This window comes from Aulonocara stuartgranti (genome assembly GCF_965226115.1).
Source record: "Aulonocara stuartgranti genome assembly, chromosome: 3".
Taxonomy (NCBI): Eukaryota; Metazoa; Chordata; class Actinopteri; order Cichliformes; family Cichlidae; genus Aulonocara; species Aulonocara stuartgranti.
In genome coordinates this window covers 58,069,634-58,213,812 of record NC_138941.1, presented here as the reverse complement: position 1 = coordinate 58,213,812, position 144,179 = coordinate 58,069,634, and the positions used below count along the sequence as shown (strand labels likewise).

General features: G+C 40.1%; 6 protein-coding genes and 4 long non-coding RNA genes across 10 annotated transcripts; 3 read left to right on the top strand and 7 right to left on the bottom strand.

The window, feature by feature from the left end:
- Positions 1-25,714: 25,714 nt before the first annotated feature.
- Positions 25,715-30,529, bottom strand: LOC309701881 (uncharacterized protein). Its single transcript, XM_082526203.1, has 3 exons — positions 30,441-30,529; positions 28,462-28,554; positions 25,715-27,458 (listed from the first exon to the last, which is right to left on the bottom strand). The coding sequence occupies exons 1-3, from the start codon at positions 30,456-30,458 to the stop codon at positions 27,141-27,143; spliced, it is 429 nt and encodes a 142-aa protein (XP_082382329.1). The 5' UTR covers positions 30,459-30,529; the 3' UTR covers positions 25,715-27,140.
- Positions 30,530-35,990: 5,461 nt separating this feature from the next.
- Positions 35,991-36,509, bottom strand: LOC309701897. Its single transcript, XR_014275291.1, has 3 exons — positions 36,406-36,509; positions 36,162-36,332; positions 35,991-36,082 (listed from the first exon to the last, which is right to left on the bottom strand). It is a non-coding gene; the product is annotated as an uncharacterized lncRNA (long non-coding RNA).
- A 23,432-nt stretch (positions 36,510-59,941) lies between these two features.
- LOC309701899 lies at positions 59,942-64,541 on the top strand. Its single transcript, XR_014275293.1, has 5 exons — positions 59,942-60,285; positions 60,688-60,790; positions 61,093-61,176; positions 62,086-62,755; positions 64,334-64,541. It is a non-coding gene; the product is annotated as an uncharacterized lncRNA (long non-coding RNA).
- Positions 64,542-70,825: 6,284 nt separating this feature from the next.
- LOC309701896 lies at positions 70,826-73,618 on the bottom strand. The gene is made up of 4 exons (XR_014275290.1): positions 73,441-73,618; positions 72,402-72,550; positions 71,535-71,699; positions 70,826-71,457 (listed from the first exon to the last, which is right to left on the bottom strand). It is a non-coding gene; the product is annotated as an uncharacterized lncRNA (long non-coding RNA).
- Positions 73,619-76,223: 2,605 nt separating this feature from the next.
- LOC309701826 (butyrophilin subfamily 3 member A2-like) lies at positions 76,224-82,566 on the bottom strand. The gene is made up of 6 exons (XM_082526097.1): positions 82,503-82,566; positions 82,082-82,189; positions 81,542-81,883; positions 78,503-78,790; positions 78,295-78,399; positions 76,224-78,163 (listed from the first exon to the last, which is right to left on the bottom strand). Exons 2-6 carry the CDS (start codon positions 82,176-82,178, stop codon positions 77,571-77,573), a joined length of 1,425 nt encoding a protein of 474 aa, XP_082382223.1. The 5' UTR covers positions 82,179-82,189; positions 82,503-82,566; the 3' UTR covers positions 76,224-77,570.
- A 7,682-nt stretch (positions 82,567-90,248) lies between these two features.
- On the bottom strand, positions 90,249-93,794 carry LOC309702071. The gene is made up of 3 exons (XR_014275360.1): positions 93,625-93,794; positions 92,113-92,223; positions 90,249-91,881 (listed from the first exon to the last, which is right to left on the bottom strand). It is a non-coding gene; the product is annotated as an uncharacterized lncRNA (long non-coding RNA).
- Positions 92,875-100,417, top strand: LOC309702070 (low affinity immunoglobulin gamma Fc region receptor III-A-like). Its single transcript, XM_082526478.1, has 11 exons — positions 92,875-92,922; positions 93,096-93,195; positions 94,885-94,951; positions 96,284-96,346; positions 96,426-96,479; positions 96,764-97,024; positions 97,622-97,879; positions 97,960-98,103; positions 98,321-98,374; positions 99,471-99,539; positions 100,003-100,417. Exons 4-11 carry the CDS (start codon positions 96,316-96,318, stop codon positions 100,092-100,094), a joined length of 963 nt encoding a protein of 320 aa, XP_082382604.1. The 5' UTR covers positions 92,875-92,922; positions 93,096-93,195; positions 94,885-94,951; positions 96,284-96,315; the 3' UTR covers positions 100,095-100,417.
- Positions 100,418-104,508: 4,091 nt separating this feature from the next.
- LOC309701754 (high affinity immunoglobulin epsilon receptor subunit alpha-like) lies at positions 104,509-108,924 on the top strand. The gene is made up of 7 exons (XM_082525971.1): positions 104,509-104,575; positions 104,664-104,717; positions 104,922-105,173; positions 105,443-105,694; positions 106,361-106,414; positions 108,324-108,368; positions 108,838-108,924. The coding sequence occupies exons 1-7, from the start codon at positions 104,545-104,547 to the stop codon at positions 108,909-108,911; spliced, it is 762 nt and encodes a 253-aa protein (XP_082382097.1). The 5' UTR covers positions 104,509-104,544; the 3' UTR covers positions 108,912-108,924.
- Positions 108,925-121,024: 12,100 nt separating this feature from the next.
- LOC309703146 (histone H1-like) lies at positions 121,025-122,206 on the bottom strand (the record flags this gene model as incomplete). The annotated part of the gene is made up of 1 exon (XM_082527856.1): positions 121,025-122,206. A coding segment is annotated over one exon (393 nt), but the record flags the coding sequence as incomplete, so codon positions are not given.
- A 7,188-nt stretch (positions 122,207-129,394) lies between these two features.
- Positions 129,395-133,476, bottom strand: LOC309702078 (butyrophilin subfamily 3 member A2-like). The gene is made up of 6 exons (XM_082526480.1): positions 133,442-133,476; positions 131,508-131,613; positions 130,860-131,201; positions 130,438-130,725; positions 130,252-130,362; positions 129,395-129,970 (listed from the first exon to the last, which is right to left on the bottom strand). The coding sequence occupies exons 2-6, from the start codon at positions 131,605-131,607 to the stop codon at positions 129,468-129,470; spliced, it is 1,344 nt and encodes a 447-aa protein (XP_082382606.1). The 5' UTR covers positions 131,608-131,613; positions 133,442-133,476; the 3' UTR covers positions 129,395-129,467.
- Positions 133,477-144,179: the final 10,703 nt, after the last annotated feature.

The following is a 144,179-nucleotide window of genomic DNA, read 5'->3' as shown; positions in this document are numbered from 1 at the left end:
AGGGTGATGAGGGGAAGTGGAGACACGTGGGAAGACAGCTGGACTGAATGCACTTAATGACAAGGAGGAGTGAAACAGAACCTGATGCATACGGGACAAGACTCTCACAAAAGAAACAGACTAAGGCTACGTTCACACTGCAGGTCTTAATGCTGAATTCTGATTTTTTGATTAAATCTGATGTTTTTGTCTGCTTATTCACACAACAAATAAAATGCGACAGCAAACGCACTCTAGTGTGAACCCTCAAAGTGTCCCACATGCGCAAAAGCAAACGTCACACACAACACGCTCTGTTTAGACCCAGACCAAACAGTATTGTTTGACTGTTGGCCCTTATTATAAAGACTTGTTTCAGATTTTACGTTTCCCAATTTTGCTTTAAGTTATAAAGTTATTTTGTTATTTACATATGGCCTTATAATTATCTTTATTGCTGTTTTAGAGAGGAGCGGTGCTTCAAAGGATAGTTGCAGATTTCTGTCAGAATCTGCAGATTATACAGTACAAATAAAAAGTTCACGTTTCTCCAACGTTGTCTTCCCAACAGTTTCACTGACATCTACACTGGATGGCCAGGAAGTGTTCGCGATGTCTTCTCCGGAGCTGATAATTGGCGTCTGTCTTGTGTCAGTGACGTAAAAGACGGATTTAATGCGACCTGACAGTTCAAACAGCAGTCGCTTCCTAAAACATCAGATATGTATTGGTTTCAGTACCACATACGAAAGTGACCCAGATCGGATTTGTAATAATAATGTATTGCATTCATATAGCACTTTTCAGGACCCCTCAAAGTGCTTCACAATTCCACTATTCTTTCACTCTGACATTGGTGGAGGCAGCTACAGTTGTAGCCACAGCTGCCCTGGGGCAGACTGACAGAAGCGAGGCTGTCATATTGTGCCATCGGCCCCTCTGGCCATCACCAGCAGGCGGTAGGTCAAGTGTCTTGCCTAAGGACACAACGACCGAAACTGTCCAAGCCAGGGCTCGAACCGGCAACCTTCCGATTACAAGACGAACACCCAACTCTTGAGCCACGATCGCCCTGTCTTGTGTCAGTGACGATCGTGCCGTTTACACTGTCATACCATGATCGGATATGGGTCACATAGGGTCAAAAAAGTCGGATTTGATGCGCTTTCGCCTACAGTGTGAACGTAAACAAAGACTATATGTCAAAATGAAAAACAAAAAACAAAAAAACAAAACAAATCAGATATGTGACGTTGTGCTGAAAACAATGACACCAAACAAGGCAAGGTAAACAGATTTTTCAAAGGTTAAATATACCTTTGACCCTAGAGGATTAAATCAATACACCCATAACAAATTATGTAAAATACTTAACAGATATTAAAAAATAATTATAACAAGACATGCTTGGATTATTTCTTTTTTATCTTTGATGTTTCTGATGACTACTGAAGTTTTACTACTTTCAACTGAATTTGAAATTTACGAAATTCATGTAAGTCTCTTCATTTCAGCTCCTCTGTATAAAGAGCCCATATGTACCAGTCTATAGTTTTGTTGATAATAGATCTAGATCAAAGAATATTTCCTGTTATGGACAAATTTCTTGATTGCATCTAAGATAAAATAAACTTGATGTTCTGCACATAAGTGACTGCCATTTGTACAGGCCCTGGTTGCATCATGCTTGCAGTGATCTGGGAAGCCTCATTTATTTGGCAAGAAGGTCATTCAGTTTCACTATTTTTCCACATTCATATTTGTCCCATGGCTGGCTGCTCAGCCAGGTCATGTAATCGGTCTTCAAACAGACCATTAGACATTACTGCTATAACTCCAAGGCTGAGCAGGTGACCCATATAATGAAGGACACAGCAGGACTGGGTTTGAGTCTAGACTATTTCTTGTGTGCTTTTCCCCTCACTCTCTCCACCTCTGTACTGTCAGCACTGTCCTGTCCAATAACAGCAAAAGGCCTCATGTTATAAAAACTCTTGATCAAATTCCAATCTTCCTCTTTTCTAAATTTACCCCTTGTCTTTGGTCTGCAATTAGAAAGAAATAATTCCCCAAAAATCATCTTTTCGTCATTTACATGCTACTTTTTCAAATAACATTACATGAATGCTATCTCTTTTGACTGAAACATTTAAGTCTTGATGTACAAACAGATCAAATGGACAGAAAACATTTAAATTGAAAATTCGGCACTGCAGCTGTACCTTCCAGCACTACAGTAAATGCAAAAAATGAACAGCATCTGCACAACAGCAGTGGACAGAGTTGACATCTTTTTAAGTCCTCAAAACTGTTTCTCTCTTTTATTTTACAGTTTCTCCTACAGTTCAGTCTCTCATGTTTATTCACCTGCCTAAAATATTACAGAAAAAGTCATGTTATGCCCCCTGCAGCATCATAGCAGACCTAACAACAACTCCATGAGTGCTTACTCTTAAGGTGGAAAGACAGTGAAGAAACACTGTTGTTGTTCATTTGAAGTTTTATTGCAGTTCTACTTGTTTTATAACAGTGACCAGTTTCCTGGCAACATGCTCAAAGTTCATAAGGAAGATTCTACACACACACACACACACACACACACACACACACACACACACACACACACACATAAAATTAATGGCTCACATTTTCTAATTTACTGATATGGCAAATAATTATATTTTATTACTTTTTTCTGTTTTCTGTGCCTAGACAAAAGGTTTAATGTTACCTCTCAATGTTTCTTTTATTCTTAAAAGCTGCAATTCTAGAAGCTATAATGTGTCTAGATTATAACTGAATCTGTAATTATCATAAGTGGCAAAAGTCCTGACTTTCTTCACTCAAGTAGAAGTATGTAGGTCACCTGCAGAGAATGATAATGTAAAAGAAATAATTATTTTCTATTACCTACATTGTAGAGGGCAGCTTTGCCTCCGAGACTCAGCAGAAAAATGAGTACAGTCAGGGGTTAAAGTGAGATCCAGCAGATGGGGGAACCCTAAAGTTTGTGTACTGTCTCAGCACAGGGAAGAAAATAGAAACTAACATTAATTTCTGATGTGGGCTGGACTGCTGCTCTTTGTGGATTTAAACAACTGAATTCAACAAGATCTCAGCGGATGTTTCAGAGCTGATTTCCATCTTTTACACTGACAGTACACTGTTTGTGCTGTCAGTCAGGAAAAAAGAAAAAGCAAATCCTTCCATTGACATTTAGATTTCTTGGAAGTTCTCATTCATAAATAAATTGATAAACTGATCTTTTTATCTCAGGTCAGTCTCGGTTAATTGGTCCAAATCAGCCAGTTATTGCAACAGCTGAAGAAGACATCACTTTGCCATGTCACCTGATACCAGGAGAAAATGTTGCTGCAATGACTTTGGAGTGGGCAAGACCTGACCTGGATCCCAGATTTGTGCTTGTGTGCCGTGCAGGTCAGGAACTCATAAATAGAAAAAACCCTTCCTACAAAGGTCGATCATCATTGTTCACTGATGAGCTGAAACATGGAAACATTTCACTGAAACTATCCAAAGTAAAACCTGCAGACGAGGGCAGATACAGATGTTACATCCCAGAGAAGGATGAAGAAGTTTTTATTGATCTTGTGGTCGGTAAGTGGATGAATTATATATGTTATGTGTGCACAGAGCAGTTTGGACTAGTGTTTGCAGTAAAATAGGTCAAATCAACACACCTTTCACCTACTGATTAAGCCAATGCATTACACAAGCTTGGAAATGAAATATTGTCTCAGTTGGTTTGGATGCGTCAAACACAAGAAAAACAAGAATCTGACAACTGACTGAGGTGCAAACAATAGGAACAATCTTCAAACAGTTAGGCAGTATAAAAAAGTCTTTATCAGATTTGCAATATTCAAATATTGTCTTTAGACTGGTGCAGTTTTTAGTGATTTGCATGACTGATCATTATTTTAAATTGTACATTTCATCCAGCATCGAGTGCTGTCCCCTCACCTGTCATCAGCTTAGGAGGGATGGGCAGAGACAAGACAGGAGTGGTGTTACAGTGTGAGTCTGCAGGCTGGTATCCAGAGCCTGAGCTGCTGTGGTTGGACACTGAGGGAAACCTCCTCTCTGCTGGACCTACAGAGACCCTCAGAGGTCCTGATGACCTCTATACTGTCAGCAGCAGAGTGACTGTGGAGAAGAGACACAGCAACAACATCACCTGCAGAGTCCAACAGAGGAACACCAACCAGAGCAGAGAGACACACATACATGTTCCAGGTAAATCTAGTTTATAAAATGTATGATATGCTCGATTTTGGTTTGAATGAAGCAGAATCTTTTAAAATAACATGTAATTCTGTTTTTATTGTTTCAGATGAACACTTCCAGCTCAACTCCAGCTCTGCTGCTCCCATCATCATTGGTGTAGTTGTTAGTTTGGCTCTAAGCATCATCTTGATTTTAATTGGAGTTTTTTTCATCTGGAGACGAAACAAAACAAGTAAGACACAAATTAATTTACCATGTTGTCAAAATTATTATCTAAAGTTTTGCCTACAGGGGTTAAAGCAACACACATGCAAAGTTATAAACCTCTTTTGTTGCATTAAAAAGAAAACATACAGCATATTTAATTAATTCATATTAAAATGAGATGATAAATGATGTGTTACCATTCGAAAGCCCAGGAGGACATCATGTTGACTTTCTTGTCTAAACGTTTAACAGATGTCTGGAAACCTCACGGCTTACGAAACAAACAAGAAACAACAAAAACTGAACCAGACCAAGAGCAGGAGACACTCATGACCAGAGATGGGCAGTAACGCGTTACTTGTAACGCGTTACTGTAATCTGATTACTTTTTTCAAGTAACGAGTAAAGTAAGGGATTACTATTGCAAAATCGGTAATTAGATTACCGTTACTTTCCCGTAGGAACGCTGCGTTACTGCGTTACTAAAACCGTGATTTTTTTTGCGAGAATGTCTCATGACAGTGACGTAAGCAAGTGCGACGTTGGTGACAGCAGCTGTGTGCAGATCAACAATGGATAATATATCGAGTGCGGGAGAGAGTATGAGCGTGCAGCGTTTAAAGTGTGGAAGTACTGACCTTACTTTGAGTTTGATTCCATAAAAAGTGACAAAAACATTAGCGTCCATCGTGCGTGGGAAGAAAACTTCTTTTTACAGCGAAAAAAACCCCTAAACTTCCGAGCAAGCACCGAGTAGCTACGACGTGATGGGAAACTCACAGAGACACTCGCGCGGATTCTTCAACTGACCGCAGCACACCTGCACCAGGGTAACCCTCCGCCTACCCTGCTCCTGCTTTACAGGTGAAAATAGAGCAAAAGGACCGCTGAGTCTTTGACTTTATTTATTTTCTGCTGTGTTTTACTTGCATCTGTTTGAAAGAGTGAGTGAAAACACAAAAAATATTTTATTTTATGTGCTGGAATGTGTAGAAAATAGGTTTAAATGTTAAACTAATTTATTCAAGTCAGAGAATGTTCATATAATTAAATGTTTTGCTTGATGCATAAAGTTAAAAGATTAAAACTGATAAAACAAGTTAAAAAAAGAGACTTTTCCATTTGATTACATTTTGTATGATGGATTATGTAGAAAAAGTAGAATTGGGCTGAAAGATCTATCACTTTATCACCTCTTCAGGTTGTAAATCGTGTTTTTAAAAAGTAACTAAGTAACTAAGTAACTAAGTAATTAATTACTTTTGAAAATAAGTAATCAGTAAAGTAACGGGATTACTTTTTTGGGGGAGTAATCAGTAATTAGTTACTGATTACTTTTTTCAAGTAACTTGACCAACACTGCTCATGACACAGGACATCGAGCCAGTGAGTGATATGACAGAAACAGACAAGACAACACAACCTGTAGGAAAAACAGTATGAAAGATTTCATGAATGTGGGGAAAAAAATTGTATAAATAAAATATACAACTTTTTAAAAAAAAGAAAGAGAAAACTTTACTGACAATAAAATGAAAATAAAAGAGTTAAAAATCGTCAGAGGAATAATGTGACGGGAAATATATAGTTGCCATCTTCTGCTGTATGAATAGATGGTATTTTTTATCCTAATATTCAAATATTTTTTGTCTGTCATGTTTTCATTTTACAGAACATTATGTAACAACCTAAATTATTCTGTTCATATCTTCTCTCAGTCTGGAGGCTCATCAGCTCTCAAAAAACATCAGCAACTGATGGAGAAAAACATGAAAGAGGAGGAATCCAGTAAAACAGAGGTTAGCAGAAGTTTGTTAAACACATTTATGCTTCTTGTTTGTGTAAAATATTTTTATACTTTTTATAATCCTGAGGGAGCAGTTTACAGGTCATTGATGAGGTTAAGATTATGAAATAGAAAGAACAAAAAAGTTTAGGTTATTTGGAACATTTGCATTTGTAATCTGAAAACTGAACTGAAACTTTGATAAAGTTACAAAAACACAGACACCAGATTATCAATTATTTTGTTTTTATATTTATATAAACTGTACATGAACACATGCGTGTTTCTTTTACCATAAAGATATTTATAGAAACACAAATCCTCAGCTTGCTCTCAGATTCAGTGACATTATTGGAGTTCAGGGTCAGTCAGAGGTCAGATTTCCTGTTTGAGCTCTTTAAGGAAGAGAGATTTGAAAGCAAACAGAAAATGTGTGAACAGTTTTGGAGATTTGTTCAGACTGTTATGTTTGACAGTCCAGATAGTTTTGTTCAGGCTGAACCTTTGTGTTGATCTGTTTGTCTGTTAGTTGGAGAAAAACCAACATGCAGCTGAGGAGAAGCTGAAGGAGGAACATCATCACCTGCAGAAGAAACATGCAGAGATCAGCAACATGAAGAAAGAAGTAGACACACACAGACTGTTGTTTTGAACACTTCAGCACAAACACACATTCATTTAATTAATTCATTTAATTCATTTATTAAAGCACAAAGTTTTGAAAGGAAACAAAGTGCAATCATTTTTAAAAAACTGTTTTGGTCAGACTAGTTTCCTCTGACGTCAGTTTCTACTGTCTGTGATCAGGAGAAAAAACAGGAAGCTGACACAAAGTTGAAGAAGGATGAAAAACAGAATTTCCATCAGGAGATAAAACAACTAAACGTCAAAGAACATGTGAAAGAGGTAAATACAGACAGACAAACACATCACTGACTTACAGTCATTCATGGGACTAGAGCTAAAATCTGGATCATGAACATCTCACTGAGAAAGAATGAAAATGTTTACTTACTTCTGTGATTCATATTAAGACCAACAATATATTTGTGTGTCTTAGCATTAACTCACTTCACTGAATTCTTTCTTATAAACATAGTTTCTTAGCTATTTATTTAACGTTTATTAAATATTTTAGCAACTTTTAGCAAACACATTTTCTAACAAGCTCCAACTATTTTACATCATCATCTGTCACACACTAATCTGGATTTTTTTGTCTCTCTCTCTCAGCAACAGTCAAACAAACCTAACACACCACAGAGAGGTGACATTATTTTAGACGAGGTCGACAGACATGGTCACTATATCTGTCTGAAAAACTCTTCCAGTGAGGTACTGCTGCTTGCATGCTGGTGAACAATGAGTACTACCTAAACACAAACAACATGTTTTGTGTTTTTTTCCAGAAATATTTGTGAAACAAGGTCGTTTTCACTTGTAGATACAACACAAAGGTGGAAATGACACACTTTTATTTATAAACACAACATCTATGAAGTCAAATTCATCATTGCCCCCCCCCCCCCCCCCCCCCCCTTTTTCATTCTCTTTTATAGGATATATTGATGGCAGGTTGGAAGTTAAAACTACGGAGCGGCGACCGAATCACCATATACACATTTAAAGAAAACTTTACACTGACAGCTAAAGAGGAACTCACTGTGAGTCTCTGTGTTACTAGATTCTTCTTTTAGTCTCTCTTATTATTACTTTTCACTTGGACATCTGTGACCTTTTTATCGGCTACATTTACAGGTACGGGGAGAAGGTGGCAGGAACCCATATCCTACCAATGATGTGATGTGGGCGGGCATGATCATATGGGATTCTCCAGACAAGCTAAAGATCGACCTCATCAGCAGCACTGGAGAGCGCCACAGGCTAAAGTGATACTAAAAAAAACGATTACATCATGTAAACTCATCAGGACAGTTTTGATGAATAAAAGAAAAAAAAGAGCAATATTACATTTTATATATTTCATATAATTTTAAGTCAGTGTAACAGTGTTTTTTGTTCAATTAACAATATGTAAATAAACAAGGTGATCTTCAATATCAGAATCAATAGATCTTCATTATTCTTTGAGGTGCAACACAAAAAACGTTTTGTTGTAAGGATGTGGATGAAGACGAAGCTTCGCTGTGTCTTTGTAAGCTGAAGATACACGAGTCAGAGCATCACAAAGATAAACTCACAAGATCTTGAGAGAAAAAAAGCATGAATATGTCATTGAGCAGTAAATATGTTGTTTTGTGTTTTACAATCTTTAGCACAGACACATGTTTTGGTATTGTATATCAGGAGGTGTTTTTGTAAGTCAGTGCTAAAAGTGAACCATGTTATTGATCTTTTAAATAACTAACATAGTTTAATTAACTAACATAGTTAATGTCATCAGGACAAAAGCACTGAATCAAAAGAAGAACAAACAGGTTGTTGTACTTTTACTTCATGAATGGCCGAGCACTTCAAGTCCTGATATGTGTTATATTCTTATTCTTTTCTTGAACAAAAATATGTTCCACCAATAAGAAGACAGTCTCAAGCCTGTTCTCTTTGGATCAGATGAATCCGGATTCTCTCTGAGTGATGATTTTTCAATAAACTCATGAAAAAAAACTTTTGAATAACTTCACTAAACAAATTCCCTCTGTGACTGTTGATCAGTTTCTTTTATGTGTGAATGTGTTATTTGTTATGTTGCTCTGTTTTCTAAAAAGTCCCAGCATAAGATGCAGCAACAAAGCTTCTTCTATAGCAGTGTAAATGTGACACACCGTAATGTGTGGTCACATTATGTGATGTTATTTTGTATATTGCACAAGTCTTCAGGTGTAGTTTTGTTAAACAAGGGCCTTAATTTTGTGTTTTTTGTTGGAGCTTCAACATGTGGTGTGTTACACTACAAGGGGGCACCTCCACACTAGTGAGATGATTTAGTGTGACACTACTGCTGGTCTTCAGATCTGGCAGAAGCGAGAGAGGAAAACATACTATGATGCTGTTTTGTCAGTACCAGGTATAATTTCTGGCTGTCCGCTTACTAGGGGTGTGTTACATAAACAGTCCTCAGTTTTCAATTCTTCCCCTTCTTATATGACGTGACATTATCCGAGTGGTGACACCTATCATTTAGGAGAATACTGCAGTGGATTCTTGCACCTTAACAGCGGGTATAACTGTTGTAAGTTTGGCTGTACGCATCATCTTGAATTAAATTCGAGTTTTTTTTCCATCTGGAGACAAAACAAAACAAGTAAGATACAAATTCATTCACCATGATGTCTCAATTATGATCTAAAGTTACATGAGAACAGACATGAAAGGCTGTGTAAATGTTTTTTTTTCTAAACTTCTTTCAGTTTTGTTTTATGAGAAATTTCTTACAGCATTTGAGATGAATTCATTTTAAAAATGAGATAAATGAGAAAAATTAGATGATAAAGGATGTGTTACCATTCTAAAGCCCAGGAGGAAATCATACTGACTTTCATGTCTAAAGTTTTAAGAGGTGACAGACCTTACAAAAAACCCAGGAAACAACAAAAACTGAAACAGAGCAGGGGACGCTCATGACACACAACATTGTGACAGTGAGTAACAAGATTTCCTATATGTAGAGAAAAATAACGTGTGAAAGGAAAACTGTCATGGTCCCCCGTGCCAGGGTTTTCGCCTCCCTTTGTGAACCCTGGTGACCTCGGACCCCTCTTCCCACACTTGTATGTATCGCACGTGGAAAGTAAAATAAAGGAACTGATCTTTATTATTTCCATCTGCATCTAAGTCCTTCCTACGGCTTGTGACAAAAATAGATAAAAAAAGAAAAGAGAGAAAACTTTATCTACAGTAAAATAAAAACATAGCAGTTAAAAATCATCAGAGCAACAATGTGACAAGACGGGAAATAAATGTTTGCCACCCAGGGGCGGATCTAGAAGGGTGGCATGGGATAGCAAGTGCCACCCTAAAATAATCTCTTGCCACCCCAAGTGCCACCCTAGTTTTGCATATGACAGTGTTGTTTATTAAAAAAGGATAGCATTAACACTTTGACCATAGTTAGCGAATATAAATGCTAAAACTGGATATATTGCATAGTGTTACCCCCCTCCACCATTAACAAATGGTTGAGCCCATAGCTCAAACCGGCTTTTTTCTTGTTTTCTGTAGCAAGCGATGCTTATGATTGTGCCAGAGCACATTTTGAACAACACCATGGGAATTTCAGATTTCACACAGGTGGTTGGTTGTTACACTCTGGAAATGGAATGAATGTGAGTGTTATTAACCCTCTGGGGTCCACGGACACGCTGCACCTCTAAATCACATGACTGACATTTAAGCTGACACAACAACAAGCTGCAGCCACCCTCAGTCTCTATTTCAGCCCATGTTGAAAGTTCGTACTTCAAAGTTTTTAAATTGTAATTACAGGCCAGTAAATCCAGAATTATGATAAAAATTATATAAGCAATGCTTTATTTTAAAATACTGTCATCGTCGTAACGTTTTTTTGTGTGTGGGTTTTGTTTTTTTAAATTTTTTAAACTGTTTTCTAAGGACAGCGCAAAAACAGTAAATAAAGAAGTCTAAGGAGCTTGGAAAGAAAAAAACACTTGTTTAAGTTGCTTGAAGACGTTTCACCTCTCATCCGAGAAGCTTCTTCAGTTCTAGGGTCAAATGGTGGAGAGTCCCAGATTTAAACCCAGTGGGAGTATCCCCCCAAAGAGGGACAAAGGACCCCCCAAGCTGCTGACAGAGTGGTGTGCAGCCACCAACCTGCTTCTAAAAACAACAAAAAGACTGCAGGGGAATTGTACCCCACTCTACATGCATGGAGCTCTGGTAGAAACAGTGGCCTCCTGACATCAGTCCCCTGCTGAACCTTTCCATCCACACTCACTTAATGCTTCTACACTCTTTGTCCCTCTTATCGCTCCCAATGACCTTGATCCTGACTGTCATTAATCCTCAACATTCACCGTATGCTCACATTAGTTTTTGCTATAGTTTAGGACACTGACATAGGATAGTCTCTGTTATAGTACACACACTGTTCACTATTGTAGTCTGCTACGCTTCCACTACTGTAGATATAGTCATAGCACTTTGTAGATCAGTTTCCCACACATCGATACATCTGTATATATGTAGCACATCTGTGTATTTGTTCATAGTACATTTTTATATCTGCCCATCTTGATATCAATATGGAACATCTGTATGCTATACAGCTCATCTTTATATCTGTGCATTTGTCTGTAGTTCATCTGTATATTTGCTCTCTGTATAGTGTTGCAAAATCAGTTTCACTCAGGTTCTTTTTTATTCCTTGAAGGATCCAGAAACGGCACCGGAACTCAGTAGTCATTTCACAAAAACCTTTATTCATCTTTATTCATCTTCATTTAAGCATGCATCTTCTCGAAGGGGAGACGTGCCAGGCCGGTGTCCCTCTGCAGATCTTCATTCCTTTGTCTGTGAAACACAGCTTTATAGAAGCGACCCCATCATAAAACCCCCATGGTGTGCTGCAAACTCTGTGTCTGTGTGTGTATGCACGAGCACGTGAGTGCCTGTGTGTGCGAGTACCCGTGTGTCTATGTGAGTGAGTGTGTATGTCGGTGTGGGTGCGTGGTAACAGTCAAAGCACTGTGTGTGTGTCTCTCTGTACGTGACTTCCTGCCGGTTATAAAAGTAATCTCACCCAAGCTACACCAAATTCCTCTGCACAACAGAGAAAACAGAGTTAACATATTAAAAACACTGAGACCCCCACTCTGCATCCACTGGGTCGTTGGCCTCTTGTTGTCTTACATTTACAGATAAGGTGGAGAGTGAACACATTCCAGGGTGGCCTTTTGTTGTGGGCAGTCTGAGGTACACCTGTGCACTACTCATGATGTCAGATCAGCATCCTGATGTGGCACACTTGTGAGGTGGGATGGATTATCTCAATATAGCAGATGTGCCCACTACCACACATTTGGACTGATTTGTGACCACTGTTTGGGAGGGATGGTTATATTGTGTATCTGGAATGAATTTTAGGTCTCTACGTCCATCCCATGGGGAATGGGAGCAGTAACAAAGGTGTTGCGTTTATATTTTTGTTGAGTGTATGTAATTGATTCACATCAACATTGATTATAATGCATTGTTATTTTTGTGCAGGGAGAGCAAAAACATACAAACTCCCTCTCAGCTTGTTCGTGGCCAAAAATGGCCACCCCTTGTTTATGTTTACAAACTGCTATAAAATTCATATATATTAAGAAAAATTTCCACTTTTTTTGACTTGATTTTTTAGATTAGCATCAGTGCTGTTCATGAAAATCAAAATTTCATTCAAATTCAGAATTTTAACCCTTTAAATACAAGTTATATCACATAATCCTAGGAACTCATAAATGGAAAAAATCATAAAACCCCTCTTTTTTTTCCAAATAAAACATGCCATCTGATTTATTTTCTAACCATGATGGAGGTTAGATGTATGGCAATAATTAACAGTATCAATGACTTTTATACATCTTTGTTTTTTCTGTGCAGTGACAGAAAAACGAAAAAACTCCCTCTCAGCTTGGGCATGTGACCACTCAAGTGAGTCACATGCCTTTTAATATCTACATATTCTGTTGCAAAAATTCAACAAATCCCCAAGCATAATTTCAGCATGCACACACACACACGCACACATGCACACACGCATAAAGTAGTTTTGATAACATTAAGAATAAATTTGAATGTAATTCTAAATAAAGTTGGACTTTATGCAATCCTTAGAGAAAATATTTAGAAAACTGTTTGAAACAAAATTCAATAGTAAAAAAAAAAAGGGGTGGGGGGCGCGCGAAATATACAGTAAATTTGTTTACAAAACTGATGTTTAGTGTAGCTCTCTTCACGACAACACAGACACAGGTTGGTTCTTTGAAACAGGCGTTTATTACTTGAGCTTTCTCTCCTCAGCTTCACCATCACGCCGATACGCCACTACGCCATGAGAACTGGTCACGAGTGAACATTACAAACCAATTAGCAACTTTACAGTACACATATTAAGTCAAATAAATAAATAAATAAAAATATTTCTCAAACGACAACCTGGTTGACTGCTTGTCCTGAAAAGAGGTGCTTAAGTCCTTGTGTTGCTTTCTCATTTAAACTTTTTGCTTAACACACTTCATGAGAGACATCTGCTCCCTCGCAGTCCATGAAAAATCTAATTTACTCTTGTTAGGGGTATTCTCACAAGATAATAGCTCTTACACTTCACACATGTACATTTCAAATAAAGACATTTTAACACAAACTATAAATATTCATGAAATTATATAACATATTATAAATCAGTCATCCACATCATGAAATCTACACAGAACATTTTTAACAGAATTTACGTATACTGTAGTAGCCCCTTTATTGCACGGCATTTCCAGTAGTTTACTTTGAAAAAATGTAATGTTTTGTACATTAAAAAATTATATAGCACATTTAAAACCAGATGTACTCCAAAGTGTTTCACAAATCCAGTAAAAGCAGTAATAAAATACAAATAAACTAGCAGGTGGAAGACAAAAATTACCTAAACATACAAGATAAGCAGATATCAAGATTAAATTCAAAGGTTAAAACAATACAAAACATTGTCCAAAAAACAAGAAAAGTTGTTGCATGATATCTCACTGCATTGAAATTGCCTCAAATGATGACAAGTGTTGTTTGTGCACTGAGGGAGATGCCGCCTTACACCATCACACTGCCTCTCAGAACAACAATCAATAGCAGAATAAGTTGTTAGGCATCGGCAGACTCAACTCTGCTGCTCAACCCACAGATGCGGTGCCATTTAAGGGGAAATAAACAGGCTTGCTGGCTGTATAATATTTATTGCCAAAAAGTATTGTTAAGGCAAATAAATGATCAACCAAACACAAATTCCCCTTTTTTTGTGCTAAGTGTATTTATTGTCAGGTTTAACCAGCACAGCTGAAAACAGATGTTCAGCCTTTCTTCAGAACCTTTTGATTGGCTCTATTAGTTTTGTTAGTAGATTGCTAGCTCCCATGTCAGGTCTGCTTATTTTTGTCTCACTAATTTGTGTCACTCTTTGCAAGTTTTACTGATCATTGTTTAAAGAAGCTCACTTCCTCTGTGCTATAGGTTTTTTGTGAGTAGCTCAATAGATTAGACAGTAGATTGGATTTGCCACACTTTATAAATCTGGCCTTAATGCTGATGAAGCAGTCACATGTCATCTCAGATTATCTAACACCAGGCAAAAACAGATTATCTGTTTTACTAATTATCATTGATTTTACTTCTCTGGTCAATTTGAAGATTTTTATAAAAAGAATTTGCTGAATTTATAAAAACAGATTTTTGCAATTTTTAAATTTCTGTTTCTTTGTCAACGATGTTACATAGTTTATACAAAACTATGTAACATTTAGAGAATCTTACTTATTTGTAGTTTGCTACAAATAAGTAAGATTCTCTAAAATCCTTTCCAGGATTATGATAATGGCAGCACTAGGAGAACCTTTACACATAATTAAAAGCACTTTAACGAGCACTTCATTTGGCGCCACACTTTAAATATAAATAAATATAAATATAAATTTGCACACAAGGTTTAATTATTTTTTGAGTATTTTAGCAATTAGCAGGTAGCCTCTTGACGAAGGCCTGCACAGCTGCCTCTCTAACATAGGACTAATGTGACTGTAGTATTAAGTTACCAGCTGAATGATTTTAAGAGAAACTGATAAAAGTGAATATTGAACAGAAAGTTTGATGATAAGCTGCAGCCAGAACTCAGTCCTCTGATGTTATCACATACAGCAGAAACGAAGAGGAAACTGACAGCATCAATCTGATAAGAAGAGCTCAGTCCATCCTGTTTACCATGGAAATTCAACCATAGATCTACAAACTGTTATGTGGCTTCTGATTTTATCAAAGTAGCGAGAATTTTAGAATTTCTGAGAATTTCTGTTGTAATGGCTCAGTGTCGGGAAAGACTCAATCTCACAATAATTCCTATAGAGAGCTCCAGTAGATTTTCTTAGTGTACAGGCTGGGATTAGCTGACCTGCTGCTTTCTGTGGATGTAAACACCTGAAATCAACCAGATGTGAGCTTATGTTTCACGAGGTGTCCTGGTTGATGTCCATCCTCCACACTCACAGTACACTGTTCATGCTGTCTTTATATTAGATGACCACTGTGCAGCAGTCACACACTGTTCTTTACTTTAAACTCATCACAGTGCAGCAAACTAATCTGTTTATCCTGCATTAACCTGCAGAGGGTTTCATCAGTTTGCCACAATGCCAGTCAGTCACAGGGCTAACACATAGACACCGAAAACCAGTCACCCTCATATTAGAATCACTAGTTAACCTATCCCCACTAACTGCATATCTTTGGACTGTGGGAGGAATCAGGAATCAGAACCCACACTGACACGGGGAGAACATAAAAACTCCACACAGAAAGACCAGATATTGCAATCAGACTCAGGAACTTTTTGCTGTGAGGCAACATAGCTGATCACTGGACTCTCGTGTTCCGATAATCATGATGGCTCTGATACATTTATTGGAGCTAAGCTGCTTTAGAAAAAAAAAAATCCAGCTGTTATCGGTGACACTAAAATATTATTAAAGACCTTGCTGTGATATCAAAGGTTAAAGCTGCTCACAGTGGAGCCAAAATCCGACAGAGAGAAGGGATACACCCCCCCGGCGCGCCTTTGTGTTGCAGATATACAGCGAGCAGAGCACATGTGTCGATCAGAGCAGAGAGACGTTGACCTGGACATGGAAAACCTGCTGCTGCTGCTGCTCCTTCCGTGGAGCTCAGGTAAGATTATCAGCTCTGATTGGCTCACACACCAATATCACCACGGCACACAGATCATAGAAGGAAAGGAAAAGCTGCACTTTGTCAGTCAAAAGCAGTTTTTCATCTGTTTACATTCATGTCTTCATTTCATGTTTTATGACTTAACAAACTGCCCTGGTGCCATCCTTTCAGAGCTTCTGTTGGATTAAGTCATCTTTCTGAAGACTTTATCACTTTTTTTTTTTTAAAAAAACCAAGAATATTAATAATACAACCCCTGGGCCTGAGTCAGCTCTATAAGTAATTACGATCTGAGGTCTCGGGCCGAAAACCACAGCAACCAGCAGTACAAACAGTTTAAATCACTGGAGGTTGCCGGACATCCAAACAGGTCATCACAGAAAGGGGAAAAAATCTCTTTCACAAAAATCCTCATTAATCCTCCTTTTGTATCGGAGGAAGTGAGTAAAAGAGCTTTTCTGTTTCAGGAAGAAGTCCCCCTTAAGTATCCACTCCTTTTCCCCCCCGCTGATTCCAGATATTCATCGTCTCTGTTTCCAGTGATCTATTCACCTTTCTCTTGTTTGCTGTGCTTCTTCATTTCCCGATTGCCTGATTTGATTTGTTCTGTGTGAGGTTGGAACATGTCCTGCTTTGCTGCTGTAGTCTTTTGTTCTCACTTTTCTCTTTTTTGGGTTATAGACTAGATGTTCTGTGCTGTTGTATTTTCCACATGTTGGAAGAATGTAGGGATGTGTTGAGCTTCTGAAGCACAGATATTTTGAAGTGCAGTTCAAAACACCCAGGTCACGTGACCATGACAAGTTTTGGTTTTTCTTCACACCAGTCTCAAAAGGTGGTGTACCTGCTGGTTCCAAATACTGCCAGGCTTCACATTTTTATAAAGCAGAGAGATTTGTAATGACAAAATTAATGTTTTTGATATAATTAATTACAGTCCATGTGCAAAACAACACCCTCTCTCTAATTGTTTTTTTTTTTGCTGCAGATTGTGAAAACCAATAGACTTAAACACTGGAGTCAAAAGTGCAATCCAAATTAATATCACATAAATATATTAATAATATATAAATATCTTATTCAAATTATTTCTGGTATATAGACGAGAGAAAGACAGAGATTAATTACAGGTGATGTATTTCTTAACACCTTTGCTTTAGGGATGGGTTTAAAAAATCTATTTTAAAAGATCTATTGATTTTAGCTTGAGTGATATTGATTCATTAAATCCTGAATCGATTTTTAAACATAAATGTATTTTGCCAGAAATACATTTATGTATTTATGTATTTTTGGGGAAAAAAAAAAGAGAGACAGAAATCTCAAGTTAAAGCTCACAAAACTATTTCAACAACCACCAAACAGCTGAAACAGCAAGTGAGAGCTGGTGTATGGATTCTGCATAAAAATGTAAACAGAGCATGGATCGTTCACGTACACGCTGTAGAATATTTACGTACTGGAAGTGCTGGGTATACAAATCTGGCCTAAGTCTTCGGTCAGAAAGACTGCAGCAGTCCAGGAGTTTAGTTCACTGCCTTTAATTAAACTGGTTACAGAAGGGCTTGCCATGATAAATCCAACTGTGATGCAGCCAGATGTGAACTCATAATTGTGGCAGATGCAGTATAGGTGACTATAAGCATGGTTGTCTGTAAATAGAAACAGGTAATACTATAATTAGCAGGGTCAAAGATAACTAAGAAACAATCAGAACACATGATCTACTCAGACAGAGCAATATTTCACAATGTCCACAAGGCGTCGCCGTAAGACCAGAAGTTGGTTAAATAGCACATATCTTCCCAGTTGCTACAAGCATGTGGCAAGCTAACAACAGATAAACTAAACAACAAACAACAGAAAATCCTTTAACTGCGGGATGTAATCATTGGAGGAGATTCTGGCCACTGGTATTAACTTAGTACAAATTAATTAAATAATTAAGTAAACCTACTAACGCGATATCAGTGTACCGAGGCATAACTTTGGCTTTAGAATGCACAAAAAACTATAATTAATATCATACCAGTTAACACGTCAAAGGTAATAACACTTACAGTTTCATTAACGCACAAGGAATCACACAAACTGCGTTACTACTGCCATGCTCTGCTGCTGCGCCTTTCGTCTCTCACTCTCCCTCTGCGTGATGCGCACATGATCACTGATGCACTCACTTGGGTGCACTTGATTCTTGCCTCTAGCCATCCTGAGGCTGAGTCAGCAGGGAATTTGTACACACACCATCGGGACTGAAAGATGACATTTCACAGATTCTGAAGCTGCAGGTTTCATTGCTCCGACCAAGATTCATTGAATCAACAGCAACAGAAGATCAAAATTACACTTCAAATTTGAGAAACGTCATCATTAATTACCTCTTACTTTTGCTCTTTTGCTTCCACCACAATAAAATCACATTTTCTGCACAGCTCTTTCTCTCTCTTTCTCAGTGTACTAAGAGACCAGTTTACCATCAAAATCTGTTTTCTGCATTATTCTCTGCTTATTACACACCAGTCTACTGTTGTATTCAGTGCTGTCTGCCTCTGACATTAAAGCCTCGTTTCTGCTATTCAATACCAAAGAAATTTGAACTTAAAAATTATGCCAAATTGCAAAATGCTTAGCTGTGTCTCTAATAAAACCGCTGTAACTTTGCTCTGCTTCACTTCAGCAGCATCAGGTAATGTGCATGTGCTGATTCATTGTTTTCTTCTGTTTTTGATCTACTGCAGAATATTTTTAAAGGGGTTATCTGCTGTAAAAATTCGGAACTTGGTTTGAATCCAGAAAGACACCAACAAGAATAAAGCTGATTTTTTTAATGATAAAAGTGTCACGGTCCTGGGTCTTATGACCCAGTGTTTTGAGTTTCAGTTCTTTTGATGCTGTTAGTGTATGTTCTAGCTTATTATGTTTCCTATGTGCATCTGTTTATCAGTTCCCCCTTGTATTGTCATACCCTGTGAAGTCTCCCTTGCCCTTCGCTTCATGTGTTTCTTATCTATTTGTCTTATGTTGTTAGGTCTGCGTTTCATTAGATTTCCTGTTTTATTTTGAAGGGTTCCTGTGTCCCTAGGTTCTATGTTGTTACTGTTACGCTCCCCTTGTCACGTCGTTATGTTCATGTGTGTCAGCTGTTTCCCCATGTGTTCCCACTTCCCTCATTATCCTCCGGTGTGTATTTAGTCCGCGTGCTTTCAGTCATTCGTTGTCAGGTTGTCTGCTCATCCATGTCTCGTCTCCAGGTACCCATGTCAGTTCACTATGGTTAAGGTTTTTCATGTTTTGTTATTAGTTCACCCAGTTTAGGTTATTGTTTAGTTTTCACCGATGCCCTCTTATTTTGTACCCTCGTTGCTAGTCTCAATAAACGGCTTGTTTTGTTAATCCACACCACGTTTTGGTCTGCGTTTGAGTCCACCTCTGCAACACATACGGTCTGCCCCAGCCAGATCGTGACAAAAAGCATAGATAGAAATGAATGAAATGATGATCAAAGATTTAACTAGAAACAAGAACAGATAAAGTGAATGACAAACAACGATCTGAAAGCTTTGAGGACCTCCATGAACTTTTTTGAAAGTTCTGGATCCACGTGCTGCTGATAGGGATCATATGATGTTTGGGGTTCTCCCTGCTGTTTTAGGGTCTCGGCACCTGTGGATGAATGTTGTTGTTAACATATAAATAAACTTAAGTGACACTTGAAGAGTTTTTTCTTGAGAGTTTTTTTTTCTTAACAGGTGTTGAAATTCGTTCGATTTGCGTAGGAGAAGAAAGCAGGCTGAGTCCAGGTAAGGTGTCAAAAATGGTGATTTTATTACACACACTGCGCAGAAGTGTGGGAAGAAAAACTTGCAAGACATTCTCCGCAGGGCGGATGCTTTTTCATTCTTATATTACCCTGATGACGTCACACAGTTAGACCTTACTGGAAATGATATCAATTTCCCCACAATTCCAAAAGTTCTCCTTATATAGACATCAGATGATACTTTTAGAGAAAAACAAGTGTGTGTTCTGATGTGCATTTTGTGAAACTGTGAGTCCACCAGAGGCTGTCCCGAGACGACCTCCCTTCACTTAAGAAGTGTGTATGTGAACGTGCGTGTTTTTACATAACTCTGTATGTGCATGTTTGTGTATGCAGGAGGCCCAACTGGACCCTCAGTTTCGAGAGGTGGTGATGAGATACAATGATAGATATCATTTGAGACTGAGTAAAGATTCTACTCAGATTATCATAGATATAAAACAAAGATCATGCTGTCATCAGATTCAACAATGATAAATGATTAATCAATGATAGTTATGATTATAAAATGTCACCATAAGAATACAAAATAAAATATCTCTTGTCCACACAGGCTATCTATTAATTGCAAGACAAACATGAAACACTCAAAAAACCATTTAAAATCACCAATTAACCTACCGAGTATGGTGAGCATGCTCTCCTGTGTCAGCATGATGTCTGATGAACAGTACAACGTGAATCTGCCTCAGTCTGATTTATGGAAAACTTTTTTTTCATATTCTAAGAGTTTTTATCCACAGCTGAGCTCCAATCCAAATCTTGCTTCATACTGATGGATTTTCTCTGATTTTTGTTATCAGGAGTCCAGCCTGAAGGAGAAGATATTTCAATAGGTAAACAGAGAACTCAGATGGAAAAAAAACCCCACAGAAGCAGCAGCAATGTTTGACTTTAATGTTTTCAGAGGGAAATTCACCACTATTACTGATGACTCTATGCTTTCTGTTCAGAGCCTGGTGATGTCAGGTTGGTGGGAGGAGCCAGTCACTGTGCAGGTATACTGGAGCTGAAACATCTGGGAGAATGGAGACCAGTCATTGGCTCATTCTATGTTGTTACTGCGAAAGTAGCAGCTGTCTTCTGTAAACATCTGGACTGTGGCTCTGTTGTTAATGTAGAAAAACAATATGAGTCCACAAAGAGATCTGTGTGGTGGATCGGAGTTTACTATGCTAATTCTGGATATGCTCTGAGGGACTGTACATGTTCAGATGAATCTTCCTACATTCTGAATGCCACCTGCTCAGGTAAGGTTCAGTGACACCATCAATGACATCAGACAGAGCAAATACAAAAGAGTGCAAGTTAGATAAAAAACACTTCTCATACTGAACATTGTGTTCAGTGTCTGAAGGGTTTCGCTAGATTAGCTTAGCTTGTAGCAGACTCGCTAGCAGCATGGCTTCTTCAGCTGTCCCTGCCAAGAGTACCTGGCTGCAGCCACTGGGGAGTGGATATTGCGACCTCCACAGTAACCGGAAACACGTAACTTCAGTTAAATCGACTTTGACAGCAAAAACTAAATTGCATTTTTGTCACTATTGATGCTGCTGAGAAATAAACATGGCTCTAAGTGTTTTTTAACACTCTGGGTTTGTTAAAAAAAAAAAACAAAAAAAACCCTCAGCTTGTTCATGGCCAAAAGTGTCCATGTGTTATGTTTTTTGGATTTGTATCTTTGCTACTTTTTCTGCATAAGGGTTTTTTCATAAATATAAAATGGTCATTACTTTTTACATTTTTAATTCTACAAACACCTTTTCCTGGTGCAATGCACTTGTTTGAAGGTCTGTGAAGGTTCTCAGTCATCCAGGTGATTGTAGTCAAAGGAGCTTGCAAAGAAAAGCGTCTGGACTTCTTTAAGTTGCTTGAAGACGTTTCATCTCTCATCCGAGAAGCTTCTTCAGTTCTAAGGTCAAATGGTGGAGAGTCCCAGATATAAACCTAGTGGGAGTATCCCCCCACAGAGGGACAAATGGACCCCATGATGATCCTCTAATCGCCTGAGCCAAGGTGTGAAACTGGGTGTTGGTCCCAATCAGCCAGAGTTTCGGGTGAGTTCATTGTGAAACCTGACCCCACCTTATCATGCGAATTCCTGAGATCAGATGGCCCAGGATGTGAGTGATCGTTCAGGCATCTGGGGAGGGATCTCAAAACTGGATTATAGATGGCAGAGAGTTGGTGTCGTAAACCACCGCTTCTGTTCAAAGATGGTCGCTCACAGTGGACATAGATGGCTTCTTTCACTCCTCTTTCAAACCCTCTGTCCTCTCTGTCCAAAATGTGAACATTGGCATCCTCGAAGAGTGTCCTTTATCCTTAAGATGCAGATTGACAGATGAGTCTTGTCCTGTGGAGGTGGCTCTTCTGTGTTGTGCCATGCGCTTGTGAAGTGGCTGTTTGGTCTCTCCAATGTAGAGGTCTGGGCATTCCTCGCTGCACTGTACAGCATACACCACATAGTCTGTGTTTTGGCGTTTTGTCTTTTGGGTGAACCAGTTTTTGTCTGAGCGTGTTGCTGGGTCTGAAATGCACTGGGATGTCATGCTTGGAGAAAACTCTCCTGAGTTTTTCTGATACACCGGCTACATAGGGGATGACAATGTTGTTGCGTCTGTCTTTCTTATCCTCCCTCGCTGGTGTCTGGTCTTCTTTTCTGTGCCTCTTTGCTGACTTTAAGAACGCCCATTTAGGATAGCTGCACGTTTTGAGTGCTTCCTTTACATGTGTGTGTTCCTTCTTTTTTCCTTCAGGCTTAGAGGGAACATGTTCTGCCCGGTGGTGTAGGGTCCTAATTACTCCAAGTTTGTGTTCCAGAGGGTGATGGGAGTCAAAGAGGAGGTACTGCTCCGTGTGTGTGGGCTTCCGGTAAACCTCTTCAATGTGCACAGCGCAGTCCAGGAAAGGCAAACAGTTATCCTTTGTGTCTTCCCTGGTGAACTTGATGTTTTTATCCACAGCGTTAATGTGCGCAGTGAAGGATTCCACTTCTTGTGTCTTGAGACACAAGAAGTGTCTCATGACACATTCCACTTCTTGTGTCTTGAGACACAAGAAGTGTCTCATGACACATTCCACTTCTTGTGTCTTGAGACACAAGAAGTGTCTCATGACACATTCCACTTCTTGTGTCTTGAGACACAAGAAGTGCGCACATTAATGCTGTGGATAAAAACATCAAGTTCACCAGGGAACAGTCGCGTCGTTCTGTCATGCTTGGCTGTGTGGCAGGCAAGCAGAAGTGGTGGACCCAAAATTGCAGGACTCTTGGAGATGGGAATAAACTGAAAACGCGGCTTTATTGCTGGAGGAATGATTCACAAAATAAAACTTACAAAAACAAAACTCTAAACCGAGGTGCTGGAGGACAGGACATTACAAACACACAGCAAGTTGAGGGTACGACGTGACCCTGACACAGAGAAACACAGGGCTTAAATACACAGATGACAGTAATCAAGGGATGAGAGACAGGAGGGTAACACACCTGGGAGAAATCACAGCTGACGAGACAGGGGAAACGTAAACTGAGCACACTCACATACGACACAGACCTTCACAATAAAACAGGAAACTCAGACACATGGAACCAAACAAGACATTGAACTAAACAGACAGATTCACAAACAGATGAAGTGACACCATAGACAGACAGATACAGTCGCAGACTCAGAAGCAGACCGAATATAACACGTAGAACTCAAACAATAATAATAATCATGATAATAAATTGGAAAATGATAATAATAAACTTAAAGCGCTGGGTCACCGACCCAGGACCATGACAAGAAGGAGGTATAGGGTCTTCACACACCCCCGTTCTCTGCTGGCCATCGGGGCGGGGGGCTAGGAGGAGGTGTTGGCCGTCCGATTGGCCTCCCTGCTCCTGCAGAGCCTGGGGCGGTCTGCTTGCCTACACCACGGGGGAAAGGGTAACATCTCTTGGGTCTAGGTGCCGTTTCCCCCCTCTGGGGGTGAGGGTATCTGGACCTGGGGTATAGAGTATATTTGGGGAGTGTGATTGTGTGTACATGTCCATTTATGTCTATCCTTAAGTTGGGTGAGTGCTGAGTGTTTGTATATGTGTGCATGAGGGTGGGAATGCATGTTTGTGTCTGTGTGTGCCTGTTTGTCTGTGTCTATATGTCAGGTCGAGTCTTAGACTCCACCTCTCTGGGAACTCCCAGGCCCTCCAAGGCCTATCTCCCCTCACCACACTCCCTGCCGGTGACTGATGCCCTCAAGGGTCGGTGCATTGGTGGTTCTTGGTGTCCGGCGCTGGGTGCTCAGGTATGTACCAGCTCACTCACTCCCGGTGGCTACTTGGCGGGGCCTGGCACCAGGCCTCTTCTGGGGGGGCCCTCGGGCATCCGGCCTCTGGGCCTGCAGCTTGGTTCACTCTGGCACAGCTGGCTGCCGGCAGAGCTGGCGGGCATGCCGGTGCAGCCCCCTCTGGCTTCTGCTCTGCGGCTACTGGGTGACCCCTCGTCTGGGGATCTCCTCAGCCCTTCCCAGGAGGGTGGCACGGATGCCCCTCCGGTGGTCCTCCTTGGGCTCTTGCACTCTGGAGCCTCTGGATATCTGGAGCCTGGATCTCCTCCATGCCTGCTTCATGCCCTGGGGGACGGGGCTAGGCCCTCTACAGCCTCTAGCAGACTGTTACATGGGGAAACCTTTTGAATACAAGCGCGCTGATCCACACAGGTGTGCACACGGGTGTTCACTGTTCGTAGACATAAACTACACCTTTCTTGGCTGCTACTTCGAAGCACATTGTGCGCTGTCGGTTCTGCGTGCTGCACAACAACATTCAATATTTAGTATTTACTGCTGTTTACACTTAGCTAGATTCGGTTCGGTGTTTTGTTTTTTACTTTTTCTACGTGTATCTGTGTGGATGTGTGTGTTTTTTGTCATTATACATCGAGTAGAGTCCACCTACAGTCGTCAGGACCTTCTGAGTTTGGGATTATGCTGTGCAAGGAGCATTACATCGGACTACCTCCACTTTCACGGCATTCCAGAGGACATAATAAGAGCTCCAGGGTCTCCGTGGTTGGTTCTTCCCAGCGGCAAGACAAAGAGGAAACGTAAACAAAGGAGGCAAAAGCGTGGCTGCAAGGCGGGCCCACTAGCTCGGCTAAAGAAACAGCCATTTAAGCCACCGCTTCCGAGTATTTTCCTCTCCAACGTCAGGTCCATAACCAACAAAATCGACGAACTGAGATTACAAATTGCAGTCAATAAGTGTGTACGGGACAGCAGCATAATATTACTCACAGAGACTTGGCTGCAGCCATCAATTCCGGACTCAGCTATTGAGCTAGCAGGCCGCACGGTCCACCGTCACGACAGGAACGGCCACTCCGGAAAGATCAAAGGAGGGGGTTTATGCATCTACACCAATGACAGCTGGTGCAAAAACACAAAGACTGTAGACAGCCACTATTCCCCAGATTTGGAATATTTGACTGTGAAGTGCAGACCCGTCTACATACCTCGCGAGTTTACTGTTGTCATGGTAATGGCCGTGTATGTACCACCCGATGCTAATGCTAACTCGGCCATGGAGGAGCTGCACAAGACAATAAGCAACCAGCAGAACTCTCATCCAAACGCAGTGCACATTATAGCTGGGGACTTCAACCATGCTGATTTAAGGTCAATATTCCCCAGATTTGAACAGCATATTAAATGTGCAACGAGGGGGAAAAACACATTGGATAAAGCCTACAGCAACATCCAAAAAGGCTACAGAGCAACCCCTCTACCATATCTACACTCAAAAAAATAAAACATTAGATTTACTTAAAAAAGTTATGTCAAGTGGTTCCACACAACTGCTTTAAGTAACTTTTAAGAAATGTTGTTACTTAGTTTGAACTCAATACTGTTAAGTTAGATTTACGTAAGTGTATTGGCTAAATGTAACTTAATTGCAATGCTTAGCTGATACTTATCTTTGTTGCTTTAAGCCTACATAACTTGTTTAGGCAATATCTTTGTAATACTGTTACTTAGCTGGTACATAACTTTTCTGCTTTAGAAGGACATAACCTGGTTAGGTAGTATCTTTGTAAAACTGTTATGTAGCTGCTACATAACTTTGTTGCTTCTGAATTACATAAAAATGTTAAGTAATTTCTATTCAATACAATTACAAATAAATCATTTACACTGGTTACTTCCATACAAAATAGCAAAGTTTCTTAAAAGTTACTTAAAGCAGTTATGTGGAACCACTTGACATAACATTTTTAAGTAAATCTTAGGGAGATCTTTTAGGAAGAAATGAAGACAGCACCCAAATTATCAAACACAATCCTGCCTTTAATAAGCACATTCAGTGCATATAAAATACTTTTTTCCAAGCACAACAGCTTAACACAAAGTGCAATCAATGCAACTTGTTACAAATTCCAAGTGAATATTTTGTGCAGAAAATGTAGATCAGTATAAAGTGCTAACCAACTTGTCGTCAAACTAAAATGATTAAAAAAATGATCCAACAAAGTCCTGTCTTTACTAAGCACATTCAGTGCATATTAAATACTTGTTGACAGACCGAAAAGACTGTAGAGCCGTAGCTTAACACAAAGTGCAATCAATGCAGACAACTTGTTACAACTTTAACTAAATACTTTGTGCATAAAACAATATTTTACTTCAAAGATCAGTGAAGTGCTAACCAACTTGTCTTTCAACAGGTCCAGAAAGCATCCAAATTATCAAAAAAAAATCCTACATTTTACAAGACGTTTCAGGAATTATTTTCAAACACTGATAAGCATGAAAGAGCAAACTAAACTCATTTAAAACAGTGAAAATTGGCTGTTTTGTTCAAAAACTGTACTCTAAAACAGTGCTACTCAGTTTTTCAAGTTATGGTTACATCCCAAGTTGCAGACAGCTGCCAAATGTCACATTCTTTGAAATATCAAATCACAGCGGCCTAACCGCTAAAACTTTTTAAAATGTCTGTCATTTTCTGTATGTTGTCAAGTAGCAGTAGAAGAAGTGCAACACCAATTTTTTAAGTAACAGTATTTTGCTAAAATGCAAATGAACATTATTGTTCTCTAAAACTGGTGAATGTTCCCAAGAAACAGTACTGACAATGAAAAAAAGTGTTTATGAACAACTTAACTATACCTGAACGTAAAGCATTCAAACTAAGTTAAGCAATAAGGGCCTCCCGCTTCCTCCTCTTTATTCAAGGAGTTTGTTTCTGAGCACTTGAACTTTGTTTGATAGCTTCTTAGCATCAAGTCCCATCAGTACTTTCTGAAAAAACTCAAAAGTATACCTGAGGTTGGATGGGTAGCTCATGTTTAAAGTGTAGATCAGGCCGAACAACAACACAACAGCAGTGGCAACATCAGGAAGATCTCTGAGCACAGCGACACCCTCAATTATGATACCAATGTCTTCTGCCGGGTCAAGGTCACGCTCTCCTTCTGGTTTGATGACGTAGATGCCAATGAGCGTCTTCTCCATTTCACTTTCGGCCTCATGGAAGTCCACATCCTAAAAAAATAAATAAATAAATAAACATAATAATACAAGTTGCAGGGTTTCTTATCAATTAAAGGGATATTCCACCCAAAGTGGAAATTTGTCTATTACCATATTGCCAAGAGTTAGATAAGTGAGAAAAAAGCATTTTGTAACCAGCACAGTACATTTCTGATCTTATACCCATTGTTCCTGGTGAGCTCAATAATCATGTCGACTGCAAATGAAAAGTAAAAAGTAACACGACGGATTTGCAGGAGGAGGCGATTTAGACTTGGGCCTACATTACGGTTACGCCAAAGCACCCTGTAATCCATGGCATAGCACTTGGATACAACAACAGTGGTTGAAAAAGCCTCTGGTTTCCATAAATAAACACATATTCGAATATCCATGCACCATGCAGCGGCGGCTTACAGTGTTGTATGTGGTAACCATAATGTATTCCCAAGTCTAAATCTACTCCTCCAAATCCTTCAAGTTACTTATTACTTTTCATTTAAAGTCGACATGATTATTGAGCTCACCAGGAATAATTCGTACCATTAAAGAGTCATTTGCAACCAAAATGCTTATAGTTCCCATTCACTCCATTTTTTAAATGCTAGGCAAAAGCAAATAGACTGCTGCCGGATCAGGAGAATTATTGCACTGGTTACAAAATTATTTTTTCTCACTTATCTTACGCTGGGTAATATGGTAATAGACCAATTTTCACTTTGGGGTGGAATATCCCTTTAAGCTGCAAAACAGTAGACAGCTCAGAGCGAGATGAGAGGTGTTGGTCCATCATCTAGATTACACGGCAGAGCAACAAAGCAGAAAGACAGTACACTCAGCCCACATTACACCCCAACTGTAATGGCAAGGGTCACTCCCACATAAGCTTGTGCTTTTATATCTCCAATAATGTTCTAATTTTAACTTTTTGTTATAATCTAGTGAATGTGTGTGAGGAAAAATTACCGTCAGTTAAATTTTTATTACTGGAAATTGTTTCTATTTGATTACTTGCCTGATATTCTTTGATCAAGCTGTTCGGATCTTCATTGAGGTAGACTGCAAGTCCTTTCAGCGTACACACTCTTCTCATTGCAACTGTGTCGTTCTGTAAAACATAAAAGCAAATTTGACTTAGCTAAACTTTAAAGACATTTTCAGTTAACTTCAGCAAAATAAATGTATATAATGCTTTGAGAAAAAAAGTCCATGACACACTACAGAAGAACAACAAAATTTAAAATAAAAAAAATTAAGGAAAGAAGGAACATTATCATTTGAAAAAATGTGACGAGCAAAAAAAGGTAACCACAGGATCCCAAAAAAAACCAGAAACCCGACCAAAAACAGCAGCATGAAGAATCCAGTGAGGAAGAGGATGAACAAGAGGTCACACCAAAGCCAGCCTTAACAGAGGATTTTTTTTTTAAAGTAAACCACTGAGTCCACTGATCTAAGGCTTAGGAGGAGAGTTCCAGAGTTTGGGGGCCACAGCAGCAATGATCTGTCACTTTTGGTCTTTAGACTGTTGTGCACTACCAGGCTTTGATCACTGGACCTCAGGGACCTGCTGGGGGTGTTGGGACTGAGAAGATCTCCATTGTATGATGGTGCTTGTCCATGTAAGGCCCTAAGGACCAGAACCAGGATCTTGAAATGAACCTTGAAGTTAACCAGCAGCCAGTGACGCTGGAAGAGAAGCGGGGTGACGTGGGTGTGTTTGGAGGACTTGAACAGGAGGTTTTGCAAGGACAAATGAAAAAACAGTTGTAGTACTAAGCCAGGGTTTCCCATAACCCTGGTCCTCAGGGCCCACTGTTCTGCATGTTTTCCATGTCTCTGCTTGAGTTTGGGTCACTGAACTCGTGTGTTGCACAGTGTGTCACGTCTCTAGAGTCCTAAGAGTGTGGCATGGGCAGCCGTGTGCGACGGCCGAAAAAACGCACGGTGTGATCCCGGCACAAAACAACCAACAGCAGAGGACATCCAGGACCACAATCTGAATATTACAGACAACACCAACAAGTACCAGATTCAAAACTGTTTGTAAGGTAAAGCATGTTGGTGCAATAGCTTTACTTTTGAGCTGATTTTATAAGACAGACCATCGCATCATTACAGAGTGATAAATCCGAATCTGTGAGCCGCGTAAATGCGGCAAGGCGCAAAGGTGAAAAGTGATAAAACTCGATTCTGATACGTTTTGCCTCGTAGTAATATTGCCGCTTGAGTCCCTCACCTTTGTTCGCTGAACGCACATCAAGCATTCTTGTCACAGAGGGAAGTCCCCCGTAGTGGAGCCAGAGCAGCGCGCTGCCTCGGTTGACAGCAGAAGTAAATAACACAGGCAGACCATGGGCTGCTCAGCTTGTTTATGATCAACTGGACGGACGCAGTGATACTACGTTCTTTTGGCCGTTAAGAAGACAGATTGCTCGTCTGTTTAGGGACAGTGAGAGACAGCCAGCGGTTCAATTGAGTGGTAAAAACACTCGCAGAGCGGAGCGTGGAGCGGGAGAGACAACAGGTGAGCTCCAAGCTAAAACTACTGTCTGTTTACCATGGTCGCTGCAATTGACGCTGAATACGTGACCCTGTACGTCACATGCGGGGGGGGGGGGGGGGGGGGGGGGGGGGGGGGGCGCTCAGAGACCTCCCTTTATCCCGTCTTGGTTTGAAAGGTGCCTGATGGCAGTTTATTCTAGCTTCAGCTTTTCTACTGTAAATGCCAAAATTCTCCCCAGGGAGCCGCGGCAAATCCCGTTTTGGAAACGCTACGGTCCTGTAAAAACCGCTTTTAATTCTGGCAATTTTTTTTATGAAGTATCCAAATCAACTTAAAACTTTATTACTGTGACAACACTATCATGAAAAGGACAAAGAATAAACAATCCCATAATACCAACATTAAACTTTACCTTACAATAGAAGGAGACAACAAAATCATATGTATTAAAAGAGGGAATGAAGCATTCAAAAAAATTAATTCCAAACCTCATCAATTGCAGCCATGATTTCTGTGATCTTGCGTCCAGATGTTCCTCCCTTGTTTCTGAAGACTTTGGTCAGTTTGGTTGTGTTGTTGTCCAGCCATAAATGTGGATGTTAGCGGGACCGTAGTGATGCGCTGGAATTCAGCATTTATCTGTAAAATAAACAAATGTTTAGCGTGATGGGTTTAAAATATTGCATGTGGAGTGCATTTGCAGATCAACTGATTCAGTTACCTCACGTGGAAAAAAAAGAGCTGGCCATCGGCTTTTAAAGTCAGCTACGAAGGGCATGTCCTGAAGAATTTCTTGCCTCCGGTGAGGAAAGGTTTGGGCCATTTTTGCTTTGATGGTTTCATCGTTGTTCTTCTTCTTGAACTCTGAAAGCAGCACCAACCTTTCTTCTTCCTGACTCTCTCGGGTTTCTCCAGCTGGATAATCAGGGCAGAAATTCACCTCCGCTCTCCTGGGTTTCTTGACTTGGTTGGGATGCACATTACTGTTCCCTCTTCTTTTGAGAGAATTGATGAGCAACTCACTACACCCTAAGTTCTTCAGTTTTCCACGATAGTTTGACATTTTATACTTCAAACTGATCTTCCATGCAGAAAATCCAGTTTCTGAACCCTTCTCTTTCAAGCATGGATGCTTTACAACCAAAGCTTGGCAAACATCACTAAGATTGCTGTCTGAAGGGTAAGCTTTGTACTTCATAATTTCTGAAGACAAGCTCTCTAAAATGTCAGACTTGAGCTTTGGTTTTAGGGTTAAAAGTGTTCCATTGGCTTGGAATTCCTGGTTGCCTTTTGTCAATTGCAGCTCTACATCGAAGCTAAACTCAGGTATGCGAAAGTCCAGTGGCCAGGCTTCTGATCGCAGCGTGGAGTTTGCTGAGCTCGAGGAGCTTGATGACCTGGATTCTGGCGATGACAGTATATCTGTGTCATAATCAGGGTTGTGGCCAGAGCAGGGGCTACCCAAGTTAAATGAGGACACACTGCTTTCATTACTACCAGTGGATGTTTCTGGTACACCTGTTTTAATCACTTTTATTTTGTCCATGTCTTTTAGATCAAATGTGGATGTCATGTTAAGGAACTGATTAAAATCTGTGTCCATGTACTGCAATCTGAACTGTTCAGAATCTCCGCTTTGAGCTCGTTAACATTCTTTGGTATCCCCAAAGGAAGGGTTAACTTGAGTGCGTTGTTCTCCCCCAGGATTATCAGAAGCTTTGTTGGGGCTGTCATTTCTGATGTCCCAATCTCCAACTGTTACTCTAAAAAATAAGTGCAAGAACATGAGCAGGTGGTTCCCAAACTTCAGTACATGTTACAATGGTGAAGCAGGTATTTTTTTAGTGGTATTCAGAATTTTGCAGCACAATTTTTTTTCTAGTATTTTTACAAGGCTTGAAACATATCCGAGTAGATTTAAGTTCTGGTCCAACTATTTTTAAGAACCAAACTTTGAGAAGAACTGCTATACAGCACAAAAATTAAATCGGCAACATGGACATTAAAATTACCTGAACAGTGTATGTATCTCTTTAATGTAACAATGCGAGAAGCTCCGACTTGGTAGTCACAAAGTGGATAACAATCCACCAGATCCTGATGTGCAACAAGAGAAATTTCCTTTGGAGATGGGTCAATTTTGAAGGATCCATAGTGTTCAGTGTACCACGAGCTCAGTTTTTTTACTATAAACACCAACGAATCTGCCAAAATACACATCTGCAGGATTTCAGCAAACTCTGGCAGACCCCCCAGTGATCCATGTACTATTAACATGCCCTTCCTGTAGTAGATGCCCGCAACAGACACACTCTGGGCAAGGCTAACTACAGCTGTGTCAGGGTACTTTTCAGCAAGACAATGTGCAATTTCACGTTTGAGAAGTTCAACTGGGACTGCCGAGACTCGTGAAACCTCAAAAGTGGCTTTGCTACAGCCTGATGAATGCATGTAATGGCCAATCATGAGCTGGTGTTTGGTTGACAAAGACAGGGTTATGTTTTTGAAGCAGTTTGTGTGTCTAGCAACTTTTTTAAAAAATGTGTGCTTTGCCTCGAATCTGATTGTCCATAATAAGGCAAGTGGACCAAAATGGCGAATTATTGAGGGATAATGAGCCAGAAAGTGATGTTTTGGCAATGGTCTTCTATCTGGGCATACTTCTTTGTACCTTTGATGGTGGTCTAAAATCTTACTCTCCAGGTATGCAACTGAGTCACTGTTATGAACAGGACACACAACAAGCTCAACAATATCCTTCAAATCTAGTAGAAGTCCCCAAGCTGGTTCGTTTTCAGGTATGTGTTGTCCAATAATAAGTGGCAGAAGTCTTAGTAAACACCAATTTTCATGTGCATTGCCACCAACAGTTTTTTTACTAAGAAAATTGTGAGGCAATTTCTGAGGGCGATTAGTCTGATCCCCTCCTTTGTAGGGAAATGACTGAACAAGTCTATTTAGATTTTCAAAAGTGATGTACTTCTTGCCTATTAGTATTCGAAGGCACTCAGCTATCTCAAAAGGCACAATACCTTCAAAAAGGTCATGTGCAAGATCACGGGGGAAACCTGCAGTGACCTTGAAGAAAGACAGACTGTCTGCCAAGACACACGAGCTTTTCACACCACAACAAGCTACCCCTGTCTCACGTGCAGTTGCTATGTGTACACGATGGAGCTCCTCAGTTCTCAGAGAAAAGTCACTATTTGTAGCTTTTGATTCAATCTCTGAGCGTGTAGCAGTACAAAACCTGCAAAAGTAATCTCCAGAAAAACTTTCCACAAAACCGGCCAATCCATGAGCTCCGAGGCTGTCTGCCACTACATATTGGACAGTGCCTTTAAAGTTGACCCCTAAATTGTCAATGAACACTCCCTGCTGCTCTAAAATGACAAGGTCTTGCAAAAGTGGCTCAAATATTTTTGGATAGCCAAAGGTCCTAAGGTCCTCACTTTTGCACAAGAGAGCCAAATAAATAGAAGAGAGGGATGAATGACTACCTGGTGGCAAGTTACCTAAAATCCAGTAAACTGAGCAAAGTTTATGCTTTTTCCGTGATGTCCCCAATGGATTGCAAATTTCGAAATCATCAACATAAAGACAAATAGAGATTCTTAGTTCACCGCCTGAGAAAAACTCATTATTTTGAAAATGTAGACCATCTTTATATGATGTATACTTTTCCTTATTTACAAAAGGATTCTGATTGTGGCTAGTGACAAATTTGTTCAGTATGTTTTCTTGTTTAAATATCTGCTGTAATGATTTTAGAATAGGAATATACTGAAAGGTCCTCTTGCTTTGGGAGTCGAGAATGTATTCAATTGGATCAATTACTTCAAAATGTTTTCTGTAATACTGTCTGCGTTTGAAGGCAGTGGCAAGTGTGCTGTCCTTTTCTATGGCTTTTAACAAAGGGTTAAAAGAAACTGCCTTTGTCAGTTCTTCAATAACAGGCTGGTCTAGACAAAGGTTATGATTCTTGAGTATGTCTACAATTACTTGATTTGTCAAAGGCACTGATGCACAGCTTATCAGGTAGTGCAATTCTGAAAGCAACTCGTCAATTGCTATGCTGGGAACATGAAAATAGTTTTCCAACTTAAGTAAAAGAGATGCAAAATTAAGTTCTATTACATTTGCCAAATCTTCAGTCTCACTTGTAGTTGTATCGTGATCAATATTTGCACTTATGTCCTCTTCTACAATAGTGTCTGTACTGTCATCAGCTGATGTTTGGCCTACAATAGTGTTAGCAATACCGATTTTAAAGTCTTTTAAGGTATAAGGATTGTGTTTCCTATTTCGATGAGACTTGAATGTACCATAGATATTTGTTTTGAAAGAACAACCCTCAAACATGCAATGCACAGTCTCGTTACATTTTAGATGGTTGTTAATGTGAGAAAAATACTCCTGCTCTGAAGCTTTGTTGCAGCAGGAACACAAATGGCAGTTAAATGTTGCCAAACTCACAGACTTGTCTAGAGTTCTTTGGGTATGTGATCTGCTTAAGTGGCTATGTAGAGCATTCCATGTTTTGAAAACACAGACACAATCAGAGTAGGCACATGGATACTGCTGTCTACTATGAACTAACCTGTAGTGTTTTAATAACAGAGCTCTTGATGACACCACTTTTTTGCACAATTTGCACTGCCACATCAACGTATCTGGGGGAGAAGCACAAAAGACATTTTCATTACACTGTCCCTGAAAAAACTAAATAATTTGCACATTGTTAATGTTTCATATTAATCAGTTTTATTTTTAATATTGTATGCTACAACAATGAATTTATTGATCTACATCATCACCACTGCATATTGTGTAAATGTGTGTGTAATCTGACATTAAAAGTCGAGTGAGAAATCCCATGGACATTGTACAACATTAATGCAGTTCATCTTACACCAGCTTACTAAATGCTTTCTGCAAGCTACATCAAAACGTAAGCTGAAATATTAGACAGAAGATACACCCTAACCTGTCTGCTAGCGAGGAGCGCTTCTCCACTGTTGTTGGCTAAAGTGCAACGCAGTCAGGCGTCCGAGTATAAACTCGGCGCGAAAGTGCGTGCCGGACCGAATGCGCTGCCTGTACCGACGCATACCGACGCTAGCGCTACACTACATTTGGGCTGAAAACAGAGCTTTGCTATTGCAATGGAGTCCCCTCCAAAATCATTTGGAAACTCACGTGCAGCAAGTCCACGTTAGCAAACCTTTACCGGGCAAAACCCTGCCTGTACTCTTTTGTTAGTAGCACTTGCGACATTAACTGACGTGTGAACATATATATGTAGACGGGCTTTACAAGAAAAATGACTTCTTACCTGATTTTTGGACAAAAATGCGGCTGAACCAGTCCACATGGCGAAGAAAAAGCAAGCTTGAGAAAGAGGGTGGTGCGCATGCGCATTGGCCCTTACTTAGGCGGGCTCTGCACGCAGCAGTATGTGCAGAGGGACAAACCTGTGAATTTACTCAACAATGTTACATTGACACAGTTCAATGACTTTGTGTAACAACAAAAAGTAACAACATTTCATTAAATTTGCACAAACACTTTAAGAATTTTTGCAAAATCGAGTTTATTAAGAACAAACAACAAAATCTACTTTAGTAAAAGCAGAGATAGGCTGAGTTCATTTTTTTGAGTGTAGGTTTGTCAGACCACATGTCCATGCTGTTGATCCCTGCATACACTCCCATTAGGAGAAGAGCCCCCCCCCCCAGTCACAAAAACTGTGAAAACCTGGCCAGAAGGTGCATCACATCAGCTGCAGGACTGTTTTGAAAACACGGACTGGAGCGTGTTCGAACATCAGGACCTTGAACAGCACACAACATCAGTGCTTTCATATATTAACATCTGTGTCACGGCTCAACGGCACGAGGGAACAGGGATGGACACAGGCGCAGAAACCAACCCGGAAGCGAGGTGACAGAAAACAAATGATTTATTTCCGCCCACAGGAAAACAAAGGTGAAACACAAAGCGACGCCACCACACTAGTGGCGCGTAGGATTCGTCTGTGATAATGAGGGCGACCTAGACACCTCTAGGAGACGGCTGAACAGCGGGGACAGCGGGGAGGTAGAAACAGGACTAGGTAGGGGCCGGGGCACTGGAACAAGAGATGATCACGATCAGAGGGATCCAGCAGACAACCAATAATCCTCCGCAGTTGAATTGAATTGCCTTACTTGGTTTCAGATGGAGGGGACAGGTGGAGCGGAAAACCCGGAAGCGGTCGAGGCGTGGGGAGGCAGGCAGGTGAGCAGTGGGCCGGCAGGCCACGTTGTGTGAGCAGCTGGCGGCCCAGGTCCAGGAGGACGGGAGCGAGGGGAACAAGATCTCCACTCCGGGTGCTATCGCTGAGGACAAGAAAAGACAGGTCAGTCATCACACGGCGTTAAGACAAGGCTTAGGATGCTCCACTGAACTAACATGGGAATAGCAGATACTCAGGCGATGAGTGGTTGAGAGCGCAGGTCTGATATACCGCTGGCACGATTGCTCACAGGTGGTCAGCCAGGGAGGGGCAACCAGACTCCGCCTAAAGGAGGAGGAGCCGCTGTCTGAGACCTGCAGGTGCCCAACCAGACCATGACATTCTGTGTCAACAGTGTCACTGTGGACAAACGTCTCCAGGTGTATTCCAACCAGAAACCCTGGATGACTAAAGAGGTCCAGGTCCTGCTGAAGCAACGTGACGCCGCTTTTAGATCCGGTGATGGTATGCAGTACAGTTCAGCCAGATCTGAGTTGAAAAGAGGCATCAGAGAGGCCAAGGCAGCGTACAAGAGAAGGATCGAAGACCACTTCAGCACCAAAAACTCACGACAGGTATGGCAGGGAGTTCAGCACTTAACCAACTACAAACCTGGCAATACCACGTTGACTGAGGGTAACGCGGAGCTTGCGGAGGAGCTGAACCACTTCTTCACACGCTTTGAGGTGAAGGGACCAGAGGCAGCAGCAGCAAAAACATCGGACAGCAGCAGCAGCCCAAGCCTCATAGTGCAGGAATATGAGGTGAGGCGCACACTGAGGGCAGTGAACCCCAGGAAGGCCACCGGACCAGATGGGGTAACCGCAAAGGTCCTAAAAGAGTGTGCAGACCAGCTGGCTGGGGTCTTCACTAAGATCTTCAACACTTCACTGTCCCAGTCCTGCATCCCGCCGTGCCTAAAGTCAGCCACAATTGTCCCACTGCCAAAGCATACTAACATTAGCAGCCTCAACGACTACCGACCAGTTGCTCTAACACCTGTTATAATGAAGTGCTTAGAGAAACTGGTCCGACGTCACATCATGTCTTGCTTGCCACCCACACTCGACCCGCTCCAGTTTGCATACAGAGCTAACAGATCAACTGAAGATGCCATCGCTACAACGCTCCACACCACCATCTCTCACCTGGAAGTGCAGGGCCGTTACGCCAGGCTGCTGGCAACAATAATATTTATATTTATAACAAGGTGCAATAATAATTAATGTGCAATAATAACAGTGTGCAATACACATACACTTATTCTTCTTTTTTATACTAAGTTAATATACTGTGTTGTGTTGTTTGTTGCGTTGTGATGTGTCATATTGTGTCGTGTTGTGTTATATGTAGTGCCAACGTAGGACAGTTTTTCCAATTTCATTGTACTACTGTACTATGTATGACTGTGCAATGACAATAAAGAGTTATCTTATCTTATCTTATCTGTTGGTCTTCAGACAACAATTCTGATGGCTTATGAACCAAATGGGACAGGCAAAAAAAAGAAAAAAAAAAAAGATCTACTACAATCTCTCTGAGGTCTTTAGTAAAAAGCAAGCCTGTACCCTTCCCCCGCGTCACTCCTGCAACTGCAGTGGTATTCTCTCCCTATCCCCTCTCATTCATCTGTTCTCCTTGTCCCCTCAAGAAATCAAGGCCATGAAGGAGTACATTGCAGAGGCTTTCCAGCAGGGCTTTATTTGACCCTTCACTTCCCCTGCAGCCACAGGTTCTTTGTTGAGAAGAAGGATGGGGGCATCCATTCCTGTACTGATTATTAGGGTTTAAATAAAGTACCCATCAAGAATACCACAGTCTTCCTCTGCTCTCGACCACACTTGACTCCCTCTCCCAGCCCCAGGCTAAAGCCTCCAGACATTCCCCATTGACCAAGCAGGTCCTTCCGGGACCACTGGTTCATCACTGCCCCCATGCTACTCCATCGATTCTGCTAAATCGTTTGCGGTGGAGGTGGAGGCCTCTGATGTGGGCACCGGCGCCACGCTCTCTCAACAAGGTCCAGATGGAAATAATGCACCCATGCTGCTACTTCTCAAGAACATTTTCCCACATGCAGCAAAGAGATGGCATTGGGGAGAGGGCTTTAGAAGAGTGGTGACATTGGGTTATGGGAGCAAAAGAACCTTTCCTGATCTGGACCAGTCTTCAGAACTTGATCCACATCCAAACTTCCAAGCAACTCAATCCCAGGCAGGCTTGTTGTGCCCTCTTATTCGAGTCCTCCAACCTTCATCTTGCCTACCATCCTGGTGCCAAGAATGCTAAGTTGGACACCCTCTCCAAACAGTTTTCCTAGGTCAATCTTACGCTGGAGCCTTGCCCGGGTCGTAACACCCGCGAGGTTGTATCTGCTTGTGACATTTGGGCCTGTGCCAAATCCTCCAGCCAATCTTTTGCTAATGACCTTCAGCCCCTCCCTGTTTCCACACATCCCTGGTCTCACGTCAGTCTTGATTTTGTCACCAGTCTTCTGCCAGTGGATGGTCTCAACATTATCCTCACCTTTTTGGATCACTTCTCTTAGGCAGTACACTCGGTTGCTTTATCTTTCTAGGTACCTGGGTGTTCACCTGAATAATAAACTGGACTGGAGCCACAACACTGGTGCTCTTTACAGGAAGGGTCAGAGCAGACTCTACCTTCTGAGGAAGCTGAGGTCATTTGGAGTCCAGGGAGCGCTTTGAAAGACCTTCTATGACTGTGTAGTGGCATCTGTCATTTTTTACAGTGTTGTATGTTGGAGCAGCAGTTTATCGGCAGCTGAGGAAGAGGTTGGATAAACTCATCAGGAAGGCCAGCTCTGTTCTGGGATGCACCCTGGACCCAGTGCAAGATGGCGCCGGTGAGGTCGGCTGCCGTCACGACTGCTCCGACCACTTTTTCTTTGTCTTTATTTTTTAAGTTAGTTTTCAGCGTTTCTAAATAGGCAAAATCATCACCATTGGGTACATTAGGTATGACAGTGACACTCTTGTTTCTATTGGTATACAATGTACTCAGAATTCGAAGTTTTTAACTCCGGATCCGAGCTGGCCGAGTGAGATCTTGAGGGAGAACAAAGGGAAGCGGCAGCGGCGGCCTAGAGGGAAGCGAGCCGGCGTCAGGAACAGGCTGAGAGCTCGTGCACACTGCACACCTCTGCCTAGCATCCTGCTCGCCAACGTCCAGTCACTGGAGAACAAGCTTGATGACCTCAGGGCCAGGATAAAGTTCCAGAGAGACATTCGGGACTGCAATCTCCTCTGCTTCACCGAAACATGGCTGAACCCAGCGGTGCCGGACCACGCCATCCAGCCGGCCGAGTTCTTCTCGGTTCACCGCATGGACAGGACACGGGACTCGGGGAAGTCAAGGGGAGGCGGCGTGTGTTTAATGGTGAACAACAACTGGTGCAACAGTGCGAACGTTGTTCCTCTCACACGCTCCTGCACACCAAATCTGGAACTACTGTCCATCGTGTATCGTCCTTTTTATCTACCTCGAGAATTTACATCGGTCATTGTAAGTGCCGTTTATATTCCACCACAGGCGGACACGGTCACCGCCTTATGCGAGCTGCATGAGGCACTCACACAGCACCAGACACAACACCGGGACGCTGCGCTTGTGACGGGGGACTTTAATAGTGCCAACCTCAAACGCGCAGCGCCGAACTTTTATCAACACATCACCTGCCCCACCAGAGGTGAAAGGACACTGGACCACTGCTACACTACGGTCAAGGACGGCTACAAGGCACAATCCCGCCCTCCGTTTGGCAAATCCGATCACGCCGCCATCTTCCTCATGCCAAAATACAAACAAAGGCTAAAACAGGAAGTTCCGGTTCAGAGGAAGATCGCGTGCTGGACTGATCAATCGGTGGCCACGTTAAAGGACGCACTTGACGCACATTGTTCCTGTCCCGAAGAAACCCCACCCTGCTTCTCTCAATGACTATCGCCCTGTAGCCCTCACCTCAGTAGTGATGAAGTGCTTTGAACGCCTGGTCAGAGACTTCATCATTTCTTCACTACTGGACCCACTACAGTTTGCTTACCGTCCAAATCGTTCCACAGACGATGCCATCTCTCATCTCCTCCACACATCACTTATTCACTTGGACACTAGAAGGGGGAATTATGTTAAAATGCTCTTCATAGACTACAGCTCTGCATTTAATACCATAATTCCCTCCACACTCACCACCAAGCTGGAGCATCTGGGACTCAGCTCATCTATGTGTCAGTGGATCTCCAACTTCCTAACTGGCAGACCACAGGCAGTAAGGATGGGCGGACATGTCTCAGCCTCCACCACTCTCAGCACTGGAGCCCCCCAGGGGTGTGTTCTGAGCCCCCTGCTGTAATCTCTGTACACATATGACTGCGTGGCCACTACCAGCTCCACCACCATCATCAAGTTTGCTGACGACACCGTCGTGGTGGGCCTGATCTCTGATAACAACGAGACGGCCTACCTGAAGGAGATTAGGAATCTGGAGAACTGGTGCCAGAGGAACAACCTCCTTCTAAACGTCAGTAAGACAAAGGAGCTGATAGTGGACTTCAGCACTAAGCAGGAGAGGAACTACCAGACCCCCGTCATCAACGAGTGCCCAGTGGAGAGAGTGGACAGCTTCAAATACCTCAGAGTTCACATGTTGCAGCTTAAGCAATGCATTACCTCTCTACTGGCACCACCCTCTCCAGCCCATGGAATAATCTGTGAGCGTTTCCTGCTCGTGGCATCCAGTAACACTGTGAGGAGCCTTGGAGTCATTTTTGACCAGGGTATGTCTTTCAGCGCACATATTAAACAAATATGTGGAACTACTTTCTTCCATTTGTGCAACATCTCTAAAATGAGCAAAATATCCTGTCTCAGAGTGACGCTGAAAAACTAGTTCATGCATTTATTACTTCTAGGCTGGACTACTTTCCTAAAAACTCCCTGAAAATACTACAGTTAATGAAAAATACTGACAGGGACTAGAAAGAGAGAGCATATGTATCCTATTTTGTCTTCCCTTCATTGGCTCACTGTTAAATGCAGAATCAAAGGCTAAATACAAGGTCTTAAATAATCGGGCCTCATCTTATCTTAATGACCTTGTAGTACCATATCACCTCATTAGAGCACTTCGCTCTCGCACTGCAGGCTTACTTGAGTATTTAAAAGTAGAATGGGAGGGAGAGCCTTCAATTTTCAGGCCCCTCTTCTGTGGAACCAGCTTTCAGTTTGGATTCAGGAGACAGACACTATCTCTACTTTTAAGATTAGGCTTAAAACTTTCCTTTTTACTAAAGCAAATAGTTAGGGCTGGATCAGGTAACCCTGAATCCTCCTTTTGTTATGCTGCAATAGGGTTAGGCTGCTGGGGGATTTCCATGATGCATTGAGTATTTCTTCTTCAGTCACCTTTCTCATTCACTATGTTTTAATAGACCTCTCTGCACTGAATCATACTTGTTATTAATCTCTGGCTTTTTTCCACAGGATGTCTTTTATCCTTTATTCCTTCTTTCGCCCCAACCGGTCATGACAGTCGCTCTCGCTGGAGGTTTCTTCCTGTTAAAAAGGAGTTTTTCCTTCTGTCGCCAAAGTGCTTACTCGTAGAGGGTCATATGATTTTTTTGGTTTTTCTCTATATGTTTTATTGGAGGGTCTACCTTACAATATAAAGCGCCTTGAGGTGACTATTGATGTGATTTGGCGCTGTATGAATACATTGAATTGAATTGAACAAACAAAACCAAATCCAAAGAACTGCAGCACACTCAAGTTTCAGTGAAGCTATTAAAATAGATTTCAACTGCACAAATCTCAGAGTCACAAAAAATCCTTCATCTTAGAAAATTCTTTAACTCCATGACCATTTCAGCATTTTCCTTCTAGACAGCTTAATTTAGGTTCTCACTGATCTACAAATAGGATAAGATATTAGAATAAGGCAAGATGAACATTATCTTTCACAAAGCTGAAAAATGCCCGTGTTAAAGAAGCCAAAACATGAAAAACACAGTAAAATAAAATATCACAGGAAAAAAAATCAGAGACAGGTGAAAACCAGGTAAAATATCGAGTTTTCACAAATGGAAAAGAACAAAAATGTAGGGCTCAATAAGTGTAAAATTAAATATAATCCAGTAAGCAACTGAAAAAGTAAATCCATCCATTTGCTTCCCTTTTTCAGGGCGGGGTACACCCTGGACAGGTCGCCAGTCTGTCACAGGGCTAACACACAGGGACAGACAACCATTCGCACTCACATTCACTCCCGCATTCACAACTATGGGCAATTTAGATTTTTCAATTAACCTATCCCCACAAACTGCATGTCTTTAGACAGTGGGAGGAAGCCGGAGTACCCTGAGAGAACCCACGCAAACACGGGGAGAACATGTAAACTCCACACAGAAAGACCTGGGCCTGATGGTGGAATTGAACTCAGGACCTTCTTACTGTGCGGCAACAGTGCTAGGATGAGAACTTGATCAGTTTCATATTCACAGATTAAATGTTTTCCTCTGTGAACCACCTTGTCCACTTGGAGTCCTCACACTGTTTTGTGGATAAGGCTTGAAGGTTAAAGCCAGCCAGGAACAAATCAGTGACTAAAGCATGGCTAGGAGTGGAAGTTACTGGGAGTGCTGACACATTAGCAGCAACGTAATACAGCGTTATAACAGTGCTGTTATAACGCTGTATTACGTTGTTAATGATAAATTCATGTTGTAGTGGTGCTGGGTTAGAATCAGTAAATGGTTCTTATATAGCACTTGTTTTATAGCACACAACTTGTACATTGACCCATTAACACAAGCACTTTTTTTTCTTTGCTGTTTCTAAGTGCTTACTATCTAACATTCATACACATTCAGAGGAACATGGGCTCCAGTCTTTGCATGCCAAAAGGATATTTGGCATGCAGACTGGAATCAAACCACAAACCTTCTGGTTACTAGGCAACCTGCTCTATCACACAAGCTATAGCCACCCCGTCAATTGGGAGTGAATAGTTGCTTGCTGCCATCTTTTTCTTGTGTGTCTGCTGTTTCTGATCTCTCTATGTTTGATCTTCTCTGATCTCTGCAGACTCTGTCAGGCTGCTGAATGGTTCCAGTCTGTGTTCAGGCAGACTGCAGGTGAAGTCTAACCAGAAATGGTCCTCAGTGTGTGAAGCTGACTTTGACCTGCAGGATGCAGAGGTGGTCTGTAGGGAGCTTGGCTGTGGGCCTCCTTCAGTCCTCCAAGGGGCACTCTATGGAGAAGTGGAGGCTCCAGTGTGGAGCAAAGAGTTTCAGTGTGAAGGCCATGAGTCTGCTCTCCTGGACTGTAGAAGCTCAGGCTCAGCTAGAAACAGCTGCTCGCCTGGCAAAGCTGTTGGACTCACCTGCTCAGGTAGAAGAGGAGCTGCAGCTTTGATCTGGTTCTAACTCACTTTATCATTTTACTGATGTCACTCTGTTTTCTATCCAGAGCCTCTCAGGCTGGTGGGAGGAGCCAGTCGGTGTGCAGGTACACTGGAGTTCAAACATCTGGGAGAGTGGAGACAAGTAGCTGGGATTTACTCTAACAGGACCCTGAAGGAAGCAGCTGTTATTTGTGAACATCTGGACTGTGGCTCTGCTGTTTATACAGGAAATACAAACAGGTTACCATACATAGCCAAAAGTGTGTGGATGATGAAACCTGAGTGTCTTCAGTCAGGCTCTGCTCTGAGAGAGTGTTTAACATCACATGTTGGACCTCCATATGGAGTACATATTATGACAGAATACCCTAGCCACGTGGATGTCACCTGTTCAGGTAAGCCTATCAGTGATATCAACATCATCATCATATCAAGGTTGGTAGGGTAGACAATGGGTGTTTTCTGTTACTCTAACTTCTGCTTTCTCACATCCTCTCCCCTCCTGTCACCTGTAAATCGTTCCCTCCAACATGATGGATCATCCACTTCCTTAAATGCACCTGGAGGAGATGAGATGAGAATACAGGTCTATTCTAAATGGGAATTTTGGAAATTGTTTTCTTTAATTAGGTTCAACACCCACCTGCAAGCTATAGCCACCCCGTCAATTGGGAGTGAATAGTTGCTTGCTGCCATCTTTTTCTTGTGTGTCTGCTGTCTCTGATCTCTCTGTTTGATCTTCTCTGATCTCTGCAGACTCTGTCAGGCTGCTGAATGGTTCCAGTCTGTGTTCAGGCAGACTGCAGGTGAAGTCTAACCAGAAATGGTCCTCAGTGTGTGAAGCTGACTTTGACCTGCAGGATGCAGAGGTGGTCTGTAGGGAGTTTAGCTGTGGGCCTCCTTCAGTCCTCCAAGGGGCGCTCTATGGAGAAGTGGAGGCTCCAGTGTGGAGCAAAGAGTTTCAGTGTGAAGGCCATGAGTCTGCTCTCCTGGACTGTAGAAGCTCAGGCTCAGCTAGAAACAGCTGCTCGCCTGGCAAAGCTGTTGGACTCACCTGCTCAGGTAGAAGAGGAGCTGTATGGGCTCAAAATGTGGTCATGAATATTTTGTACTTGTAAATCAGTTTTGTACTTGTAAATCAGGATTTGTATGTGTAAAAAAATTTCTGTGTGTGCAAAAAGAATTTGTGTGTGCGTAAAAAAAAGATGTGTGTGGACTTAGCCAAAAAAAAATCCCTGCAAGTCACAAGTATGAATTTTGACCCTATTTTTCTTCCTTTCGTCTGATTGGTGAATGTCATGTCAATAACAAATGTAACAATCCAATCAGAGAACAGATGGGTTTGGCTCTCGGAGGGGTGCTTTTTTTTGAACTGCAGGTCTTTGAAGGGAATAAATGCCCTTTTACATGCCAACCCAGCGTTTTCCTTCATCACCACGAAGGAAAACAGTCTGTGGTTGTCCGAGTTTGGTGATTTTTGTGTCACAGGTCTACATGTTTAATACAAGGACTTCCACAGCCTTTTCAACAGCGCTGTGGGGAGGGGCAGTGTTTTGGTAATGACAGTCTTCATTACAAAGCTTTCTTCGTTATGAATTAGCATACATGTTTTTATTGAACATTTGAAGAACCAGCAAAAAAGAACAGAAACTCTTGTAGAGGACATAAAGTCAGAGATAGAAACGACAAGGAGCAGGTGCATCTAGTACAGGTAGAGCTGCTGCAAAAACCCACAGAGCCCAGCAGCCAGCGCAACAAATTCTGGATCCTTTGCTTTTAGTTAGCATTAGCAGCACATCCTGCGTCCGATGTGAAAGGACTTTTATGCTGCGCACTGTGACTCACAGCAATGGTCCCGGGTCACCCCTGACTTTGTGTTAAACTAATCCTAAAGTAATAATGGTATTTCTAACCACTGACATACCACAACTTTATCCTTTCAACAGCTGCTGAAAGTAAGGGGACCTAACTGCTATCAGATATTTATATAGAGATTACCCTTCAAGGACCTGCAGTTCAAAAAAGCGCCCCTCCGACAGCCAAACCCATCTGTTCTCTGATTGGATTGTTACATTTGTGATTGACATGACATTGACCAATCAGATGAAAGGAAGAAAAATAGGGTCAAAATTCGTACTTGTTACTTGCAGGTTTTTTTTTTGGCTAAGTCCACACACAAATCTTTTTTACGCACACACAAATTCTTTTTACACATACAAAACTGATTTACAAGTACAAAATATTTATGACCACATTTTGAGCCCATAGGAGCTGCAGCTTTGATCTGGTTCAAACTCACTTTATTCTTTCACTGATGACTCTGTGCTCTCTGTTAGAGCCTGTCAGATTGGTGCGAGGAGCCAGTCGCTGTGCAGGTACACTGGAGTTCAACCACCAGGGAAACTGGAGACCAGTATCTGGTTTTGGCTGGACCCTGAAGAAAGCAGCTGTTTTCTGTCAACATCTGGGCTGTGGCTCTGTTGTTTTTGTAGGAGAAAGAGATAACTACTTATCGGGAGATCATGTGAACATCAACCCTGACTGTGTTCATATTGGACCTGCTTTGAAGGACTGTGCAACATTAGGTTCCTCCATTTACAACTTGGATCTCAAGTGTTCAGGTAAGCCTATTAATGATATCAACTATGACATCATTGGAGCTGTGTAGCATGGACAAATGGTGCTTTTTATATTGCTCTATCCTGCATCCTCACATTAAGTTGCAAACAGTTAAAGTGACTGAACATCAGAACTAAAAACACTGATCCTTACACGAACTAGAAGATTTAAAGGAAATATGAAGTAATTATTAAAAACAACAAAAGTAATAATGTTGCTAATAATCAGCTCTGTCAGTCAGGTCACTTCTCTAAATGAATAAAGGCCTGTTGGATTTTATTGGCTATCAGAGAAGACACTGTGTGACTGGTAGTTGGTCTGACAGCCGATCTAGCTGTGCAGCACCTCATAACTAACTGACATCTCTTCACACTGAAGCTCTGGAAGCAAACACATCTTATTTGGAAGTTGCAGCTCCTCTGTCCTCACATCTCTGTCACATCCTCATTGAGAGTGACTGGGATTTGAGGAAAGGATGGAAGTGAAAGAAGCAAGGAGACCCCATAGCATGATGACAAACAGCCTAAGGCTTGAGCCCAGTAAAATTCTGTTTGATAATTGCACCTGTTTTTGTTGTCACTTTTTTGTTTGCCCACTTTTATCCACTTTTATTCAGCTGCGTATCTGTTACCATTGTGTGTTTGTGCTTGTGATTTATTTTTGGACCTCTGACTTTTATATGCTGAAAGTTTGAATAAATAAATAGTTGTTTGCTGACATCTTTTTCTTGTGTGTCTGTTGTCTCTGATCTCTGCAGACTCTGTCAGGCTGCTGAATGGTTCCAGTCTGTGTTCAGGCAGACTGCAGGTGAAGTCTAACCAGAAATGGTCCTCAGTTTGTGAAGCTGACTTTGACCTGCAGGATGCAGAGGTGGTCTGTAGGGAGCTTGGCTGTGGGCCTCTTTCAGTCCTCCAAGGGGCGCTCTATGGAGAAGTGGAGGCTCCAGTGTGGGGCAAAGAGTTCCAGTGTGAAGGCCATGAGTCTGCTCTCCTGGACTGTAGAAGCTCAGGCTCAGCTAGAAAAAGCTGCTCACCTGGCAAAGCTGTTGGACTCACCTGCTCAGGTAGAAGAAGAGCTGTATGGGCTCAAAATGTGGTCATGAATATTTTGTACTTGTAAATCAGGATTTGTATGTGTAAAAATAATTTGTGTGTGCGTAAAAAAAAGATTTGTGTGTGGACTTAGCCAAAAAAAACCCCTGCAATTTACAAGTACGAATTTTGACCCTATTTTTCTTCCTTTCGTCTGATTGGTGAATGTCATGTCAATAACAAATGTAACAATCCAATCAGAGAACAGATGGGTTTGGCTCTCGGAGGGGTGCTTTTTTTTTTAACTGCAGGTCTTTGAAGGGAATAAATGCCCTTTTACATGCCAACCGAGCGTTTTCCTTCATCACCACGAAGGAAAACAGTCTGTGGTCGTCCGAGTTTGGTGATTTTTGTGTCACAGGTCTATGTGTTTAATACAAGGACTTCCACAGCCTTTTCAACAGCGCTGCGGAGCGTGGGTGGTGGTGGGGGGGGGGCAGTGTTTTGGAAATGACAGTCTTCATTATAAAGCTTTCTTCGTTATGAATTAGCATACATGTTTTTATTGAACATTTGAAGAACTAGCAAAAAAACCCAGAAACTCTTGTAGAGGACATAAAGTCAGAGATAGAAAAGACAAGGAGCAGGTGCATCTAGTACAGGTAGAGCTGCTGCAAAAACCCACAGAGCCCAGCAGCCAGCGCAACAAATTCTGGATCCTTTGCTTTTAGTTAGCATTAGCAGCACATCCTGCGTCCGATGTGAAAGGACTTTTATGCTGCGCACTGTGACTCACAGTAATGGTCCCGGGTCAGCCCTGACTTTGTGTTAAACTAATCCTAAAGTAATAAAGGTATTTCTAACCACTGACATACCACAACTTTATCCTTTCAACAGCTTCTGAAAGTTAGGGGACCTAACTGCTATCAGATATTTATATAGAGATTACCCTTCAAGGACCTGCAGTTCAAAAAAGCGCCCCTCCGACAGCCAAACCCATCTGTTCTCTGATTGCATTGTTACATTTGTGATTGACATGACATTGACCAATCAGATGGAAGGAAGAAAAATAGGGTCAAAATTCATACTTGTTACTTGCAGGTTTGTTTTTTTTGGCTAAGTCCACACACATCTTTTTTTTAACGCATACAAAACTGATTTACAAGTACAAAATATTTATGACCACATTTTGAGCCCATAGGAGCTGCAGCTTTGATCTGGTTCAAACTCACTTTATTCTTTCACTGATGACTCTCTGATTTCTGTTCAGAGTCTCATGTCAGGTTGATGGGAGGAGCCAGTCGTTGTGCAGGTACACTGGAGTTCAACCACCAGGGAAACTGGAGACCAGTATCTGGTTTTGGCTGGACCCTGAAGAAAGCAGCTGTTTTCTGTCAACATCTGGGCTGTGGCTCTGTTGTTTTTGTAGGACAAAGAAAGAAGTCCTTATCGGGAGATCAGGTGAACATCAACCCTGACTGTGTTCATTCTGCACTTGCTTTGGAGGAGTGTGCAACATTAGGTTCCTTCATTTACAACTTGGATCTCAAGTGTTCAGGTAAGCCTATTAATGATATCAACTATGACATCATTGGAGCTGTGTAGCATGGACAAATGGTGCTTTTTATATTGCGCTATCCTGCATCCTCACATTAAGTTGCAAACAGTTAAAGTGACTGAACATCAGAACTAAAAACACTGATCCTTACATGAACTAGAAGATTTAAAGGAAATATGAAGTAATTATTAAAAACAACAAAAGTAATAATGTTGCTAATAATCAGCTCTGTCAGTCAGGTCACTTCTCTAAATGAATAAAGGCCTGTTGGATTTTATTGGCTATCAGAGAAGACACTGTGTGACTGGTAGTTGGTCTGACAGCCGATCTAGCTGTGCAGCACCTCATAACTAACTGACATCTCTTCACACTGAAGCTCTGGAAGCAAACACATCTTATTTGGAAGTTGCAGCTCCTCTGTCCTCACATCTCTGTCACATCCTCATTGAGAGTGACTGGGATTTGAGGAAAGGATGGAAGTGAAAGAAGCAAGGAGACCCCATAGCATGATGACAAACAGCCTAAGGCTTGAGCCCAGTAAAATTCTGTTTGATAATTGCACCTGTTTTTGTTGTCACTTTTTTGTTTGCCCACTTTTATCCACTTTTATTCAGCTGCGTATCTGTTACCATTGTGTGTTTGTGCTTGTGATTTATTTTTGGACCTCTGACTTTTATATGCTGAAAGTTTGAATAAATAAATAGTTGTTTGCTGACATCTTTTTCTTGTGTGTCTGTTGTCTCTGATCTCTGCAGACTCTGTCAGGCTGCTGAATGGTTCCAGTCTGTGTTCAGGCAGACTGCAGGTGAAGTCTAACCAGAAATGGTCCTCAGTTTGTGAAGCTGACTTTGACCTGCAGGATGCAGAGGTGGTCTGTAGGGAGCTTGGCTGTGGGCCTCTTTCAGTCCTCCAAGGGGCGCTCTATGGAGAAGTGGAGGCTCCAGTGTGGGGCAAAGAGTTCCAGTGTGAAGGCCATGAGTCTGCTCTCCTGGACTGTAGAAGCTCAGGCTCAGCTAGAAAAAGCTGCTCACCTGGCAAAGCTGTTGGACTCACCTGCTCAGGTAGAAGAGGAGCTGCAGCTTTGATCTGGTTCTAACTCACTTTATTCTTTCATTAATGACTCTCTGATTTCTGTTCAGAGTCTCATGTCAGGTTGATGGGAGGAGCCAGTCGCTGTGCAGGTACACTGGAGGTGAAACACCTGGAAGAATGGAGACTAGTGCATGGCTCTGACTGGACCCTGAAGGAAGCAGCTGTTGTTTGTGAACATCTGGGCTGTGGCTCTGCTGTTTATGTAGGAGAAAGAGAAGAGTTCCCATACAGATCCGTGTGGGAGATCAAACCTGACTGTGTTCACTTTCAATCTGGTCAAATAGAGTGCGCAAAATCAACTGTTGTATCCTCCATCCTGGATCTCACCTGCTCCGGTAAGGTTCAGTGACATCATCAATGGTATAATCAGAGCTGGGTCCAGTAGACGTGGACTACATTTAAATGATCAAAACATCTACCTCTCATCTTTTCCTACCCACTTTTAGTTGATCTCAGTGAACCGTGAACTGTCTTGACATCAAAGACAGTCTGTTGGAGAGTTGATTAAGAGTTGGGAAAAGATAAGAGTGGTGTGCAGAGACTCCAACTGCATTGACACTTGACTCCTAAATGTCACTGACTACAACGTCCAGACGCAGAACTATAAATTGCATGTCTTACTTCAGCCAGATATATTTTACCTCTGTTATTTGATGCATGTTAAATTAATGAGAGCAGCCTGGGAAAATTATGCCTTCATTACAAAGGCCAGAATTTTAAAGGGAAATGAACATAAGGGGATAGATTTACTGCAGCAGAAGAAAACACGAGTTGGTGTTAAAAACCTGCTGTGAGGATCTACCTAAGAGGCACACTACCAGTGGCTGAGAGGATGGGCCTGTTTCTCAGGCTGGCCTTACTGCAAAAGCAGGAGTTTCATCTTCAGAGCACAAAATCTAGGGAGGAAAGTACCTAAATGAATCAGGCACAGTGAGACATATTCAGGTCTGCAAAAAGCTGTTGCTTTTATTGTTCATTTATTTAGAATAAGAGTCCGAGATGTTGTCAGAACAAGTGTGTAATTATCAGAGGTGGAGGGTTTAGATCCGTGAGCACAGGGCCAAAACTGGCTCTGTGCTGTAGATCTTCACTCTGTAATGCTGGAAATTCACAGAAAGGCTTCATCGTGTTAGTGTTCTTCTGCACGCCGTACAGCTCAGCTGCTCCACATCATGCAGCTGTCCTCTGATTAACCCTGATCTCGAACTGAGTCTCCTTCCTTAGGACTTCACACAGTCCCAGCAGTTTCTACCAGCATAGTTCTCCTGATACCACAAACATGATGATCCTCCTTCAGCCTCATCTCATTAATCTGAGCTGCATCACTGTTTTCCACACAACAGTAAAACCTGAGCTCACACTCCTGCATCATTCTCTCCCTCATTGGCTTTGCTGGTTTCTGAGCTGCTCTCTGCAGATTGCTGGTTATTCCTGAAGTGAACACCCTGTGACTGCAGTATCACAGTAATTTACCCCAGGTAGTAAATCTGCCTCGTAGCCAGTAAAACATTCCTGCTGCAGAGATGATCCAGTTCGAACTCGTTTCCTCCTCGTTTAGGATTTCTGTGACCTATATGCTCACTGATCCCAGCTGACCAAGAGTAAACATGAATCCATGATCATCATGTAGGCTGACTCACCTCTGCAGACATTACAGATGCAGACTGGATCATCCAGAACAGAAACATTCTGACCAGCTCACAGGGCTCATAATCAGACTCAGAGTTTCTATAAATCTATATTCTTCACATGCAGCAGTAACAGTTACCAAATGTTTTTCCAGCTGTGTGATGTTTGATTATGCAGATCTGAATCATGCAAACAGATAAACATCAGAACTAATAACACTGATCTTTACATGAACTAGAAGATTTGAAGGAAATATGAAATAATGAAAACAACAACAGTAATAATGCTGCTAATAATTAGCTCTGTCAGTCAGGTCACTTTTCTAAACAAATAAAGGCCTGTTGGAGTTTATCAGCCTATCAGAGAAGACATTGTGTGATGTTGGTAGTCGGTCTGACAGCTGATCCAGCTGTGCAACACGTTATAACTAACTGGCATATCTTTGCACTGAAGCTCTGGAAGCAAACATTTCTAATGTGGAAGCTTCAGCTCTATCTTAAGCTCCTTTAGCTTTTTTGTTGGACCTCTGACTTTTATATACTGAAAGTTTGAATAAGTGAATAGTTGGTTGCTGCCATCTTTTTCTTGTGTGTCTGCTGTCTCTGATCTCTCTGTTTGATCTTCTCTGATCTTTGCAGACTCTGTCAGGCTGCTGAATGGTTCCAGTCTGTGTTCAGGCAGACTGCAGGTGAAGTCTAACCAGAAATGGTCCTCAGTTTGTGAAGCTGACTTTGACCTGCAGGATGCAGAGGTGGTCTGTAGGGAGTTTAGCTGTGGGCCTCCTTCAGTCCTCCAAGGGGCGCTCTATGGAGAAGTGGAGGCTCCAGTGTGGGGCAAAGAGTTTCAGTGTGAAGGCCATGAGTCTGCTCTCCTGGACTGTAGAAGCTCAGGCTCAGCTAGAAAAAGCTGCTCACCTGGCAAAGCTGTTGGACTCACCTGCTCAGGTAGAAGAGGAGCTGCAGCTTTGATCTGGTTCTAACTCACTTTATTTTTTTACTGATGACTCTGCTTTTTATACAGCACTTATTGATTTCAGGTTGGAGGGAGGAGCCAGTCGCTGTGCAGGTACACTGGAGGTGAAAGTGAGAGAATGGAGACCACTGGCTGACTATGGTCTCTCTTTTCGAGAAGATGGATATCTTATCTGCGAACATCTGAACTGTGGCTCTACTCTTTCTATAGAATATAGACACGATTTCTCATACAGTTCTGTGTGGAAGATTAAACATCAATGTATTGAATCTGGATCTACTCTGAGAGAGTGTGTGAGATCAAAAATATCAGGAAGATCACAAATAATTCCAGGAACATATGTATTAGACAGTGTCTCCTTTCTGGATATCACCTGCTCAGGTAATGATAAATGACATCATGTACGTCTGTGATGTTCCCATTGTGTTCCTTCCCCAGTTACAATGATGCTCAGCAGTTTCTGTTGGACTGAATTGTAAAGTTTGTGGAAGTTTCCACAGACATCACTTTCTCTTTCTTGATTGGAAATTTCATTGTTTGTGTGTATTTACAGAAGTGCTGGTTCAGCCAATCATCTCTGTGTCTTCCTCCATGGATGTGGTGTCTGAAGCCCAGCAGCATTGGCTTCAGGTTTTTAGAGGCTCCAGCTTCAACATCAGCTGCTCCATTCAGCCACAGTACCCTGGAGGCTTCTTCCAGCTCACCTTCACTTCCTCCAACACACCATACAACTACACCCAGCCAGCTGTCAATCACTCTTCCCACTTCCTGTTTCCTGCAGCAGACCCCGCCCACCAAGGAAGTTACAGCTGTCTTTATCACGTACATGCTTTGTCACATAGCTTCTACTCTGAAAGCCACCGGCTGTCTGTGTCTGTCTCAGGTAAGCTGAAGCAGAAACTTACACATTCTAAAAAAACAAACTTATAGAAAGTATTTAAACCGGAGCAGAAAGTGCAAGACAGAGCATGTTTCGTTACCACTGTAACTGTGGTCACTCATTAGTGGATTTGTTCATGTCCAGAGGATCATTATTCTGCTAAAATGTCCTCTTCAGATTCAGCTTCAGCTTTCACACAAATGATCTGACATTATCTCCCAGTTCTCTTTGATACAAAGCAGAGTTGAAGAAAACACTGAAAGATGTCCAGTCTCTGAGGCAGCGAAGCAACAGTAAACCATAACATGTCAACCTCCATGCTTTACAGTGGCTTTCAGCTTCCTCTCCTGTAAATCTATCTTTGGTCTAAATCAAATATGTCTGCTGTCACTGTGGCCAAACACCTCCATCTCTGCTTCCTGTGTTCAGAGCACATTATTCCTACTCTGTGACTGATGATCTTTGAGAAACTGTACTTTGTCTCTGATGTTCTTCTTGGACAGTAATCTTACAGACACAACAAGCAGCTCCATGTGGAAGTGATGCTCAAAGATTTCACTGCAGTTTGTGTTTAATAGCAGCTGTTGGACTCATGATGACTGTGAATGTGTTTGATCAGATCCTCCAGATCCCACTGGTTTCATCATCAGAGCGGTCATCCTACCACTGATTCTGCTGCTGGAGAACGTTGTCCTGTATTTCTACTGTAAGGTACTGAACATATGTTTGTATCTGACAATAAAGCCCTCAGGCTGTTTTAATGAGCTAAAGAGAGGAGTGATGCAGTCAGTCTGTGTGCTCCTGTGTCTCTCCAGGCCAGCAGGGGGAGGAAGCTGGGCAGACGGGAGAACATTGAGCTGGTTGACCGTAACCTCGGTGTTGGTGCAGCTGAAGGAGGGCTGGCTGAAGAGGAAGGAGTTCAGGGAGCAGAAGAGAACCTCTGAGGAGTTCATCTCACATCCTGATGAATTTCTGAGCTGACTCACAAGTGACTATCCCATTGGCTGAGTCAAAGATTCTACTTTTTTCTATTGAAGATCCATTAAAGCAATCAGGCTGGAATGATTCTGTAGTTTTTTTTTTTTTGTTTTTTTTTAACATTAAAATACCTAAGCCATAAATGTTTTTATGCATCTCTCTGGATTTTCTGATCTCCATGCCAACTGTTTGCTGCTAAACATATCAAATGCAGTTTGAATTTCAGATGCTTTTACTGGTTCCGCTCTCCCAGTTAAAATCAAAAGGTGACGGGTTGTGTTCAAATTTTTTCAGAAGGAAGTACAGGAAAACAATCTCTCATTTAAAAAGATTTAATCATGTTCATATTATCCTACTACTGATTCTAATATCTAGTTCGGGACATTCTGTTTAGATTGAATATCTCTTTTACATTGCTTTTATTCTGTCGTAGCTATTCTGGTCTTCTATCTCCTGTCTGCATATGTATGCATATTTATATGTATACATGTATATATGTCCACATACGTACCTGTGTGTGTGTGTGTTTGTATACGTATATGCATTTAAATGTATATGTGAGAGTCTGCTTGTGTGTAATATAAAAAAAACACCCAGCACGCCCCTGCGGGCGGTTTGTCCTTCAAGCTCGGGTCCTCTACCAGAGGCCTGGGAGCTTGAGGGTCCTGCGCAGTATCTTAGCTGTTCCCAGGACTGCGCTCTTCTGGACAGAGATCTCCGATGTTATTCCCGGGATCTGCTGGAGCCACTCGCCTAGCTTGGGAGTCACCGCACCTAGTGCTCCGATTACCACGGGGACCACCATTACCTTCACCCTCCACATCCTCTCGAGCTCTTCTCTGAGCCCTTGGTATTTCTCCAGCTTCTCGTGTTCTTTAAAAAAGCATATCTCTCCTCTGGTATCTTGAGGAATTTTTTTTTTCTTTTTGAACTATTTCTCTTTATGTGAAAGATCAGTAGTGAATGATAGACAGGAAAGAGCAGAAGTCTTGCAGCAAAGCCCCACAGTCCCCACTCAAACCCAGCCTGCTGCATCTCAGCCATAAGCCATATGAATGTCTTTTCAATTGGTCAGCTGAACTAGCCACCAGTAAAGAATTCAAATCATGGGTCAGAATCAAAGAAGGGAGCACACTGAGAGGGAGGAAAAGACTCTGGACAGTCAGTTGGAATCAAACACGATTCATTTTTATGGCTAGATAAATGACCAACCGTCAGATTGCTAACAGGTTCTGTGATTTCATTTCCATCTTCTTGGAACTTCTGTTAAAATATTTGCATTAGTCTATTAATTATTTCTGTCATTAAACAAGAAAAAAAGAAACTGTTCAATTCGCATCAAAGTAATTCCAGAATTACTTTGATGTTTCCAGTTTTGACAACATGCTTTTTTATAAACAGTAAATAAAATGTCTTCTAAAATGTCAACCACTGATAATTACTGCCTTAATTTTTTTCTATTGTGAGTTAAACAGTTTGTAAGGCAACACTTCTCCAGGTATTTTATAAAAGTGTGTGATTACTCTCTTGTCTTAAATTGAGCTTTCTCCAAATGTCTTTCTACCTGCAGCTAGACCACAAATAATATTCATATGAAACAGCTTTGGGAGGTGAGAAAAAAATGAATCAGCTGAGAGTGAAGAGGACAACCTGAGAGATCTAAAAATCCAAGTCCCAAAATACAGAAGGCTCCTGTCACTGTTAGATTTGTTGATTGTCATTTATGCTTAGAAATATCTACTCATGTATGCTTAGAGTTTTATAATCAATGTCATGTTGGTAGAGGTCTGATCCTTAGTAGTCTGTGGAGACTCTGGGAGGCACACACAACTTAAGGTCAGGAGAGAGGTTATATCTGCTCTTACTTCACCTTCACAGACATAATGCCTTTTTTAGATGAACTGCTGGACTTCCAAACCAGCAGGTTTAGGGAAGTGAAGGAACGGCGTTTGTCCAGTTCTCTCCAGTGCACGAGAAACATAAAGAACTTTGCCTACTCGTGTCTTGCTTTGCTGTGTAACTAAATTGTCTTCAACGTTCCAGCGAATAGGGTTGAGCTACAAACCTATCAGTCACCATTGTAAACTTTCTGAATTTTAAAGACATACATGGTAATTTTAATTCTACATCCTAAATGGTCGGGAGTTGTGCAACCAAACTCAGCACACAAGTACATCTTAGACCCCTGAAACCTTTAATGTTACAATGTGAAATTCTGACTACACCCACGCATAAGCTACATAAGATAGAAGTGCTACATAAGCACTTGTTTTACCTTAATTATTATTTTCAAACTTCTTGAATCTTACCTAGCAACCACCTACCTACAGGCTAAAATGACCTAGTTTAACATTCATGCACCTGTAACGCTTAATCGCATGGCCAAGAGTAAAAACAGGCCAAGTAGTGTTGGAGCACAATCATGTCCAAGTAATAACTGTATTTTAGAAACCTCCCCCACTTCCTATGCTTATGTCTATAGTGAAAGGTTATTCTGCTGAGTTGTGTATATTCAATGTAATACAATTAAATGGGGCAACAAATTATCCAAGATCTTTGCACAAATTAATGAAATTGTGATAGAAATTTTACCACATGCGTAATAAAAATAAAAAATAAAGAGTAAAGCCACAGTCTGCAGGATATTTGACAAATAACAAACAAGTATAGAATTTTATGCAGGAACAAGTTATCCACCTACCACCATTACAGAATACAATAAAACTATTCTATGCAAAAACTATATCAGTTTTATTCTATACAATATTAGTCCAGAATAAGATTTCTGTAGAGAAAGTCAAGTTGTTTTTTTGCATGACTTTTATATTAGTTACAGTGTTGATAGAATTGATATGAAACAGAAAAGACCTTAATAATGAGGAAAGCATGTGGCTACCAACAATGTGATGCTCATGCCCTACTGGAGTAAGCAATGCATCTTATATGACATCACACACTGTGGACACACTGCCAACATGTTCTCTACATTTTATTTGTTTTCTTCTATTTTATTACTTATACAAGGCACTGAGGTACTTTTAATTAACTAAAACTACACATATGAGAGAGTGCAGGAATTTATATATTTATTTCATTTCATTTCATTTATTTGTTCATTTTCAGGCACAACAAATACCTATATTGAACATAAAATGCACAAAATAACTTCAGCATAACCAAAAATTAAAAACATAAGAAAAAGAGGCACATCGAGTAGAATCTCACAGATAAGGGAACAAAATTAAAAGGTACAAAGAGACTTCTGAAATACGGATACATAAAAAACTGTAATGGTGCTGGATCGTTGACCCAGCGTTTTGGGTTTCATATGATTATTTTCCTCTGTACCAGTTTATTCTGATTTTGGTACCCTGTGTCCTCCCCTTATGCCCTGTTTATGTCCCTGAGTTTGCGTTTTGGATTTCCTCTTTTATTCTGAAGGTCTGTGTCTGTGGTCATTGTGTTCAGCTTGTATCCTCCAGTCATTATGTATATTAGAATCAGCTGTGTCTCCCACCTGTATGTCATTTCCTGGTCTCCTTGTGTGTGTATATATAGTGGGTGTCGGTCTGCGTTTGTTGTCGGCTCGTCTGTGTTCCATGGTGTTTCGTTTACTCGCTCTGCAGCGCTCTGCCCCGCACCATGTTTTGTATGTCCTCAGGTTTGTTATTTAGTTTTCCCAGTTTAGGTTTCTTTAGTCATTTCTCATTTGCCTGTTTTGCCACTTGTAAATAAATGTCACTCGTATCATCAGTCACTGCCTGCATTTTGGGTCCTTTTTCCTCCCACATCACAAACTAAGAAAAGTACAAATTAAGTTGGTTAAAAACAGCAAAAGAAAGACTGACATTGTGTTTGAGAGAAGTGCAAATTGTATTAATAAGTAATATGCACACTAAACATGAAATAACCTTATAAGCATTTTGTTTATATCTTACCAGTTTATATACAATTCTACCCTACACTAAACATATAAGATTTAATATATTATATGAACCTACCTGTCCACTGGTATAAGCATGTGGAGGTAGGGACCTCACAGCACAGGCATACTACCAACCTATCACAGAACTGTGTTGTACATGTGTATATGATGTATTTTTAATCTATTGTGTTTATAAATGTAAAGAAGACAAAGGGAAACCAAACATTAGCTCACGTTTAAACAAGGAAGGATTATTCATTAAATTATTTATGCGCATATTTAAGGAGAATTTGGATATCTAGAGGACTTTCAGTGAACTGCTTCAATTTTTTTTTATTGTAATACAAGTACTGAGTTTCTGAAATCTTACCTGTGGTATATTATTATTAAAACTAAACATTTTAAAATTGACTCAAAATTAACTGAATTTATACAGAAACAATAAAATATCCAATTATGACATATTCAAATAGTTTATCAGATGTGGATGTGCTGCTTGCGGTGATAGTGTGCCTCTCCTAGATTTGTGTGTTGCACAGAAAAGGCATGGCTGGCAAACCTTTTGTGCAAGTAGTGAAGCCTTTAGTGAAACAATCCTGCTAAATTGGGTCAACCCCTCACCCAGCTCAGACTTGGTCAAAACATAGGTCAATTTAGCAAAAAAAAAAAAAATGTTTCAGCAAACACGACAGCCTTTTCTTTTACAGTTTATCAGCATCAGTGTGGAAAACTGTTGCATAGCTGTAAGGGAAGCTGGTATATTAATGTCAATAAGAAGCTCTTGCCACCCAGCTCCTGCATTCCCAATTTAGCATAGCCACGCAATTGTGCTCTACCACTTCATCAGCAATAGGCAGCAGAGTCCATCATGGCTTTTTCAGCTGCAGCAGCAGCTCGGACACAGAGAGGACTCTGAGCTGAAAATCTGTTCGTGAGTAAAGTGGACTAAAATATTTTTTTTGGTTTTTTTGCAAACTACCAGTTTGCTTGTAAATAAAATTGTGAATGTTACACTGTATATATTGAGCTCAGCAGTAGTAATAGTAGGAGTGTGACAGTAGAAACAGTTACAGTTTTTGGTATGTTACAAATTGCTTCAACAAACTTGGGGGAGAGTGAACTGTCCTCAGCTGTGATCGCATGACCTTAATATGTAATATATTACATTATCATCATTTATTATTAGTGAATCATATATCATCTATATACTTTGGATGTCAAATGATTCCAGGTGAAATCACCTGGAATGGACACCACTGAAAATAGAAGTAAAATACAAGTGCTGTATAATCTCACATTGTGGTTCCTGCAAACTGTTAAAAGTCAAATAACATTTTGCCCAGCAGTGCTCCTCATGATAGTTTACACAAGGTCATTGCTTCACTTTAGGTTTGCAGATGAATTCTTTTATGACACCAATCTGTTACCTGGCAACACTGTCAAAATTCACTTCTTCACTTAAATATGACTGTTTTCAATGAGAAAACAACACGATTCTATGTGAATTCAGTGCTATTTGAATGTTTTCATTAGGAAAATTGTGACACATTAATTACAATAAAAACTAAATTCAGTGCATGAAACTCTGCTGATAAACAGAGCAATTGAATATTGTGAGCCTGTTAATTATTTACAGATAGTGTGATCATTTTAAAGGATGGGCCACATGCAACAGTCGTCACCCTGTGACATTAATATTGGTTTCATAATATTTCATGCATTTTTTTTAAATCGGGTCTGCATTCAGAGCTCTCATCATTATTTTCTTATTCTTTTCTTCTTGTACTTTGTGCAAAACCCTCTTATTTTTAACAACAACTCAAGAGGTTAGTCAGTGCGGCTAAAACCTGGCCAGGAATCGCAGTTTGTCCTCTTTAAGAACACTGCCAGGCTCCGTAGATACCTATCAATGATTTACACAGTGTCATGAGATAATGGACGGCGACATTCGGGTATGTATTTGTTTTTTTTAGTGTTATCTAAAATTTATTTTAGAACTTAACTTCACAGAAAACATCATTTTGAGACTGTTCTGTGGTGTCTTAACTTAAAAGCATACTGGTGATTATCAGCTGTTATTTATGTATAATTGACAGCAACACAGTAAGGAAAACTGGAACAGAGGTGAAAGCTTAAAGCCATGACACATTAGTAGTTATAGCAGTGACATCACCCTGACAGTAAAATGACCAATTGAAAACCTTTGTTCACCTTCAAGTTGCTTAGGTTAGGAAAGTTTTGAACTTTGTCTGCAGACAAGTGCTTTGTTTTCCTAGTTAATTTTGTGTCAGTCAAGCTGAAACCTCTCTTGTCTCATTCTCTCTTTGTTTTTTTAATTGTCTTTTTACTTTCAGTCGTCTTCCGTTCTTTTCCAAATGGATCGTCTTCGCATTACATCTCAGTCCCAAATTCTCACTGTACTGGTTTTTCATTTTTTCTTAATACACATCTGTAGAGGTAAATAAATTGTTAATTATATACTGTCTTATTGAAGCATGAAGTGCTGAAAAGAAAAGAATATATACAGTGAGGCAAAACAGTATTTAGTCAGCCACCGATTGTGCAAGTTCCCCCACCTAAAATGATGACAGGTCAGTAATTTGCACCAGAGGTACACTTCAACTGTGAGAGACAGAATGTGAAAAGAAAATCCATGAATTCACATGGTAGGATTTGTAAAGAATTTATTCGTAAATCAGGAATTTTGATTTCACACAATTAGTGAAACAGTAGTAGTAGGTGCCTTTGTGCCTTTTCAGGTGGACAGTCTCATGGCTTCCATCAATGCACTGAACGATGAGAAACAACAACTGCAAAAGCTGCTGGAGACCAGAGAAAAAGAGGTTTATCTTAAATTTATTCAAATATAAAATACAGAGGAGAAAATCTTCATATAGTTTAGATGAAATGGTGATTTTAAAAGTGAAACAGTCAGGTGCCTTTGTAATCTTATCATATCCAAACCCTGTTTTAATTTCAGTTAGTGGAGAAAAAATAGAAATAGTTTTATTTTGTTTAGATTATTTTGTTACATTGTAAGTACTTGGAAGGTGTATATCTTATGTCTGTTTGAAGTTGCCCTCTGACTTCTATATGACCTCTGTTCCTTATGTGCACCATAATCATCACCCCTGTGGTGCTTTACTATTTCAATATTTCAAGATTCAGACACCTGCAGGTTTTTCAAAGTCCTGCATGTGTCTGTGTGCCTGTGTCTACGTGAAACTGGGCAAATGCCGTAGACAGACAGTTTCTGTGCCAGTGTCAAGGCCCCGTTGAGCACTGTCACATGTGCCATAAAAATACAGATATGTAATGTATATTTATAAAATTTCAAGATTCTCTAGTTTTCATTAATTTGACCCATACTTGTAAATCTAATATCCATCTAAGGAGATACAGGTCAACTTGTTGCATCTGTAAAACAAGTATATTTTCATTTTTGTGTATTTTGGGTCACTATTTGAAAGTTATGAAATTTCATTATAAAAAGAATGACAATGAAGGTATTGTTACTGCTGTCACATTTGACAAAAGATCTATGTAAAGTAAAAGGTTTAATTGTGCTTTTTGTGTTTTTGTTTTGTTTTCCTTTTTTTTTTTTTTAGTTTAAGACTTATTGTCGAGACAAATCTGTGACATAGAAAAGTATGGGTCTATTATTAAGCTTACAGTAAAGGATGATACCAAATTTCTAAAAAGCCTTTAAGTCGCTGCCTGTTCAAACATCACATTTTCTCTTTGTTTGTCAGGCAGAGAACCAAAAACAAGCTGATAAGAAGTTGAGTGAAGAACTGAGGGAGACACAAAAACAACTGGACAACAAGACAGAAGAAAACAAACAGATTAAAAGACATGTACACACACATCCATCAATATGTATCATTGTGTCACATATCACACAATATCAATGTGGTGGTGAATCACTGAGCTTCATTATGTGGATTCACAAATACACTCAACAAAAATATAAACGCAACACCTTTGTTACTGCTCCCATTCCCCATGGGATGGACGTAGAGACCTAAAATTCATTCCAGATACACAATATAACCATCCCTCCCAAACAGTGGTCACAAATCAGTCCAAATGTGTGGTAGTGGGCACCAGGGGCGGAGCGTGGGGGTGGCTTACTGGGCTTAAGCCCGGGTTGTTTTGTCAGAAGCCCGGGGTCTTTTGGAGTGTAATGTTTTCATAGTTAGATGCCTGGCTGACAACTGTATAAAACAAAAAGTGCAAGCAATATTCGAAACACACAGTGCACACTGTGGGAATTTACGACTGTGCGTGAATCCCCCCTGATATTGGTATGATCCGAGCTCAGACACTAAGCGACAGAGCGAGGGGGCGGGGCAGCTGCTGCCTGTGAGTGCAGTGTTGGAGAAACGGAGCCAGCCATACTAAGGAGAGCTTATTGACCAGGTACCAAAGCAAATCATTCGTACTGTACAAATAATGTAAATATGATGGTGCATCACGAAAGATTGATGTCAAACTGATCACTTGACCAATATTACGTTACTTGCTGTTCAAGTGAATCAACAAATGGCGAAATGAAAAGCCGAACAAATGCTATTTTTTTTTTAGAGAGTCTTAGCTTACGTGTGTTTATTTCATATTTTCAGTTCTTACCCTCATCGACTAAATCTGTTTCAGTTATGTACTGAAATATAAGAATGGACATTAGAGCGTTCTTTCAAAGAAAAAACTCAAGTAAATGTTATTTTATATATTATGCTTTGTATGTTGTTCAGTATATTTCTATGCAAAACAAGGCTATGTCCACACGTACCCGGGTATTTTTGAAAACACAGATTTTTCTATGCGTTTGCACCTTTCGTCCACACGTAAACGGCGTTTTTGGTCACTGAAAACGGAGATTTTTAAAAACTCCGGGCAGGGTGGATATTTTCTAAAACTCCGTTTTTGCATTTACGTGTGGACGAGAAAAACGGAGAAAACGCAGGGTCAAAGATGTGTGCCTTTTTTGACGTTACAGTGTGTGCCACGTTATTGTTTCGATGAAATGAATTTCTACAATACTGTTACTGTTACTTGTACTCTCTGCAGTGTTTAAATGCTTACATATACACACACAGTTACTGTCCCTCCACACATACGACTCGGTTCTGCTTCTATGCCCCAGCTTTGTTTACTTTTTCCCGCCGAGGCTTCTAGACTTCTGATTGGCCAACATTTCTACACGGTTAGGAATATAGCGCCACCTGCTGCTTTGGCATGATCCTAGCAGCGTTTTCCTTCATTTCTGCCTTTATGTGTAGACGGGATTATTTTTTAAAACGAAAACGGAAAATCTCCGTTTTCAAAAATACCCGTGTATGTGTGGACGTAGCCCAAGAGGGATTTCAGTACACAGCAGGATATTCACATTTGTAACCAGATATTTACATACACTTTAGGGAGAAAACATAAAACATTTTTACTGTACAACATCAATTTAGAGTAAACTTTTGTTTTAGATAAATATTGAAATATATTTTGAATTAGTTAAATGTCAGAATAAAGAGAGACAGAGCTGTCTGTTTTTTATCACTTTGATCAAATGTAGGAGTACATGTACACTAAGTTTATTGTTAATTAATAAGAAACTCCAGACGATTCGATTCTGAGCTGAAGAAGCTTCTGATAGGTTAGTAGAGTCCATGTGAGTAAATTGGTGGCACAGCTGTGGATGCATATAAGGCAAAACACAGAGCCTGTTTCTGTGACATGGGAAAATCAAGAGATGTCAACCAAAACACCAGGAAAAGAACTGTGGAGCTCCATAAGTGTGGCTCAATTTTGGATACAATTTGGTGCCATTTGCAATTAAAAAACACAGACAGTTTCTCTCTTTACTCTTAAAGTTAACAAATATGTTTTTTATATTTATCAATCTAAAAAAATAAACATTTAGTCTGATTTGATGTTACAATTAAAAAAGTGTTTGTGTTTTTATCTGAAGAGTTTGTAAATATCTGTATATTTGATGATTGTCAGCACAAAGAGAGAGAGAGAAACAGAGAGGGAGATGGAGAATGAGGACAGAACAGAGATGAACAAGAGCAGGTGAGACACACATGTTAGTCAAATGGTCGTTTGCCAAAAGTATCACCATATCATAGGTACTCATGTATCTCGTACCTAGTATTTCTTTTTAGGTTTGTTATTTTTCAAATTCTATATTTATTAAGTTATGCAGGCTTCTTCGCACAACAAGGCTAAATAATTATATAAATTATATATTATATAATAATTACCGTAATTGTCGGGCTATAAAGTCAAAGTCAAAGTCAAAGTCAACTTTATTTGTCGATTCTGCCACATGTACAGGACATACGGAGAATAGAAATTGCGTTACTCTTCACTCCCTAGATAAATAGCAAATGAACATTTAAATATATTTAAATATAAAAGTGATTAAAAAAAAAATGCAAGTAAAATAATTAAAAAGTAAAAATTTAAATAAATACAATTTTACATATAACAAGAAAGCTATATAATATACAATATAATGGGTAAGTGACATTGAGTGTAAACCAGGCAGAGTAGTGCAAATAGGCAAATAGTGCAAATGGAGATTTGGTAATGTATGGTAAGAGAAAGTGTAACAAAGTCTTATGAGGTAATGGCAGTCCAATGCTCCACAAAGTGACTGGTAACTGGTGCAGGCCAGTGAGTGAGTCAGAGAGTGTGTGTGTTTGTGTGTGTGTGACAGAGTTCAGTGAGACCGTGGAGGAGAGAGGGGAGAGGGGGCAGAATCGGGAGGGAGTTAAGCTTCCTGACAGCCTGATGGATGAAGCTGTCCTTCAGCCTGCTGGTCCTGGCCTGGAGACTCCGCAGTCTCCTCCCCGACGGCAGCAGCTTGAAGAAGCTTTGCATTGGGTGTGTGGGATCAGCCGCTATGCAAAGGGCTTTTTTAGTGAGACGGGTGCTGTAAATGTCCTGGAGGGAGGGGAGAGAGACACCAATGATCCTCTCTGCAGCTCTCACTATGCGTTGGAGGGTTCTATGACAGGATGCATTGCAGGCTCCAAACCACACAGTGATGCAGCTCGACAGGATGCTCTCGATGGTGCCTCTGTAGAAAGTGTACATGATGGGGGCTGGTGCTCCTGCTCTTCTTAGTTTGCGGAGAAAGAAGAGACGCTGCTGTGATTTCTTGGCCAGTGCTGTGGTGTTGTACGTCCAGGAGAGATCCTCTGTGATGTGCACACCCAAGAACTTGGTGCTGCTCACTCTCTCCACAGACGCTCCGTCAATGGTCAGAGGAGCATGTTGGGTGTGCATTCTCCTGAAGTCCACAACAATCTCCTTCGTCTTCTCCACATTCAGAGAGAGATTGTTGTCAGCACACCACGTGGCCAGGCGTCTCACCTCACTTCTGTAGTCGGTCTCATCCCTGTTGCTAATGAGACCCACCACCGTTGTGTCGTCCGCAAACTTGATGAAGAGGTTGGAGCTGTATGATGGGGTGCAGTCATGGGTCAGCAGAGTGAAGAGGAGGGGGCTCAGCACACATCCCTGCGGGGCCCCCGTGTTTAAAATGATGGTGCTGGATGTATTACTGCCGACCCGTACTGCTTGAGGTCTTCCGGTGAGGAAATCCAACAGCCAGTTGCACAGTGAGGTGTTGAGCCCCAGCTGGACCAGTTTTTGAATGAGCTGTTGGGGGATTATGGTGTTGAATGCTGAACTGAAATCTATGAACAGCATTCGAACATATGAGTCATTTTTGTCCAGGTGTGTGAGTGCCGAGTGGAGTGCAGTGGAGATGGCATCATCGGTTGAGCGGTTGGGCCGATAGGCAAACTGGAAGGGATCCAGGGAGGGGGGCAGGACAGTCTTGATGTGCTGCATGACTAGTCGTTCGAAGCACTTCATCAGGATGGGAGTAAGTGCAACAGGACGGTAGTCATTAAAGCAGGAGGGAGATGACTTTTTTGGAACCGGAATGATTGTGGTGGCTTTAAAACATGTGGGGACGACAGCCTGGATGAGTGATATGTTGAAGATGTCTGTGAAGACATCAGTGAGTTCCACTGCACAGTCTCTCAGTGCACGACCAGGAATGTTGTCAGGACCCGGAGCTTTATGTGCATTGATCCTGCTGAGGGATCTCCTCACGCTGTCCGGTGACAGAGTCATCACCTGGTCACCAGGAGGGGGTGGGGTCTTCTGTGCAGTGGTGCTGTTTTGGACTTCAAAGCGAGCAAAGAAAGTGTTCAGCTCGTTCAGCAGGGGGATAGTGCTATCACAGGTCTGTGGTGGGGGCTTGTAATCTGTGATGGTCTGAATGCCCCGCCACAGGCTCCGTGAGTCTCTGCTGTCTTTGAAGTGATGAGATATTTTCCTGGAGTACTGTCTCTTAGCCTCTCTGATGCCACGGGAAAGGTTGGCCCTAGCTGTCCTCAGGCTACTGTCCTAAGCCGCTACTTTTTCCACAAGCTTTGAACCCTGCGGCTTTTAGTCAGGTGCGGCTTTTCTATGGATTGTCCCTGATTTTCAGGTGCGCTTTGTAGTCCGGGAAATACGGTATATAAACTTTTCTCAATCTAAATATTGTACTTTGGTAGAATTAAAAAATAAGTGTAGTGCAGGTCTATGATGATTTTTAGTGCTACTATCATCTAGTTCTGATTGTGGTTCTGTTTTGGTTAAGTCGCAAGTAGTCCTGATTTTGAACTGTTGTAGTCCTGTTTTAATTCTGGATCAGTTCTGGGTCTGGTTGAATTGGGGTTTAGTCCTTGTGTCTTGATACAGCCCTGATTTTGTTCTGCCTCGCTGCTTAATTAAAAAACTAGTTTAAGGTGTCCTGCACATGTGATATATATTTTTCCCTATATGAAGTCATTTTTTTTTAACAAAACTCAAAACAGAGCCAATTAATCTTTCAGTCATTTCTACCCCCCCCCCCAACAAAAAAAAAAAAAAAAATCCCACATGCATACTACCCTTTTGGGCTAAGCCCCGGGTGTTTCAAATGTCTGGCTCCGCCTCTGGTGGGCACATCTGCTATATTGAGATAATCCATCCCACCTCACAGGTGTGCCACATCAGGATGCTGATCTGACATCATGAGTAGTGCACAGGTGTACCTCAGACTGCCCACAACAAAAGGCCACCCTGGAATGTGCAGTTTTGTCTCACAGCAAAATGCCACAGATGCCACAAGCAATGAGGGAGCGTGCAATTGGCATGCTGACAGCAGGAATGTCAACCAGATCTGTCGCCCGTGCATTGAATGTTCATTTCTCTGAACTTGTTCAGTAGTTTACTGAACTACTGAACGCGCATATTTTAAAGTAAAGGCTTTAAAACTAAGTTAGTACAAACATCGCAAATGTCACATAACTTTGCCGACATGTGGCCAACAGTAATGTTTTAATGTTCTTCGTTATTAAACATTTGCACATAAACAGTGACATAAGTGACATAATATTCAGTACTTACTTTTAAAAGTTTACTCTTTGGGCGCCCCTCTTCCGCCGTTTTTTTTTCGGCATAATTATCCACACCCACTGCCGTGCTATGAAGTCTGGGATATGTTGGGCCACAAAGTCTACACCGCCACATCCTTAAAATTCAAGAAATGAAGGACGCATTTGAGGGCTGCATTTCGAGCAGCCTTTGAACTGGGACAGCCTTCGTCTCGTCGCTGTGACGTAATCGGCCTTAAAATGCCTTTAAAGCTGCAGATCCTGATTTGGGATACTGCCATTGTGTCTTCCTGTCCATCTCGAGTACCACATTGACAGCCATAAGGTGTGCCTTGCTTCTTCCACAGTTCCACCATTTTTGCCTCACACTATTAATTTTGACAGCATATTTTGATTTAATTTTAGTCATAATCTTTTGACTAAAACATCTTTTAATTTTATTCTACTTTTATTTCACTAATAATATAGAATTATAATAGAATAAATCTAAATTTGATCCTCATGACTAAACTCTAAAGTGTAAAAGTTTGTTGTGTTTTTACCAGTGGGCGTTGCTCCACACAATTTAAAAAGTGTCTTTTTCCCCTTAACATCAAATGTGAAATGTTGGATTGTAGTGTTATTTTATGCCATGTTATACCCCGAATTAAAGATTGTGAATTATTATGTAGTTTTAGTTTGCATTATTCTCCTGAATTAGAAGAAGCTGATAACTATTGCATTAGTTAAACTGATTTGCATTACATTAAACTGCTGACTTGTTGTGAATGAAGGATATTGTTTTATGATGCATTATACTGCTGAGTTATAAGAAATACTGTTCGCAGAGAGTTATTGTCTTATTTGTCTGATTAGAAGAGAACAGAATATGCTGGAGTTTTCTGCCCCATCGCAGCAGGAGCAGATAAACAGGGAGCCAAGGTCGTAGCTTAGGCGCTGTGTGAGAGAAAGCATGTGGATGTTTAGGCTTTTTATGATAAGGTGGAGGCACCAGGGGCTATAAAAGTTTGAGCAATGCTCCACCATTTTGAGATCAGAGGCTGTCTGCATCAGTGTCCATCTCCCACGCGTGTGTTCATTAAAATCATCGTTTGACTCAACCCGACCGGACCAGTGTTGTTATTGTGGTTTTTTCTCTTGTTTCCATCCCCAATTTTGAACTCGTAACAGAAATGTATCCATATGTTTGCTCTTCTCTTCCTCCCAAGCGTTGACATTTTGTTGGGTTTTTTATGAGAAACAGGCAGCATAGGGGTTACGTAGCAAAAAAAAAAAAAAAAAAAAAAAAAGGTCTTGACAAAAACTATGAAATGATTGGTCAACTTAACTAACAGTCACTGCTGTGACCATAAGTTCAAGTCGATCCACAGATCATTTCCTGTGTGTTATCCCCCCCTTCACGCTCTCCCCCACCCTACTGCCTGTCTGCACTGCTGTTACGTTCCCCCCGAAGGGGTCTAGGCATGTGAGAGAGGGGACCAGTAACAAATGAGTCCAGAATCAGAATGAAAAAGGAAAACAGACAGAGTTGTTCTGTGTTAATGGAACTTTATTACGAAATGGTACAGGTGGGTTACAAACGACATTAACATCAACTTAAAGGGCCGGCAACGCCATCTTACCAATAAGGCCAAAGAAACAAAGAAAACGCTCGCAGCCAAGAAAGGCAGGAGGACTACCAAATAAACACAATAAAAAAGGAGGCACTTCCCACACTTCCTACCCTACTCCCCACCACGGGGAGACACTCTCAGGGCCCACAAGCCCGTCTGCTAGTGATGTGACGTTCTGTATCGAGGCTTCGAAGCGTGTGTCGAGTAATGGAGGGGGCGTTTCCGCGAAGCGCGTATCGAGGCTTGCTTCATTTATGGGAGGAGCTGAAAATGATGACGTCCGAAGCCTCGCTGCCCGGCTGTACCACGTGACTGGTTCAGGAAGCGGTTCGAACTTTGCCGCAAATAATCATTTTCCATACTGCCAGCATAAATATACACAGTATACTGCCATCACTACAATATAGATGTTTTACACACTCCTTTTGTTGTTGACATTTACAGGCTGTGTGCAAAATGCCACACTCTTCAAATGCATGCCAACTAATATTTTTACGTCCAGTAGGTGTCCTGCTAGAGCAAATGAAGCTTCAAGAAGCTTCGCGTTGGGGTGAACCAATTGGATGAAAAGCTTCAGTGCTTCATGAGGCTTCATCTGCCCATCACTACCGTCTGCTCACTGGTCCGAAAAAGGCTGTCTGGCCAACATCTAGCACAGAAACGCGTAGAGCCACCGAGGAAAAAGCCACCCTGCTCACAGCTCATCCCCAGTTTAAATAGCCTCAGAGGATGATTGCTGACTGGAGTCAGGTGGCAAACGAGGCTAATCAGCAGCAGCTGTGTCCTGGGGAGAGAGGAGAGTGAGAGAGACAGAGAGGAGTAGGAGTGGCAAGAGGGGTGGAGGCGGGGAGAGTGGGCAAACACCCCACCCACACACTCCCACAAGCCTCAAAGAACGTAACAACTGCCCTTTCCAATAAAAGCAAAAGACCTTGCTTTCTGAAAAAAATATTCTAACATCAGGCCATGCAGTAGAAAGACACAGTGAAGGCACTCAGCACCTCCACCCTTTTGTGACTCGTTTGTGTACGTAATTGGTACATTGTGATAAGGTGTTATCATACACTCAGAAAAATAAAGGTGCCAACTGGAACCAAAAGTGGTTCTTTAGACTGATGCCATAGAAGAACCTTTTTTGGTGCCACAAAGAACCTTTCAAACAATGGTTCTTTGAAGAACCATTTCTTTCAGTGGTTCATTAAAGAACCATTAAAGGTGCCCCAAAGAACCATCAAGAACTGGTTCTTTGGGGCACCTTTAATGGTTTTTCAAAGAACCTTTTTAAAAATGGTTCTTTAAAGAACCATTTTTAAAAAGGTCCTTCAAATGGTTCTTTAAAAGAACCATTTTAAAGAACCTTTTTTGAGTGGTTCTTTAAAAAACCATTTTAAATCTTTCAAAATAAAATGCATCATAAATTGAATTTGAGCAGGGTAAAATAAATACGAGCACAGCAAAGACATATATTAATGGTTTATTGTCATTTTAGTTGCCAAAAGACAAAAAGGCATTTTAACCCTCAGCACAACATCACTACTAATACACGTCACATATTAGTGTTTTAAACAGTAATAATTAAATATATTTGCTATACTATAAATAAATATATATAAATACTATAGCTACAGATAACACAACAAATAATAAATGTATTGTTTAATTAATAAAACATCAGAAAGTGATAAAACACATTAGAAATAGCAATAGCTTCATAACAGACCAATAAATCAACACATTTTCATCAGCAGATGTTTGCATGTTCAGTAAAAATATTTCAACAACAAGTTTATGATTAAAATGATCAATGAACTTCAGCCTTACGCTATGTAATGTACGTTTCATGTTGTACTCATAGTCCTTTGTTAGTCCAGTTTAGGATAATGTCTCTGACGTATGTATCATATCAAATATATGTCATATCTAAACAAGCCCACACCTGCAGTTGTTTCAGTTTTTCACTGGTGCTTCCTGTCAGCTGGTCAACCTCAGTCAGGTGGACATCCATATCAGCCAACCAAACGACAAGTTCCTCCCTTTGTGCTTCAAATCCCTCCCACTCTGAGACAAGGAGCTGAAAGAGAGAGAAAAGAGTCAATTATAAAGAAGAGAGAAAAGTGAAACCCTCCTCAGAAGGTCTGACTCGCATACCTGCAGTTGACCTGTGATGGACTCCAGTTTGGCGTTCACGTCATCCCTCGTCGATGCCAGCAGCCGAGTCTGCAGGGTGCCCTGGAAGAGCTGAGTTAATTCTCGACTCCTCCTGGTCAGGCTCTCCAGCTGGATGATCCGAGGTCTCCCCTCTCACCGCTGCCTCTGAACACAGAAACACAAATTGCATCTGAAGCAGGAGGTGCAGATTTTTTTTGCTATTCTTTTCTAAATCCAGGCTAGATCACGTGGAGGTATTTGGAAAACTTTTTTGGCAAGCGGACAACTGTCGTCTTGCAGAAAGTCAAATCAAACATATGCGATACACAATCAATTCACAAGAACACATTATAAAAAAATAAGTCCAGTTCTTGCCTGATTTCAAGTGAATTCTGCATCAAATCAGGGTGACAGAAGTAAAACGAGTGCACAAAGCCTCACTTTGTACAAGCCTGCTATTACAGTTCTCCTCTATGCAGACGACTTTCCTGTTTCCAAGGCACAACTTGGATCTGCTGTACGAATCTTATGGATACACACTAAATGAAACAATAGTGTGCATGACTCCAGATTCTGATCCCTCATCCTAATATGGTCCCAACATAGCAACAGTAATAAAGAAAATGTTGAGGCTTCAAAATACAAAGTCCATAAACTAATGGCTGACATGGGTTTTATCATAAGGGTGATAAATATACAGATTTCAGTCTGTCTTAGAGATTTGATGTTCATTTACCTGCAGATGCACTATACGTGCCTGTTCCGTGGTTTTTCACAACATTTTGCACATCACTATTTAATACAGGAAGTAGGTGAACTAAAACAAGTCATCTTTCTTTGTGAGATGACCATATTAATGAAACAAACCTCAATGACATCATAGGGATCCCTAAAGATGCTCCTGCTGCTTCTCTTCCTCCTCATCCTAAGCTTCCTTCTCCTTGTCCTCGCCTTCCATCCAATTGTAATTCAACCTAATTGTGTTTCCCCCCCTCCTCTTCCTCATTTTGTTGGAGCTGTGAACACAATTAATGTGAATCTGGATTAATTTGTGCAAACAAGAAACATCTACAGCTTTTTGGTCAGAGGTGCTCTTGTGATTTAAGCCGGGTAGAGTAGATTTATGTGTTGATATTTACACCCTGGCTGGATTACAAACTTTAACCATGTGCTGAACTTTGGCCCGGCGTTGATACCTCTTGTTAGTATAACGACCTCGTCTTAGCTTGTATGTATGATGTATGATGGTGGGTAAATGAAATATACAAAAAAATTAACTATATTACAAAAGAACATCTATCTTGGAAACATCAAATGACCGGAGCATAACTTGTCAACTAGTCCGAAACTAAGTTATGCAGGAACAGTCAAAGACACACCTTCTCATGTCACATTTCTATTCATTTCTATATAATTCGATTAGACAATAAAGAGTTATCTAATCTAATTATTCATTCAAAACACTTATGCATAGCTGTATTTTATACAGCTCATACAGAATTCAAAGTACAGGTTCATGTGAGTATTTAATGTACGGCTCAGATCTACAGAATTTCAGAGTTTCTAGAGCAGACACAGAGCTCACATCACAACAGGCTTCATGCGCCATTTTAGTGACTTTAACAATATATTAAATTTTAATTTCGGTCTAGCTGACATTAGGTTATGTACGCAGCACGCAATTGACCCACATATTTTAGAAGCCAAAGGTTCAAATTAGCTGGGAGCAGCTTCACTTAATTATAACAGTGGTTTTGTTGGGAAAACAGTTGGATACTAAATTGCGCTGACCTCAACGGCTAACGTATCTAGCTAATCGCTACTGTTAGCACAACATTAACAGCAAGCTACAATGACGAGTAACAAAAACAAAACAGTAATAAGGTTTTTAATGAAAATGTTTTACCTTTTCTAATAGTCCCAGAATCCACAGCTTCAAAGTCCAGCAGGTACTGAAGACTATTATCCGTTTTGCTGTCACCATCCGTGAGTTTTTTTTCCCAAAAGGTCAAGGCCCGCCGCTCGCGCACTCTGTCTGCGCATGTGCATCCCAACGACTGACCCCCTCCGTCCGTGTTCTGACGTCACTGTCTCTCTCCCTGTCATTTATTTGGCTCGAAACACATGTTAACAAATTGCTCAGTGATGAACAACTACTCAGATCATTTACCTAAGCAGTGCGCTTTGTCAAAACGAAGTGTGTGTTCATTACACTGACATTCTGTTCTGCAATTGTTATTTACTTGTATTTTATAATTTGACTTTACATACTGATGGGTGGTTTGTAAAGTTTACAATAACTAGTATTATCATTATGCTATATTTTCAAAAATATACAATAATCTCAAAAGTATAATGCCTTGGAGTAGAAAATAGTAATGCTTTATTAAAATTTAAAACTAAAGTACAGTGTTTGAATGCACGTATTGTGTCTACTGTTTGTTAACTCACCATATTCATAATGTGTTTGTGGGGTTAGGGGTGTGTGGGTGTGTGTGTGTGTGTGTGTGGGGGGGGGGGGGGGTAGGGTCTTTAGGCTTTGGCCCCCACCCCTGCCACCAGTATATTTTTAAGCAAATATTTCTAACTTTTATTTGAATATTCAGTTTCCTACCATCTTCTCTTAAAGGGTAATTGTCAGGTACAGTGGGGCAAAAAAGTATTTAGTCAGCCACCGATTGTGCAAGTTCCCCCACTTAAAATGATGACAGAGGTCAGTAATTTGCACCAGAGGTACACTTCAACTGTGAGAGACAGAATGTGAAAAAAAAATCCATGAATCCACATGGTAGGATTTGTAAAGAATTTATTCGTAAATTAGGGTGGAAAATAAGTATTTGGTCACCTCAAACAAGGAAAATCTCTGGCTCTCACAGACCTGTAACGTCTTCTGTAAGAAGCTTTTCTGTCCCCCACTCGTTACCTGTATGAATGGCACCTGTTTGAACTCATCATCTGTATAAAAGACACCTGTCCACAGCCTCAAACAGTCAGACTCCAAACTCTGCCATGGCCAAGACCAAAGAGCTTTCGAAGGACACCAGGAAAAGTATTGTAGACCTGCACCAGACTGGGAAGAGTGAATCTACAATAGGCAAGCAGCTTGGTGTGAAAAAATCAACTGTGGGAGCAATCATCAGAAAATGGAAGACATACAAGACCACTGATAATCTCCCTCGATCTGGGGCTCCACGCAAGATCTCATCCCGTGGGGTCAAAATGATCATGAGAACGGTGAGCAAAGATCCCAGAACCACACGGGGGGACCTGGTGAATGACCTGCAGAGAGCTGGGACCAAAGTAACAAAGGTCACCATCAGTAACACACTACAACGGCAGGGAATCAAATCCCGCAGTGCCAGACGTGTTCCGCTGCTGAAGCCAGTGCATGTCCAGGCCCGTCTGAAGTTTGCCAGAGAGCACATGGATGATACAGCAGAGGATTGGGAGAATGTCATGTGGTCAGATGAAACCAAAGTAGAACTTTTTGGTATAAACTCAACTCGTCGTGTTTGGAGGAAGAAGAATACTGAGTTGCATCCCAAGAACACCATACCTACTGTGAAGCATGGGGGTGGAAACATCATGCTATGGGGCTGTTTTTCTGCCAAGGGGACAGGACGACTGATCCGTGTTAAGGACAGAATGAATGGGGCCATGTATCGTGAGATTTTGAGCCAAAACCTCCTTCCATCAGTGAGAACTTTGAAGATGAAACCAGGCTGGGTCTTCCAACATGACAATGATCCAAAACACACCGCCCGGGCAACAAAGGAGTGGCTCCGTAAGAAGCATTTGAAAGTCCTGGAGTGGCCTAGCCAGTCTCCAGACCTCAACCCCATAGAAAATCTGTGGCGGGAGTTGAAAGTCCGTGTTGCTCGGCGACAGCCCCAAAACATCACTGCTCTCGAGAAGATCTGCATGGAGGAATGGGCCAAAATACCAGCTACTGTGTGTGCAAACCTGGTAAAGACCTATAGTAAACGTTTGACCTCTGTTATTGCCAACAAAGGTTATGTTACAAAGTATTGAGTTGTATTTTTGTTATTGACCAAATACTTATTTTCCACCCTGATTTATGAATAAATTCTTTACAAATCCTACCATGTGAATTCATGGAATTTTTTTTCACATTCTGTCTCTCACAGTTGAAGTGTACCTCTGGTGCAAATTACTGACCTCTGTCATCGTTTTAAGTGGGGGAACTTGCACAATCGATGGCTGACTAAATACTTTTTTGCCCCACTGTATCCCGCCCTTCCCCTTCGCACACACATGCACACAAAGTAAACACAGTATAATTCACAGCCTCATTATAGTGAATAAATATTTATGCCATTTACACCATCAAACTTAGATTGCTAAGGATGAAGAACCTTTTGTTCTTTAAAGAACCATTTGTAATAGCTGAAGAACCATCCACAAAATAAAAAGGTTATTTGACGTATGATGGTTCTTTAAAGAACCATGAAGACATCTGAAGAACCATTTAAGAACCATAATTTTTCTGAGTGTACATTCAAGGAATCTGAGGTTGAAATAACAAGAAGTTGCATAACTTCTTCTTTTGATAACCACTTAAAATTCAACCCTTTCCTCAATAAGTTATATTAATTTATTTTTTCAAGCTAAAGTCATCAGGACACATTTGAATAATCAATATATAACAAATTTAAAAAATGAGTACATATGTTGTTTATACATATCAAAGAACCATTAATTTGAATTTGTAAATTGCTCACATACACAACAATAAGTAACCAATGTCACACTGAAATGTACAACATAACATTTATAAAAACAACATGGAAAAACCAAGAAAAAGCATTAAAAGAATAAAAATCATCAACATGCAAACGATTTGTACACACATTCACAAAACCAACATTTTAACTGCCGTTTCATATTAGCATACCTTACAATTAAATTATCCCACTTCTATCTATTCTTCTGTGTTAGTTGTAGTAAGAAGCTTTGTTATCAAGTTCCAGTGCACAGATCACACTTCCATCACTGATTTACACCTTGGTTAATGTCATCCTGAGATCTCACATGTTGACATGGTGGGTTAGTGACTCTTAGGATGACTTCCAAGGTGACAGCTCCACAGAAAGTGTCATTGACTTCATCTCAGTTCAACTTGAAAGATTTGAACTGAAGCCAACTGTTTTGTACTTGGCTTCAGTTCTAAAAGGTGACTCCCCAACAACTTTTAGCTGTTGGGTAGTCAGTTCTCAGAGGAGAATTAAAATGCTTTCATGAACCTAAAAAAAGAACTCCAGTTGACTTCAACCTAATATTTAAGACTGCCACAATCTGGAAGACCAAGAATATACCCTGATATCTCAAATTAACTCCTAACAGTAAGTAGAAGATTTAAAAATAAATAAATAAAACAAAACATTGCTCAGCACTTGTTTGCTGACAAGATACAGCAGTACTTACCACAGCATCTTTTCCGTCAAATTCATAACCACTGGTTTAGCTGATGTTAAAAATTGACTTTCACCACATTTTCTCAACTACTTCACCACTTTTGGAATTAATCCCACTGATCAGTAATAATACTTACAAATACTCATATATTCATATCTCAGGACCGTAGCATTATAATTTAAATATTAAATTAATATTAAATTGAATTAAATCATTGCTTTTAATAAATACAAACTGTATTTATGGAATTAGTCATATTCTAGATTGACCAAAATACTAAAATATAATCTGCTTTAATTTCTTTAATGCTTACATGGACTTTCTTTGGTTAGCTATAAGAACATTTAAAATTGTATGTCCCATCTCACTTTTAAGTCTGCTGATCAAGAGCAGTAATTACAGTTTAGTTATTACAAAATGCTAACTGGCTCTTTCTGCCAACTGGGCTTTCTCAGATGAAGCTTCAAAACTTCAGAACAGCCTCTATTGCCAAACCAGGTCATCTACCTCACTAACAGTATTCAAATCCCAAATGAAAATATATCTATATATTCTCACTGTGCTTTTAAATTTCATATTATTTTTAATTTACAGTATGAGTTACACTACTGTGTCATTTAAACAATTTTTTTTGCCCCGCCTAATAATTTTGAAATCTCTATTATTTTTCGGCAGATTCTCAAACTTCGATTGGATCTCATTTCTCTTACTCTCTATCTCATTCATTTGTCTTTTCATTAGCACCAAGTGTTTCTCCAGTTCATCTTTCTGTTGTGTCATTCTAGAAATCTCATCATTTATAGTCTTTATTAGCTTGTCTGTATTAAATCCAAACTGTTGATTATTTTGTTTTACCTTATCTATTTCCCCTTTTACATCGATCATGATTTCTTTTAGTTTGAAGTATCCCTTTGCTTTATCTCCCTTTGCTACAGCATCATTTTCAACTGATTTAATCTTCTCCTCATTCTCCATAGCCAGTCTTTCTGCCTCCTTTGTTTGGCTGTTAAATTGTTCTTTCTGCTCTGCTATTTGAGTCAAAATCTCCTTTAGAATATCATTCATCTTCTGTACTGCATTCTTTTGTTTTTCCTCACACACTTTTAACTCTTCATCAAGTTTTCCATTTTTGTTGCCCAAATCTTCCAGGAAAGACTGACATTCTGTGGTAGGAGTAACTTGAGTTTTCATCTCTGTGGAAAAAAATTAAAATTTTAAATTAAACATATACATTTTTTACATGTATTTAGTTCAAAATGCCACAATTTCACAGACTTTGACATGAAATAAATGTATAAATAAATCAAATATATTACTGACTCACTGTTTTTCCACATAAAAATAGCGACTGCAAGAACAAATATGAGGCAGAAAATGACATTAAAGGTGACAGGAACAACACAGCTTACAGGAACCATGAAGAAATCATCTGAAACAAAAGAAAACAATTATATTTTAAAAGCACAACAAACCTTCATTTCCTTTAAAGGGATTATATTTAGGTAAATTTTTTTTTTAATATATATTCTAACCTGGAACATATATGTGTGTCTCTCTGCTCTGGTTGGTGTTCCTCTGTTGGACTCTGCAGGTGATGTTGTTGCTGTGTCTCTTCTCCACAGTCACTCTGCTGCTGACAGTATAGAGGTCATTAGGACCTCTGAGTGCTTCCGTAGGTCCAGCAGAGAGGAGGTTTCCCTCACCGTCCAACCATATTACTTCAGGCTCTGGATACCAGCCTGCAGAGTTACAGTCCAGCATCACTCCACTGCTCGCTTTATCAAGTCCTGCTAACTTGGCACCAGGTTGGGAGGAAGCACCTGATGACAAAAAGAGATATTTCATCAATAATTCATCTGATACTTAAACTAAATCAATGATGCTTTTGTTTTCCATAAATCATCATTTACAGAAATAATCTCTGGCACATGTTGGTAGCAGTTCAAAGTACATATTTAAACTTTTGTGTAACCACATAGTTAAACTAAAATAGGTTTACCTCAAGAGAATGAACATCCTCATCATGTATTGTCAGTGTTTTTTTTTTTGTCTGTTTAAATGTCTCGTGATTATTTTCATGTTGGCCTGAAATCAAATATCTCCATCTGCTGATACTGCAGCTTATTGCAACTGAATGAAAGTACATTTCAAGCTTTGGAGAGGCAAACTGTGAAACGGACATGGTGGATTGGCAAGTATATTACACACTCTATTTTGCTGTGATACTAGGCTGAAGTATTGTCCCTAGTGTAGTAATTTGTACATTTGGTTTGAGCGAGAAAGAACCGTTAAAAACATTGACTCAGCACAATAACCTCTATCAAATAATGTTCTTAATTGTTCTTAATGTGACCCCATTCATAGTGTTTTTAATTCTTAGAGTCAGTTAAAGTACTGTATTATTCCTTTTAATATTTTTTAATTACTTTGTTTTTTATTCTGACTGCTTTTAGTTTTTTATTTTACTGCATGTTAACTTGCTGTGCATCACTTTTGTCTCCAATGTTTAATATGCTATACACATAAACTTCCTTAACTTTGGGTGCCAATTTTAGTAATTTTGATTTTATGCCTCTCTCTCCTACATTTCATTTTTCTTTCCTTTGCACTAGGTAGCTCTCCAGCTGATTTTTTTACTTTCTGTCATTCTAGTAATCTCACCAGTAATTATCTGTATGAGTTTGTCTGAAATCCTTTAAAGTTTTGGGGTTTTTTGTCTCATCTTATACGGTTCCCCTTTGATTTCAGTCAAGATTTCTTTTAGTCCTAAGTATTGCTTTTCTCTTATCATTCTCGCCAGCCACTGTTTCTGTGATTGGTTTTATTTTTTGACATATTGTACTTTCTACTTCTGTCAAAATATCAAACATCTGTGCTGTATTGTTTCATTTTCCTAAACATACTTCTAACTCCTCTTCAAGGTGTCCCTTTTTGTCATCCAAAGCTACTCACACACTGATCAGTTTTCACTGACCTCAGTGACTTACTTCACTTTAGCTTTTATTTGCTGGTTTAAGCAATAAATGTATCTCAGTGCCCACGTTACATACTTGGGCACTAAAATACATTAATGTGCTTAAATGTGTCATCATTACAGCACACTAGTTGAGTTGTGACAAGCTGTAAGTGAGACATCTGTCAGGCAATGTCCACAAACGTATGGAGGACCACAAGAGCCACACGCATTGAAATAAAGACTTTGGTGCTTAAAGAATGAATTGTAGAATAAATTCATTTTCGAATTCCACATTAAAAACTGTTTTTCAAAATGTTTTTTAAAATGCCGATTCCACTCCTCATTTCAAAATCCCGTTCCCTGTTCTGTAACGGATTACCTCAGGGATAAACATTTGGATTAGCAACTTCATTTAAAAAATCCGGCTGCAATGCAAATTAGCCACACCATGGGATGTAAGGAGCTCTCTGATTCATTGGACAGAAACAGGCTGGCTGCCTGGATTTTTCTATGCTGCCGTTTGTGCTCATAGCTTGGCCCTGCCCATATTGAAAAGAAATAGTAAAAACTTATAAAAGACTTAAATAAGACGTGGCCTACTTCATATAGTAAATCATATAAGGCTTATATGATTTACTCATGAAAGTGGCCAGTTTCTCATTACTTTCATATATTGTTTTAGTAAGTATCCAAAACATACAAGTTTCATTTATATGATTTTTCAAGGGATCGTATATCTGTTTTCACTCTTGTATGCTTTTCATACAAGTTTCACACAAGACAGATACAAACTTTATAAGATTTATATATATCTTTTCCATATGGTTGCTAAGAAGCGCGTGTGCTTGAACAAAGGCCGTTCAGCCTCAGAATTTACACTCAGCTAGACACGGATATGTGAAGAATGAAGGGACCCTGCAGTGAAATGGAGATTGAACCTCTCACGTGCGCCTCTTTACTCAATCTGACCACCTGTTGAAGGTAACATGCTAATATGGCTAACGCTAGCATCACCACATGTAACCCCGTTATTTTAAGGTCATCTTAGCTTATGGAAATGTTATGTCGCAGTTGTACGAGCTAGCTAGGTGTTTTGTAAGCTGCTGTGCTCTTCATAAATAAAGCTTGAAGCAGCTCAGACTGTTAGAACCAGCACTGAGCCCTGTCACATTTATACAGTGTTAGAGCAATGGCTGCAATCTACAGCCTTTAAACTGGCGATTAAAGTGCTGACAGTAAACTCGTCAGTCCAGATGTTACCACATTACTTTGTGAAACTTAAGAGAACAGGAAAGGGAAATGGATTTTAAACTGAGGAGTGGAATCACCATTTGAAGTTGTCTTTTAAAAAACATTTTGAAAATCAGGTTTTTAATGTGTAATTCGAAAATGAATTTGCAAATGCAGAATTCATTTTACAATTTATTATTTAAGCACAGAATTATTTATTTTGATGTGCGGGGCTCTTGTGGTCCTCCACATAAACCCAGTGTGTGATTGCAATAATACAAAAGAACACCATGAATATAACCAAGACAGCAGTAATTTGATAAAGCAGCAATTCAAAACCTACTCATAGCTCATTAAGAAGATATAGCAGAGTTTATTTACTTACCAACTAGAAGCTCAACAAAATATTCTTTACTCTGTTGTGGAATGTAGCATCTGTATCTTCCACTATCAGAGACTTTCAGTTTGGACAGCTTCAGTGAAACATCTCCGTCCTTTAGCTTATCGTTAGACAGTGACACTCTTCCCTTGTAGGCTGTGTTTTGGTCAGTCTGAAGCTCCTGTCCATTGTGCCGCACAAACACAAATCGGGGGTTTAGATCAGGTTTTCCCCACTCGATTGTCATCTGAACAGCGTCCACAGGAGGTTCCAGATGGCATGGCAAAACAACGTCGTCACCATCCACTGCTATTAATGGCTGATAAGGACTGATCTCCTGTGAATGTCCTGGTAAAAAGTAACTTTATTTTAAATTAACTTCAAAATGTGCTTGCAGTCCTGTTTAATAGGTTATTTTATTTGATGAATAAAAATAGTGGGTGGAGACTGCAGTTATACAGTTTGACAGTTTTCTTGCTTTCTGTTTCCAAGAATCACACCTTAACAGTTAAACTGAATACTTGCTGATATATGTGTAAATGCTACCTATGCAAACGAGTGTCAGGAGAAGTACAATTGCAGTGTGTTGGAAAAGCAAAGCACTGATTCTTCTGAGCAGAGGCTTAAGAAATAGTCCTTCCATGATGAATGGTCCTGGGGTGATAAAAATTCAAAGAATCACATGTATCACATTTTAGCAAATGTTTTTGAATTATTGTTATTCACAACAGAAGACAATACTATATGAGTATTTATTTAAACAAAATTGACCATTTTGCGGCATAATCTCTGCATTTATAATTGCTATATCAAGGATAAGAGTTTTACATGTAGTCCTCCTGACCTCCTGAATTTTTTTTCCTTCGTTATTAATCATTTGTAAAAAAGTGTCAGAATATAATGAAACATAGCACCAACAATTTAACAATCTTTAATAAACTCAATGAAAAAACAAAAACTTAAATACCTGTAGGTCTGTGATCGTTCTCAGTAAATACCTGTACACTTATCAAAACAACCCTTCTCCACTTGGTAAGCTATGTTCAAAATCCTCAAGCTGGTTTGTACTTTGATCCCAACCACATAAAAAAAGGTGGTGTGTGTGTGTGTTTGTGTGTGTGCGTAAAAAAAAGAGGTAGTGTTTAATATATGCAATTCAACATGGATGCATGGATACTACAGACATATCATCTCTAATTCATCCTTACAATTTGCTAAAGAAAGAAAACTTTAGACAATTACGTACATTAAAAAAGATGACATGGTGTGTGTGTGGTTTTACTTACTACTGATTTTTTTATTGTTTTATTGTTTCAGAAAAAACTGACTGGATAATATTTAATCCAAGATACTTTTAGATAGATAATATAAAACGATTTGTACTTTGAACACACAGATTTATTTGCAAACCATGGACATAAAGGCTTGAATATGCTGTGCACTGAGGCTTTTGTTGTTCAACTGCAATTATAATCGTACAAGTTTTCATTGATTTTAATCGTTAACAAACTTGCATTTATATAACACCTCAGCTCTGTCGACTACTGAACAGACATATTGTGTTTTTATTAATATCATTTGATGGAACACTTTTATTTACAAATAAATATGTGGAACAGAATCGTGTAGACAGTTAAAGTCTTTTAGAACATGGGAAAAACATACTGGCATTTACAGACACCTTTTTTATTACACTTACATCCCAGTAGCACAGCAGACAGTTTAAAACCTTAAGTTAAAATGACTACCACTCATACATACTCATTAAATGTGTTATGTTTACAGCATGTGTTGCTTAAAAGGCAAAATTCAGTAAGCAGCATCAGAAATAGTGATGTGTCATTTGTAAACAAGCCGGCTCTTAAGAGACAATTCTTTGTAGCAAACAACAAGAGTCAACTCTTCAGTTGCTTCTCCTCAACTTTGCTGAGAATCCATGCAGGCCAACCGCAACTGCAGGACTCTATTTTGCAAAGACAGACTTGGGTCATACAATTATATCAAAGATTGTAAGAGGAGAGACTTTCTAAATCAGTGAGTGTAGTGGTTTGAGACGGAGACGCAAAATTGAAAAAACAAGTAACAATAGAAAAGGAGCAAGATCTGCTTTCCAATGTTACTGGAGACTGCAAAGCTGAGTGCAGAATTAGTAAAAATTTGGAGCCTGCTAAAATGACTTTAAATTTTCTTCAACTTTAAATTTTTTAAATTTTAAATTTTTTTTAAAATTTAAATTTTTACAAAAGATTTCTAACTTTTGGTCAATACCTTAAATCACATGTACAGTACTATGTACCTTACATCACGTGTACCATGCTCTTGTAGTAGCAAATGCAAAAAATAAGTCTTTTATAAAAGACTAAGCACACACACACACACACACACACACACACACACACACACTATCCACTCATATTTGCTAAATTAGGTTTAACAGCTCAGAATGAATAAATAGTCCTTGGGGAGTCATAAGAACCAGCTCCTTTAAGTTAGCCAAGCCAAAAGAGTTTTGAAAAGAGCTGGACCTCCTATCACTTATCAGAAATAGGTACACACACAAACAGAACACTTCTATTTTGTATATGTAGAAAAAGTTTCAGAGTTAAAATTAAGTTTCAATTCAACTCCGTTTCAATAACTTTAAGACACTTAAATGTTGTCAAAAATGTCAAAGGTTCAAAGTACTACTCATTAAGCAATTTAAGATTTTCTATTTTTATTTAACTATTCACTAAATCCCTATTGTCCTATCACATGAACTGCAGATCCTCAGGGTATTGCTATTTGATAACTACTTGGAAACCTGAGCTTTTCAGATTTTGGATGAATTTAACAAAGATTAATTTTCTGTTCCCCATTTCTTTTTTTTTTTTACTCCACCTATGTGACACGCTGCTCTGACTGGTCATGACATTACCTCTATATTCTATATACAGTGGCTTCCAAAATTATTCGGCCCCCTTGAACTTTCCGACATTTTGTCACATTACAGCCACAAACATGAATCAATTTTATTGGAATTCCACGTAAAGACCAACACAAAGTGGTGTACACGTGAGAAGTGGAATGAAAATCATACATGATTCCAAACATTTTTTTCAAATAAATAACTGCAAAGTGGGGTGTGCGTAATTATTCAGCCCCCTTTGGTCTGAGTGCAGTCAGTTGCCCATAGACATTGCCTGATGAGTGCTAATGACTAAATAGAGTGCACCTGTGTGTAATCTAATGTCAGTACAAATACAGCTGCTCTGTGACGGCCTCACAGGTTGTCTAAGAGAATATTGGGAGCAACAACACCATAAAGTCCAAAGAACACACCAGACAGGTCAGGGATAAAGTTATTGAGAAATTTAAAGCAGGCTTAAGCTACAAAAAGATTTCCCAAGCCTTGAACATCCCACGGAGCACTGTTCAAGCGATCATTCAGAAATGGAAGGAGTATGGCACAACTGTAAACCTACCAAGACAAGGCCGTCCACCTAAACTCACAGGCCGAACAAGGAAAGCACTGATCAGAAATGCAGCCAAGAGGCCCATGGTGACTCTGGACGAGCTGCAGAGATCTACAGCTCAGGTGGGGGAATCTGCCCATAGGACAACTATTAGTCGTGCACTGCACAAAGTTGGCCTTTATGGAAGAGTGGCAACAAGAAAGCCATTGTTAACAGAAAACCATAAGAAGTCCCGTTTGCAGTTTACCACAAGCCATGTGGGGGACACAACAAACATGTGGAAGAAGGTGCTCTGGTCAGACGAGACCAAAATGGAACTTTTTGGCCAAAATGCAAAACGCTATGTGTGGTGGAAAACTAACACTGCACATCACTCTGAACACACCATCCCCACTGTCAAATATGATGGTGGCAGCATCATGCTCTGGGGGTACTTCTCTTCAGCAGGGACAGGGAAGCTGGTCAGAGTTGATGGGAAGATGGATGGAGCCAAATACAGGGCAATCTTGGAAGAAAACCTCTTGGAGTCAAAAGACTTGAGACTGGGGCGGAGGTTCACCTTCCAGCAGGACAATGACCCTAAACATAAAGCCAGGGCAACAATGGAACGGTTTAAAACAAAACATATCCATGTGTTAGACTGGCCCATTCAAAGTCCAGATCTAAATCCAATCGAGAATCTGTGGCAAGATCTCAAAACTGCTGTTCACAAACGCTGTCCATCTAATCTGACTGAGCTGGAGCTATTTTGCAAAGAACAATGGGCAAGGATTTCAGTCTCTAGATGTGCAAAGCTGGTAGAGACATACCCTAAAAGACTGGCAGCTGTAATTGCAGCAAAAGGTGGTTCTACAAAGTGTTGACTCAGGGGGCTGAATAATTACGCACACCCCACTTTTCAGTTATTTATTTGTAAAAAAAATGTTTGGAATCATGTATGATTTTCGTTCCACTCCTCAATTTCCACTTCTCAAGGGGCCAACTTTTGCAAGCCACTGTAAGTAAACACTAAACAGCCATCTCAGAGGTAAACAATATGAAAAGCCCTAAAAAAAAAAAAGTTATTATTGCTCAAGCAAGTTCAAAGACTCTAAATGTGCACGTCAGTTTTCATTTCAAAGTAGAGGAATAAAGATAAGGTTGTAACTTACATTTCTGCGAGGAAAAAGCAAAAAGAAATGCAAGCACATGCAGAAACCTGTAACACACAATAGATTACACCACTAAAATCATAAAACGTAAAACATTTTGTATATAACTTTATAATTGTAAAGTTGTATACAAATCATCCGTTCTAAAAATTTCAGCATGGGTTAAATTTTTTCTTTATTGTATTTGATAAAGAACATATTGTTTTAAAATAGACTTGGTCTTTAGTGTTTTGGCTACAAAACCTTGTTGATTTATTTATGTATTTTTCATTTGTACAAGCAAAAAATGTTAAATAAGAAATATTTTGCATATATAAAAATATATAAAATATAAAATGCCACCAAATCAAAACAAAAACTGACAACTTTTTTTTAGTACAGTTTGCATACCTGTTTTGTTAAAACAAGCAACATGACTTGCACTGTCAACAGTTGGAACTGCTGAGAAGTGAAAGGAATAAAAAGAAAAAGCATTGTACTTTGCTCCTGGTCATCTCTTATCAGAAAAGGTGTGTCAGATTATATGTCACACCTTTCCATCCTATCTGCTAGATGAGGGTTGGGGACCTCCAGTCCTTGAGGGCCAGTGTCCTGCAGGTTTTAGATGTGTGCTTGATCCAACACAGCTGATTTAAATGGCCAAATGACCTCCTCAACGTGTCATGAAGGCTGTGTCCCAATCCAGCGACCGCACGCTTTGTAGTACGCGCAGTTCGCGGACTACGTACGGCGGGTACTACGAAGTACGAGAAGTGCAAGGCTTGTGAAATGGGACGGTCTGGCCTTCGTTGCGCTGCTCAGGTTGCCTAGCAACCATGATACTAACCACAAGAAACGTTTCATACAGCATTGTTTGACAGAAATGAAGGAGAAAAAATGTTTTTTTGTTCGTTCATTTTTTTCACGAGATCATTTTGATTTGTTGAGTATCTGAGGCTGAGACCACAGGACTGTAAAACATGATTGTTGGGCTTCATTTCTGAAAAATAAACAGTCATTTAAACATTAGTTAGTAAATAACAATTAGCTAATGTTGTCCATGAGACTAAAGTCATCTCACTTTGGTAATGTAAATATAATATGGCCAATATTATAGTATTGTCAGATTATTATGATATATATATCCAATATATATATATATATATATTACAGCTGTGAGCTTGAACTCTGTGTCAAAGATTCAACTTGCAGTTATTTATATTTCCTATCACCTTAAATCTTCACTCAAAGACAAGTATCTTTGACAGTGTATATATAGATGTATTATATATAAAAGACAAATATTGATCATTTAATATGTTGGCATTACTAAATTTGGCTCAATGCTTACATATATGTGTAAAAAGGAAATGCTGTGATAACTGCTGATAAGTAGACTGATCTATTAAATATTCCTTTAATAAGGAATATTAAAGGAATGTTTCTCTTCTTTGATTGAAGAGAAAGTGTACAGTACATACAGTAAGATCAGCCTTAATTTAGTTTTATTTATTGAACACTCAATTATATATTAATTATATATTATATATTAGAAATTTGTTATGAAATAAAATAAGCTTACCATAAAATAATCTTGTCAATAAAACACATAGTAGTCCAATACAATTAACACAAAAAGTTCATGTCTGATAAACAAGTGGTTTCTATAAATATTTGACTGGAATGAAAAACATAACAACAACATAAAAAAGTCATGTTCATGTTACCAGAAAAATGTGTGCAGGTATAACATAAAAAACTAAGGTTAACCAAACATAACTTAATTTCGTGCAACCAATGTACATATTTTTTTATGTTTATCCCACAGATTATTTTTTTCAGTGCACTTTCAAATGTACACACTCGTAGGCCTGCAGGAATATCTGGACCAAAGCCAATCACAGAGGTCCCCACCTCTGACTGTCTCTGATTGGTTTAGAACACGACATGTGCATAATGTGTGTCTGTTGTTGAACACACGGAGACTTTCAGAGACTTTCAGAGTTGTGGAAACTTTTTATTTTTTTAGTCGCACCATTGAGAAATGGTCACATTTCTGACCACATTGGTCGCACTCTAGAGCCCCGATAAAGCATATAAACAATTGCAGCAATATGATACAACAAACACAGCAGGACTACTAATCCAAAATACTCAAAGCTTCATAGAACTGAAACAAACATTTATTTTTCGGTCCAGAAAAAGAGAGAGAGTGCAGGACAGACAGACAGGTGACAGTCTCAGGTGTATACACTGCTACAAAACAGCACAAGAGAAGGAGGATTTAGTGTTTGTGTTATTACGAGTGCTAAACAAGAAGAGTTCCCAGATGGTACAGTGGACACATGTGTGACTCCTGTGATTAAAGCATCTTTCTTTCAGCTTAACGAGTGAACCGTCAGCTCGTTCAAACACACGTTAAAGTCCGTTTTGGCTCGACACCACCGAACAGAGGCAGCAATATAACATAGCTAACATTAACAGTGCAGTGAATCCTGCTTGTGCCGTGATATTCAGGACTACAAACCGAGCAGCATCACTGACTTTCAGCTTGTTGTGTTTGTGGATATATGACTGACTTTAATTATCCACAAAATCATCACAATCTCTGTAAGATTAAAGTCAACTATTGAACGGTGTATATTTTAAAGTAAAGGTTTTAAAACCAAATTAACTCTGCAAGTACAATGTTGCTAATGTCACAAAACATTGCCGACATGTGGCCAACAATAATGTTTAAATGTTCTGCATTATTAAACGTTCGCACATAAATAAGTGACATAATATTCAGTTCTTACTTTTGAAAGTTTACTCTTCGGGCGCCCCACTTCAGCCATCTGCTGTTGTTTTTTCAAACAAAATATCCCCATCCACCGCAGCGCTATGAATTGTGGGATATATGGGGCCATGAAGTCTACACTGGACCACACTTGAAATTTGGGGAAATGAAAGGCGCTGTCACTACCTGATCCGTACTGGAAACCCGATCGGTACCACGCATGTGCAAAAGGTGTCTACTTCCGGCCGAAGCGTTTTATGATAGTTATGGGTCATCTCTTAAAATGTTTGCAATAATGAAACATTTCAATATAATGTAGACAAAAACGAAAAATAAAAAGATAGTTACGGATCAGGACTCCCCGATCCGTACCGTGTATATGCAAATGTTTTCTTCTTCTTCTGTATCATTCAATGGCATTTTACTCCCCAGTGTAGGAGGATACCGCCACCTGCTGACCGAGCCAATGAATCCTATTGTAAGCTGAACTAGCGTCATTACAAATACATTGATTTAGTGATAGTTGAGTGTGTTTATGCATGTCAGTGAAGAGAGAATTGTTGGAATAGTGACGATGATGTCCACTATTACTGTCAATTGTCAGTAAACACTTAATCTGTCTGATGAATCTTGACGTGACCATTATTAAGTCTGTAATTAGGCGCAATTAGGTGTAATTCTTCTTATTTTACGGCGATGTTGTTCAATCGGGGACGCTCTCTGTTGAGGAGAAAATTATTAATTTGTTTGTATACGGATTATCCATTGTTTAAATGTCCCGGGCAGTCGAAAAGGAGGCAGAGCTGTTGAGAAATGCTAGGAGCTAACTGGGCGCTAACTGTGTCATTCAAATACATTAACTGTCGCAATTAAGGCAAAGAGAGGAAGTGACGTAAGATTTGCGCATGCGTGGTACTGATCAGGTTTCCCGTACGGATCGGGTAGTGACAGGCGCATTTGTCAACTGCATTTGGAGTACACTTCGAATTGGGACAGGAACACCCTTTGTCACGTCGCTGTGATGTAATCAGTCTCCAAATGCGCACTACGAAGCGTGTGGTCGCTGGTTTGAGACACAACCGAAGTTCTCCAGAGGCCTGTTGAGGAGGTCATTTGGCCATTTAAATCAGCTGTGTTGGATCAAGGACACATCTAAAACCTGCAGGACACCGGCCCTCGAGGCCTGGAGTTTGACATGTGTGTTTTACATATTTGCACAGCTCTGACATCATGAAGTCTCTTCAGAGAGACTTTAGAATTTCAACTACGCAGTTTACCTTACATTAAACTATTACATCTGCAATGACATGTGCTATATATGTACTATTCTTACATAATACCAATAATAACGCTGTGAAATGAAAAAAAAATAGATAGACTTAAAGGGAAATTAGAAAAAAACTACTAGAAACATTTTTTTATTAGATTTTAATTCAATTTCCACATGGATGAAATGGACCCAAAAATACAAAAAAAGAAAATACAAAAAAAAAAATCTATATCAAGTTTAGATTTGCATGAATATGCACTTGAGCAGATATACGGTTTAATCACACTGCATTTATTTCTCTCGTTTCATTAAGCTGCTTCTGGTTAAATAAAAAAAAAAAACAGTTGTGTTTTGACATTGCTTCATTTCACATAAATTCAAGTGAAAATAAGCTTCTGCATCCACTAACAGTAAGCATTGATTCATTGCTTCATAATTCTTAAATTTATCTGTTCTGTATCTTTTAAGCAATTTCCCTAATGTGCCAGGGAAAAAAACAAAAAGGGGTTTTTGGACGTGTAAAAGATAGCTCTTAAATAAGTTTAAATGTAATTGTTTCATTTTTTTCCATTTAAGTTTGCATATATGGAAAAAGACACTTATGGTGAAGAACATGAACAACTATGTGAACTTACATTAGCATCATTTGTGGTTTGCTTTATTTTCTTTAATAATCTTGAATATTTGCATACACATTGTCAGGTTTCCTGGGTCGTTGACCCAGTGTTTTCTGTTTTGTCATGTTCAGTTTATTTTCACATCGATGTTTTCTGTGTCAGCCTGTCTGCTAGTGTATCATGTTCCAGTTCCTTCCATGCATTATTAGTTTGACTAAGTTCAGCTGTGCTCTCACCTGTCTCCAATCGTTGTCATGGTTAGTCACGTATTTATGCCCTCTGTTCCCTTCAGCCCTTGTCGTGTCATTGATGTTGATGTCGTCTCTCCGCATGTATGTTCAGTTCAGTCAGTCAGTCAATCAGCCGGTCCAGTCCAGTCAGCCAGTTAGTTCAGTCACCCAGCCAGTCATTTCAGTTCATGTTCTGTTAATCCAGCCTGCCTACAATAAAACACCATTATCCTGCACCGTGAGTCCTGCGTTTGGGTCATCTCTTCCTCGCCTCCACACACGACACGCCTGACACACATTAAATGGCACTCATCTTTTTTCCCATTATGTCCATGTCTTTCTATAGTTTATTCTCTTTTACTCTCAAATTGGGTTATATGTTGATAAAATGATTTTGTCAGCTTAGTTAAACCTAAAGGTTGGTCAGTGTAGTTAATATCTGACCTCTCTATAGGGATGATTGTGTAGTGGTACCAATTATAATATCCATTGATATTCATCAGAGCAAAGAGCTTCTTGAGATCTGTTTCCTTTTAGATGTAACTACTCTCCTTTATTTCCTCCAGCAACTGCTCTATTTTCAGGATTTTTCTCTCACAATCGTTCTTTTTCTTATCCAGTGCCCATTGAGCATGTAGAAGGTTTTGTTTTTGTGTTAATAATGCCTCTGGTTTTTCAGATGTGTCTTTTTGTGTTAGTTTCATCTCCACTAAGTGAAGCTGCTCTTTGTTTTTCCGGAGTTGCTCCTTCACGTCATCAAGTTCATCCTCTAATTGTTTTTCCTGGTTCTCCAGTTCCTTTTTCAGTTTCTTCATTGCATCAGCAGCACCAGCAGCATCACCCTTCTCAGTGTCAGATCTAAAACCTGTGAAAACCAGACATGTCAGTGAGTTATGCATTTATGCAATATTCCCTAGTAAATAATATTGCAGTACTGTAGAGCTTCTCTGATAGCATTTTATTCCACAATGAAACCACTTAAAAAGATTTTGGAGTATTTAATAAGCCCACTACATTTACTTAAAATTTATGGTCATCAATATACTTGTTTTAAATTGAAATAAGTAGTTTTAACGATAAGTGAGCTGAGACTTACGTCTATATAGCCACATGGCATTGCCACCACCCAAAATCAGTCCAGCAGCGCCAAACAGGAGAGCCATAGTAATGCAGGGGTTTAAAGTGTTACCGGATTTGCACTTTTTTACTGGCAAAAAGAGAGAATCAAATACTGAAGCAAGGTAACGTAAAAGCACAAGACAAATAACATCATCTTATAAGGTAACTTTCATTAACTAAATCATGTATAGAGAACAGAATTATTCATATTTAATAATTGTCATTCTGTTATTATTATTATTATTTTCATTATTATTATTATTGTTTATTATTGTTATTATTATTAATAATAATAATAATAACAATCTCACTACTATGAATTGAATAAAAAAATAAATAAAAGTTAAGACATCTAGCAGAGAAATTAACAGAAATAAACAATGATTTGGCTGTTTGAGGTTTTATAGGATTATATATGTGTGTGTATATATATATTACATATGCATTACCAGTCAAAAATGTGGACACACCTTCTTATTCGGCATTTGTTCTTTATTTTTACTACTTTCTAGATTGTAGATACATACTGAAGACATCAAATATATGAGCCATGATATATTCACTTATGTAGCAAAGAAAAATTGATAACCAACTTCAAATATGTTTTATACTTTAGATTCCTTAAAGTAGGTTGCCTTTGTCTTGTTGACAGCGCTGCAAACCCTTGGCCTGCATGATTTAGTCGCCTGAAATGGTTTTTACTTCACAGGTGTACCTTGTTAGGGTTCATTTGTGGAATTTTTTGCCTTCTTAATGGGGATGGGACCATCAGTTGTGCAGAATTCAGGTAGATACACAGCTGACAGCCCTATTTGACAACTGTTAGAATTCATATTATGACATGAACAAATCAGCTAAATAAAGAGGAATGAAAGTCCGTCATTACTTAAGAACTGAAGTCAGTTCGTCCAGAAAATAGCTAAAACTTTTAATGTGTCCACAAAAATCATTAACCACTAGGATGAAACTGGCTCACATGAGGACTGCCCCAGGAAAGGAAGACCAAGAGTCACCTCTGCTGCTGAGGATAAATTCATCCTAGTCACCAGCCTCAGAAATGGTAAGTTAGCAGCACTTCAGTTCTTTTTCCACAATAAAAGTAATTTAGAAACAATAAACACACAATTCATATTCTGTGACTTATTTTCCATCATGTAATTGAGCTTCTCTGTTGTATCTCTGTTATACAATAATGTGACTACTATATCATTAAGAGTTAGTACACATGGGCCATGAAGGGATGTTCATACAAGGTTGAGATATTTAAATAATGCTCAACTGGTACTGGAGGGCCAGAAGTTTACTAGTGTACTATACAATTCCACTACCCTAAACCACTTTAGAAGGCAGGATTAATCCTTCCTTTCAAAATTTGTAATATGTCAAAAGAAAACCATGAATGTATCCACATTAATTTGAGAATGCAGCAGTATTTGAAACTTGATCAGAGCTTACGAAGACGATATAGCATAGTAATGTATTTACTTACCAACAAAAGGCTCGCCAAAACACTCGCCAAAACAAAAATTCTCCCCTCAGTAAGCTGTGCTCAGAAACCTCAGACTCATCTGTACTTTGATCATGACTATATAAAAAGGGTGGTGGTTTCTGTGTATGCATGTGTGTGTGTGTGAAGGAAGGAACTTCTAAGATATACAATTCGGCATGGGTGCATGGACACTACAGAGAGATAATATGTAGTTCACCCTTACAACATGGTAATGAAAGAAAGCTTTAAACAATTACATAAATTCAGAAAGATCCTGTGGTTAGCAACAGGTTTTAGTGACTGCTAATTTTTAAAAAATGTTTTATTGTTTCAGCAAAAAAACCAGACTGGCTAATATTTAATCCAAGATACTGTTAGATAGATAATATGACAGATTTGTACCTGGAACACACTGTTCTTTGGCACACAATGTACATACAGGCTTGTATAAAAGTATAAATGCTTCATTTTTGTTTAACTAAGATTACGGTAAAAATTACATTAAACAGGACAAATGTGTACTTCAGTTTTTATTTCCAAGTAGAGGAATAAACACAAGGTTGTAAGCCAAAAGAAATGCAAGCACATGCAGAAACTAGTAACACATGATGGTCATGTGATTGCATCAGTCAAAGCAAATGAAATGATAAAACATAAAACATAATTGTAAAGTTGCATAGAAATCATCCATGCTGAAAATCCTAGCATGTTCACAATAAAGAACAAATTGTAATAAAATAATCTTAGTGTTTTGGCTACAAAACCTTGTTAATTTTTTTGTTTTTAATTTGTAAAAGCAAATAAAAAAAGGATAGATAAGAAATATATAAATAAATGTATTTAACAATAACTATATTAAATATACTACGCCGACATAAAAGAACAAAAAAATATTAGTAAATTTTAATACAGTTTACATACCGTTTTAGTTAAACCAAGCAACAACATTCACTGTCAACACTCCAAAGTGCTCAGAAGGGGTAGAAAATAAATGCTGAAAGCCATGTACTTTGCACCTGGTCATCTCTTATCTCCTTATTTTATAAATTTGTAAGCAAAAAAGGATGAATAAGAAGTATTTTGTTTTGTTATAAAAAGGGGAAAAATACTATAAACGTTTTCATTAGGTTTTACTTAGTTACTGTACAAATTCCAAAAAGTAGACAATACAATGATCGAAAAAACAACATAAACAACAAAAAAAAAAAACAGGGATATCTATATCATGTTTCAAACATTTGCTTTTTTTTTGGGCTTCAGGTCTCTGGAATGGAAGGTCAGGGGTTCAAATCCACTGAACGGCTACCCAGAGGTACTCCTGAGCAAGGTACTGTCCCTACACACTGCTCCCTGGGTTTCTGATTTGCAGTTGCCCACTGCTTCACTGAGTGAATGGGTTAAATGCAGAGAGAGTAATTTCCCCATTCACTTAAAAAAAATTAATTACAATATCAACAATTCACTTGTGTTTTAAAGTGAAATATGGAGTTTTATGAATAAGTGAGCTGAGACTTAGGTGTAGATTTCCTTATGATACCAACTATCAAACCACCTGCAATCAGTCCACAATTGTAAAACCCACCACCTTGGAAGTGTACACTGAAAAGAAATACAATATCTGGCATCAATGAAATCATGTATAGAAGACAGCCCAATTAATATTTAATGCAATTAATCAATCAATCTAATTATAAATATCTCAGTATATTAAACAAAAATATAATATAATCAAAAAACATGTGATATATTCAGCTACAAATTAATTTTACTGTAATAAATCCAAATTAAATATAATATAGGCGTATCAAAACAATTTACTGACTCAGGATAACAGCCCGGATTTTATTTCAAAAGCAATTAATTTATTCTATTATTAAAATAAAAATATTAAATTTTAATAAATATACATTTTATAAAGTTTACCGATATAAGGTTACATGAACAAGTAAGCCGACCTCTGCTTATGTCGGACTCAGTTAAATTTAAGGTCAAAGTTCTCCAGTAAAATCGTTTTTACTTCCAGATTTGTGATGTCTAATCTCAGGTAATCTTAGTGTTTGAAGATTTAAGTTGACCTTGGTGCACCTGTCACAAACTTGATGGCATGATAGAGAAAATAAATTCTGCCTTATCAGACTACTGTTACACCCCTTGTACTTTATAAGGTTCAATGTTCATTTCATCTGTAAATAATATATGTACTGAGGAGTGTAAAATGGCTAACAGCAGAGGGCAGAGTGGAACTAAGAAAAAGTGAAGGGAGAGGAAAACAGCCTTTACTGAATGTTATAATGCAGAGGAATGAAGATTAGTTCTGGATAGTTTTTACCTTGGGTTCAATCCGCTGTGTAATCATTTGCCCCCCATTAGTCCAAGTATCTTTGTTTTGAAATGCTTGAGCTGGAACTCTAAAAACAAACAAATAACCCCCCCCCCCCCCCCCCCCCCAAAATGGCAATAAATAATTAATAATTTTAATTAATTAAATAAATAATTTAACTCCCCAAAACAGTAGCAAATAGCCAGCGAATGTGTCACATCTGTGACATTATTAGTGTATAGCACTAATATCTATTTCTACTTACAAGTTACACCATCAGCAATGCATTAAACAAGAAGAGGAAGTCCCAACCTACATCCTGCCTTTGTTGTATTTCAGTCTAATGTTCTCACAGTCAACAGTAACACATCATGGAGATTACAACTCTCAGCATCCGACTTTGTAAGTACTGATTCTACCAATTAATCATTCAATAGCAATCCTATATGTCTGATGCACAAAATTCCATTTGTCTCTTTAGTCACTGCTGTTTTAGTCCTGATGGCCGCACAAGCTGACCACAGTAACTTTGCTGGTGAGTAAGAAGCAGTTACTTGATATACCTGATATAAACTGACATTTAAGATTTCAACTACCTTCAAAACTGTTTGAAGCTCTGAAACTGTAGTCTTTAATGGTCTGCCTTTTTTAACACAAGCAGATCCTGCCTAGAAAATAATGTCACTGCCTCACAATCTAACAAAATTTGCACTTTTTTTGTTGTGTTTTGTAATACCTACACATTTTGAAAGATTTTTTTTTCTTGTTTCAAGAACAGATAATTCATTTGATTGCTTTCCTTCTTCATATCTGTCTCAGGTGCAGTTTTTGCTCGCATTGTTCCAGACAGGCATCAGTTCTTTGAATATGATAATGTCTCTGTACATTGTGAGGAAGATAACAGCATCAATGAATGGACTGTGAAGTGGAAATCCCATAAAATAGCAAACGCTTCCCTCACATTGAATATATCAGCATCACCCTGCACAATTTCTCCCATGTTTGAAAGACACAGTGGAGAATACTGGTGTGAAAATGAAAAGGGAGAACGAAGTGAGGTTGTGAACATTTCTGTCACTGGTATGTTGGGTGACTATATCCTTTATTTCTATGTTAATACTAACCTTTCTTTAAAATATCCCCTTATAAGGGGACAATCAAGATGAATATGAAGCACATTATTTATACTCAACAATGCACTAATACTCAATATTATCTGTTAACAAGAGATTACAAAAGTAGATAAGGGTACAGAGTAAAACCTATTACCCAGCAGAGTCTATAATACAAGGCTGGACCTACTATAGTTGTTTTAACACTTTTCATAAAAATGTAATATTCCATAGTTGGATGCTATTATTATTATTAACCTTTATTTTACCAGGAAAAGTCCCATTGAGATTAAAAACCTCTTTTTCAAGGGAGTCCTGGCCAAGAGGCGACAACATGTTAAAATTACAAAGTTGCATACATGTTATAAGTAACAATTACATTTTAAAAAACATTTTTCTCTGGCTCTCTCAATTTGGACTTAAAAGCATTTAATGAAATAAGATCTGCTATCTTCCAGTCTTTTTGCATCATGTTCCATGTAAAAGGGGCAGCATAAGTAATGTGATGTTTACTAAAACATGTAAAAAATTAACTGATAAAATATATTTTCATCACACTTCCCAGCTGGTTTTGTAATCTTGGAAAGTCCAATCATCCCTGTGAAGGAGGGAAATGAGGTGACCTTCAATTGTACAAACAAGAAAACTCAGTCAGAACACATAACTGACTTCTACAAAGATGGTTTATCTCTTGCGACCTGGTATCAAAGCAGCATGACCATCAAAAATGTCTCCAAGTCTGATGAAGGACTCTACAAGTGCAGCATATCAGGAGCTGGAGAATCACCTGAGAGCTGGTTAGCTGTTATAAAACAAAGCAAAGGTGATTTAGATCATATATATCCCTGTTTTGTTTGTTTTAATTTGTCTTTTTCTTAAATTGCTTTAATATCTTCAATGTAGCCTTTCTAGTGCCTCACAAAGAGACTGATCTTTCACAAAGTCCCCTCCCTAAAAAAGACATTCTGCTGTGGACTGTTATCTGTGCTTTATCTGCGGTTCTGTTGCTGCTGGTGGTGGGCCTACTTCTTCATAAGGGGCACAAAGGTATGGAAAATTTGTCTTACAGACTTCATTAACATGGTATTATTAGCATACTAATTCAAATATAAGCAATGTTTTTGCCTGATTGTAATAGATCAAAACAAGATTAGCAGGATTGCTAATTCTTCTAATGCATTAGCTGCTGACTTTGAATATTAGGCATCATTACATTAACCTTGACTTATCGTATTTGCTATCACTCCTCTGCTCTTTCTTTCAGTATCAGCCTGTTTTTCATCAGTACGGCTTTCACACTCACATGAAGACAACACCGGTGAGAACCTTGTTCAGTGGAATGTTGCTAATGCATTTCCATGTGAAAAACACAAAATTTGAAGTTGCCCAAACCACTTTGGCCTTTTCTCTAGATCCCACCCCTGTGTGACAATTTAAGATTAACATATAATTTAAATTTAGTTTAGTGTTATTTTATTATCAATAACAATCATTTTGTTTGGCCAAAGCCATATTTTCTCTTTTTTCAGCAGCTTTGCAAGCCTACAATTCAATAGTACCCTATGAACAGTCCTCTTCCACTTTCACACCTGTAGAAAGAGATGAGTGTAAATAAGAGAGATGCATTTAAGGTGGTCTCATCAGAGGAGGAAAATATAAATAAATAAATAAGAAAAGTCAAGACATACAAAAAGTTATATCATCAACAGTCCAATCTGTGTAACATCAGCCAAATCTGAGCAAAGGTCCCCCATAACTCATTCAGAATAAGCCAAATTCCCTCTATAGTGGCTATAGTATATTAAAGCCATACAAAATTTATCCTCGTGCTGTGCACATTTACAGAGTCGCAGGCCCTTCAAAGAACATAGTTTTGGTTCAAAATGTAGCATTTTTGATTAATATATTTTCAGCATTTTCAAATTCTCTTAATTTATTAAGTGTGGAAGCTTATATTCAACTGATGGCATTTTTATTGTTACAAGTTGTTACACTTATTTGTCACGTGTCACTCACACAGGGAATATATGAACTTACAGAGCAATGGAAAAAAAACCAAAAAACCATGCAGTTAACAAATACTGAGATTGTGAACATAAAGATTTAAACTGTTTCTATATCGAAATCATTTGGCAATTTAACAAAGACAAATATGTTTGAGTCATAGTTTAAGGACTGGAAGGATTACAGATTAGCCACCTGGAAATAGTTAGGGTCATTAAAACTCCAGCATAATTATTTGTTTTAAAAGGCTTAATAGTAATTAATGGTAATAGTAAAGTAGTAGTAAAGAAAGGTAAAGTTTTATTAGTCCTTTACATTTCATGCCTAAATGAATTAAATACTTAAATAAATAACAATAGTGTGACAAAGAGCCTTTTAGTGTTTAGGTTTTATCTTATGTTTGTTGTTAGATGGAGACAGTTCCATTGATCCAGACGATGTCATGTATGCCACTGTTAAAAACCACTGGAAGAAAAAAGGTACCCAAACACACACGCACACGCATATCTAAAAATGGTAAATGGCCTGTATTTATATAGCGCTTTATTAGTCCCTAAGGACCCCAAAGCGCTTTACATATCCAGTCATCCACCCATTCACACACACATTCACACACTTTCACACACTGGTGATGGCAAGCTACATTGTAGCCACAGCCACCCTATCTATCACCTTATCTATCTATCTATCTATCTATCTATCTATCTATCTATCTATCTATCTATCTAGTGATCAGTATTAATAATGATTTGTAAAAAATAATAATTCAATATGCATGTTTTACAAATGGAAAGAAAAATTATTTCCCATCTGTTCTGTTCATCCTGATGTGATGACCAAATGACAAAGTTTCTGGGATTTTGCTACCTGGACAATTGAACATGCATTAAGAGAAAAAAAAGTTTATTGATAAAGAGTCAGATACCTTTGTTTCCAACACAGAACGAAAAGTGTCCAGAGAAGAAATGAATCCATGCTGTCAAGAAGAGACTGTCATCTATTCTTCAGTCAAGGATGTTCAGCCTCATACATAGTTTATTTGCTGGACTTATAAACCATTATCTAATGTTGGCCTAACATGTGTCACAAATGAAAAAAACTGAGAAAGACATTAAAAAAAGACAAAATGATCACTAATAATATTATTTTGAAATATGAAAAAACAGCCTTAACTGTCATTACAGGTATCATCCCAAAAAGATAGCCCCTCCCCCAAATGGCACATTAAAGTTCTTTTATACGTATGTTGGAAATTAATTTTATCTGCCTATGAACTTTTAAAGAATGTCAGCATTTGTCTACATATCTCTTTCTCCATCCATTGTAATTTTAAATAGCATCAATAAAGGACAAAGAAACCAAGTACTGGGGTTTTGTTTTTTGTTTTTTGTCAGCAGTTATTATAGTGCAAGGTTTTATTGAACACTGGTGTCACAGGACAGTGTTTGGAATTGTCTCAAATTAACTTTACTTACAATTTATTCCTAACCCTATTCATGTTAACAGATCACGATTTCAGGAAGTACAAAAAGTACAGAAACCACTGGAGAGCCAAATATATTTCACTTCCAAAAAAACATCAATAAAGTTCTACTATCATTTCCTCAAGTTCAAATAATTATATCTTCTTTCTGAAATAATCATATTCAAAGTATGTTGGATATGATTGCAGTGGTAAAAGTAACTTCTGCATTTTGTTACAGATACACACAAACTTACCACGTTCAGTAACGGCTGTTTTGGGGGTTTTTCCAGCACAGTTTCAAAGTGTGTGAGTTAGTGGGACAGTTGACCTAGACTGACCCCCCCCCCCCCCCCCCACACACACACACACGCACATACATACTGCCTCTATTTTGGTCTCTGTCTCAGTCACATTAGTGTCAGATAACCACTTTGTCTTACTTGCTCGGTTTGTCAACGGCTGAAGATGCTGAAGATGAACACAGCTGCTACCTCTTTTTAAATACATTCACTGTGGTTAGTTACTAACACAGTGTGGACTGCTTTTAGATTTTTTTTAGACGCAACAACATTGTCATCCCCTATGTAGCCGGTGTATCAGAAAAACTCAGGAGAGTTTTCTCCAAGCATGACATCCCAGTGTATTTCAGACCCAGCAACACACTCAGACAGAAACTGGTTCACCCGAAAGACAAAACGCCAAAGCACAAACTTAACAATGTGGTGTATGCTGTACAGTGCAGTGAGGAATGCCCAGACCTCTACATTGGAGAGACCAAACAGCCACTTCACAAGCGCATGGCACAACACAGAAGAGCCACCTCCACAGGACAAGACTCAGCAGTCCATCTGCATCTTAAGGATAAAGGACACTCTTTCGAGGATGCCAATGTTCACATTTTGGACAGAGGACAGATGGTTTGAAAGAGGAGTGAAAGAAGCCATCTATGTCCACTGTGAGCGACCATCTTTGAACAGAGGCGGGGGTTTACGACACCAACTCTCTGCCATCTATAATCCAGTTTTGACATCCCTTCCCAGACGCCTTAACGCCCACTCACATCCTGGGCCATCTGACCTCAGGAATTCGCATGACAAGGTGGGGCCAGGTTTCACAATGAACTCACCTGAAACTCTGGCTGATTGGGTCGCACACCCAATTTCACACCTTGTCTCAGGTGATTAGAGGATCATCAGGGGGTCCTTTTGTCCCTCTGTGGGGGGTCACTCCCACTAGGTTTATATCTGGGACTCTCCACCATTTGACCTTAGAACTGAAGAAGCTTCTCGGATGAGAGGTGAAACGTCTTCAAGCAACTTAAAGAAGTCCAGACGCTTTTCTTTGCAAGCTCCTTTGACTACGATGACCTGGATGACTGAGAACCTTCACAGACACTTTTAGATTTTCCCATTAACATATTAAACCAATTACATCTCTTAAATCACACCCTGTCGAATGCAGCATTGTATGTCTGAAACACACACTCAAATTAAGTTCAACCTGAGGTAACTGACACATGAACTCACACTAGTTCATGAACTGACCCAAGTACTTCATTCAATGACATTTAAGGTCATCAATGGCTCAGTGCTTCGCCCTAATGAGCCACTGTGGGAAGTTATACATATATATAAAAGAAAGACATGAAACATGCAGTCATTTTGTTTTGAGTGGTGTGTACAGCTCTGCAAACAAATTAGCAGCAGTTTATGGAATGCAGAGTCTAGTCAGTTATTTTTTTGGGCCATCATGTGACTTCAGAAATTTTACATATGACCAGCATCACCGTCTCTTCAGTACCAGTTCATCAGCTTACCCATGTTGGTAAAGGGCTCTCTGTTCTCATTCTATGACCAAGTTTTTGTATACTTGCCTTTATCTCTTTGTGCTACAGTGCCCTTATCAAGCTTCTGCTCCACTTCACAGCTGTGCTCACCATTCAGACGCTGGTTAAACTCTTACTGGATTCACACCACCGAACCCCATGTTCTGTTTTTTTCTTGGATGGATATCTTTACCACATATACCCTCCTGCCACCAACGTTCAAAGAGAACTCTGGATTTCAGGTCAGCCACCTGGACATACAGGTTTTGATTCCACTCACGGGCACAGGGAGGAGAGAGACCGGGCAGTAGGGGATTCTCTGGCTGGCTGGAGTGACATCAAATAACCAGCTCACAAAATAAAACAAAATTAAAACCAGACATTATGATATAGACTTAAAATTGGCACTGATGTATTTTCTAAATTCTATTGTATTGGAAATTTCTTTATTCTTTATTTATTCTATGTATTGATCATTTACTCCTGTCACCAGTTGTATGCATGTGGAATGGTATCACAAGTGGGCCTCGTGTTTATTGCACCTTCACAGAGGGCCTATTGAGTGGGTTGAAGACATCCAAGCGTTTATATATATATATATATATATATATATATATATATATATATATATATATATATATATATATATATATATATAGAAGGCAACATTGCAGACATAGAGGACAGTTACAAGTACCTGGGGATCCCGCAGACAAATGGGAACCATGAAGAGGCCGCTAGAAAGGCTGCAACCACCAAGTACCTGCAGAGGGTCAGGCAAGTCCTGAGGAGTCAGCTGAATGGTAAGAACAAGATCCGGGCCATCAACACGTACGCCCTGCCCGTGATCAGGTACCCTGCTGGGGTAATAGGCTGGCCAAAGGAGGAGATAGAAGCCACTGACATAAAGACAAGAAAGCTCCTTACCATGCATGGAGGGTTTCACCCCAAGTCCAGCACCCTGAGGCTGTACGCTAAGCGGAAGGAAGGGGGCCGGGGACTGGTGAGTGTCAGCACCACAGTCCAGGATGAGACAACAAACATCCAAGAATACATTGGGAAGATGGCCCCAACTGACCGAGTGCTCAGTGAATACCTCAGGCAGCAGAAACGCAAGAAAGAGGAGGAAGACGAGGAACCATCATGGAAGGACAGGTCCCTGCACGGTATGTACCACCGGCAGATAGAGGAGGTGGCTGATATCCAGAAATCCTACCAGTGGCTGGACAAAGCTGGACTGAAAGACAGCACAGAGGCACTAATCATGGCAGCACAAGAACAAGCTCTGAGCACAAGATCCATAGAGGCTGGGGTCTATCACACCAGGCAAGACCCCAGGTGCAGGCTGTGTAAAGATGCCCCAGAGACAATCCAGCACATAACAGCAGGGTGCAAGATGCTAGCAGGCAAGGCATACATGGAACGCCATAACCAAGTGGCCGGCATAGTGTACAGGAACATCTGTGCCGAGTATAACCTGGAAGTCCCAAGGTCAAAATGGGAGATGCCCCCAAGGGTGGTGGAGAATGACCGAGCTAAGATCCTATGGGACTTCCAGATACAGACGGACAAAATGGTGGTGGCTAACCAACCGGACATAGTGGTGGTAGACAAACAGAAGAAGACGGCCGTAGTGATCGATGTAGCGGTTCCGAATGACAGCAATATCAGGAAGAAGGAACACGAGAAGCTGGAGAAATACCAAGGGCTCAGAGAAGAGCTCGAGAGGATGTGGAGGGTGAAGGTAACGGTGGTCCCCGTGGTAATCGGAGCACTAGGTGCGGTGACTCCCAAGCTAGGCGAGTGGCTCCAGCAGATCCCGGGAATAACATCGGAGATCTCTGTCCAGAAGAGCGCAGTCCTGGGAACAGCTAAGATACTGCGCAGGACCCTCAAGCTCCCAGGCCTCTGGTAGAGGACCCGAGCTTGAAGGATAAACCGCCTGCAGGGGCGTGCTAGGTGTTTATATATATATATATATATATATATATATATATATATATATATATATCATAGGTCATACTTGTGACATTATCATCCTCATAGCAGCTGATGATGTGTCCTACAGTTTCTTGGTACCATTTGCATCTGCATCAACATGAGACGAAAATTAGACAGGAAGAGGAAGTACCGACCTACATTTTGTCTTTGGTGTATTTCAGTCTGACGCTCTCACAGTCTTCAGTGAGACATTATGGAGATTACAGCTCTCAGTATTCGACTTTGTAAGTACTGATTCTACATATCAATTGTTCATTACATTTTCAACTATAACATACGTCTGATTTAGAGCATTTTCATTTGTCGTTTCAGTGACTGCTGTTTTAGTCCTGATCACCGTACAAACTGACCACGGTAACATTGCTGGTGAGTTAAAAATAGTTTGTTCCTGATATAAACGCAAATGTTTGGATTTGATTTAGCGCAAGCAGATTCTTCCCAGCACTGATGTCTCAAAATCTAGTGGAATTAGCACTTTCATTTTTTTTAGTAATAGCCACACCTGTTGGAAGATTTTTTGTTTGTTTTAAGAAGAGATAATTGCTTTCCTTCTTCACATCTCCGTCTCAGGTGCAGTTTTCCCTCGCTTTTCTCCAAACAGATTTCAATTCTTTGAATACGAGTCTGTTTCGGTACATTGTGAGGAAGATGACAGCATCACTGAATGGAGTGTGAAATGGAAATCCCATAAAATAACAAATTCTTCCCACACATCTACATCACCCTGCACAATTTATCCAATCTTTGAAAGACACAGTGGACAATACTGGTGTGAAAATGAAGATGGCAAACGAAGTGAGGCTGTTAACATCACAGTCACTGGTATGTGGTATCTATCTATCTATCTATCTATCTATCTATCTATCTATCTATCTATCTATCTATCTATCTATCTATCTATCTATATATATATATATATATATATATATATATATATATACATATATATATATATATATATATATATACATATATACATACATATATATATGTATATGTCTGTGTGGTAATATGTGTATTACCATAGTCAGATGTTTATTAAATCACGTAATGAAGTAATTAATAAAATGCATTTTCATCACACTTCGCAGCTGGATTTGTGATCTTGGAAGCCCCGACGCATGGTGTGAAGGAGGGAAATGAGGTGACCCTTAAATGTACAAACAAGAAAACTCAGTCAGAACACATAACTGACTTCTACAGAGATGGTGTTTCTCTCGGGACCTGGTATCAAAGCAGCATGACCATCAAAAATGTCTCCAAGTCAGATGAAGGACTCTACAAGTGCAGTATATCTGGAGCTGGAGAATCACCAGAGGGCTGGTTAGCTGTTATAAAACAATGTAAAAAAAAAATTTCTTTTGCATTTTTAAGTATATTTGTATTTTGTTTTTGTTGTATATGCTCATGTTTAACATATTCTTTTCAGCACCTTCCAAAGAGACTGAGCTTTCACAAAGTCTCTTCTCTAAAACACTCACTTTGCTGTGGACTGTTATCTGTGTTTTATTGGTGGATCTATTGGTGGTCGGCTTGCTCCTGCAAAACAAATATGAAGGTATTTGCTAATATGACAGATATTGCTATCCTAATATTTGGCAGATAATTTAACGTTACTACAAAAATTATATATATATATATATATATATATAGGTCCGTCATCCTATTCATGACGGACCTATGGATATGGGAATAACATCTGGGAATAACATCGGAAATCTCTGTCCAGAAGAGCGCAGTCCTGGGAACAGCTAAGATACTGCGCAGGACCCTCAAGCTCCCAGGCCTCTGGTAGAGGACCCGAGCTTGAAGGATAAACCGCCCGCAGGGGCGTGCTGGGTGTTTTTTATATATACATACACATAGGACACTATTATGCTTTTTTAATGTATTAGCTGCTGACATTTTGATTATTATATATATCAATCCAGTAACATCCCCTACCCCTCTTTGCTACATCTCCCCTGCTCTCTTTCCTACTGATTGATTTTCTTTGTTGTGTCCTTCAGTATCAGCCTGTTTTTCATCACTACAAGGGTCACGCTCATGTGAAGACAACACAGGTGAGAAACGCCATCCTCATTTAGTGGCTTTTTCAGTGACTAAAAACTTGCAACATGAGTCCTAGATATGCCCAAGCCAGTTTGCCCTTTTGTTTTGATTCCATGACAATTTTAGAGTTTAATGTTACTTTATTTTCTAACAGTAATAATTTTGTTCAGACAAAAGCAAATTTTCTTTTACTATAAAAGCTGTACAAATGTGCAATATACAGTTCCCTTTAAACTCTTGTGCACTCAAACATTTAGGCAGAAACATAAGGGCAGACAGCAGAGGTGCTTTTGAGAAGTCTTATCACAAAGAAAAAAAACACTAATAATGTCTGGATGTTCAATCTGATGTTACAGGCATACAGATTTTAATTAACTACAGGGTCATTCTCTGTAACATCAGACAAATCTGAGTTCCCATATGAGTCCTCTCAAAAACAGCTGATTTCCAAAGTAACTTGTACAGTGCATCCTGAAAGTATTAACAGCGCTTTACTTGTTCCACATTGTGTCATGTTACAGCCGTATTTCAAAATGGATTACATTCACTTTCACCTCAAAATTCTACAGCCAATAGAGCGCAATAAGAAACTCAAGAAAAAAAATGTTTAATAGAAAACTAAACTATACAGGTACATAACTACTCACAGCCTCTGCCATGACAATCAAAACTGAGCTCAGGTTCCTCCTATTTCCACTAATCATCTGTCAAATGTTTGTACAACTTGACTGGCGTTCACCTGTGGTATATTCAGTCAATTGGACATGATTTGTAAAGGTGGACACCTGTCTATACAAGGTCCCATAGTTGACAGTGCATATCCGAGTGCAAACCAAGCAATGAAGTCTAAGGACTTGTCTGTAGACCTCTGAGACAGGATTGTATTGAAGCACAGATCTAAGTAAGGGTACAGAAAAAAAATTCTGGCAGTGAGCACAGTGGCCACCATCATTCGTAAAACTGAAGAAGTCTGGAACTACTCCGGTGTTGCATGTGGAGACAGGAGAACCTTCAAGGACAACTATTTCCACAGCACTCTACCAATGAGGCTTGTATAGTAACATGACCAAATGGAAGCCACTCCTCAGTAAATGGCATATGACAGACCCCCTAGAGTTGCCAAAAGGAAGGACTCTCAGACCATAGAGAAACAAAATTATCTGATCTGATCCGACCTGAATGCACTGCGTGACATCTGAAGGAAACCAGGTACTGCTCATTGCCTTGCCACTGCCATGCCTTCAGTGAAACATGGCAGTCTATTAGCTCTGCGATAGACTGGCGACCTGTCCAGGGTGCACCCTGCTCTCGGATAGCGTCCAGACCCAAGCACGACCTTAATTTGGATGAGCGGAAGAGAATGGATAGATGTATGTGCTTCAGTTCTCTGAAGAATAGGTGACAGTCTCTTCTTGAAAATATGGATCAATGTCTGCTCTGGATACTTTTGGTCCTGTGATGGAAACAAATATATCAAATTCAGAATGTTTCTTTTTTCAGGAAAATACGTAAATTTTATTATTATTTTATGCAAACAAGAAACAGTGTGAGAGGAATATTCTAGAATTTACATACGTATACCTGTAATTTAAATAAGTTTTTCACCTGTGTTTTCAGGAAAATATGTAAATTTTATTATTATTTTAATGCCTTCAGTGAAGCATGGCACTGGATTATACTGTGGGGATGTTTGTTTCACCAGAAACTGGGAGACTAGTAAGGGTTAAGGGAAAAATGTTTCCCAAGGAGACATCCTTGATGACCTCAGAAATGTTCAACAAATGCATCCAATTTTCTGAAATGCTGACATTAATTGAACAGTAGTACTTAAAATATTTCTATGATAATGCATCCATAACATGCATGTTAAAATCCTCACATTAAATCAACATAATGCCTCCTTTTTTTCTAACATTTCAGGCTTGCAAGAAGAGTACACACAAGTGGCATATGCTGTACAGAAAGGTAAACTTTTTGAGTCATTTATATTTTGTGGGGGTTTTCAAGAATTAAATGAGTACATAAATGACAGCATGTGAGAGAATATTTAGGTTTTCAGGTTTAATCTTACATTGTTAGATGGAGACAAATCAAGATGACTCAATTGCCACAGTGAGCAACCACTGGACAACCACTGGACAACTATTGAGTGTGTGTGTGTGTGTGTGTGAATGTGTGTGTGTGTGAGAGAGAGAGTATATATCCACATACACACTTGAAAAGCCTGTTAAAAGCCTAATTGTAGTCTATTGAGCTGTATATGAGCTAAATACTTAACACAGGTGAAAAACTTATTTAAATTACAGGTATACGTATGTAAATTCTAGAATATTCCTCTCACACTGTTTCTTGTTTGCATAAAATAATAATAAAATTTACGTATTTTCCTGAAAAAAGAAACATTCTGAATTTGATATATTTGTTTCCGTCACAGAACTAAAAGTGTCCAGAGCAGACATTGATCCATATTTTCAAGAAGAGACTGTCACCTATTCTTCAGAGAACTGAAGCACATACATCTATCCATTCTCTTCCGCTCATCCAAATTAAGGTCGTGCTTGGGGCTGGAGGCTATACGAGAGCAGGATGCACCCTGGGCAGGTCGCCAATCTATTGCAGAGCTAGCACATTGAGACCATTCACACTCACATTTACACCTTTGGGCAATTTAGAATCATTAATGAGTCTAACCATACTAATTGACTGATTAATGGAAGATCATACACAGTTTATTTTCTGGACTTACATTAGACATTAACAGTTATTATCCCATAAATGTAACGTTTGCTCCTCTTGAATGGCACATCTAAGTTTTTCTATATCTATTTTTTTTTAATTGTGAGCTTTTCTTTATCTCTCCAGTCACTGTAATTTATAAAGCCACAATAATAAACAAATATTAAAGAAATAACAGTTTTTTAGCAGTTACTGTTTGATGTTTTTTGGATAACACAAAAGTCACAGGAAGATGCTTGAAGTAGACTGAAATGAACCTTGCTGAAGATTCCCAAGGACCAGAGTTTCAGGAAATGAAAGTTAAAAAAAAAAACAGTTGAAGAGCCGAATATATATTTTTTATTTATTTATTTTATTTAACTAGGATGATCCCATTGAGATTAAAAACGTATTTTTCAAGGGAGACATGGCCAAGATAGGCAGCAGCAAATGTCTCACAGTTACAAATATTACTCAATTAAACATAAATAGCAACAACACACATGCTAAAATAAATTTATATATATATATATATATATATATATAATAAAATTTAATACAATTCAGTAAAACGGACAAACAATCTAAATGAAACAGTTGCATGTTATGGACTTCGCCTCAAGGATTCTTAGTTCAGATTTAAAAGCACTTAATTAAATGAACTGAGTCTTTTTCCAGTCGCTCTGCAGTTCGTTCCAAGCCAAGGGTGCTAAACGGACAAAAGCTCTTTTGTCAAATTCAGTTCGGGCAAATGGAACAGAAAGCAGCAATTAACCTTGTGGACGAAGAGAATAACAACCAGCATGTTTCACTGCAAGCAGGGAACCTATATAGGACGGCAGCAATCGAAGTATTGCCTTACATATAAAACTATGGGTGGGTTTTGATAATCGATTTATTGATTAAAATCAATTCTAGCTTGGATAATGGAATATCAATTCATTAAAACCCTGAATCAATTTTTAAATATAACTTTATTTTGCCCGAAACGCCAGAATCTCAGGTTAAACCTCACAAAATTTCCACAACCACCAAACAGCTAAAACAGTAAATGAGAGCAGGTCCACGGATTCTGCACAAAGACATAAACACAAAGTGTGGACCTGCAAACGCATTACAATCAGTGAGATGTCGCCCTTCTCACTCGATGGCACGTACACGGACATGCTGTAGGGGCTGAAAGCCGACATCTCACTGATTCTGATGCGTTGGCGGGTCTGCACTTTGTGTTTGCGTCCTTTTTGCGCTAGATTCTGAAGATGCAGGTTTTTTCTCTCTCCAACCAAAATTGACTGAACCAGCAGCAAAAGAAGATCCAAACTATGGTTCACATAAACATCGTCATGAATTCCCTATTAATTTTGCTGTTTTGCTTCCACCAAGATAAAATCACACTTCCTCCACAGCTCTCTCTCTCTCGGTGTACTTAAAGAACAGTTTCCAATCTCAAATCTCTGTTTTCTGCATTATTCGCTTGCTTATTACCCACCAGTCTACCGTTGTTTACAGCGCTGTTGGCCGCTGTTTTCTTTTCTTTCTTTTTTTTACTTCCAACAATAAAACCTAATTTCTGCTATTCAATACTGAACAAATTTAGACTTCTTAAAATTATGCAAAATTACAAAACCATTAGCTGTGTCTCTAAACCTCTGTAACTTTGCTCTGCTTCACTTCAGCAGCATCAGGTAATGTTCATATGTTGATTCATGGTTTTCTTCAGTTTTTGTTATATTGCAGAATATTTTTTGGGTTATCTGCTACAAAAAGCCAAGCCAAGAAAATCTCCTTCATGTTTTTCTGTGTTTTATGCTCAGTTACTTTAACACAAAGGCATCTGCTGTGATGCTTACACCTCTTATTAAGTCTCACCAGTGTTAGCTTTGGTTTTATAGAATTAAAAATATGGATATGTAAAAGGTATTTTAGTTTCTTTGTTGAGATGTTGAGCAGATATCAAACATCTGCTCAACATCAACATCTGCTATGCATAAGCACATACCTTTAAAGCATGCTTTAAACAGCAAATGCTGTCGTTTATCCAGGGAGAGGGTTTTGAAACGGGATAGTCTAGTTTTAATAGGGCAAATATTATCTAAAATAGAAAGATAATAATTATTAAAAATATTTGTTAATAAATCAACATCGTTACAAGCAGGCAAAATTGAAGGAATTGTTTGGCCCATTTCCTTTATTTCGAAAACAACATGAGCTTTGTTTTGTCTGCATTGAGAACAAGTTTAAGCTGAAGTAAAGAGAGCTGGACAGCTGGATGAGAGTTGAACCACAGCTGTAAATAACTGTCTCATCAGCATAGAAGTGCAAGTATGTGTATGGCACATTTAGACCAAGATTGTTTATGTAAATGATAAGTAGAAGGGGACCTAATACAGAGAGCTCTGTGGCATCCCCTTGTGCACTGTAACAAATTCAGAACATAGACCATCAGATTCAATACATTTAGACCTATTACTGAGTTCTGAAACCAATAAAGTTATACTCTCACTTCCTTGGGCTCACATAATTAGGTCTTCTTTCTAAAACAGCTATAATCAAAGTAAGTTTCAGTGGCAACCAGTAGATTCTGCCTAATATTACACATACTAACATACAAATATAATGTAACATACAAATATAAATAATGTTTTTATTTAAATTTGGAATGTTTTTTTCTGCGCCAATTCCAAGTGTGTAAGATGTTGACAGCTGACCTAGACTGAAGGTCACCCCCACCCTTACTCCCACCCATTGTCTCAACATTGGTCTCTGTCTTGGTTACATTGTTAGTATCAGTTAAACCGCCTTCTTTTCACGGCTCGGTTTCTTACCTGAAGATTCTGCTTATATAAACATAGATGCTGCTTCTTTTTAAATACATTTACTGTGGTTAGCAACCAACATAACAGCACACTGATGTTTTATGTTCCCGTTAACATATTAAACCACAGACATCTATTAAAAACACACCCTCAGTAATGCAGCACTGTGTATTTCTGAAACCCACACACTCAAATGAGGTTTACTGAAGAAGAAGAAGGTGTACTTTATTGGTCCCCGTGGGGAAAATCCCTCTCTGCATTTAACCCATTCACTCAGTGAAGCAGTGGGCAGCCATTGGGCGCCCGGGGAGTAGTGTGTGGGGACGGTACCTTGCTCAGGGGTACCTCAGGGTAGCTGTTCAGGGGAATCGAACCCCCGACCTTCCGATCATGGGGCCGCCACTCTACCTACTGAGCTATCCCTGCCTGACAGGGATACATGAACTGACACATGAACTGGCACTAATATTTAACATTTCTGTTAGTGATAATACTTCTGTTAACCACAGTGTTTAAAAAATAAATAAAAGGATACATAAAGTGCTCAAACTCTCAAATCTTAAAAGTTTTCATTTATATTTCAATCAGTCAGAATGACATTGAAAAGTGAAACTTAGATATAAGTTGCACTGTGTTTAAAAGTCAGTATGATACTGGTTTGAAGAAATAAAATTGAAGAAAAGCTATATCTTTAATATATATTTAATCCAGAGTCTCCAGATTTAAAAATTTTAAAAAATCATCATTGATAGTATTTGCTTAGCCGGAAATACCACGAACAAAACTGGACTCACATTTAATTTGCATGATACGGTTACTGTGTTCAGAGTCTGCTTAAACAGCACTTGGGCTCCTCAACCACAAACTCATATGCCCCAACTCTCCCCTTCGAGAGATGCAGCACATACACTTCTTTTCTTCACTGAGCCCTGGGATAAGAGAATCATTTTAAGAGCCAAGTAATACAAATTTCAGATCGTTTTCAGTGTGATTAAGGTAGTGGGTCTGCTTCAGTTGTGTTTCAGTGAGAATCGTAGTCATGTTTGCGGTGTGATGCTGCAGCTGGATTGCGTAGACTACATGCCTTTGGAACTTCAGGGCATATGTCTCCAGTAGGGGTGAAGCTGTCACTCATTAATTTAGCTGAAACTCCCCACATGGATTTGGTCAATCACATAGATAAGAGTGTGGCTGCTGCTGAGCCACCTCTTGGTCCTCCACCAGCCAAAAAAAACGTGTTCAAGTTCTGCGTGGAAGCATTTTACAGTCAGTGCTGCAGATAAAACCAAAGTGATATGTAATGTGTGTAAAATTCCAATCAGCAGAGACAGAGATATCAAACATCTACTCAACATTTGCTGTGCATAAGCACATACACTTAAAACGTCCTCTCCTGGTACTGTCTGTAGTCGGTATCTCACTGAGGTGATTCAGGCCTATGCAGAACAGCAGTGGGGACAGAGCATCTTCTTGGTAGATCCCGCACATGATGGTGACTTGTGCTATGGGCTTGAGGTTGGCCTCTAGTGTTGTACGCCACATCCCCACTGAGTTCCTGATGAAGGCTCTTAGGGTTGTGTTGATCTTATACAGTTCTAGGCATTCCAGGATCCGTGTGTGGGGCATTGAGTCATAGGCCTTCTTGTAATCAATCCAGGCAGTGTACAGGTTGGTCAGTCTGGTCCTGCAGTCTCGGCTGACTGCTTGGTCTGCCAGTAGCTGGTGTTTTGCGCCTCTGGTATTCTTGCCCATCCCTTTCTGTGCCCCACTCATGTATTGAGCCATTTGCCTGTTCATCTTAGCTGCTATGATGCTGACAGGAGCCTCCATGTGGTGCTGAGGCAGGTTATTGGTCGGTAGTTGGATGGGACCGGTCCCTTCTGGGGGTCTCTCGTCAACTAGCAGCTGGTTCATTTGTGCTGCCAAACGCTCGTGGAGTGCAATCAGCTTCTTTAGCCAGTAGGCGTGAACCATGTCGGTTCACTGAGCTACTAGTTGCTTCTCCATTATTGTGGATGTTGGCTTTCAAAGCATCCATAGGTTCCTCATCCTTTTCATGTAACCCCTTCTGCCAGGGGCTGTGAGAGCACTTCCTTCTTTCGAATGTTGGAACACTGCGCTAATAGTTGTTTCGCCATCATTGTGGATGTTGGGTATCGAAACACCCATAGGTCCAGGCGACGTCCAAGCTGGCATGCCTTCATATTTATCTGTCTCGCTCATGTCTATGAATCACTGAGTTAAAAGATAGGATCATGGCAAAACTTGAAAATTTGATCTCTGGATAATAACCCATTTCCTACTTTGAAAAAAAAAGAATGCCAAGTTGTGATTTGCAGGAAATGCAGATCATGTGTTGTAAACTTGAACCAAATTCAGACAGGCACAAGCAGATTGCAGAGAACAAAAACTCCCTTCAAATCATCCCTGAAGATCATTCCCCTCCCTAAACACAGTTATGACCTACGTGTCCTCCCAGGAACAGGAAATACTGAACAAAATGTGCAAACCCCCCCCCCCGAAATTATTAATTAAAAAATACAGTTCTTAGTACAAAGACTTCGCTTAAATTTTTAAAAAAAAATTTAACATGGTAACAAATCCGGTCAATTCTTAGCTAAACAGTTAAAGACAAATAAAGAAAAAAACAACTATATGTGGTGTTAAAGACTAATCTCGGAACACAATATATGACCCTGAAAGAATAAACAACATTTTTAGGGATTTCTATTAAACTTTATATTCACCACAAATGAAATCTACAGTTCTTCCGATGAATTGCTCCTTACATAATTCTTCTTCTACCCCACTGCAATCTGGAAATATTAAATATTTAGGTATTAATGTCTCTCCTAAGCTTGTAGATTTGACTAAATTAAACCACATCCCACTTTTAAAGACAGTAGAAGGCGATCTAGCCAGACGGAAATCTCTAATCATTTCACTCATGGGAAGGGTCTTGCCAAAAATAAATTATTTATTTTCAATGATCCCGAGTAAACCATCACAAGACTGGTTCAGATCTCTAGATTCACATATTTCTAAATTCCTTTGGAATGATAAACCACTGTGTATCAACTTAAAAATGCTACAAAGGACCAAGGATAAAGGAGGACTAGATCTGCCTAACTTTCAACACTACTTCTTAGCCAACAGGCTTCAATTCATCTCTGGATGGTTAAAACATACCTTCTTAGATGAGCCTTGGCTAGATGTAGAACAGGCACTATACAATAATCTAGAGATGTCAGACCTACCATTAGGTCAAACATCAAATGACATGATTGCTTTAAAAGCATCAACATAAGATAAGATAAGATAAGATAACCTTTATTAGTCCCACACGTGGGAAATTTGTTTTGTCACAGCAGGAAGTGGACAGTGCAAAAGTTATGATGCAAAAATTAGAATACGATAAGAATAAATACAGTACACAACTGTACAGAATAGAATAAAATAAAATAATATACTATATACAGTAGAATAAAATAGAATAAAAATATACAATAAGATAAAAATAGAATACAAATGCTATATACACTGAGTAAAAATACAACGATGCCAGAAAAGATTATTGCACATAGTATTATTGCATATGTATGGATGTGTGTGTTTGTTCAGTTAAAGTCTTTGTTGTGGAGTCTGACAGCAGTGGGGAGGAAAGACCTGCGAAATCTCTCCGTCCCACACCGTGGGTGCCGCAGTCTCCCACTGAAGGAGCTGCTCAGTGCTGTCACAGTCTGCTGCATGGGGTGGGAGATGTTGTCCAACAGGGATGACAGCTTAGCCGCCATTCTCCTCTCACTCACCACCTCCACTGGGTCCAGAGGGCATCCTAGGACAGAGCTGGCCCTTCGGATCACCCTGTTCAGTCTCTTCCTGTCCCCGGCAGAGATGTTGCCACCCCAGCAGACCACACCGTAAAAGATAGCTGAGGCCACCACAGAGTCATAGAAGGTCTTCAGGAGTGGGCCCTCCACTCCAAATGACCTGAGTCTCCGCAGCAGGTACAGCCTGCTCTGCCCTTTCCTGTAGAGGGCGTCTGAGTTTTGAGTCCAGTCCAGTCTCTTGTTCAGATGAACACCAAGGTACCTGTAGCTGTCCACAGCCTCGATGTCCATACCCTGGATGTTCAGTGGTTGCAGTGGAGAATGCTTGTGCCTGCGGAAGTCTACCACCAGCTCCTTGGTTTTACTGGCATTGATCTGGAGGTAGTTCAGCTGGCACCAGTCCACAAAGTCTTGAGTCAGTCCTCTGTACTCCTTGTCGTCCCCATCAGTGATGAGGCCGACTATTGCAGAGTCATCAGAGAACTTCTGCAGGAAGCACTGGGTGGAGTTGTGGGAGAAGTCTGCAGTGTAGATGGTGAAGAGGAACGGAGCCAGAACCGTTCCCTGTGGGGCCCCCGTACTGCAGACGACCCTGTCCGACACACAGCCCTGAGTCCTCACATACTGTGGTCGGTCGGTGAGGTAGTCCAGAATCCAGGTAGTGAGGTGATGGTCCACTCCAGAGTTCTCCAGCTTGTCCTTCAGAACCGAGGGAAGAATGGTGTTGAAGGCACTGGAGAAATCAAAGAACATGATTCTCACAGTGCTTCCAGCGGTCTCCAGGTGAGCGAGGGAACGATGTAGGAGGTGAATGACGGCATCATCTGCTCCAATGCCAGGCTGGTAGGCAAACTGAAGTGGGTCTAGTGATGAGCTTGTTAGGCGCCGAAGCTGAGCCAGGACCAACCGCTCCAGGGTCTTCATCAGGTGGGATGTCAGAGCCACCGGCCTGTAGCTGTTGAGGTCCTTGGGGCGTGAAGTCTTTGGCACTGAAACAACACAGGAGGTTTTCCAGAGCTGTGGGACTCTTCCCAGCCTCAGGTTGAAGAGGTGCTCCATCACCCCACACAGTTGGTCCGCGCAGGACCTGACGACCCTCGAGCTGATGCCATCTGGGCCCGCTGTCTTCTTGCCATTAATCCTCCTCAGTTCCCTCCTAACCTGGGTGGTTGAGAGAGACAGGCTGGAGCCTTGTGTTGAGTGTGTATTGGATGCTGTTGTTGGGGGTGGGGGGGAGTGAGCAGGGTGAATAGAAGAGGTGTGAAGTGTCTGAGGTGTCAGAGGTGGAACAGCAGCAGTGGGGGTGGGTGAGTGATAGGTTTGTAGCTTGAACCTATTCGCTGGAACGTTAAGACAATATAATTACACTGCTAAGCAAGACACAAATAGGCAAAGTTCTTCATGTTACTCGTGCACGGGAGAGACCGGACAGAGCGCCGTCCCTTCGCTTGACCCCAGTTGCTCTCGTCCGTTCTCCCATACACTGTCCTTTTATTGAGGTTACATGAATATGCATAGGTTCATTAACATACGACGTCTACATACAAACAAAGAGTACCTTGCCTGTGTGTGTGTGTGTGTGTGTGTGTGTGTGTGTGTGTGTGTACTGCTGATCAAAGGGTCAAACATCCTTGGTCAGGAAGAGGGTAGCCTCCCCCTCACCCTAGATGGTTCATCCTAGATAACACGGTGAGGAAGTCCTGCAGTTCATCTAAACAAAGAGCACTTAGACTAGAACAGACGCAACTACGTTAATCCTACCATAAAACAATAAGACATGGTATGACCTCTCATGCTCCCAAAGTGCTGTCTAATACACACAAAGTTTGCAGACTATCAAGGATCAAAACCTCTACCAATCTACAACTAATTACAAAACTCTAAGCATATATAAGTAAATATTTCTAAGCATAAATGACAATCAACAATACAAATCTAACATTTCCCCCCTTTTTGACCTTTATGCTTGAAAAGTTCCCAGGTATGAATACCTCATGTCTGACAGTTTCAATGCAAACCTTTTTATACTCAGCATATGTCAAATCACCCTAAATTACTGAAAAGGTACACAGTTTAACAAATGTATTAGCAGTTATCCCATTCCTCATTGATCTCATCTCATGGCAAACTGCATCCCACAAACAAACAAATTGTTAATTTAATAGTGAAAATAAGAAGATAACATTTCCAAAAACATCTCAGCTTGGTGGTGCTTCCTCCAGGTGTGCACATCACATGTCTCTCTGCAGAGTGGTTTGAGTTCTGCAGGGCGACATGAATGTCTCTTCTAGTTGTTTCGTTGTCCATAGGACCAGAGTCCAAATGTATGTAGAATAAACATTCAAACATACCAATTGGTTTTGTTGTTTGTCAACATGGGTCTCAGCTATTTCCAAAGCTGCAGACCTCTCAGCACTCTAGTTTTATGGCCTCTTACCAGCCCCCATCACCTGACTTCAGACCTTCGTCTTGTGAGGGGGATATTTATGACTCCTTAATTGTCCACGCTCTGCAGAAAAGCTCTCTGTGGAAAGGGTGCTGGGTTCCGTCATCTTACTGCTGTTATGATCCCAGCAGCCTTCAGAGTGTCATCGTATGCACAGTACAGTGGCACAGCATTAGGTGATGTTCATAGGAAACTGCTGTCATCACCACCATAGCTTCTGGTTCCTGTGCTTTCACAGAATCATGATGTCATCCTCGAACTCCTTCTGCGCTGTCGATGGAGCTTGGCACGCTCCCCTCATCCCACGAGTTTTCATGTTCCAACGCTGCTGAAGGTTTAAGGCAGAGCACATCGTACACCTTAGTTGTCTTCCTCAGCGTCAATATTGAATCTTTCATTTTATTTAAAATCTCCTGGAAGCTCAGTAGCACAGCCCTCTGTGTGATGTCTGCTGTGCTGAAGATGATCTCTGATCCTCCTGAAGCCTCTCTCCTGGCCTCAGCTCCCATCTTGTGGACGATCCTCTCCTCTATTTTGCAGGCAGTTTCATGGTCCTTGCTGTGGCTCCAAGGTCTGACCTCATGATGGGCCCCAACCAGCTTGACCTTTGACCTCAACCACTGCCTGGCTGTCAGCTATGCCTGGAATGGTTCACGCTTCTCACTGGGCCTCTGAAGATTTCTCAGGAGATTACTGCTGCACCTGTATTTCCTTGCTAAGAAGAAAAACTTCTATTTGGAGAGCATGTCAACAATCATCAAACCACATTCTTTAGTTCAGTGAACTTCACTTATAGGCCATCAAAGCCTCATCTGAACATGGATGCACCACTTGCATAGGTTTAATACTTGTAAATAAACGGCTAATCACACAAATCACTGCAACAATAATAGTAAACATTGTTTAATGTTAATCCTTGCACTCCACCTCTTGACGCATGGACATTCCCATGCGTCAACTCACCAAACCTGGATCCCTGTCTTAAAGAAAAAGATTAGCTAGATCATGTCCCAGGCAACATCAGGGCACCTCCTCCGGAGTAGCTCCGTAACCCTGCAATAAAAGATGTTAGCGTGTGTTGCATATTAAGTTTGCTTAACACCTGGCTCTCCCAGGAGCCTGCATACACACCATCACGGCCTGGAAAGCAAAATCTGGAAGTGAAATCAAACTTCATACCTGTAAACAATTGTATCATAAGAGTAATAAGCATTCAACATCAGCAAGACAAGTGTCATGTGCAGGTTTTCTCAAATCAGTAACTACAACTATTACCCTAATTCACCTCAGACATGGATTATCCCATGTACTCTGTTAACATTAATGTAATCAGTGACTTCTCTTAAGCAAAGTCACTCCACTCATATATTATTATTATGGGTTCAAAAGTGGCCAGCAAATGAGCCCATAATAAACTATTCCATAATTACCGTAATCTCTTATTTCTTGTACTCATGTCACTTGTCCGCTTCAGCTGAATCTTCTAAATGCAGTCTCAGAAAAACAAACATTAGCAACATTGACCATCCTGGTGGGCAGGCGTCGGCCATCCACATTCCAGAGGTGCCATAAAACACCATAAAGTTAACACTCGCTGTGGAAAAAGTAACACTGGTCTCATCACAGTATGTCTCAAACTATATTAATTTCTCCATCAACATATAGCCTGTAACTACAGTTTTCTTCACACATAAACCCAGAAATCTTGTAGTAGAGAAACATTAGCCAGTATTCCTATAAATCACATGATCAAACACATGAAGAACCGTAATGCTGTAAAAACGAAAATGCAAATGTTAGCGCTTGCGCAGGCGTATGCATACTTTGTCACAGTTATCTCTGTGAGCACACAAGCTAGTGAATGACACACACATAGTAAATTCACAGACACAGAAAATGGCATTTAAAATGTTAAATCATCACGCAACCTCGAGTGTTGCTGTCATCTTTCTGCTTCTGTAAAGGGAAGCACACACAGACCCATCTGCACCCCTGCCAGGCGGGGGTCAACTTCACACAGTCGTGTTACATCAGTAAAGTCTTGTCAGCTTTTGTCAGCTTTTACCAGTCAGTCAGTTTGTTTTCCTTTCACTCACTCATTCATGCATTCATTCTTTCTTTCTTTGCTGATAGTGGAACCTATCGTCGCATTTAGTTTCCACTCTCAGCAAAATGACGTCATTTCAAAAAGAAAAAGAAGAACTTTAGTTTGGATTACATCGCTGAATCCTTTTGGACTGGGACTGTCATTTAATAATTGTCCCAAATAAGTGGCTTTCTCCAGAGTCCATTTAAATGTGGAGAACTCACTTGGCACAATTGTCTTGACGACGTGTAACGCTTTTAATTCCCGACTTGCAGATCTGCTCAAAGAAAAGAAATTCACAAGCAAAAATCAGTGCTTGTTCAAAAATGAAAAATAAAAAATAACAGAGATTATCAAACCAAACTCTCAGTGCACTGTGAAAGTATCAAAATAAAAAGGCCTTGTTAAGTCATGACACAAACTCCTCATCATCTTCACAACAGGAGAAGAATCATCAGCTAGATTCACTCCAAACCAACCATCAGCTGCACAACACACCACACCACATAACTATGAGTTTAATCACCAGGTCTGTGCTCTTCACTCATTTAGGTCACAGATCTATTTTATTCAATTTTTCCTTTTTCCCTTCATCATAAAACATGTGACATGCTGTCATGCACTTCATAAAAAAAGTTTGTTCTGACGTATTCAGAGTTGTATATCTAAATACAGAATTCACTCGCACATCAAAGCAGGAACTCAGTGTTTTAGAGTTTCCACTCAAACACATCTCATTCACTCGTGCTAGAATTCAGTCACCTTTCATTAATCTAAAACCAATCAACTAATTTGCATATCAGCTATTAACCCACTAAGTTGACAGGACGACAGGAAAGCATGTTCAAAATATTATCACAAAAGACAATTTCCCTCATACAGTAAATTACTTGCTGCATCAATCAAGCAGGAAGCTTCTCCCAATTTACCATTTTAACACTAAATTTATTGCCTGATCACTGATTTATCAAACCAGGATTTTTTTTCCCACAAAAGTTAAATTGTTGTCCTGCAACTTGGAGAGTCAATTTTTTTTTTTTTTAGGATAAATTCAGTATTTGATAACAAGTGTCTGCTAAATTGAGACTAATTTAACACTGATGAAAGATAACAAGCTAATTTTCATTACATGTGTTTGTGTTATTAGGCAGGTCTAATGCATGTCTGTGGAGCTGCATCTCCAGCAGAGCATGTTCTTAAAGCTGCCTTTCCTACACACTTCTCTGCTATTATTTAATCATTTCTTAACTAATGTGCTATGAGTCTTCATGAGTCATTTTGTGTTTGGAATTGTTAGTAGGGTTAATGCATGTTCTGCTTGTGTGTGTGTGATTTTGTATATGTTTCTATTTTCGCAATGTTTCAGACTCCGTCTCAATTTTCCAACTTAAGCTGTCAGTTTTCTTTTCCCCAGGTTTGCTAACCCAAATTTTGATTTCCCACATTAAATAATTCCTATGTGTTCTCACCTAGTCTTCTCACTCTGTTGTCCTCTCACTCTTTTGTCCTCTCCCACTTCAACAGTCCCGGCAGTTCTCCTTCAGCTTTGTCCTGTCTAGTAGCTGAAGTGCTGCTGCTGCCTTCTTGGGCGACTTCTTAGCAGCTGCTGCCGGTTTCTTGGCTTTGGCCGCGGCGGGCGTCTTAGCTTTGGTCTCAGTAACCCTGTTCATCTTGAAGGATCCGGAGGCCCCGGTGCCCTTGGTCTGCACCAGAGTGCCCTTCGCCACCAGACTCTTGATGGCGGTCTTGACACGGGCCTTGTTCTTGTCCACATCGTAGCCTCCGGCAGCCAGAGCCTTCTTGAGGGCGGCCACGGCTTTCACAATCAGCTCGCCCACACTGGGGCCGACCTTCTTGGGATTGGAAGTCGTCGTCTTCTTCTTCTTGGCCTGAACCTCTGCACAGGGCGCAGGGCGTGTTTATGATGGAGCCTTTCCCACCACAGCGCCGGCACGTTGAGCGCATCATGAAGGGTCCATTTCTTTCATGTAGCTATGGTCGCTAGCCAGCATGCTAGCCGCATGTGGCTTGCCCGAGTCACTCAGTCCTTTTTGAGCATTTCAACATGCTGCCGCCGCAGACCCTGGCCTCAGATCCAGCAAGTTTAGCGCGCTGATCTCCAAAAAAAGTCCCGAAGGCCAGAAAGACGTCAAATAAGTGTCTCGTGCTGAGAACTCAAACAAAAACTCCTCTTCACGCTGCCATCTTGCTCGCCCCTCCGTGAAATTCAACCAATCAGACAGGAAGATGGGTTTGCTTTCTTCTTCTGCTGCTGTTTATCCACATTACTGCTGCTTGTTGGGACTTTTTTGCTCAGGACTTGATGCTGTCTCTTTATCATGTTATTGCTTTGGAGCTGCATTCCTTGTCTTCAGGGAGGGGTGAGAGCTTGCTTGCTTGTGAGGTTGAGAGACACATGGCGCTGTAAATAAGTCAGCCAGAAACTTGGCCTGCATGTTTCCAATGATGTTAAAATATAACTTTCTTCCGACTGCTGCATGTGGAAAATTGATTCAGGTCTGCTTTTCACCTGAAAGTGACAAACTAAAACATGTTCATTATTATCATCACTGCTTAATCAACACACATCTCTCTCTCTCTCTCGCTCTGTGTTTTTGTGAACAATCCTTTCTTAAAAGCAGAAAATGAAATTGTAGTTGTTTTTGGCTGATCAACACAAAACCTTTTTCCTATGATTATTTTTCTTTTTCACTCTTTTTTTTCTTTTTTTTTCGTTACAATAGCTGGTGACCTGCAGAATCACCGCTCTCACTCACAATCAAAGGCAATTACTTTTACACAGCGCACAAAAACACTGTGATGTCAGACACATTCACACTCACTTTTTCATCTGCATAAATAAACCATATGGCTGGAGATATGTGCCATGGTGATCCATAAGCATGATCACCAGTTTATTTAATTATTTTTAATCCAACAAAACAAATAAACAAAAACATGATGCTGATGCTACACACACACACGAGTCAAGGTGCAGAAAAACTGCTCATGGAAACGCTGCACACTCTCTGTTTCCCTCTCTTTGAGTAGTTCTCAGACAGCTCTTGATCTGATAATGTGTAGCTTGCTCATCAGCTCAAAAAACAAAAACAAAACTGCAACGCGACATCACACAGTAGTTGCTCTGCCCACAGCGGCAAAGTCTTACACTTTCATATTCAACTCAGCTTCTCCATCATGTACTTTTAGATGTTTCATACAGGGTTCAGCATATTAGTTGTTTTCACAGGTGTGCTCTACATCTCAACAATGGCTCATAATAAGACGACAGTCTTTCACACAGGTCAAGTGCCTCTATGCACTTCATTAGTTTAAATATTTACCTATATCACTTCTCCTCACATGTCATTGTACTGAATTTAAGCAACCACAAGCTTAATGTAGATTACTTTTAACAACTATCCACCTCAATAACGTCTATGGTTTGGCACACAGGCTGTTAACATTTTGTGTCAGGAAGGGGTGGGGGGAAAGCCACCCACCAGAGCATAGCTGCTGATGTGGGCTGGCCTTTTCCACACACTCTTCAAGGCTGGTGTGTTTTCTGAAAACTTCTAACATTTGAATCTCTTCCATTTATAAGCCTGCGATTAACCGCACGGCTCAGGTCCGCGTGAAACCCGCGTGACCGCGCTTGCGTGAACCCGCGCAGCTGTGGAGCCGTCGCTCCCTCTCTTTTTTACATAAATACTTTGTGCTGCCAGGAGCAAAGTCCAGCACAAACGTCTGTCTCCCTCCGACTCACTCTTGGTTGCTTAGAAACCCATGATAACAACAACAGTCGGTGTCACAGACCACATGTTCTGCTCCGCACACACCCACACAACAACAACAACGACGACGACGACAACAAAAACAACACAAAATAGGCCTATCGTCCAGCACAGTCTGGACCCCGCGGAACTTCTCAACGCCCCACAAAGTGGCGGAGAACTCACCTCTCGCCACACAAAGTAGCGAGGAACCTCTTGCTCCACAAAGTAGCAAGGAACCTCTTGCTCCACAAAGTAGCAAGGAACCCGGGTATCGCTCCACAAAGTAGCGAACTTCTCAACGCCTCACACAGTGGCGGAGACTGCACAACCACACGGTTATAGAGTCGGGCTCTTCTCAACGCCTCACACAGTGGCGGAGACTGCACAACGACACGGTTATAGAGTCGGCCTCTTTAAACTTACTTGGCGTTGCTTAGAGTGTAATATCAGCCCGAATCCCGCCGACCGTCATTCATCGAGGAGAAAAGACAGACCGCGAATCCACAGGAACTTCCTGGCTGACGTCAGTCTTTCAGCGTGCCTCTCCTCCCCTCGGTGAATGCGATTCCATGGCTCCGGCATCGAAGGACCAATTAATGATAGGTTTGTAGCTTGAACCTATTCGCTGGAACGTTAAGACAATATAATTACACTGCTAAGCAAGACACAAATAGGCAAAGTTCTTCATGTTACTCGTGCACGGGAGAGACCGGACAGAGCGCCGTCCCTTCGCTTGACCCCAGTTGCTCTCGTCCGTTCTCCCATACACTGTCCTTTTATTGAGGTTACATGAATATGCATAGGTTCATTAACATACGACGTCTACATACAAACAAAGAGTACCTTGCCTGTGTGTGTGTGTGTGTGTGTGTGTGTGTGTACTGCTGATCAAAGGGTCAAACATCCTTGGTCAGGAAGAGGGTAGCCTCCCCCTCACCCTATATGGTTCATCCTAGATAACACGGTGAGGAAGTCCTGCAGTTCATCTAAACAAAGAGCACTTAGACTAGAACAGACGCAACTACGTTAATCCTACCATAAAACAATAAGACATGGTATGACCTCTCATGCTCCCAAAGTGCTGTCTAATACACACAAAGTTTGCAGACTATCAAGGATCAAAACCTCTACCAATCTACAACTAATTACAAAACTCTAAGCATATATAAGTAAATATTTCTAAGCATAAATGACAATCAACAATACAAATCTAACAGTGAGTCTGCAGCCGATGTTGCAGACTGCCTCATGGCTGAATCAAATCTGTTGAAGAAATGATTCAGTTCATTTGCCCATCTCACATCCCTCCCAGGCAGAGAGTTCTGCTGTTTGTGGCCCGAGATGGTTCTGAGGCCTCTCCAGACTTCACCAACGTTGTTTTGCTGAAGCTGGTTCTCCATCTTCTGCCTATAGCTGTCCTTCCCATTCCTTATCAGTCCCCTCAACTCTCTCTGCACCCTTTTCAACTCCTCTTTGTCTTTGGATTTGAAGGCCCCCCTCTTCTGCTTGAGGACAGCTTTAATTTCTGGGGTAATCCAAGGTTTGTTGTTGGAAAAACACCGTACAGTCCTGGTAGGTACGGTGTTATCCACACAGAAATTAACATAGTCAGTAATGCATGTAGTAAGGCTGTCGATGTCCTCTCCATGGTCGTCACAGATCACCTCCCACACAGTCGACTCAAAACAATCCTTAAGAGCCTCCTCACTCTCCTCCGACCATCTCTGCACTGTGCGGGTGGCTGGTGGCTCCCTGCGCACTAAGGGCTCATACACAGGGACAAGGTGCACCAGGTTGTGGTCAGATTTGCCCAGTGGAGGGAGAGGTGATGAACTGTATGCCTCTTCTGCATTGGCATACAGTAAGTCCAGTGTTTTATTGTCTCTGGTTGGGCAGGTCACATACTGGGTGAAGGTGGGCAGTGTGGAGTCCAGTGAGGCATGTTTGAAGTCCCCTGATATTATGAGAAGGGCTCTCGGTGATTGTGTTTGCAGTCTGCTGACCACAGAGTGGAGAGAGTCACAGGCTGCATCCGCGTTGGCCGAGGGGGGGGCATATGCTGTTATTGCGATAACATGCGAGAACTCCCGGGGCAGATAGTACGGACGCATGCTAACGGCTAACAGCTCAATGTCTCTGCTGCAGAGTTGTTCTTTCACAGTGATGTGCCCAGGGTTACACCTCAGCTCTTCTCTGACAGGATGGTGGGAGTTTCTAACAATTACAGAGTCTTCATTAATTCCATGCAAACATACACCTATCTGGAACAACCCTGACATATTACAAAACAATAATATGATTAACTTCCCAGATTGGAGTTGCAAAGGAATTAAATACTTGGAGCATATTTTAGAAGGAACAGACTTTATTCCATTTGACAGACTAGTTATACAATATGGGATCAACAAGAAAAGATTTTTTTAGAATTTGAACAAATTAAATCCATAGTAAAAAAGAAATTTAAACCCAGTAAAGTTGAATTACAAACACCACGAAGTGTGGTACAATTTCTTACTGTTATAACCACCAAATTATTGCCTAAAATATACAAAACACTTTCTAAAATAGATGAATCAATATCCCTTCCTATTGCTAAATGGGAAGCAGATTTATCGATCAGCTTAGACCAAAACGTCTGGTATCAGGTATGCTTAAAAACCTTTCAATTGATTAGAAATTACAGTCTTCAAAACAATACAAAATACTACATAGAGTACTCTATGCAGGTAATCAAATGTTCCAGATGGGCTTTATGTCATCTAACAACTGCTCACACTGTCAAGGCAATACACTGGACAATTACATCCACACTCATTGGTTCTGTCCACCAGTTCAGAAGTTTTGGCGTGGGATATGTGAAGAATTATCAAAGTGTCTTAAATAGTGTGTTTGTTGGGCAACTTGGATGATGTCACTACAGAAATAAATACAGCCTACATGGTTTTCACTGCCCTGTGCATTTCCAAGAAAACAGTCCTCATAAACTGGAAAAATAAAAATAATCTAAATTCTAACCAATATACAAACCATGTAATAGATCACATTAGTCTTGATACAGCCTCTGCCACCACATTAAATTAATCGCTCTAGGCGTCTTTGATCGGCTCCATCACCTAGCGGGGTGGGGGGTCGTGGTTTTGTCCTGCCTTCACTAGTATCGCGGTTGCGAGGGTAGGTGCAGGCTTGGGCTGAGGGTGTTCCGCCTCCGGGTTGGGACTCTGGGTGGGCCCAGGGGCCTTGTGCCCTGGCTGGTATGTCGCCGTGGTTGTGGGTTGGTGTGTGCGTGTAGGCCCTGCCCTGGCGTGGGGGGCCTCTGATGCGCCGGCGGAAATAGGGGTGTCTTCAACTGGCGGGGAGTTTGTCACATCCTTGGTCTGGATGGGCCTGAGCTCCCTGGCCGTGGTGTATTCCTGGTAGTGGGTGTGCCTACTGGGGTCAGTGGGGAAGCTGGCCCCAGGGTGGGGCTTCTCGCCCCCCATCCCTACCTCCCTAAGATAAGAAGGAGTCTCACCATCTGCCTAATTTCCCTCAGTGACTGGACATCTCAGTTGAAATTACCCCACTGTGTGCTATCTTATACGTCTATAACTAAGTGACACAATTGTTGTATTGTTAAAAGTTGTGATCAGTACATAAAATAAAGAAATTTCCATCACACTTATCATTTCCAAGTAAGACTTTTCCCAATCTACCAATTTGGAAACCTCACCAGCGATTCTACTTTCTGAGGTGGTTGAGGAAGTTGAATGCCAGCATCAATTCAAATTTCGACAGGAGTGTGATCGAGCGCTTGCTGACAAGCTGCATTACAGTTTGGTATTTATACATGTGTGTATATATATATATTTATATTTTTATTTAGTCTGTTAATATTTGTAATATTTTTTACTGTACTGCTTAGTTACTTGTCTTCTGCTTGTCATACACATTTGATTGCAATGCTGACCCTGTGCTAACTTGCATATGACAAATAAAAACTGAAACTGAAACAAACCTCAATTCAGCAGTTCACCTTAAACTCAGTTAACATCCTCCTTTCCAATTTTTTGCAGAGCTCCTGGTTTATCCCCACTTCAGTTCTCAGTGTATTCTTTAAATTGTCAATTTCAATAAAACCTTTAATCTGCCTCTGACTGTTAGAGTCTGACTTCAGAGTCCATCTCAGCCATCATGACATTATAACCGTGACTTACATGTATTTCTTTCACTGCCATGATTTCTGTTAGATTAATGTAATTATTTTGCTATATACTAAGATACAGCTGTCTTTTTCTTAAGCCTGTGTTATGCTTAACCTCCTCACTACTGCATATGTAGAAGTGGAGGCATGCAGAATCCCCACTGCTTCCTCTCTCTGGACAGATAATACTTGTGTACCCTTTCTGCTACATATATCCTGCTGAACTGTGTTTGATCTGTGTAGACTGGACTGGACACCTACTAAGAGGGTACTTAAGGTATAAGTTGGGTCTGTTTCTTCTGTCCCTTACTGAACTCCTGAACAGTATTGGTCAAGTTACTTGAAAAAAGTAATCAGTAACTTTAAAGTAAATAAAACCAAAGACTAGCAGTCCTGTTGCTCTATTTTCACCTGTTTAGCAGGAGTGAGGCAGGCGGAGGTTTGCCCTGGTGCAGGTGTGTCGCAGCCGTCATGTCAGTGGAAGAATCCAGGAGTTTCTCTGTGAGTTTCACAGCGTAGCCTACTCAGTGCTTGTGCGGAAGTTTAGGGGGTGTTTTTGCTGTAAAAATAAGTTTTCTTTGAACAGCAGATGCTAATGTTTTTGTCACTTTTTATGGAATCAAACTCATAGTAAGGTCAGTACTTCCACGCTCATACTCTCTCCCGCACTCCATATATTATCCATTGTTGATCTGCACACAGCTGTTGCCACGAACGTCGCACTCGCTTACGTCATTGTCATGAGACACTCGCAAAAAAAAAATCATGGTTTTAGTAACGCAGTAACGCAGTGTGCTTACGGGAAAGTAACAGTAATCTAATTACCTTTTTTGCAATAGTAATCCCTTACTTTACTCGTTACTTGAAAAAAGTAATCGTATTACTTTTCTCTGCTGCTGAATTCCTTACTGCACTGCTGCAGTGAATGAATTCCTTTTTGCAAGAATAAAACTCTCGAAAGACAACTCCAGCAGTTCACTTGTTTTATTTAATGCACTAAATTTCCAACACATTACACTGAACTGAAAACTTAATCACTGATTGAAATGTATGTTGACTATTGCACTACTGCACCAAACAAATCTATAATGCAGTAATTTGCAAATAAACACAGGATCTGTAACATTACAGTATTTATTGAGTGTTAAGGATAGACATTTGTTTTAATCAGAAGCAAATTTAAGACTAACCTACTAATGCAGTATGTTAATTTCTTCATTTCTGCGAAAGTACGATCACACTATTAATGTGATCACTTTTTTTTTCTTCCTCTGAGATCAGTGTACTGTCTTCACAAAAAGTTTGTTCGGAGTCTGTACTCTTTAAATCAGGACTGTCCACAGTTTCTATATATTGTAACACTTTCTCTATGCTTAGAACCAGTCTCTCAGATGCTGTCACTGTCTCATTCACGCTCCATTTGCATTCTATGACTTTTTTTTGAAGATTTATAGATTGTGCACTGGAGGAGCCTTTATCTTGCTCCACTGAGTGGAGCTCCGTTTCACTGGCCTCCACCACTTCCTCAATTTTTATTAATTTCAGTTTAAATTTCTCTTTCTCCTCTTTCAATTCTTTCTTGTGTCCCATCAGTGTCCCCACCATGTTTTTATGCTCTTCCTCCTTCTTCTGTAATTCTTTACTAAGTTTGTTCATGTTATTCTCAATAGCCTTCATGTTTTGATTCATGGTGTCCAAGTTCTCTTGTTGTCGGGTTTCTGTTATCAAATAGACAAACAGGAAGTTTCACAGCTAATGTGTTTTAAACAGACACGAATAAGTTATATGTGACTTAATATTAAAATCTCAGTAGGGCATTTAAATAATACATTTTAATTCAAATGTGTTTCAGTAACAAAAATGTTTTCAAAAACAGTTAGAAACCCATGTGTGTTTTTATTGCTACTTTGACAAAACCTACAAAAAGACATATGAAGACTTGCTGTCAATTTAACAAATCCAAGAAGGTTAAAACTAATACATTGATGACTTAACTTACTGTGTTTGTGTTTCCACACAGCAAAGATGAGTACAAGGACACTCATGACACAAGCAGTGAAGCTGATGGCAATGCAAGCACCAGAGGTACATGGAGTCCCAAAAAAATCATCTGAAATATGAGAAAAAGTTAGACTTATGAATATATACAAATATAGAAGCATACCCAAATAAAGTTATTTTTTACCTGGAACATGTATGTGTGTCTCTCTGCTCTGGTTGGTGTTCCTCTGTTGGACTCTGCAGGTGATGTTGTTACTGTGTCTCTTCTCCACAGTCACTCTGCTGCTGGCAGTATAGAGGTCATCAGGACCTCTGAGGGTCTCTGTAGGTCCAGCAGAGAGGAGGTTTCCCTCACCATCCAACCACAGCAGCTCAGGCTCTGGATACCAGCCTGCAGACTCACACTGTAACACCACTCCACTTATGGATTGGTCAATCCCTGCTAACTTGACAACTGCCTGGGAAACACTCCCTGGTGAGCAAAATAAGCATCAATTGAAGGACAGAGTAATAATTATCATGTCAAACATGCAGTACTAATGGCTGGTAAAACACTTCTGAGTACACAGATAAAAAAGAAGAATAACAAGAATAACTTCTGCTTACCAACAACAAGCTGGACAGTAATCTCTTTATCCAAATCTGGAAAGTAACATCTGTATATTCCTCTGTCTGAGTGTTGTACTTTGGAGAGTTTCAGGGAAATATCTCCATGCTTCAGTTCAGTGATGTCCACTGATGTTCGTCCTTTGAAAGATGAATGCTGATTAACATGAAGGTCTTGACCTTCATGCCACACATGGACAAATCTGGGTTTAAGGTCAGGTCTTGCCCACTCAAAGGTCATACCAGAAGCATCTGAAGCCGGTTTCAGATGGCATGGCAAAATAATGTCATCACCCACCATCACAGTTACTGCCTGCGATGGACCAACTACCTGAATCTGACCTGCAAAGATGATTCCAGCAATGAGACACAATGAGTGCAAAGATGATTCCAGCAACTTATCCAAACTTATTTTATACATTTTTTATTTATATGTAACAGCTAAACACAACAATTGTATGTTTTTATCAAATCCCCTAGATGCCAATGTAATTTAAACAAGTATGAATAAAACTTGATAATGTGATCCTGAACTCTCAGTGACAGTTAAAATCACCTGTTACTCTGAAAATACTAATCTACCACACTCTAACAAAGATGCAGTCTTTAGTCAAGTCTGATTATTTTGTTTTGTTTTCCCAAAGTTACCTTCACAACAGCATGTTAGGAGAAGCAGAACAGGAGCCTGATGAAAAATGAAACATGCGAATCTTGATGTAGGCTGCCCCTTACTTCGCTTTAGCACCATGATGTTCTGTGAAAAAATAAATAAATCATAAAAGTAAATAAATAAGCTATGTTCAGACTGTGTTGTCTTGTGAATATGTAAGAACTACTTCTAGATTGATTAATTTGCTGTGATCCAATATTCAACTTCTTTAATGCATGAAAGACAAAACAGATGTGTACTATTGCATGTATGTGAAAAATAATACAATAACTTTGGGATTCAGGAGAACAGGAGAGTGAAACAATCTGCCAGGGCTGCTTTATAGTCTTCTGAGCTAAGCTATTTCAAGTGTGCTGCATCAGAATAGTACCAGAGGAAACAGGCTGTCCTCTTGCTGTAATAATATCAGGCACATTTTTTAAAAATCTATTTGGCCTGCATCTGTTTGATTCATCTCTTTCTGCCATCGCTTACTGCATTGAATTTTAGATCAGCAGTTTGCAAGTTGGCAGTCAGTCAGTCCCTCACGTTAACTTTTATCGAGTGGAAAAAAGGTTAGCGTTCATCCTCCAGCTTCACTGTGTTTCTGTTATGCTAAGATAGTTGTGTCGCTAGCAATCACGTAGCACATCATTATATACCAACTAGTCCAACTTCAATAACCCTACAAAAGTCACTGCTGTTTAGTTTCTGTTTTCATTTATGTTGGAAGTGATAGCACAGCTGTACGTTTTAATCTTTTCAGAAACATTTCAGTCAGAACATGCTATATCATTTTTAGGTGGAAACTAGCGAGCTAACTTCCTGCTAACTTCTAACTCCGTTAAATTTAATACATTCTGTTTTCATGGATGCCTGGATATTAAACTTCATTGTTACACCTGATAAGGCAGCAACGCTGATCATTGTATTAAAGATGAAAGAATTTAGACAGTTTTTAACTCTCAGTGTTTGTTTGTTTTGGTGAGGCTCCTGACTATGGTAGCCATAATGCTCAGACAATCCATCAAACTGTGCGGCTTTGTAACTTAGCAAAGTCATACTAAAACATTTTTTGACAGATTTCTGAGTGCTGTGTACCACATAAAATCGGTTCGAGGTCAGTAAGCACAACCAGAATTCACACATAAGGCGCACCAGATTATAAGGTACACTGATGATTTTTGAGAAAATTAAAGGCTTTTAAGTGTGCCTTGTAGTACAGAAAATATGATACATTCTGAAACTAAATGTTATGGGCACAAATATTTTGAAAGCTGATATTTCCCACAGGTGGTCAACAGTGGAAATTACTTCTATAAAGGTCTCTGTCATTGAAGTCATTGTAATATATATTCAGCAGCATGAACATTCATATGGTTTATGCATTTATACATACAATGGTATCGGATAGTGGTATAGAACCAAACACAAATTGACAATTTGTACTACAAGCCAAATGTTTTAACATACCCACCCATTCTTAAAAATCAGGACTTAGGATTTATTAAAATCAGGAAATGACCTTGTCAAAACAAAACCAACTTAAGTTAAAGATGAAGAACTTACATACAAATTAACAGCTAAATTCCTGCCACAAAACCAATCATGTAACTACCATTACTGTTTGTTTAAGTACGGTTGAACCTGGTAATGACAGTTTTAATTGAGTTGTTTATAGTACTCGGTCATAGAATGCAAATGTATGACTTCTGTTTCAATAACTCTCATACTCAACCTCAAAATGAATTACCACTGTGTTATGCAGAAAAAATAATTGTAATATTCAAATTTCCTAAAAAGAATAGTTAGCATGAGTAACTCAATCTTAAAATCTTGAATATCAAGTTGTTGCACAAAGGCAGTGTGCCCCCCACCCATATCTACATGACAGCTAATCATCACCAAGTAATCTCAAAAGAAGATTTCATACCTGTTGTTGCTCTCAACACTTACTTCAGTGCAGTCAGTAAGTCAAAGTTCTAAAATAATGTACCTTGATCTAGGATTTATATAGATCAAGGTACATTCTGGTTATCTCTGTCTCTAGTAATTATTGACTTGCAATACTCTGCCAGCTGATGATAATTAAAGACAAAGGCAAATAGGTGTTTAAGATGTGAGTATGAGTAGTTCAGAACCAATATTACATTGCTTTAGTAATTTTTAAGTGGATAAATACATTCACTTAACTGATTGTCCAATATGGTGTGGTTTCAATGTGGTAGTGGTGTGTGTGACTGTGTGATAAGGTATTGAAAATTATATTACGCAGAGAGGTGTGGTGAGGAAAACATCAGACTTCACTCTATCTTAACTGAAGTAATTACTTTATAGTAGATGGTCTGCTTGAAGCTTTGCTCCGGTGCATGTGTAAAAAAAACAACACACTGCTTCAGAAGCACTGTATCGAGGCTTGATTCATTTGGCCAGAGTCACGTGATCAGTGATGTCCGAAGCTTCATTTAGAACATAACTGATTCAGTGTCTGATTCAATGGTTTATAAGGAAGTGAATCATTCGCGGGATTTGTGGAGTGTTTTGATGGTGACAGAAAGCGAACCATTTTTCATTCCATTGAGAGATTTGGAGCCAGCGTGGAAGAGAGGAGGTTCTGTTGTGTGGGAGTATTTTTAGTTGATTTTAGTGAATCGGGTGGGTTTGCCAGCTTTCTGTTCTTGTTGTTTGTTTTTGTTTTGTGCGTGTTTATTTTATCTGAAAACGTGAAAAATGTCAAGAATCTGCTTTTCATAATATAAATATCATTAAATAACTTTAGATAGACTTCCATTTGACTCTTTACATTTAATGTAATCTTAAAATCTTATTATACAAAATGTGCAGCAATTGAATTTGTTTAGTTGTTTGAGCTGATAGTCTGTGGGGCCCAGGAAGCCTGTATACTTGCATCTCTACCAGTTTCTGTACACTCCAGCCTCTTCTGTTCCATGTGAGAGGATTTTCTTTAAGGCAGGAGAAATTATCTCCACGAAAAGAAAGAGACTCAGCCATCACACAGATGAACAAATTCTCTTCTTAAATAAAGAGAATTTGTTCATTTGGCCATCGCTACTTTATAGTCTCTTGCCAAGATCTTGCACATACAGACAGCAACTTCTCAAAATGGCCCGCAATCCAATTCCTGCCAGCTTTAATTACTCTAAGACCACACCTTCTCAATTCAGACTGGCCTATAAAATAGCTGCAACCGAGGCCGGCCTCTTCTTTACTGGGAAAACAAGATGGCCGCCACAGGGGTAACCTGTGGAACATTTTGCTACATTAGTGCTTCCCTACAACTTACATCATGCATAACCACATACATTTACTTAAGCAAAATGCTATTTCTCAACTCCTCCAGTGGTAGATAGTGATATATTTTCTGGTACAAACTCAAAGACGGAGTATTTGAGAGATGTTTGAGAGACCAGTTCAAAAAAATTAGATCTTTGTAGTAGGGGAGACCAGGGATAGTAGTAACATTTCTGACATTTCTGTCTGTAGCTTGGAGCTCTTATAAGGTAGTGAATTCAAAATGCAAAGCAAATTATTTACGTCTCTGCTATTAAATTGTAGCGTGCGTTAGTGTGTAGGTGTGTGTGACAGAGTGCAAAAATATAGCTTTTGAACATATTCTAACAACTATATATTTTATTAATTTTGTTTGGCTTTCATTGTGTCTGTCCTCATTGGCTCACTGGGCAACTCTTGCACTAACATTTGAACATGATAATGAAGCTAAAAAATATGTAGTTGTGCACCAGCTTCATCAATTATGAGTTTGTGTCAAGTTTTTAGTCACCATCAGAATCACAGTGGGGACAGATGTACGGCACTTCATACACACAATACAGAAATTCTCATCAGCATCTTAGGAATATGTGTTGTCCTGTTCAGTGTTATTCATTTTCAGATTTTTCTTTCGTGATGCTGAAAGCTTGGATTGTGTTAGATTTGTGGGAGTGGATTTGCCTTGTTTCTGGCACAGCCTCTTCTTTGGGAGACAAAGTGTTGTGCATAACGTATGCGTGGGAACACAAACACTGGATGAATTGTGTTGCCAATTGGATTAACTGCACATATAAGGGTGACCAGTGAACATCTCTTTGCTGTTGTCATTGCCCCAACTTGTTTAGTGTCACATTTTGCAATCACTCTGTCTGGGGTTTGCACAGTTGTTATGCCAGTCTCATCAATATTCCATATGTCATTTGCAGTTACGTTGTGTCTCTTTAGCACTTCATCAAGTTTGTTGAAAAACATTGCACAACTGTCTTCATTTAAACTGGTGGCCCGTGCCAGACTTGTAGCCTCAGGACTTATAATGGACAAAGTTGGGTTTCTTTTCATATAGGCTGAGAACCAGTCTGGTCCAGCCATGATTTTGGATATTTGCATCCATGTTTCACTGCAAGCTGATATGCCATTTGTTTTACCTGTAATTTTAATCACCAAATATGTTAATATTTATGATATACTACATTTTAAATTGCCACCATTACAATTTTCTAACTTTCCCTTGTCTTATCCTTTAGCAATTTCTATCTGCTTACCTCACGTGGACACAGTCCATAAAATGCATCTGCAGCCCTTATCAGGTATTCTGTTAATCCTTTCTCTTGTTCATCAGTGAAAACCTTCTTTCTGCTATGGTATCCTACATGTGGGAGTTCCCACCATTTGCACAGACATTCACACCTATGGGCAATTTAGAATCACCCCACTGCTTTAATTGCATGTCTTCAGAAAGAGGGAAGTAACTGGAGTACTCGGACAGAACACAGATAAACATGGGGAGACCATGCAAACTCTACACAAAAGTAAAAGTTATTAATTCATTAATTGACCTGCACAAATTAAGCTACAAAAAAGTGACTTGTGCATTCCAACAGGAACTGGATTTAATAAAGTAGATAAATGAGAGTTAACACCAAGTGAAAGCGCCTGTGCAAATGGATTTACCTTCGAAACATACAGTGTTGTCTGTTTGTCAGTTAGAAAAAAACAACCGAAAAAAACCAAGCCAAAAACAAAACTGAAACCCAGTTGTAATTTATAGTGATCATACAAACCAAAACAGCTAATGAGTAGTTATTTCTTTATACTAACAATCAAAAGATGAAGGTATGAGACGATAAGACTACTAATGCAACTTTACAAATAAATCAGTCATACACCAAGTCATACAGCCAAGTGACTAGCATTTGTAGTTCGTGCAAATGCAATTAGCCCAGATAATAGAATAGAATTCCTTTTATAATGCTTTTTTTTTTAAAGAAAGGCAATCGATGCCTGTGCAGTGTGCGCAGCACTAGGCTGGTAAACCATTAACAGCTTGGTTTTTACAGTTTTTATTGGAGTTTTTTTTACAATACCCAGACATAAAATACAAACAGACAACATAAAAATAAATTTACTCTTTCTTCATGCACAGAAATTGTAGATGATTGACCTGCCTTATGTTACAGTTAATTATTAATTCTGTTATTTTGTCACAAAGAAAGCTCAGTAGAGCTTCAATAATTGAGAAATGAGAATTTCATATTTAAAAACATTTGTCAAACACAAAGTCAGCGTGATCTTTGTTGTACATTATCAACTAAATCACTTTTACAAGTAGAGTCTCTGTTGTCTGTAGCATCTGTTTCACATCGAGCACAAAAGTTTCATATGTTTTCTCCTCATCATCTAGTTTCGATTTGACATTTAATAGGTCATCTTTTTCTTTCAAAAAGTCAGGTGTGTTTTCCACTTGTCGAAGCTTCATCTTGTTCTCATTTCTCCCGGTCTCTATTCTTTCAAGCTGCTGTGCAAGTTGATCTCTGTGTTTCTCAAGCTCCTTCTTTAGTTCCGTCAGGGTGTTAATCACTGCATTTTTCTTTTCCAAGCCTATCATCAATCCAACACAGAAACATGTTAAAAAAAACCCAAATTGGATTCAAGTGTAACATGGACAGATCACAGGTATAATTCAGGACTTTTTTCCAAACTCAGGGAAAGAAAACTCTTGAAGGGCAATATAGTAAATAAGCATCACACAAAGACAACAGGAAAGCCTATAACACTATTTACCATACAGAAAACTACACCTGTCTACAACTGCAGTTGGACTTAAGACATTCCAAGACTCTGTATATCTGTTTTTCTAATTTTGACAACACGTTTTCAATATGTAGTTGCCTTTAATATAGTATCTCAAACAGATTCATCGCCATTCCATTTTTCTCTGCCATGTTATAACATCCACTACATAATGACTGCATAACACACATCAATATTATTGTTTGACATTTTAAAATCAGTAAGTTGTAGGCATACATCCTTATACACACACACACACACACACACACACACACACACACACACACACACACACACACACGCACACACACACACACACACATAGCATATATAATTTTGTTACCAATTAATTAATTTGGTAATTAATTTTGTTGTTTTATATATACTTACACACACACTATATATATATATATATATATATATATATATATATATATATATATATATATATATATATACAAATATATATATATATATATATATTCTGTTTGTCTATTTCTGTTTGGACAAACAGAAGAAGACGGCCGTAGTGATCGATGTAGCGGTTCCGAATGACAGCAATATCAGGAAGAAGGAACACGAGAAGCTGGAGAAATACCAGGGGCTCAGAGAAGAGCTCGAGAGGATGTGGAGGGTGAAGGTAATGGTGGTCCCCATGGTAATCGGAGCACTAGGTGCGGTGACTCCCAAGCTAGGCGAGTGGCTCCAGCAGATCCCGGGAATAACATCGGAAATCTCTGTCCAGAAGAGCGCAGTCCTGGGAACAGCTAAGATACTGCGCAGGACCCTCAAGCTCCCAGGCCTCTGGTAGAGGACCCGAGCTTGAAGGATAAACCGCCCGCAGGGGCGTGCTGGGTGTTTTTATATGTATATATATTTGTATAAATATAAAAATTCCCCACTCGCCCCAGTGGGCAGTCAATCCTTCAAGCTCGGGTCCTCTACCAGAGGCCTGGGAGCTTGAGGGTCCTGCGCAGTATCTTAGCTGTTCCTAGGACTGCGCTCTTCTGGACAGAGATCTCCGCTGTTGTTCCCGGGATCTGCTGGAGCCACTCGCCAGGCTTTGGAGCTACTGTACCTAGTGCTCCGATTACCATGGGGACCACCTTCACCCTCCACATCCTCTCGAGGTCTTCTCTGAGCCCTTGGTATTTCTCGAGCTTCTCGTGTTCCTTCTTCCTGATGTTGCTGTCATTCAGAACCGCTACATCGGCCGCTACACTACGGCCGCTACACTACGGCCGTCTTCTTCTGTTTGTCTACCACCACTATGTCCGGTTGGTTAGCCACCACCATTTTGTCCGTCTGTATCTGGAAGTCCCACAGGATCTTAGCTCGGTCATTCTCCACCACCCTTGGGGGGATCTCCCATTTTGACCTCGGCACTTCCAGGCCATATTCGGCACAGCAGCTGGATAGCGTAGTGGTTACGCTACATACCTTTGGAGCAGAGGATCGCAAGTTTGATTCCTGCCTGGGGCGTCTGTATCCAGTAAGGGTCCTAAGGCTAGACCCCCTATGCTAAACAAGCCTACCGCAGACATGAGCAAGACAGATAAATATAAAGGCACGTCGCCCGGATCAACAAGGTCCGCGTCAGGTGTTGAGGAACCAGGGCACCCTGGTGAGAAGTGGGCTACTGGAACAAGAAGGCAAGGTGGGCAAGAGATGAAAACAGGGCGTTGTTGGAATGCTACTACGCAAGTAACCCTGGCGGAAGGGGCTACATGAATAGGATGAGGGACATATATATATATGCATTTACACAAATATAGTAACTTACACATAAATTGCACATCTAGAGACTGAAATTCTGACACATGAATATTATTTGATCTAAATTATTCCATTGTAGCTTTTGATGTATGTTTAGTGTCACTGTCTGTTGGAAGGTGAATCTCCTTCCCAGTCTCAAGTCCCTTGCATCCTCCAATAGGATTGTGCTGTATTTAGTTCCATTCATCTTCCCATCAACTCTGACTAGCTTCCCTGTCCCTGCTGAAGAAAAGCATCCCCAGAGCATGATGCTGCCACCACCATGTTTCACAGCGGGGATGGTGTGTTCAGGGAAATGAGCAGTGTTACTTTTCCGCCACACTTAGCGCTTTGGTCCCAAAACTTTACCTTTGGTCTGGTCTGTCATGTTATGCTGCGTAGCAGGCAGGATGAAGGACCCAAACGCAGGACTCAATGAAATCCAAGGAATATCCCAGGGAGGCAGCTTTATTTAGCCGGTACAAAACATCATGAGATACAAGGAAACTAATGGTAAACTGACTGATTTTATATAGCGCTTTTCTACTCTCCCAGAATACTCAAAGCACTGTATAGAACATGCCTCATTCACCCTCACACAAGCACTTCTAAACTCTAGTGCAATCTAACCAGTGTTCACACACATTCACACTCCGATGAACTCATCAGAGAACAACTTGGGGTATCTGGTATCTGGTGTAGGATATTTGGATATTTGGCAGACTGGAGGAAGCAAAGGATTGAACCACCAACCTTCTAATCAGTAGATGATTTGCTCTACCACCTGAGCCACAGCCACCCCACTAGAAGGTGGGAAACTAGAAGACTGGGAACGCAAGAACCAGAACATTACCAGAAACATGGAGGAAACACACAGCATGATGAGGGTATGATGTGATGAAGGGCAGTGGAAAACACAGGGTTTAAATACACAAAGGAGTAATGAGTAAATGAAACAAAACAGGAGAGCACAGCTGGGAGTAATCAAACATAATGAGATGTGGAGAAAGCAAAACTGAAAACATTAACGGAGGACACAAAACAGTTTTTTACTCTTGTCCCTGTTTTTTACAGGGACACGAGTAAAAAAGAGAGTAAAAAAAAAATGTAGGAGGAAGAGTACAAAACCTAAGATCTAAAAATCACTAAAGTGTAACCAGAAACTAACAGAGGCAAATAATATAAATAATCAAAAACAAACACACTGAGTCACCAGACTCAGGACCATGACATTGTCTGACCAGAGTACCTTCTTCCACATATTTGCCCCTACAAGGCTCCTGGCAAACTCCAAACATGACTTCTTATGTCTTTCTGTCAACCATGACTTCTTGACACTTTTCCATATAGGCCAGATTTGTGGAATACATGACTTGCAGTTGTCCTGTGGACAGATTCTCCCACCTGAGCTATGGAAATCTGCAGCTCCTCCAGAGTGACCATCGGCCTCTGGAAAGCTTCTCTGACCAGTGCTCTTTTTGTTCAGTCTGTCAGTTTAGGTAGGGTTTGCAGTTGTAGCATACTTTTTCCATTTTTGGATTTCGATGGATTGAACAGTGCTCCTTGAGAGGAGTTCAAATGAGCACTGTTTTTAATTAGGGGCATTGGAGTACAGGGGGCTGAATACAAACGCATGCCACACATTCAGATTTTTATTTGCTTAAAATTGTCAGGGGCCAGGAGGAGCCTTGCCAGGTTTGGTCATGACACTGCCTCTGCACCGGGGTCCTCTGCAGTTTCCAGCTGTCAAAATCTAGGGCAGAGGAATACTTAAGGCCAGTGTCGCTTCTCCTTGTGCTCCTTGTATTTTTGGATCTTCCCAGTCCTCAACTTTTTGCAGTTAGAACCCTCTTTTTCTGCACACTAGACTACCTGCTCACTGGCTGTTGGAACAGTATTGTTACTCACCATCTGCCTGCCCGTTTGTCCGCACTATATTGGATTGTTTAGCACCCTCTGGATTGGTACTCCTGGTTTCTTTTCACACAGTCTCAATTCCCCACCTGGCTACCTACTGATACCCCTCCCAACTCTGGCTCACTCCTGATTTCTGTTTTTTGCCTGTCATCCTCCTACCTGTCCTCAGGCCATACGCCTTTGCTAACCCGTATCTTATGTGCTGCTTTGTGTTGGTCTATCACAGAAAATCTCAATAAAAAACACTGAAGTTTGTGGTTGTAAGGTCACAAAATTTGTAAAGGTTTAAGCGGTATGAATACTTTATCAAGTCACTATACACACACACACACACACACACACACACACACACACACACTGCTAATTTTGGTCCAAATGGGGCTGAGACACTGTTGTGCCATAAGAAAGACAGTTATTAGAAATACTTGCTACATTTGCCAAACCGTCTATCAGGAACCTTGGTGTTACTACTGACTCAGCCCTGACTTTGGATGCCCATGTAAAATCTCTGGTTCGCTCATGTTTTTATCACTTGAGAAACATTGCTAAGCTGAGTCCTATTGTATCGCACTCCGAATTAGAAATTGTCATCATGCATTTGTTTAATCTCGTCTGGATTATTGTAATTCTTTGTTTACTTGTCTGTAAGTTGTTCAAAACGCTGCTGCAAAGCTTCTGACCAAGTCCTCCAAGTACTCCCATGTCACACCCCTGCTGATTCAGCTGCACTGGCTCCCCGTTAAATTCAGAATCCACTTTAAGGTTTTGACCTTGACTTTCAGGGCTCTGCATAGACAAGCACCAACATATGTAAGTGAACTTTTACATCCATACATTCCCAGCAGGTCCCTGAGGTCATGTGACCAGGGCTTGCTGGTTTTCCAACACACGAGGCTGAAAACAAAAGGCGACAAAGCTTTTGTAACTGTGGCACCAGATTGTGGAACTCTCTCCCTTTGAGCCTGAGATCTGTGGACTCCATGGTCGCTTTTAAAAAACAGCTAAAAACTAATCTTTTTAAACTTGCTTTTGGTTGATTTTTATTTTTAGGTTTTAGCTTCTCAAAGTCAAAGTCAAAGTCAACTTTATTGTCAATTCTGCCACATGTACAGGACATACAGAGAATAGAAACTTCGTTACTCTCAATCCCTAAATAAAATAGCAAATGAACATTTAAATATAAGAGTGATTAAAAATGCAAGTAAAATAATTAAAAAGTAAAAATTTAAATAAATACAATACAATTTTACATATAACAAGAAAGCTATACAATATACAATATAATGGGTAAATGACATTGAGTGTAAACCAGGCAGAGTAGTGCAAATAGGCAAGTAGTGCAAACGGAGATTTAGTAATGTACGGTATGAGATAGTGTAACAACAAAGTCTTATGAGGTAATGGCAGTCCAATGCTCCACAAAGTGACTGGTAACTGGTGCAGGCCAGTGAGTGAGTCAGAGTGTGTGTGTGTGTGTGTGTGTGTGTGTGTGTGTGTGTGTGTGTGTGTGTGAGTGAGACAGAGTTCAGTGAGACCGTGGAGGAGAGAGGGGAGAGGGGGCAGAATCGGGAGGGAGTTAAGCTTCCTGACAGCCTGATGGATGAAGCTGTCCTTCAGCCTGCTGGTCCTGGCCTGGAGACTCCGCAGTCTCCTCCCCGACGGCAGCAGCTTGAAGAAGCTTTGAATTGGGTGCGTGGGATCAGCCGCTATGCAAAGGGCTTTTTTAGTGAGACGGGTGCTGTAAATGTCCTGGAGGGAGGGGAGAGAGACACCAATGATCCTCTCTGCAGCTCTCACTATGCGTTGGAGGGTTCTATGACAGGACGCATTGCAGGCTCCAAACCACACAGTGATGCAGCTCGACAGGATGCTCTCGATGGTGCCTCTGTAGAAAGTGTACATGATGGGGGCTGGTGCTCCTGCTCTTCTTAGTTTGCGGAGAAAGAAGAGATGCTGCTGTGATTTCTTGGCCAGTGCTGTGGTGTTGTACGTCCAGGAGAGATCCTCTGTGATGTGCACACCCAAGAACTTGGTGCTGCTCACTCTCTCCACAGACGCTCCGTCAATGGTCAGAGGAGCATGTTGGGTGTGCATGTTCTGCATGTTCTGTGAAGCACTTTGTGATTTTTATCTAAAATAAATAAATATAAATAAATAAATAAAATTTTACTTACTTTACTTACTGTATTTTCACGACCATAAGACGCACTGTACTAAAAGGCGCAGTCTCAGTTATGTGTGCCATTACTGTATTTAACACACACATAAGGCGCACTGGATCATAGGGCGCATACAAGTACTGTATGCGTATTTAAAAATAAAGCAGGAGCAAACCTGAGTTCGGTACCTTACTCACATTTTTATTACCAGTAATCGTCATCATCAACAACACACAAGCATACAAGTGTGCGTATTTAAAAATAAAGCAGGAGCAAAACAAAGTTTGGTACTCACATTTTTATCATCAATCAAACCCATCGAAGTCCTCATCCTCTGTGTCTGAATTGAACAGCTGCGCTAAATCTCCATCAAACATGCCAGGTTCACTTTCTTCACTGTCAGAGTCACTTTCCGTGCCGTGCGGCTCCTCGGAAATGATGCCGGCTTTTGCGAAAGCTCGAACAACAGTGCCAGCAGACATGTTAGCCCAAGCATCTACAATCCATTGGCAAATTGTGGCGTAACTCGCCCGGCGCTGCCTTCCACTCTTGGTGAAACTGGTCTCCATCGGTCATCCATCGCTCCCAGGCCGCTCGCAGCCTTACTTTGAACGGGCGGTTCACACCGATGTCCAGCAGTTGGAGTTCCTTTGTCAGGCCTCCCGGAATGACAGCAAGCTCACAGTTCATTTGTTTCACTAGTTTTTTCACATCGGCTGTGAGATGGGCACGCATAGAGTCACAGATTAAGAGCGATGG

Excerpts from the sequence above, each read along its gene's own strand:
- LOC309701881 (XM_082526203.1), bottom strand. Across the intron at positions 27,459-28,461 it reads GCTTGATCAAAGAATATCAG|GATGTGGACTTCCATGAGGC; the intron begins GCAAGTAATCAA and ends TTATTTTTTTAG.
- LOC309701826 (XM_082526097.1), bottom strand. The coding sequence starts at position 82,178 with ATGGAAGGACTATTTCTTAAGCCTCTGCTCAGAAGAATCAGTGCTTTG. Across the intron at positions 81,884-82,081 it reads CCTGACACTCGTTTGCATAG|GACATTCACAGGAGATCAGT; the intron begins GTAGCATTTACA and ends ACTTTTTACCAG. Across the intron at positions 78,791-81,541 it reads TTTTGTTGAGCTTCTAGTTG|GTGCTTCCTCCCAACCTGGT; the intron begins GTAAGTAAATAA and ends TTTTGTCATCAG.
- LOC309702070 (XM_082526478.1), top strand. The coding sequence starts at position 96,316 with ATGGAGATTACAACTCTCAGCATCCGACTTT. Across the intron at positions 97,880-97,959 it reads TGTTATAAAACAAAGCAAAG|CCTTTCTAGTGCCTCACAAA; the intron begins GTGATTTAGATC and ends TCTTCAATGTAG. Across the intron at positions 99,540-100,002 it reads AAACCACTGGAAGAAAAAAG|AACGAAAAGTGTCCAGAGAA; the intron begins GTACCCAAACAC and ends TTTCCAACACAG.
- LOC309701754 (XM_082525971.1), top strand. The coding sequence starts at position 104,545 with ATGGAGATTACAGCTCTCAGTATTCGACTTT. Across the intron at positions 104,718-104,921 it reads TGACCACGGTAACATTGCTG|GTGCAGTTTTCCCTCGCTTT; the intron begins GTGAGTTAAAAA and ends TCTCCGTCTCAG. Across the intron at positions 108,369-108,837 it reads GGCATATGCTGTACAGAAAG|AACTAAAAGTGTCCAGAGCA; the intron begins GTAAACTTTTTG and ends TTTCCGTCACAG.
- LOC309702078 (XM_082526480.1), bottom strand. The coding sequence starts at position 131,607 with ATGGTGCTAAAGCGAAGTAAGGGGCAGCCTACATCAAGATTCGCATGT. Across the intron at positions 130,363-130,437 it reads GACACACATACATGTTCCAG|ATGATTTTTTTGGGACTCCA; the intron begins GTAAAAAATAAC and ends CTCATATTTCAG. Across the intron at positions 129,971-130,251 it reads TGTGTGGAAACACAAACACA|AAACCCGACAACAAGAGAAC; the intron begins GTAAGTTAAGTC and ends ATTTGATAACAG.